The 144,179-nt window shown below is 39.4% G+C and overlaps 1 protein-coding gene and 2 long non-coding RNA genes across 9 annotated transcripts; 2 read left to right on the forward strand and 1 right to left on the reverse strand.

Moving 5' to 3' along the window:
* Window positions 1-18,280: 18,280 nt before the first annotated feature.
* DEUP1 (deuterosome assembly protein 1) lies at window positions 18,281-100,766 on the reverse strand. 6 transcript variants are annotated; one of them, XM_058687495.1, is made up of 15 exons: window positions 100,645-100,766; window positions 98,722-98,794; window positions 81,900-82,071; window positions 80,435-80,530; window positions 73,292-73,426; window positions 69,652-69,765; window positions 67,420-67,662; window positions 61,234-61,379; window positions 57,630-57,735; window positions 52,274-52,471; window positions 49,093-49,179; window positions 38,660-38,683; window positions 35,237-35,433; window positions 29,217-29,331; window positions 18,281-18,768 (listed from the first exon to the last, which is right to left on the reverse strand). In XM_058687495.1, exons 2-15 carry the CDS (start codon window positions 98,748-98,750, stop codon window positions 18,592-18,594), a joined length of 1,839 nt encoding a protein of 612 aa, XP_058543478.1. In that variant the 5' UTR covers window positions 98,751-98,794; window positions 100,645-100,766; the 3' UTR covers window positions 18,281-18,591. The 6 variants fall into 6 exon arrangements, with proteins under 6 accessions (XP_058543478.1, XP_058543475.1, XP_058543476.1 ...); XM_058687492.1 differs by having other exon boundaries at window positions 52,217-52,471; XM_058687493.1 differs by lacking the exon at window positions 100,645-100,766 and adding an exon at window positions 99,939-100,037 and having other exon boundaries at window positions 52,217-52,471.
* On the forward strand, window positions 32,142-36,139 carry LOC131487145 (uncharacterized). Its single transcript, XR_009249632.1, has 2 exons — window positions 32,142-34,625; window positions 35,276-36,139. It is a non-coding gene; the product is annotated as an uncharacterized LOC131487145 (long non-coding RNA).
* On the forward strand, window positions 100,084-118,981 carry LOC131487144 (uncharacterized). Of its 2 annotated transcripts, XR_009249631.1 has the most exons (4): window positions 100,084-100,195; window positions 102,215-102,347; window positions 110,463-110,556; window positions 117,543-118,981. It is a non-coding gene; the product is annotated as an uncharacterized LOC131487144 (long non-coding RNA). The 2 variants fall into 2 exon arrangements; XR_009249630.1 differs by lacking the exon at window positions 117,543-118,981 and having other exon boundaries at window positions 100,087-100,195; window positions 110,463-110,885.
* Window positions 118,982-144,179: the final 25,198 nt, after the last annotated feature.

The following is a 144,179-nucleotide window of genomic DNA, read 5'->3' on the forward strand; positions in this document are numbered from 1 at the left end:
ACCCTCATAGACTCTGACTAAGTACCTAAGATTAGGAGAGCCTGCAACTGGAGAAGATGGGCCCCAAGTGTGGGTATTAATAAAACAAAACAAAAAGCAGGAGAAAAAGGATTTTGAAGCATATTCCATGTACAAATAAGGATATCTTACTCTTTCAAGTTAGGCTTGAGATTTGACCCCTTGCCTTCTAGTCTAACCACCTGCTCTAATGGGAAGCACTCATCTCAGCTATATCCAGCATGATAATTGGAGCCCATGTACACAAAGTAACCACGGGTTGGGGCATATGCCCACATCCCAGCTCTTGACTGTCTTAGAATGATGACAGGCCCAGATGTCATGCTAAACCCCCTTACCGCCACACAAGTCCCTGATGCATTGGCTCGGACTATGATTATTGGAATAAAGACCTCTGGTTGATGATGGTGAGCTGAGCACCTGCTCCCTCCTGATGGTAAAATGGTAAAGGAAAACAGAATTCCCAGGATGAACAGAAAGTGAGCTAAGAGCAGCAACATCTGGGAAGATGGAGAGCAAATGGACACGTGTAACTGGCTTAGCAGAACTGAGAAGGCTGAATTATAAGCTAGCAGTGGGAACACCTAAGAATCAACCCAGCTTGCACTGCAGGTCCCCCAAAAGCTCAGGAATTGATGTAACTAGGCTCTTCTGGAAGTAATTGTGAAAGTGGAGCTACAAAGGACACTGGTTGAAAGTGAGTCTAAACTCGTTAGGACCCCAGGTTCCTTCCCCAGCCCTGGTGGAAGGCAGATGATTCTTAGAAGGCAAAACACATGATGTCTGGGCTGCACGCACCAGGTATAGTTGAATGTCTTGTGCTAAAAATATGGGGCTTAAGTGATATGCATGTCAAATGCTGAGATCCCAGCCTTTTTTTCCACAACTGCAGAATGCAGCAAGGAGGATTATTAACCTTCAGGCAGAAAGGTAAAGCATCTCCTCCAGGTAATCTATTAGGCCCAGGAAAAAATACCTGGGCCCTAACAGTGTAGACTACCCAAAGAAATGATCTGTTTGGATTAGGCTCTGCAAAGTCTGGGATTAGTAAACTCCACCAAGCCTCACCCTTGGGTACAGAGCTTCTTAGTGCCCCACCCTTAAAGTCAGACAGCTAAGGATCACCATACATTTTATTATAACAGGCCAAACAAAGAAACAGTTAAAAAGCAATGCAAGGGAAACAAATCATACCGAATGATCGAATAATGACGTTTGCATTGGATCAAAGTAGATTTCCTAATATGAATATGAATATAGGTATTTTAAATATGGTTTAAAATTTTTCTGTGGGCTGTACAGCAGACAAGACTGTGATTGTAAATGGAAATACTGAGAAAGTTAAACCGAGCTCTCATGATATAGTGAAAACCAGGATGCGGGGAAATCGGAGCAGTGTATAAGGAGATGAGGAGCTCGTGATGCTGATATGAAAGCAAGAACAGAGGCTTTTGAAGATTCCACATCCAGAGGAGGCCATGGACTCACTGCTTGTAACCCTTTCACATTAGGACTGGGAACAGACATGTCCCTCTAGAAAACCACTACAGTAGTTATAAGAACAGATGCTTGAAAATGCATTTTAAGACCTCTGATTGTCCTTGGAGCTCTATACATTTTAGCATGTAAAACACCATTAAATGAACATATAGCATTTCCTGGTGTTTGCATTCAACTCCATAAACTACTATAGCCTATGGGTCAAATCCAGCCTGCCATCTGTTTTTGAACAGATGGAGAGCTAAGAATAGCTACTGTTTTTTAAAAAAAATTAAACTTTCTATTATAATTGTAGATTCAAATGCAGTTGTGAGAAATAGTACAGAGAGTTCTTTATGTACACTTTAGCGTTGCCCCCATATTACTGTAGTGCAATATCTTAGTACACCAGGATATTGACATTGGCGCAGTAAGATACAGATCATCACGAGGATGCTCACGTTCTTTTATAGCCACACCCACTTCCCTTTTACCCGTGCTCCCTCCTTGTCCCAGGGCAGCCACTGATCTGGTCTCCACTTCTATCATTGTCTCATTTCAAGAATGTTTTGCTGTCTAACAAAATACACCATTTTGGATTGACTTTTTTTTCACTCTGCATAATTCTCGAGAGGCCTCTAGGGTTTTTTATGCATCAGTTTTTTGGTTTTTTTGGTTTTTTTTTTATTGCTGAGTGCTATTCCGTGGCTTGGAGATACCACTATTTTCTTAGAGCTGTTTTTAAAAAAATTTTTTTTAACGTTTATTTATTTTTGAGAGAGAGAGAGAGAGACAGACAGAGCGTGAGTGGGGGAGGAGCAGAGCGAGAGGGAGACACAGAATCCAAAGCAGGGTCCAGGTTCTGAGCTGTCAGCACACAGCCCGACAAGGGGCTCGAACCCACGAACTGTGAGATCATGACCTGAGCCAAAGTCGGATGCTTAGCCAACTGAGCGACCCAGGTGCCCCTTCTTAGAGCTGTTTTTAATAGCATTTACTCACATTATTCATAGTGGCCCAGGTTTGTAGAAGGTGTTTAAGACTGGCTAACAACTTAGTCTTATCTTGGATTTTCTTTTAAAATTGAGAATAGAACTAGTTATGAGTTAAAGAATATTTCAGGATGACATGTTGGGTATACACTCAAAAGCTACACTGATACCAATTCTATAAACAGCAAATGTGAGTGTAACTTTTTTAAGCTTATTAGTTCACATTTTGAAAATGCACCCTCATTTGTTTTCAAGCTGAGTACTGTAAATGGTTCTTGAAAGTCCGCTGTGGACATGATACACTCAGTCCAACTAGCTGGGGGCTTGGGAGTGAGCTGATGTGACCATCCAATGCGGAGTCTCATTTAGAGTTAAAAATCAAACTGCGTGACCCCAAAGTGACAGTCCCGGGCAGCATCCTTGGTTCCTCAGATAACACAATTCCCAAAGCTCTCACCATCCTGGTTATCCTCCTGGTTGGCTTTCACTTGCAACGGACCATTCTTTCAAGGAAGTTCACCAAAATTCTGAAAGTCACAGTTGCTACAGCACTGAGTGACAGTAGCTTTGGCATTTGGTATTACAAAGTCACTTTCAGGAAAATATGTTCTCCGTTCTGGGTCAAGGGGAGGTAAAACGGGAAGACTAAGACTCCCCAACGGCGTCTTGAGTTATGAGGTATCCAGATAAAGGTGCGTGTGCACGCTGCCTTTAGTTGGGCTCCAGGCTGCCCGGCTCAGCACTGTCCCGGAAGTCCTTATGAAGAGCCGGTCTCGGGGGTGTGACGCCAGCTCCGGGATGATTTGCTGAAGATGGGCCCTGCATTAGTCATTTTCTTTTCTCTTCGTCCAGTTCTGCCAAGATTCGCTGGTAATTTTCTTCTCTCTCTGTCCAGTTCTGCCAAGATTCCAACTCTATTTTTGCTTTGAAAATCTCTTCCAGCTTCCAGAAGCTGCCTGCGTTCCTCGGCTTGTGGTCCCCTGTTCCGCCTTCCCAGCCAGCATCGCTGCATCTCTCTGATCCTTCTTCTGTGGTCATTTCTCTCACTGACCTTTGTTTTGTACCTATTTGTTTTAATCATTCACCGGCGGAAGGACATCTGTGTTGTTTCCAGTTTGGGGCTATTATGAATAAAGCTGCCATGAACAGTCACGGAGAGGTTTGTGTGTGTGTGTGAACAGAAGCCGTCACTTCTCTGGGATCGATGCCAAGGAGTGCAATTGCTACATCATATGGTAGCTGCCAAACTGTTTTCCAAAGTAGCAATACCACTTTACATTCCCACCAGCAGTGCGATCCGATTTCTCTGTGTTCTTGCCAGCACTTCACGTCGTCACTAGTTTTTAACTTTTAGCTATTCTGATAGATGTGTAGTGATATCGTATTGTGGTTTTAATCTGAATTCCCTTAATGGCCAATAATGTTGAACATCGTTTTATGTGCTTTTTTTTGCAATCTGTGTATTCCCTTCGATGAAAGGTGTCTTCATGTCTTTTACCCATATTCTAATTGGATTGTTTTTTGCTGGTGAGTTTGGAGAAATTTTCAGACATTCTAGATGCTGGTTCCTTTTTAGATATGTGGTTTGCAAATATTTTCTCCCAGTAGCTTTTTCTTTTTTTCATTCTCTTAACAGAGCCTTTAGCAGAGCAAATGTTTTTAATTTTGATGACTTCCAATTTATCTATTTTTCCTCTTATGGATTGTGCTTTTCCTTCATGTGTAATAACTCGGTAGCTCCCATAGTGTAGAAACTATGTTTTTGTCCTAAAAATTTTATAGATTTACATTCAAGTCCGTCATCTATTTTTGTATAATTTTATAATTTTATAATTACTACAGAAAGTTAATTTTTGTATAAATTATGAGACTTACCTATCTCATGTCTTGCTTGCTTTCCCTATACATTGAGTCTTCAGATTGGGTAGACTGAATCTTCTTTATTCTTTTTCAAAATTACTTTACTTATTCTAGCTCCTTTGCCTTTCCATATAAATTTTAGAATAATCCTGTCTATGTCTGCCAAAAAAAATCTTGCTGAAATTTTTATAGAGACTGGGTTAGGGGTGCCCGGGCGGCTCAGTCAGTTAAATATCTGCCTCTTGATTTTGGCTCCAGGGTCATGATCTCACAGTTCATGGGATTGAGCCGTGTGTCGAGCTCTGTGTTGAACATGGAGGCTGCGTGGGATTCTCTCTCTCCCTCTTTCTCTCTACTCCTCTCCCCAGCTCTCTTTCACTCTGTCTCTCAAAATAAACAAATAAACTAAAAAAAAAAAAAAAAAAAGGAATTAGGTTAAACCTGCGTATTGATTTTGGGAAAACAGATCCTTCCTATGAGTCTTCCGATCCATCATTATAACTCATTTATTTAAGTCTTTTTTTCATTTTTTTTCTCAGTGTTCCAACATACAAGTCCCGCATGAGTTTTGCTAGATTTATACCTACTTATTTCATTAATTAGAATGATTGTGAATGGTATTATATTTTTAACTTCAGTGTCCATGTGTTCACTGCTGGTATATAGAAATACGATTGATTTCCTGGATGTTTATATTGTCTCCTGCAAGCTTACTGACCTCATCTCTTATCATACGACTTCTTTTGTAGATTTCTTGGGACTTTATACTAGACAGTCATGTCATCTGCAAATAGGGAACGTTTTATTCTTCGTTTCTGATCTGGGTTCCTTTCTTTTTTTTTTTTTTTTTTTTTCCTTTTCCTTCACTTATCACACTGGCTAGAACTTAGAGCACTGTATTTGTAAAGTGGTGAGAATGGACATACTTCCCGTGGTTCTTTTTTTTTAAACGTTTATTTATTTTTGAGACAGAGAGAGACAGAGCATGAACGGGGGAGGGTCAGAGAGAGGGAGACACAGAATCTGAAACAGGCTCCAGGCTCTGAGCGGTCAGCACAGAGCCCGACACGGGGTTGGAACTCACGGACCGCGAGATCATGACCTGAGCCGAAGTCGGCTGCTTAACCGACTGAGCCACCCAGGCGCCCCACTTCCTGTGGTTCTAATGTTAGGGAGAAAGAAAGCATTTTCACCTTTAAGTAAAATATTATCCGTAGGTTTTTTGGTAAGTGTTCTTTATCAAGTTGAGGATGTTTCCTTCTGAGAGTTTTTTAATCATGGCAGGGTGTTTAATTTTCTCAAATTTTTCTTCATTAATTGATGTGAACATGTGACTTTTCTTCTTTTAGTCTTCATCTGTCTTTAGGTAGATTACATTGATTCGTTTTTGAATATTGAAACAGCCTCGAATCCCTGAATAAATCTCACTTAATCATGGTGTATAATTCCTCCTATATATTACTGAATTTTCTTTGCTAATACTTTGTTAAGGATTTTTACATCAATATTCATGAGAGATATTGGTCTGCATTGTTTTTGGTCTTTGTCAAGTTTTGGGATCATGGTAATATTGGCCTATGAAAAAAATTGGGAAGTCTTCTATTTTCTGGTAAAGATCGTGTAGAATTTGTGTTACTTCTTAATCAAACTTTTATTAGAGTTTTCTAGTGAAAACATGTGGGCCTGGTGATTTCTTTTTTGATAGTTTTAAAATTATGAGTTCAAAAAAAAAAGAAAAAAAATAAAATTATGAGTTCAGTTTCCTCAGTAGTTTTAGAATTATTCAAGTGATTAATTTGATAGTGGGTGGGTTGTGGTAATTTATGTTTTTCAAGGACTTGGTCCGTTTCAACTACGTTGTAAAATAAATATTTGTGTTCATAGCATTTATAACAGTGTTGTTCATAGCATTCCCTTATTATCCTTTTTGATTTCTGCAGAGTCTGCAGTAATATCCCCTGTTTCATTCCTGATATTGGTAATTTGTGTCTTCTTACTTTTTTTTCCCTTTGTCAGCCTTGCTAGAGATTTGTGAATTTTATTGATTTTTTTAAAAAAGAATCAGCTCTTTGTTTCACTGATTATTGTTTATTCTGCTTCCAATTTTATTGATTTATGCTGTTACATTTTTACTTCCTTCCTTCTGCCTATTTTGTGTTTATTTTGTTCTTTTAGTTCTAGAGGCTCGAGAGAGGAGCTTAGATGACTGATTTGAGACTTTTTTCTCTTTTTTAATGTGTTCATTTAGTCTATAGTATTCCCTCTTGTCATTGCTTTAGCTGTTACGCACAAATTTTATGTTACACTTTGTTTCTACTCAGTTCAGTATATTTTTAAATTTCCCTGGAGACTTCCCCTTTGACCCACTGATTATTTAGAATGTTGTTTAGTTTTCAACTGTTTGGAAATTTTCCTGTTATTGATTTTTAGTTCTTTCTTTTCCTATTTTTGATTTTCTACTTTCTGTTATTAACATCTAGTTTGGTTCCATTGTGGTGGTAGAATTTACTGTCTATTATTTTGTTTCTTTCAAATATGTTGAAGTTTATTTGATGACTCACAGTGTGGTATATACCTTGGCATATGTTCTGAGGGCAGTTTAAAAGAATGTGTATTCCACTGGTGCTGTGTGGAGAAGTCTATATGTGTTAACTAAATTTTGCTGATTGGTGATATTATTGATTTTTTCTGTATTCCTGTTGATTTTCTGCCTAGTAGTTCAATCAATTGAATTTTCCAACTATAATTGTGGATTTGTTTATTTCAACTTTTGTTCTGTCAATTTTTGCTTTTATGTATTCTGCAGTTCTGTGGTTTGGTACACACACATTTAGGATTGCTTTCTCTTCTTGGTAGATTGATCTTTTAGAATTATATAATGTCCTCCTCTTTTCTGGTAATTTGCTTTGCTCTGAGGTCTATATTATGTGAGACTGATATAGCCACTCCTGCTTTCTTTTCACCAATGTTTGTATGATATATCTTTTCTGTCCTTTTACTTTCAACCTGCCTATGTCATTTATTTGAAATGCGTTTCTTATAAACTGCATGTAGTTGGGTCATGCTTTTAATCTACTCTGCCATTTCCTGTTTTTTAATTGGTGCATTTAGAGCATTTATATTTAATGTAGTTATTGATGTGTCAGGGCCTAAGTCAAATATTTTATTTTTAATTTTGTTCTCTGTTTTTAATTTTTCTGTTTACTTTTTCCTGCCTTCCTCTGGGTTACTTGAAAATTTCTAAGGAATTCTATTTTGATTTATCAAAGTGTTTTTGACTGTATCTTCTTGTATAGCTTTTTTTATTGGTTGTTCTAGGTTATATTATATATAAATAACTTATCACAATCTTCTAGTGTTATCATTTTACCAGTTCCAGTGATATGTAGTAATCTTATCTCCTTTATTTCCCTTTACCCTGCCCTATGTACGGAATAATTATCATAAATATATCTTCTACATACATTTAGAATTACATCATAAAGTGTAATAAATTTTCTTTAACCAGCAAACATAATTTAGAAAACTTAAGAGGAGGACACTCTACTGTATTTAACCATATTTTATTCTCTCTCACATTTTTTTTTCTTTCCTATTATTCCAAGATTCATCCCCCATCCATTCATCTATCCATCCATCCATCCATCCATCCATCCAGTTAGTTGGTTAGTTAGTTAATAGAAATTCCCTAATTCTTCTAGGGTAGATCTAATGGTGACAAATTCTCTTAGTTTTCCTTCATTTGAGAATGTCTTGATTTTCTCTTCATTCCTGAAGGATATTTTCACTGGGTATAATATTCTGGGTTTATGGTTCTTTTGTTTCAGCATTTGAAAATAATATGTCATTTACTTCTGGTCTTCACATTGCTAATTAAATATCTGGTTTAATCAAAATTGTTTTCTCTTTATAGATAAGACGTTGTTTCTTTCTGCTTCCAATTTTCTTTGTTTTTAGTTTTTGGAAATTTCACTATATTGTGTTATAATGTGGCTTCCTTGGGTTTATACTGTTTGGAGTTTGCTCAGCTTTGGAGGGAATTTTGGGGCATTATTTCTAGGACTACTTTTTCAGCCCTGCCCTTTCTTCTCCTTTCGAGACTGCAGTAGTACATCTGGGTGGCCCAGTGGTTTAAGCATCTGACTTTTGATTTTGGCTCAGGATATTATCTCACAGTTGTGAGATTGAGCCTGATGTTAGGTTTTGTGCTGAGCATGGAGCCTGCTTGAGATTCTCCCTCCCTTTCTCTGTGCCCCTCCCCCTGCGTCTCTCTCAAAATAAATAAATACACATTTAAAAAAAAGATCTCAGTGACACAAATGTGAGATCTTTTGTTACAGTTTTACACATTTCTGAGATTTTTTTTCTGGTGATTTTTTTTTTCCATTCTATTTTCTTTCCGTTGTTCAGATTGGCTGATTTCTATTGTTCATTGATTGTTTCCTCTGTCTCTTCCATTCTACTTTAGACCCCATCCACCGAGTTTTTGTGTGATCTTGTATTTTTCAGTTCTAAGATTTCCATTTGGTTTAACTTTAGATCTTCTGTTTCTTTGCTGAGACTTCCTATATTTTTATTTTTCCAAGCATGTTTCTAATTGCTTGCTGAGTCATTTTATGATGGCTACTTTAAATCTTTTCCAGGTAACTCTAACATCTGTGTCATCTTGGTGTCCTCTATTGATTGTCTTTTCTCATTCAGGTTGCGATCTTCCTGCTTCTTGACATGACAAGTGAGTTTTGATTTAAACTTGTATATTGGGGCACTATATTATAAGACTCTGGATTTTATTTAAATTTTGTATCTTGGTAGGCCTGTTCTGATGACTTTTGAGCAGGGAAATGGGGTAAAGTATCATTATTGTCAGATGGTAGTGGAAATCCAGGTGTTGACTCGACCTTTGTTAATAACTGGGGAGAGGGCTTCCTCTTTACTGCTGAGTGGGTGAGGGTTCTGGCTCCCCAGTAGTCTTTTCTCACCCCCAGTAGTCTTTTGCTGATACTACCCTGGCTGGGAGGAGAAAGGGAGCCTCATTACTGCTGTTTACATGGACTCCAGTGACACTGTAGGGGAAGAGTGGCCTCATAACCACTGAGCCACGGTGAGCAAACTGACTCTCCATATTCTTCATTGATATCACTTACCAGAGAGGGGTAGTATGGTTGCCTTGTTACTGCCTCTTGGGGGCTCTCCACATAGTCTCCACCTCCCTACTCAGCCTTCTCGGACACTCTGGAAGGGGGTTTGGGACAAGGCTGGAAATCTAGGCTGTTTACATTTGCTTGTGTGGGTGAGGGTGGGCCACAGTTTTTTCTGGGGTGTTTGGCTAAATGAGAGTTATTATTGTGTAGAAGTTTTCTGCTTTGCTATGTTGCCCCTTTTCTTTTATTTAGAGAGAGCAAGCTTTGCTGGGGTTCTTTTTATCTGCATCCATTGCCATTTCAAGGTTGTCGGCTTTCTCAGCTCCAAGTTTGGGATATATGAGTGTATTAGTTTGCTAGGATATATATAACAACGTACTACAAACTGGGTGGCTTAAACAACATACCCCAAATTTGGGGTGCCTTATCCATCAAGGATAGTATCTTCAATGAAATAAATGCACGTTCTCCAAAATGAAGCAATTGTGTTTGGCCATTAAATCCTATATTTTCTTCAGTACTCATATTTTTCATATTCAAAATAGTGACATAACTATGTGTATGTTTTCCAGGCTCTGAGATATTCTTGATTCATGTTTGTTTTTTTAAACAACTGTGTTAAGATATAGTTGACATACAGAGTGCTGTACATATTTAATGTATATAATTTGACAAATTTGGAGAAAGTATGCATCCAGGAAACCATCACCACAATCTGTCATAAACATATTCTTTGTCTTCAAAGGATTCCTCCCACATTATTTTTGTTGGTGATTATTTTCAGAGCTTCATGTGTATGTATGTGTGTATGCACTATATACATATACATCCACCCACGTACATGTAGATACTCCCAAAATTCTTGGGTTCAACTCTTATTCATATAAAAACCTTTGGTTATAGATTAAACTTTGTATGTGGCAAACTTTGTATTTGAAGCCAAAGAGCTGTTTTCGTTCGGTTACTCATAATTTTATCCATCAAAATCATTTGAGAATGACTCATCAAATAATTGATCTCCGTTAAAAGATATGTCTAGAATTGTAAATAGTTGGAGCTCAACCAGTACTGACTTTTGGAAGATTTTCCTCAAGCTGATGAAAATGAGGAATTTCAAAGCTGTAATGTTCTTATTTTCAGAAATAAACAAACCCAAAACAAATCATACCCAAATGGGGAGAATTAGTTAGTATGGGCTCTTTTGGCTTGATCTTGTAGAATAATCTTTAAGCAGTTCACCATAAAAGACATATTGACAAGATAAATGAAAAGCTTAACTCTTTATTTTGTGTGAAACACATAGAGCCAAATACATTTTGTCTCTGATGGGTTCTTCCGCATCATTTCTGTGTGAGGGACCGGGGTTTAGGAAGTCACACAGAAGTTTCTTGTGACCTTGCAGAGGTCTTGATGATCAGTTGTCAGCTGTCAGTGCCAAAACAAGTGTGGTTTCTCCTAATCACTTAGGCCCTTGGGCATTTTGTTTTTTCCCTCCTTGGCAGGCAAGGGAGGAAAATGTTCTGTTTAGATTGTTCAGTGCTGCTTCATCACTGGGTGCCTTCCCACCGGGAAACCCCTGTGCGCATCATGCTGGGACTCGTAAGGCAGTAATTCTCAGTGGGGCTCTAAAGGGAGGAGAACCATGGTCTGTGGGCAGCATCCATGTTGCCAGCAACTCGGACTCCAGGGAGGCACAGGTTTTTGAGAAAAGAAAGAGAGGGATTAGGGCATTCCCCAAAGAGGGCTGTTTTTAGTGGCATCCGTTGAGGGGGGGCTCACTTTAAGAAGGTCATGTCTGATCAGAGGCAGTGTGGCCTGGCAGATGCAGTGTGGGCTTTGGAACCCCACAGACTGGCCATTTTCCAGATATCCGACCTTGAGATAAATCATTTGATCTTTTAAGTGTCCAAATAAAATGGGCCTGATTCTTACTTTGAGGGGTTCTTATAAGAGTGAAATTGAATTTAAAAGTCACAAATCACCCACACTGACTCAAGAAGAAATAGAAAATCTGAATAGACCTATAGCAGGGAAAGACATTGAATTGATAATTAAAATTTTCCCACAAAGAAAAGCCCAGGTTGGGATAGCTTCACTGCCGAATTCCACCAGACATTTGAAGAAATAATGCTAATCCTTTATGAGCTCTTCCAGAAAACAGAGTAGGGGAAAGTTCCCCGTTCAATCAAGGAGGCAAGAATTTCTGTGATACCAAGGCCAGACAGAGATGTGACAAGAAAACTACAGAGCATTATCCTTCATGCATATAGACACAAAAATCCTCAATAAAATATTAGGGAATTGAATCCAGCAACATATAGAAAGGATTATAATAGGATTTTTCTCAAGAATGCAATATCAGTTTATCCCAGAATATAAATTAATGCAATATACTATAGTAATAAAAGACAAAAACTACATGATCATTTCAATAGGTGCAGAAAAAGCATTTGACAAAATCTAACACCCAGTCATAAAAGCTCTCAACTAACTAGGAATAGGTGGGAACATCCTTAGTCTGATAACAAAGCATCTACAAAAACCCTATAGCTGACATCATACTTAATGGTGAAAGACTGAAAGCTTTCCCTTAAGATCAGGAACAAGGCAAAAATGATTGCTTTCGCTATTTCAATTTAACATTGTATTAGAGTTTCTAGCTAGCTCAATCAGGTAAGAAGAAGAAATAAACTGCACCCAGAGTGGAAAGGAAGAAGTAAAAGCTATCTTTATCTAAAGATAATATGATCTTGTATTTAGACATCTTTAAGAAATTTAAAAAATTCTTATATGGAGAATAAATGAGCTCAGCAAGTTCACAGAATAAAAGTTGATCTTATTTCTGTAATTAGTTATGAATACTATATAGTGAAATTAAGAAAACAACCTCATTCATAATAGTATCAAATAAAATAAAATAGGAATAAATTTAGCAAAAATCTATAAGACTTCTACATTGAAAAATATACCACATTTCTAAGAGAAATTTTAAAATCTCCAAATAAATGGGAAGATAGTTCAATCATACTGATTGACTGGAAGACTCAGTATTACGAAGATGGTAATTCTCACCAAATTGAGATTCAGTATCCATCAGTTTGGAAAGAGTTGCCATCTTAATCCATATCAAAATCCTAGCAGCCCTCTTTTGGCAATTGAGAAGCTGACAAGCTAATCCTTAAACTTACGCGAAAGTACAAAGGGCCCAAAATAGCCAAAGCAATCTTGTAAGTTGGAGGATTTACACTTTTCAATGTCAAAACTTACTACAAAGCCACAATAATTAAGACTATATAGTACTGGCCTAAGGACAGACACACACAGATCAATGGACCAGGATTAAGAGTCCATAAATAAACCTTTCTCTTTATCCATCATCTTTATCGTCAGTTGAGTTTTCAACAAAAGTACCAAGACAACTTGATGGGGGGGGGGAAAGAATAATTTTTTCAACAAATGATGCCGGGACAATGGCATATCCACACGTGAAAAGATGAGTCTAGACCCTTGCATCAGACAAAAACATTAACTCAGGGGTGCCTGTCTGACTCAGTCGGAGGGGTGTGTGAGTCTTGGTCTCGGGGTCGTGGGTTCGAGCCCCATGATGAGGGTAGTGATTAAAACTTAAAAAAAAAAACTAACTCAAAATGGACCATAAACCTGATGTAAAACTTAAAATTAAAAAACTTTCAGAAGAAAATGTAGGAGAAAATATTTGTTATCTTGGGTTGGGCAAATGTTTCTCAGATATGAAGACGAGAACACAATCCATAAAAGAAAAAACCGATGAATTGTACTACCTCAAAATAAAAAACTTACGTGCTTTAAAAGATACCATGAAGAAAATGAAAAGATAAGCCACAGACTGGGGGAAATATATCCAAATCATGTATCTGATAAAGAACTTTTGGCTAAAACATATTATATATATATATATATATATATATATATATATATAAAATTTTATATAATTATAAAATGGACAAAAGGTTTGAATAGACATTTCACCAAAAGATATGGTCAACAAGCACACAAAGAGATGGCTTGACATGATTGTCATTAGGGAAATAAAACTTAAAACTAGCATGAAATAGCACTTCACACACTGGAAGAACTGTAATGAAAGAGATAGATAAGAACATGCATGGGAGGGGATATGGAGAACTAGAATCCTTACACATTGCCAGTGGAAATGGAAAATGGTACAGCTACAGAAGAAAACATTTTCACGGTTTCTTTTGAAAGTTAAAAATGAATATACCATATGACTCAGAAATTCTAGTCCCGGGAATCTACTCAACAGAAATGAAAACATGTCCACACACAGACTTGTATGTGAATGTTCATAACAGCTTTATTTAGAATAGCCCCAAAGTGGAAACAACAAATGTCCATCAACGGGTGAAATGGATAAACAAAATATGGTTTATCCATACAACCAAATACTAGGCAGCAATAAAAAAAGAACAAAATACGGGTGCCTGTTAAAACATGAACCAGAAAAACATACTAACTGAAAGAAGCCAGGTGCAAAAAACCCCACATATTATATGAATCCATTTATATGCAACGTTCAGGTAAATGTCAGAGTGACTGCAAATGGGCATGGGGATCTTTTTGGGGTGATGGAGATTTTCTGAAATTGGGTCGTGGTAGTGATTGCACAACTTTGTAAACCCAGTAAAATATCACTGAATTATACTCTTGGAAATGAATTTTACGGTATGTAAATTATTGCTTAATAAAACTGCGAACGATTAAATAAGTTTAATTTACATTGTAGCGCCCAGCACACGGTCCTGGATAAATGCTCAGATTGTTCTTTTGAAGGATGTATTTTGTCTTCCGAGCTCAGACCTGATGCCTCAGAGGGCGAGGATGGCAACAAGTGCTAACGGCTAGTGTTTCTGGAGTCCTTGCTATGTTCCAGACTCTAACGGTTTCCTATATATGATCTCCTTCAGCTCTCACAACAATCCTTGGACACGGTAGTATTACGACTGTTCACAGTTAAGGAAACGGAAGCTTTGCTGAGGTCACCGGGCCAAGGTGTGAAGAGTCATCTGTCTCCAATAGATCTAAGCTGTCCTAGTGTATTGAGAACCTTTAAGACTTAAGAATTTCTAGTCCGGTTATGGGGCCAGCTTGGTGGCTCTGAGCACCTCCTTTATTCTAAGCCTTCCCTGTTTGAAACCTTGCTATTCTAGATTACCTGGCAGTCTGCGATGTGAGATTGTCGGCCACCATAACACTAATTGCCTGCCTGCCTCTGACTCATGTTTATCTTTGTTATAAGACTGTTGACCCCTACTGGGGTGCATGGGGTGCTCAGTCTGTTAAGCGGCTGACTTCGGCTCAAGTCGTGATCTCACAGTCCGTGAGTTCGAGCCCCACGTGGGGCTCTGTGCTGGCAGCTCAGAGCCTGGAGCCTGCTTCGGATTCTGTGTCTCTTTTCCTCTCTCTCTCTCTCTTTCTCCCCCTTCCCCACTCACGCTCTGTCTCTGTCTCTCAAAAATGAATAAACATTAAACAAATTTTGAGACCGTGACCCCTCCTGACCCACGTTGGAGGATGGTGGCGAAGGGCAGTTTCTGAACACTGCCTGGTTGACTTCTCTGACTCGTGCTGATATTTTGGCTCACCTCTGCCCTCAGAGTTCCCTGGAGGTCATGAAAACGTTTCCCCAGGCTTTTCCCTCAGTAGGCCCATGGCCCATTCATGGTCATCCCTGGGCCACAGTATATAGCCTCACTTTAGGAGGGAAGAACCTCCTATCAGTTTGGAATATTATATCCTTTAGAATTTAGCACCTGGTCATGCTCTAGGCTACAGGGTTGGAAGGGTTGGGCAGAGTTTCAGTTCAGTTGCTAATTGTGCTTTAAATCCTTGGGCCTTCTCGCACTTTCTACCATATTGCTCCTGTCCTAGGATTCTTAGGGTTTTACTGGCTCTGACTATTAAGCACCATGGTTAATGTTCTCTATTGGATTCCTATTAGATATTAGTTGAAACATAAAAGGTGTAGATACTCAGATGGTCCTATACGAGGTCAAGTAGGAGCGAAAATCCCCCTCACATCCACCAGTGTTCAAACTCACAGTCTACGTACTCTTCCGCAGCCGACAATTTGATACCCCTAGTGTTTTGTCATCGTTCCATAAACTGCCTCAAATTTGCTCTGCTCATCGCCTTTGCTACACGTATCCACCATGTCTGGATTCAACCGCCTATCAATCACTGCTTACCCAATCTCTCCCATGATCAGGACCTGTGCTAGGAGCACGAGGGAGGCTAGGAAGCCTAACACTAATCCTCTCTGGGGATCTTTTAGAATCTTCTCGGGCCAATTGGAGACGGGAGGCACGTATACAAAGAGGAAATTGATATGCACTGAGATAATGGGATGGGGAAGAAATAACTGCATATCACTGTTGAAACTACAGTTGCTTCTAGATTGCTTGGGTCAGATTGACCATAGTTGAGGCATAGCAGGGACCTAGCTAGAGAAACTCACCTCCAGGGAAGGCCTCTCTAATTAGGTGGTCTGAGACGCTTGGCTCTGGTTGCTCTCCCAGAGTGGGAGGAGAGAGTCAAGGCCTAGGTGGGGCTGCACCTCAGGATGTTGGTATTGGGGTGACTGCAAGCTCCACTCCAACAGAGGTGCTCCCCTGACAGGTAATCAAGAGTTGTCTATCTTCTTAACTGAAAATTTGGGGTCATCTCCGACTTTCCAGCAGCCCGCCCCTCCCTACCCCAGATTTGCTTCATTCGCAGACCATTTAATATGCTCCTGAATAACAGAAACAGGAGTATATATTTAAGCTGTTATGAAGCAAAAGTTAACTCAAGTCACACTTCCTCTTTGAGCCAGCTTCCTGTGTTGGATGGCACCATCGGTCTTTCACCTGTTTCTGTCCTTCTCCTTCCGTCCTATTTTAGCTGAACCATGGGCCAAAATGGCTCCTGTCGTAGGGAGGAGGCTATAACCGTTATCCATAACACGGTTTCTGTGGGAAAATGTATTGTGTGCTAATACAGAGCATACCTGCCTCTCCTCCAATCCCTCCCATCCTGCCTGGGACAACTGCTCCATGAAATCCCTTTGGTCCCTGGAGGGTGGGAGAGACTGAGGAGGGAGGGTGAGCAGCAGGGAGCCGCACTCCTTCCCTCCTCTCAGCATGCAAACTGAGCGGCTTGCTTGCTTTTTATCTTGATTATATATATGTTGGGCTTTAGTGTTTGATTCCTTTTGAACAATGAATCCTGCTGTTAAGCAAAAAATACTGAAAACTACTGATTTAAGAAAGCTGGTATTAAGTGCAATGCTGAACTAGTGATTTAAAGGAAGTTTGCTTAGGGACTTGAAATAATAATCCAGAAGAACAAATTCACTGTTAGTCCTGGACATACTCCAAGTTCATGCTCTCTTGACTCTGCTAAGTTCTAAGAACACTGTAGCCTAGATCTTTATTTTCAGCCTGCAATTTGTAATCATGTCTCAACCCGGAAGGGAATGAAGTGGCATTCAGATTTGAGGGATTATAAAGATATGTGTGTTTAAGCTTTTGCACTGTTTGCATTTGCATTACAGATACAAAGGTTTTAGAATTGTTTATGGAAGGCCCTTTTCCTGAACATACTTTTTCTTCCCATCTTCTAAAGAGAACACTGAAAAATATTCTATTTTCTTTGTGTCCAGGCTAGAAATTACTAAATAATGTTAAATCATCATAACTTTTATTATTTTCCTCATGTGGGTCTTTTTGGGTACACTAAAAGCTTTGCACCCCTCTGATGGTTTGTCATGAAACATGGCGTCTGTGGATACAGCATTGTTCGCTGTTTGCTTACGAAAGGTGACGCTGGAAAGCAGGAAGAGTTGGAGCCAGTCATTGGAAGCTGGGTACTTCTGATTTTCTTGATTACCCTGATTCTAGTAAGTTTCTTAACAGCTCAAGTCCCAGGAACAAGGATACTAGCTTTGCTGATTTCACAGGCATGTTTTGAGTTGAAATGAACATTGCTACGTGAAGGCTTTTGGCAAATATCAAGAGCTCTCCAAAACTACTCGGTCCCGTCCCCTCAAGTGAATGGGGCTCTGCGTTTTTTCACAGGACACCTGTCATGACACCTGTTATCTAAAGACAACTTGACTTCCTCTTCGGGTACGCTGAGATTCAGTCTCTTAGAAGAGAAAACGAAAACTATAAAAGTTGTAGGACTTACCTTGCGTAACTTTTTTGGGATTTCTCATAATCTTTATGTAAATGTCATTTTTCGAGAAAGAAGAATGGATTATCATGCGTATGTATTTGTAACTTGAATTTTATTGCCCACTACGATGTTACTACTGTTGCATAGAGATTAGGCATTTAAGTTTTCATTCACAGAATTTCATATCGCTTTATTATATGAAAAACAGAGGTATTACAAGGAAGATTGTAACAGCAGCAATGTTTTAGATCTTCTCTGTCTTGTTCATTTCCGTGAAGTAAGTAGTACTAACAGGAAAGCATTAATCTCTGGCTGGTACATACATTTCAAATGTGTAAACAGCACGTTCCATGTCTTAATTGTATTAAAACAGAGAGACATTACAAGGATGATTGTAGAACCGGTAAAGCTATTTCTACAAGAAATTTCGAACAGAAATTTAGGATGTTTACAGAGCTCAAAATAAGGTTTTTTCATTTGGAAAAATTCTTGAGTTTTCAAACCTAGTACAACTGAGCTGCCCTGGATATTTGAAATGCAGCATTTTCCCTTTCCCTCATTTTGTGTTGTTACATGATTCAAGTGGGGGAAAAAACTCCATATTTAATTCCCAAATATTCCTTAGACTGGAAAAAAAAATCTCTTTTGGAGTAGTCATGTTTTTTTTAATAGTAACTCTATAGCCAAAGAATTTATTATGTTAATGCAGAAATACAAACAGCTTTCTCGAACAAAATACCTACTATTTTCTAGCTGCCTAACAGAAATGATTTACTCAAGAAAACAGAACAAAATTTCTCAGTTGCATTATCCAGCTTTGTAAATATTTTGCCAGAGCTTTTTTTTTTTTCTTGGGGTGGGGGAAGCAAATAAAAGAGTTTAAAAGCTCAAATGTGTCTATTTTGTTTTAGCTTGGTGTATTTATTAAGAGTGAATTCTGTATGTTTTTGCAGTTCATCAATATGTGTATTTAGAAGTTTTTCAAATTCTTTTGCTCGCTTCTCTTCCTCCAGAAGGAAATGCTGTGCAGCCAAAGAGGCTGGGAAGACTATATCTGGGGGAGACTAAAGAGAGAAAGACACGTTAGGTGAGGAACACAAAGCCTTTTAAACCTTCCTGTTTCCAGGCATGCCTCATCCCTGGCATGCTGTCAGACGGTACAGCTCTTAATGAAACAATCCAGGCTGAACCGTCCCTACTGGTATAACGCAGTGACTGCTCGTGCAATCCTCCACGAATGACAACATCACAGCACCCTTATATTAAAAAGCTCCAGAAATGAATATTACCGTGTCCAGCTGCAAATGCAGGGCCCACAAAATTCCCATGGAACTTGCCTCAAACACACTCAACTAATTTGTAAAGCCAAGGGTTTTCATCGGAAAACAAGCAACTCCAAAAAGCTCATGTTAAGATTACAGTAGGACGGGGGCAAAGAAAGCTTGTATAGGGGGAAAAATTAAGGACTGGCTGAAAATGGGAGCTAATCGCTGTTTGGAGTTGGCCGGGTGAGGAGGGCTGGCAGCACGATGCATCCTGGATAAGAGTGGCTTCCTCCTGGGGAACGCCGTGACGCGGGAATGTATTTCGTTTGTCCACTGAGAAAGCGTCATGGTAAGCGCCCAGTTCCACACTTCACGGCAGTATGGAAGTGCTCATTTAACTGCCTGTGACCTAAGTTCTTACTAATGCACGCGTGTGCACATGCACACACACACACACGTGTGCGCATGCTTCATTCAAACTACTGTTTTAGGTTAATTTAAAAAATAAGTTAGGACATCTGTACTTTAATTTTCTAGTTCTGGGGTCCCTGAACTCTTCTTCAACTTTTGTTTTATTGGAAGAATGGAGCTTTATATGGTGTTTCAAGAGTCGACGATCTGTATGCCGGTGAACTTTGCTATAGGGGAATTGAGTTCGTAAGTCTGGCCTCTGACAAAAGTGTATGGATCTTGGCGGATGATAATGGAGTGCCGTAGAAACTCATCCAAGTAGTAGCGCCAGCTGGGGCTGTGGTGCCGAATAGAGTATCTTTACTATAGACTTAGGTACACGATATGCTGCTGTTGACTTGGCAAATGCACTCTTTTTAATACCCAATGAGGAGGAGGATCAGAAGTAGCTGGTGTCCACGTGGGACAGACAACAGTACACATTCATGTTCTTGCCCCAGTGTTATGTGTTATGTAAGGATGCTGTCACAATAAATTCTGAAGAAGCCTGGGCCGTCTGGACATTCCAAGGGCTGTAAATTATAAGGCATAATGTAGTAACATTAACATCACGCTAAGATCTGATGAGCAGGAAGTGGCAAGTATGTCGAAGGCTTGGAAGGACACACTCCATCCAGAGAGTGAAAGATAAACCCCATAAATGGTTCACAGGCTTGACACTTAAAAAATATTTTTTTTAAATATCCATTTATTGTTTTGAGAGCGAGAGAGAGCGGGAGAGGGGCAGAGAGAGGGAGACACAGAATCCGAAGCAGGCTCCAGGTTCTGAGCTGTCAGCACAGAGCCCGACATGGAGCTCGAACCCACAAACTGTGAGGTCATGACCTGAGCCAAAATTGGATGCTTAACCGACTGAGCCACCCAGGAGCCCTGGGTTTGACACGTTTTTAGGTGTCCAGTTATATGGAGCATGGTAGAATATCTCTTAAGCACAAATTAATGCACCTTGCATTTCTTATCACTAAAGAAGCACAAAGCTTGGTAGGTCTCTTCAGGTTTTGGAAGCAGCATCTTCCACTCTTGGGTGGAATAATCTGACTCATTTACTGGGTGACACAGAAGGCTGTTTCTGTTTCATTTTGTGTTTGCGGTAGAGCCCAGAGCAAGAAAGGACACTGCAGTAGGTTGGGAATGGGGTACGAGCAGTCCTACCACCTGGGCAAAATGACTTGGAAGATCCCATACTAGAAGAATCTCTGATACAGAAAAAAAATTGCTTTGTGCTGCCTCTGCAAAGTTTCACGAGTCAAGTTGCATTGAAGACCCTTAAGATTTTGAAGCCAAGGCCATGCCACCTGGGGCAGAAAACCGTCTACTGTTGACAAAACAGTTCCTGTAATGCTACTGAGTTGAGACAGAGCATCTAAGAAGCGGGTATGATGACTTGATCTAGCCTCTGTCCTTGGCCACTCTGGTGGAAATTATGGACGGGCCCAACAGCATGGTCTCCCTTTCACCAAGGTTAATTTAGTGAACTGTTGCTTGTTGAATGTCTGATCTGCTTGCAATAGAGACTAGAGCTGAGTTCCTGACATGGCACCATCCCTCAAAGAGACCAACCAGCCTCTTGGTGGCAATTTGTTTACACCAGGTCCCTGACACCTTGGAAAGGGCAATGTTTCATCCTTACCAGCAGCACTGACATATATTGTATGGGTTTGCCTTTCCTGACTGAAGGGCCTTGGCCTTGACCACTACCTGAAAGCTCGCAGAGAGACTGATTTACTGACGTGGGATCCTGATTAGTAGTAAAGGAACCTACCTTAAAGCAGAGGAGTACGGCAGTGGGGGCATGACCATGGTATTCATTGGTCTTACCACATATAGCACCATCTAGAGGATGCTAGCCCGATAGGCTTCTTGAAGGCAGAACTGAGGCATCAGCTTGCAAATTTTAACTTGTGAGGATGGGGTACTATTCGTCAGGATATGGTATAGACTTTAAACCAATGGCCCTTATATGCTACTGTATTTCCAACAGGTAGAATACACGAATCTGGGAATGAAACGGAGGATGTAGGAATGGCTCCACTCTATCATTTCTGTTGACCCACTTGGAGAATTAGTACCTTCTGTCTTTGTATCTTTAGGCTCTGTTGATCTACAGGTCCCGGGTCTCAGAGGGAGAAATGCCTCCACCAAGAGACCTGTAAGAGTCTCACTACACTTAAAGCACTAGCTGGCACCTAGCCACTTTGGGCTCCTCATGCTGGCAGTTCAGAGGCACAGAAAAGAGGTGCTATACTGGCAGGGGTACCTGGCCCTAATCATTACAAAGGCTACTACTGTATAATGGGGGCAGTGAAGAATATGTTTTATGTTTAGGCGAGCCACTGAGGTTTCTTTGAATACTCTCATGCCCAGTTTTAACTGTAAATGGCAAACCACATCCGGATAAGGCCATGGGAACCAGGGGCTCACCCCACAAGGCAAGCTACCTGGCCAGCTGAGAGGGAGGGGAATCTAGAAAGGGTGAGGGGATGGTGTCTATCAAGTCCTTGAGACCGGTTGTAGCATCAAGTTGTAGCAACCCTCCTCTTATAGGTTTTCCCAGAAATTATGACCCGTCAGAATCTTGGAGAAGACAGGTCTGAGTGGAATGAACAACAGGAGTCGAACACGGATCTGAGTGGTTCAAGAGGTGGACTATAGTGGATGCTGTTGGTGCCCTACTGGAATTTCCTTCACCAGGCTGGTGCATCTGTCCTCCAGCTGCTGTGGGTGTTGGTTCTCTGGAGACCTGCCCTCAGCTGAACCGGAGCCTTCTGCCTCATCTGGGAAGTTGTAATACCCCCCTCAGCCCATTCCCTTCTCCTCTAAGAGGCAATGACTGACTGACAGGGGGTACAAAATGCCAGACTTCTTGTCTCCGGGGGAACCAACTCTGTTGTGCAATTTGTGCCCCAAGCTCCTGGTGAGGCCACGCCAATCTCCTCTCTAGCTGAGATCTTATCCTTGTTTAGCTTTTCTCCCTTCCCCTAGACTGCTTCCCTGACTCTCCTCCTGCCAAGAATAGTACCCTCAATAAATCACTTTCATAGGAATCTTCATCTCAGATTCTAGGAAACCTGATCTCAGATGACTTCCCAACTTCTGGCTTGAATGATGATTGGGTGACATCAACGCCATTTATTGATAAACGAAAAACAGTAGAAGGAGCCCATTAAGGGTAAGGTCTTATTTATTTTTGATTCTCCAGATTCTAGCAGTTTCTAGCACAGAGTATATTTCAAACAAAATTTTGAATTAATATATGAATGAAGAAAATGCATTTGATCTTAAATAATGCTGAGTTAGAGGTGACTTGGGGCTCAGACTGTCATGTAGACAATGAGATATATCAATCCAGATCCCAAAAGGTTGGTTTGGATTAGAGATATTTCAAAGTTATAGATAATTAAAGCTGTGAGTCTGACTGAAATCATCCAAAACATGCAAATAAAAACAGCAGTTCAAAAATGGAATCTTGGGGGCGCCTGGGTGGCTCAGTCGGTTGAGCGTCCGACTTCGGCTCAGGTCATGATCTCACAGTTTGTGGGTTCGAGCCCCGCATCAGGCTCTGTGCTGACCGCTTGCTCAGAGCCTGGAGGCTGCTTCAGATTCTGTCTCCTTCTCTCTCTGCCCCTCCCCCGCTCACGCTTTGTCTCACTCTGTTTCTCAAAAAAAAAAAAAAAAAAAAGGAATCTAGGAGAGTGCTTCATTTCAGGCACCCACTCCCATGGCTGTGTTCTTGACATTGTCATCAACGATAACTTCATTATTTACTAATCAAGATTTTCAGCAACCCACCCATTACCCTTCCAGCTTATTTCGTCTCATATTCCTACTTTCTCACAGCATCCATTCCCTTCTGACTCTGCTTATATTCCAGATCCATCGTTGTAACCATTCCTCTGTTCTAGGTACTTGGTAAAACCCAAGCCTAAATAAAGTGCTGACGCATGCCTGCACCTGAGCAGCTGAATGCTGGGGTGGGTGGATGGAGGAGGAATTCTATTACTGCAGGGGCTGCTTTTACTTACAGTTCAAGACCTTGTGTGTCAAAAGGTTAGTTAACACCATCTGCCCATTCTACTAGTATATTCATTTTCTCACTCATTACCGGGTGGCCTCGCCTCTTTCTTGGGAGGGAGCCCCTTCCTCTCTACACCCATTTGCACCATAGCCATATTTCAGGCCATACTCTGTTTCAGGGACTCTTACTCCTATCTGTACTGTGGATTCTATTCCTTCTTGTCTTCTCAGTGGCTGCTTCTGTAGATGAACCTCGTCACTCATGGGTCCCCCCCCCCCCTTCACCATCAAACTTTGCTCCTCTCCTTGAAGATCCCCACCAGACCACTAAGTATTGTGGTCTAAGGCCTGGTCTTGGGAGTTTCCCTGTTTATACTCATCCAGTCCTATAGATTGAAATACCAGCCCTATGCTGATGATCCCCATATTTTACTTCTAGCGCTGATCTCTTCCTTAGGTACCAGATTCACATATCCGAACGCTTATCTGGTCTCTCCAATTGCATGTCTGATAAACATTTTAAATTTAAATGCCCAACCTAGAAATTATGACTTTCTCCTCTAACCCTGCTCCTTCCCCTAGTCTTTCAGGTCCGAAAGCGGTGCTAGTTTCCACCCAATGCTCAGGCTTAAATCCTGGGAGTCATCTCTCAGTCCTCTCTTTCCCTCACTCCCCAGAGCCAACCTGCTGTCTGTCTGGTCTGTTCTCCACAGCGTTTCCCGGATCCGCTGTGTTACTCTGTGTCCACGCTGCCAAGCCAGCATCATCATCTCTTGCCCGGACTACTGAAAAGAGCCCGGAGATGGTTCTTCTCGCTTCTCCTTTTGGCCCTCTAGAATTTATTACTTATTTGGCACTCAAAGGGTCTTTTCAAAGGTATTTTTGAAACGAAAGTCAAATTCCTTCCTATGGCCTACAGTCTCTCCGCATATGGCCTTCCTCTGACTGCTTCTCTGGCCCCCTTTCATTCCATTCTCTCTTTCCCCTTCTAGGCTCCAGACCCCACCCACCCCCCTTTTGGTTCTCAAACTTTACTACTCTTGTTTCTGCCTTGCAGATTTGCACTCGTGGTTCTCTCGCCGGAAGCCCTCTTCCTCCAGGTCTTTCGATCTTTTTCTGTTAATTTAGGTCCCCCCCTCAGCGTCCCCTCCTCATTCTCCTGGCCACTCAACTGACAGTAATTCCCCACACTGCCATCACTTCCTATCATATCACTGGCTTTTCTTTCCTCGTAGAATTTATCACTCTTTGATATTTTCTTATATATTCATTTGTTTCTAGTCATTAGTTGTCCCTTCCCTTTTTTGAGGTACAGGGCACATAAAATAAGACCATTTAAAAATGAACAATTTGGTTCATTTGGTTCTGACTTAGTACATTCGCAATGTTGTGCAACCACCATCTCTCTCTAGTTACAAAATATTTTCATCATCCTGAAAGGAACCTGAACCCGTCAAGCCACTGATCCTCATTCCTTGCTTCCTGCACTGCTCGTGGAACCATCAGTCTGCACCCTGTTTCTATGATTTACCTGTTCTGAGCGCTTCTCATAGGTGGAATAATACAATATATGACCTCTTGTGGCTAATTGCTTTCACTTAGCATAATATTTTGGAGGTTCACCTGCCACAATATAGCATATATCAATACTTCACTCCTTTTTATGGCTACATAGTATTCCATCGTGTGTGTCTATAACACTGTTTATTCATTCATCCATCAATGGGGTTCCTCTCTTTTTTTTCACTAGACTGTAGATTTGTCTGTCTCATCAAAGATGTGTTTAAAACAGAACCTTCCATATCCTGGGTGCTTGTAATACAGGTTGATTTTACGAACGAACGATGACATCTAAGGACAGGCATAGGAGAGAGAAACTTGGAAGCAGACTGGGAAACAGGAAACAGGCAGCAGGAAAAATCAGTGGAAAATAGTGTCATTGCCTTCAGATAGAAGCCAGAGAATATGAGTTTCAAGAAAAAATGATGAAGGAAGATGAGTTCTTAAAAGCATATTTAATTAACAACTAGAAGGTCGCTGGTGCTCTCGGTAGCGACAGTACTGATATAGAAGTTAAAATGCAGAAGTTGACGGAAACCACTGGACTCAGAACAGTGGACTGGGCTATGTCTTTCAGACTCTGGGGCCCTGTCACAGATTAAATTCCCCACGCCCAGACCTAAAACAGTAGAGAATTTTCTTTCCTAGTGACTCTGGGGCTCATGAACGTCCTCAAAGGAGTAATGTGGAATTTTAGAGACAGAAGGAAGCCCAGTGTCTATTAAGTTAATACAACGGATACTCCTGCATGCTTTTTACGTGCCTACGAGTACCACACACTATTTTAGATGCTGGGGTTACAACGTAAAACAAAGACAGAAAAAAAAAATCTCTGCTTTCATGGAGCTTAAATTCTAGGGGAGGGAGACAAACAAAGAAGCAGACATAAAATGTCTTACGGTGAAGTGCTATGAAAACAAACAAACAAACACAGGACAAGGGATCGAAGAGGGAGGGGCTGCCACAGGTTGGCTGCTCAGACATCTCGGATGAGGCGATATCTGAGCAGAGACTAACAATCCTAAAATGCTAAAATCATCTGATATTAGAACCATGGGGCATTTAGCAATTCATCATGTTTTGTTTTCCTTTTGCCTCACTGGAGTACATGCTTGCTTTGGAGTCCTTCAAGATCAAAAATTTGCGATACAGAATTGGCTAAGTCCCCTTAGTAGTTCCTACAGCTAAAATGAGGAAGTTGATTTCGTTTACTTTGTTGGCATAGAATTTTATTCTTTTCAGATAATTTTGGCATTTTATGTTGAGATGAACACAAAAGAGCATTTCAAGGCTTTAGAGATCTCTGACACTTCCAAAGTTAATGGTTTGAAGTCATCTCCTTCCGAAATAGCTTCACTCTGACTTCCAGTCTCTCCCAAAAGAAGGTGATGGATTCCAGAAAAGCAGTAAAGTACTCATGGGACACCCCATCCAGTTTAGACATTTTCTGTTGTCATTGTTTATAATTTGTATCCATTAGCATATCAGGGAGAGGCAGTGAAAATTACACAATGTACTTTGAATACAAGTGAAAGTAATTGCCACCAGTACGACTTACTTTCAGAGGTAAATAGCTACTTTAAAAAAACCCTGCGATTATTATGTTCAAGAAATTAAATCATAAAGTAGAAAATTTCAGCACAGAACTAGAAACTAAGAGGATCAAATGAAAAGTCAAGAGCCAAAAAATGTAAATCCGAAATTAACCTGCACGAGGCCACTCTCTCAAGACAGGGAGAGCTGGCTCTTTTACCTTCTGCATAGAAACCAACACAGATTGCCAAGGAAAATGAGGAAACAGAGGAATATGAAATGAAGAACACTTTCCCTGTCTTTTTTTTTTTTTTAATTTTTTTTCAACGTTTTTTATTTATTTTTGGGACAGAGAGAGACAGAGCATGAACGGGGGAGGGGCAGAGAGAGAGGGAGACACAGAATCGGAAACAGGCTCCAGGCTCCGAGCCATCAGCCCAGAGCCTGACGCGGGGCTCGAACTCACAGACTGCGAGATCGTGACCTGGCTGAAGTCGGACGCTTAACCGACTGCGCCACCCAGGCGCCCCAACTTTCCCTGTCTTATGAGGTCAGTGTCATCTGATATCAGTGCTTGACAAGGACAGCAAAGGAACACTACAGGCTAATTCTTCTAGGGAACACGAAGCAAAAATTCTAAGCCAACGTGAGCAAACCAAATCCAGCTATCGAGTGGAGTTGATTCCGAGAATTCAGAGGTGGGTTAACAACCGAAAATCGAGAAATACATCACATTAGGCAAGCAAAAGAGAAAACTCACATGGTCGTTTCTTTTTTTTTTTTTTTTTTTTTGGTAATGTCAAAAGAGGCAGAAAAAGTATTGGATAAAATTCCATATCAATTCATGAACAGAGTTAGCAATCTAGAAATAAGAGGGAATTTCCTTAATCTTTAAAAGAAATCTACAAAACACCTCTAGCAAATATCGTAAAGCTTTCCCTCTGCAGTAACTGAGGAGAGAAAGATGCAGGCTCTACCACGGCCACTACTCAACATTTCCTGGAGGTCTTAGTACAATAAATCAAGAAAACTAAACAAAAAAATAGAATCTACAGGACTGAGAGACATGTGTAAGTTCAACCGGCTATTTCCACGGGGGAAGGGATTGAGAATATTACCTTGCACCATAGGTAAGAGGTAATTCCAGGCGTAGATGTAAACACAGAAGGTAAAGAGCCAAAGGTTCTAGGAGGTAACGTAGAATAATATTTTTATAACTTGGGATGAAAAAAGTTTTAAATAGCATACCAAAAAATGTTAACCATAAAGGAAAAGATTCGTAAGTTTGGATGTATTAATATTAGGAACTTCAGGTTACCAAAAGATACCCTTAAGTGAAGAGTCAAGTTAAGAACGGGAGAAGATATCTGCGATATATATAATCAACAAAGGACTTATCTTCAGAACATGTAAAGAACTCATACAAATCGATGAGAATAAAGACAATCCAACAGAAAATTAGGCAAGGAAACCGAACAGACACTTCACGAAGGAGAATATCAAAATGGCCAATAAATACATGAAAAAGTCCTCAACTCCATTAGTCACCAGACAAATAATTAAAACCACAATAGGAAGTTACTACACACTGACCAGGAAAGCTAAAAGGAAAAAGACCAAATAATGCCAAGTGTTGGAAAGAATATGTAACAAGGACACTCATAGACTACTTATTGGGGCATTAACTGGCTCCAGCAGTTAGGAAAACCGCTCGGCACTACCTCCAAAAGCTGACCTTATGCAGCTTATCCTATGACCTAGCAGCTCCACTCTTAGGAGTAAACCCAATAGAAACGTGTACCCATGTGTACCCAGAGACATATGCAAGAATGCTTTCAGCAGAGCTATTCCCAAGCAGGACATAACTCAAACATCTGTTGACAGTAGAATGGGTAGATTGTGGTGTCATTCTACGCAGCATTTATATACAATGGAATACTACAGAGAAACAAAAATGGATCAAGTACAGCCATATAAAACAATATGGGTGACGAGTCTCAGAAATAATGCTGAGCAAAAGAAGCCAGACACAAAGGACACAGGTAATATGATTCTCCTTACGTAAAATCGACAAATGGCCACAACAAATATATGACGTTAGAAGTCAGAACAGTGGTTACCTTGGGGGCAAGTCGAAGGAGTGACTGGAAGGGGACGTGAGGGGTGCCTCTGGAGTGTTACCAATGTTCTGTTCTACCTGGGTAGTAGTTACACTGATGTGCCCTTTGTGCTAATTCATCAAGCTGTCCAATTCTGATTTGTGCAAGCTTCTATATGTATGTCAGAGTCAATAGAAAAGATTTTTTTAAACAGGCATAAAAGATCACTTGTAGCTCTTTAAAATATTCAGATCGTGGAGGGCTCGTGGGATGTTTAGGGATAAGTCCCAAGCACTCAAGATTTTCAAAAGCATCCCCCATAATTCTGGCCTGCATTAGAGGTGAGTAACCAGAGATTGAAATACTTCATGAAACGTTACGGATCTCTTTTCCTTCTATAGAAAGGCATGGCCAAAATGATGCACAGGCCCACCTTGGAGTCCTAGTCAAGAAGCAACAATTTTTTTTTTTTTTCCCCAACAACTGTGTGTATATATACTAGTATATAGGTATCACTGTAAAAGTCATCAGTCCTTCAAGGAAAAAAAACAACCACAACCAGCAACTCACCAGTGGGAACACTTCGTCATCGCTAACCAGGGGACTTGTCATTTCTCTGGTTTGAAATGGCAAAGGCGGCAGAGTTGGTGTCACACTTCTGTTGGGCTCCCGGTCTTGGCTAAGTCTAAAAGAGGAGGATGGTCGTCATCACCACCACCAAGGATACTGCTGGTTCATGTAGCTAAGCACTTAAATTTCTCTGATGTCTCACAGGGGGGAGAGCATCACAAAATGTTTGGGCTTATCTCAGGGTCTCTTTGAAAATAATTTTCCTGGTAAGTCATTTCTAATGGTTAATAATGGACAGAAAACTTTGTAATTGTTAAAAATATTCTTCTATCCTTATTGCCTCTGTTGCATCCTTTTCTATGTTACTTTCAAATCTCTTTGCCATTTAATTAAAAAACATGATACCCGTTTCAGAAAAATCTCAGAACAGCTAACAATGCTGCCCTCGAGAAGTCTAAATAATCCTCTTTTTGTATTCTGTAGTTCACTTAACCTTGCTGGCTTTCTTAACAGAATTATACTTGTTTTGTTTTGTTTTGTTTGTTTGATGCCAGAATAAGTCCTTGTACAATAATTCTAATTCCTATGGGGTTTAATAATTTGTAACGTATTTTCAATTAATATCTTCTCCTTAGCTCTTCCACACTTAGTTGTATGACCTTGACCTTAAGCAGGTAACTAGATCTTTCTGTGACTTTAGTTTTTTCAATGATCAAAAATGAGTTGTTAGGAGACTTGCACTCCACAGTTTGGGTGGAAGGTACAGTACAGAATCGGTTGTTTGTGCTAACATATAAAGTAGAAGATGAAACTGAATAAAAGACCAGTGAGATTTAAAATTTTCGTATGCTGACTAAACGAATGAATAATAAAACAAAAAACCAAACGAACTTGCCTTAAAATTTTACATAAAAAGATCCTATGGTATGAGCTGTTCAGAACCGAATAACTATCTTTCTGCACATTAATTCATGAAATTGGGGTTGAAATGTAATCAAAATCATCAAAGCCCAGGAAACATAAGAATCCCTTCACCTTAAACTTATTTATTCATTTTTACTGATTATTCAAATTCTCCATAGGTAATGATTTACCATTTTCAAAGCCTTCACATTTGAATTTTGCACGGTTCAAACAAATTTACATCATTGTTCTCTGTTCTTATCCAAAGACTATCTGTCTCCACAGACTGCTTTCTTATTATGTAAACATTTCAAAGCGATGCATACAAATAGCAATAAAAGTTAAGTGAGACATCTGTAAATTAGGACATAAAAAACAAACACAACGTGCTTTCCGTTTTTACTTATCTTGAAATATATCTTTTTTTAAAATCCATTCTCCCAAACCATAATTACCATGGAAACAGAACAGCAAATTAAACTGAAATAACATGGTTTATGATGTGCACGTTAAGATGAAACATCCGCAATTCAGATAGAATTATAACAATTGCATAGGACATCTGCACAGAATCTTCAGCTGAACCTTTTAATTTGAGGGAGGCTCCCATCTATACTTTAAAGCACAGTGGGACAAAGTAAGATAATTACAGAAGTGACTCAAGAAAGATATATCTCGTTGTAATCTCAATCATACAAAGATTTCAGGGAAAGTGTTATTTGTCCTAAATTATCTAAAGAACTCTCTCAATTATCCACTTGGCTTTGGACGTATCGATACAGTTTTATAGTGTTAATTACTAAAACTTACATGTGAACGCTCTTTTATTGTACGATCAATAAAACGCAGAGATTGAAAGGAAAGACTACATTAGGGAGTAAAGTACTTTTGCCTTAAACCGTCTTTACAGCTGAAAAGTTCTTCTTCTAGAATGCAGCGATTCAAATACTTCCTACACCACCTTGCAAGAAATGCTCAGTACATCATTTTAAAAGCTCCCCAGGATTATTTCGGACGGCTTTTAGTAGCCTCTCACGAGTTGGTCTGTCCAGTCAGCTTTTCCACAGGCCCTAGTCCAAGGCCTCTGCCTACTTCTGCCAGGAAAGCAGGCCTCTGTTGTTGTTGGGAACAGAACTCTGCCCACTTGAGACCTGGGTCCACTGTCTGCAATTTTCAGACGTGTCTAACTGTCCATCCCTTCCTGGCCTTCAGTTAATTTTCCCTGGGCTATGGGATAACGTCCTCAGCATGCAATAGGATCCCTTCACAAACGGCCAATTTGCCTGCTTCAGCCTCACCTTCTAACTCTCCACGTGATGCTCCCGGTTCTTTGAACAACTCATTATTTCCCGGCCCACAACTGCTCAGCCTGCTATGTTTTGTTTCTTCTCGAGTAACACCGTGGCGCAAAATTTTCTCAACTTGCTTTTTTGCTTCTAGATGACTGTTCGTTCCTTGACAAGGGATCCTGTGAGAGTGGTTATGACAAACCTACCGACTTTGTGATTTTCTTAGTATTAGAAACTTTTTATTTATGAACTACATTTGAAGCAATTTTAATGATTAATGTGAGGATTACTAAACTCTTTCCTGTACATAATGTAACCTTTAAGTATGTATCATATATAGAGAAGAAACTCCATTTATTACAAAATTGAGTTGTCATTAAAATTAGTCACATATTAATTGCTCTGGGTACCACTATTTCAAATTAGCTTTCATCCTTAAACTACAAAACTCTGACTTTTAAAAACTTTTAAAATATTCAATACAGGGGCACCTGGGTGGCTCAGTTGGCTAAGCATCCGGCTCTTGATTTCGGCTCAGGTCATGGTCGCTCAGTTTGTGAGATCAAGCCTGTGTCAGCGGAGCCTGCTTGGGATTCTCTGTTTCCCTCTCTCTCTGCCCCTCCCCTGCTCGCGTGCTCTCTCTCAAAATAAATAAAAATTTTTTAATGTTTATTTATTTTTGAGACAGAGAGAGACAGAGCATGAGCAGGAGAGGGGCAGAGAGAGAGGGAGACGCAGAGTCCAAAGGAGGCTCCAGTCTCCAAGCTGTCAGCACAGAGCCCGCTGTGGGGCTCGAACCCACGAACTGATCATGACCTGAGCCGAAGTCAGACACTCAACCGACTGAGCCACTCAGGTGCCCCCAAATAAATAAATTTTTTCAAAAATTTTAAAAATTCAATACATCCTCACCAAATTAAATTGCATCTTATTCATAATTTCTTTAAGTGCTGAATAACTTTCTTATCGGAAAGCAAATCTGTTAGAATATCCCAAAATGCTTCACATTTTCAAGTGGATGAGCATGAAGAACTTCCTATTACTTCTAATAGGGATGAAAAACAACAACAAAAATTGGGTTACTTCCAAGCGGACAAAAGATTATTTAAAGATGTATTATGCAAATCTTCCTCAGCTAAAAGGAGGAAGTGCCTAAAAAATTGGCTTAAACATTTTGTGGAACATCATCTTCATATACGTTTGCCTAAAAGCTTTTTCCTTTCTAAAATAGTTTGATAAGACCTTGTGACATTAGCCGGCACTATGTAAATATGACTCAGTATTTTCCGAGGATGTCTATGCCTAACAAATATATCTAGGCTTCACTGAGCTGTGCTGTGAGGGAAAGAAGGAACATTTCATTTTCATTTGCTAAAACTAATAGACATGTATTTTACAGCTCTCTACTGCTGGGTTCAGGGTCCTTGCAACTCAACAACGCGTTCCCCATACTGGGTTCTACATGACAATAATTTATTCAGAACATTTGAAATGCTGTTTCTCTTAAAAATCAGGTCACAGGAGAACACTGAAATCAGGCAAGGCATTAAAACAAATTTAATGAAACTCTCAACAGATAAGGCTGGCAGGACACGAGGCTCTGCGGCAGGAAGAGTAGTCCTGACTGCTTATTAAGATCATCTCCTGCTGAGCATTTTACCTCTTGTGTTGCTTTCTGCGTCCCCTACTGTCTTGTTTTTGTCAGGCACTTTTAACACATTCTGTACTGCCCAGCAAAGAAAAAAGGGGGCAACCCAAACAATAAAATTACTTTTTAAAAATAATAAAAGGCGGAATAACTGTCTTCTAAATGACGGCACCTGGTACCTTCACCCAAGGCTTTCAAAGTTGTTCCCAACAAGCAAGAATAGGAAACAACGTTCTGCGCCTAATGGGTGCTCCATACAGACCAGTACTAACGTGCCCAGGAAGGCCCTAACAGCTTTAGGGGCCTGCTTTTCTCTTACAGTAAAAGAACCAAATGCGTGGGGTCGTGATTTGACCCACGGAGACATGAGTCTGTGGAGTAGGGAAGCATTTTGAGAAGGGTTTGTTCTATATCAGAAAAAAATATTTCTGTACCACAATCAAGATGAGACCTCTTCTGGAGACAGGTTTTCAGTTATAGAGGCCGGAACACCGGGCACGGGCACCACAGAACCGGCCCGTGGCTAAGCCTCAGCGGACTGTGACATCCGCCCCCACACCCTGTTTGTACTCTGCCACCTGCACCCAGACGGCACCACCCACCCCCACCCCCCGCCTCTCCCCCACCTCCCTGCATCCCCTACCCCCCCCCCCCCCCCGCCCCCTGCCAGCAACCCACCCCTAGTGCTTAGTTTCTAGGATAGCAGCCAGTCTGCCCTCATTTCCTTCCTGAACGTCTTGAAAAAAGGTTAATTGAGCACTTTTGAATGGTTGCTATTTCTTGCATCGGATTAGGATACAGCCTCTAATACGTGCAGCATTGAGGGGATGCAAGTAGGAGAGAGCTGCACTACGTCCACAAGAATGTTGAACAGACATATTTTTTGCTAGGTCCCATGGATTTATGGATTTATCCACCTTTAGATGGGGCGTGCTTAGTTACAAAGATAGGCCGGCATCGCCCCTTCTCACAGGACTGTGGCTGAGGGAATGTCAGATTCAGCCATTTGTTTGGCCACCCAAAGCTACTTTTTGGCACTGTGAGTTGTTGCAGAAGTATTCATATTGTTATAAATGCTAACAATTTTATTAGTAATAATAATATCAATAATGGCTAAAATTTGTGGAAATCTATGTTTTATATGGAACTATGTTTTCTTCTGTAATTCTCACACACACAAAAAAACCCCTTATACTTATTATCTCTATTTATCAGATGGGAAATTGAGGCTTACAAAGTTTAAGTACGTTTCCCAAGGTTGTAAATATTATGTTATATGCAAACAGTACGTAAGGTTTTCATGCTAAGTGTGATGAGTTTTTGAGCAAAAGTTGGATCGAAGTTAGGTCCTATCAATTCACCGTTTCTTGGCACCATGAAATGTTAACAAATCTGATGTTAAAGAAGTTCGGGGAATGTTGCATGCCACACCCCTTCCTGAAACTCACAATGCACAAGAGCATAGTAATGACTCTAAGATATCCTGGAGAAAAGAAGCTTGTTTATTTTGCTGAGAATTTCCCAGGTTTGGAAAAACAGTGGAAAGCCGCCAAGGACAGTTTTGATTCTGTAAGTATTTTATTAAAGTGGAATAAATTAGTCTAATTTTATGGTTGACGTATGTACTTAAATTTTGAACTAAGGCACTTTAAAAGGAGATCCTGTGGATAGCAGATACTAATTTTCCACATGCTTCTCTTCGCTCAGAGAAAACCTCTTACCCACCCTCCAATTCCTTTCCTACGAAGGGACCAACAGTTTGTCGCTACTGCTGGAGTTGTCAATATAAAGCGTATATTTTGAAAGTCAGAAGTGACCTATTTTCTATTCTGTTTGAACAATATACGTAACATATTAAAATCTAGTTTTTCTATTCTTACGACATAAAAAAATAAGATTACTTCTTTGTATACTTTGTGTGCCACATCGGCTTCTAATAAGGGTTTGAAGTAAGTAGAATTCACTGTAACGCTACCATTTCACTGTTGCATTTTGAAAGCTATTGACAGCACAGAATTTAATATAAAACAATATATCTATACTACTGTATTATCACTACAAAATAAAATGTTATCAATTGAAGAGAAAGTATATAAAAGTTCTCCGTTGAGTTGTTTAAAAATAAATGCTTCTATTAAATGTTTGTACAGTTGTGTCTTTATACAATGGAGCTAACATACCTATCTTCATTTTTCTCCATTTTCATTTGGTTTTGATAGGTGTAACGTCCCATGTCTTCATAGGTATTTTGATTGGCCCATGCTGATTTGCCATTGGAGCGAAGTTTTGCAAGGTCATTTCGGAGCCTTTCATTCTCGTGTTCCAGTTTGTTAATAGATGTATGCCTCGAATGTTCCCTGTTAGTGAAGTCCAAACTCTAGAGAATGGAAAAACCATCACTGAAAAAACTGTTCCTTATAAGGGAATGAGTATTTTCTGTGCACTTAGTTAGACATGGCTGTCGTAAGGCCCTTTCATCTGAGTCCAGTAACATGGCTCTACCTTTGTGTGCCTCCTGAAGCCCTCTCCTGCCCTCATCTCCTCACAACACGGACACTCAGCGACAGCTGCCACCGAACGCTTCACAACGAGAGCAATGCATCCACCACTGTCCGTGTTCACTTCTGCACTAGCCTTCTCTCTCTCTAGAACAGACTGGCTGGATTTAAGGGTTTTCGTGTCTACAGGGTATGCCTTCGAGCATTAATAATAGAACCAGAATTAATACACATTTCAATTTTGGAAGATTTCTTTGCTCTGATTACAATAATATATGTCATTATAGAAAATCACACATCGATTCCCCACTGTTGGGTGATGAACAATTATCTACTAAATCCATACAGACTGGAGTCTGATTCTGGACCATTTGAGAGCAAAGATGTAACAGTTGAAATTGTGGCAGTACTAGTCTTCAGGAATGCGGCTTCATGATGTAGTTTTACTATCTGGTATGCACCACCTAATCTTAATGTGTCCTAAGAAGGGGATATGAAACATGTTCAGATCACAAAATGAGCGGTTTACAAAGCAAGAACAAAGATTTCTGATGAGTTTTGAATTAAATGCTGTAAGAAATTTTATGGAGAGTCTACACTTTTCTTCTCACAGAGTTTAAAAAAACAGGACATAGTCTCACACAAAAACTCATGAAAATGCTTTAAATGACTACATGGTCCTTTCTAGTCCTGTGATTTAGATATCTGTGGGTCATGTAGTTGCTGATTCAACAAGAGTTCTCTGTTGTCAGAGGGTAATATTTTAGCACAAAAAGTATGACATGGGTAAAGTATCATCTTTGAAGCTCCAAATTTCTATGGTTATAAGCCCATAAGACTATAGATGAATAGGTCTTAGAAATTTTATTTTGAAGTTTCTAAATGTAAGGTTTTGGCATGTAGGCCACTTCATGGCCTAGGCATCCCATAAAGTCATTATTTTTATTTTTAGTAACTGCATGTCTTATATTATTCACATAATATTATATATCATATTAGTATCAGGATTCCTAAGTGTAGAAATGTGTACATATTAGGTATTAAAAAGGTTTACCTATTGGTTTTAATTTTTGCTTTCAAAGGCCAAGCCTGCTTACTACATTTTCTGTTTACTGCCTAATGTGTTATAGAAGTTCATGAATCGTTAGAAAGGTCCCACCTTTGAAAGAAGATTCTTCAGGAGGCCAAATTGCCCCAGAACAACACAGAAAGGGTTATGTGTTTATACAGCTATTGACCAAGGTGCCCTTTGGAATAGAAGGATCATTAAAGGTATGTCTCTGCTTGTTAGGCCCTTGCCTTTTGTAGGTCTTCATGTTTGCTCATTGAGATACATCAGTGCAGATACAAGAGTAATCTGTAACATGCTTTCCAAGAGAAAGGACTGTTTATTCTAAAATTAGAGTAGTTTGGGGCGCCTGGGTGGCTCAGTCGGTTAAACGTCCGACTTTGGCTCAGGTCATGATCTCACACTTTGTGGGTTTGAGCCCCGCATCGGGCTCTGTGCTGACAGCTTAGAGCCTAGAGCCTGCTTCGAATTCTGTGTCTCCCTCTCTCTCTGCTCCTCCCCTGCTCATGCTCTGTCTCTGTCTCTCCTTCAAAAATAAATAACTAACTAACTAACTAAATAAATAAATAAATAAATAAATTTTAAAAATCTTTAAAATTAGAGTAGACTTATAATAAATATAAAGGAGGCCATCACATAAAATTTTGCCCTTCCTAAGATAAGTATTCATATGAACAGATCTGGTCGAGAAAGTTCATGAAAGATTGAAAATTTTACTCTAAAAAAAATCTATTCATCAAAATATGTAACTCTTGATGGTCTACTGCTCGGTTATAATTTTATTCAAGCCTTTTCTATAAATTTAGATTTCGTCTGTGATTCTTTTTGGCCCAATGTTGGTTTAAAGTAATTAAGAATGATAGTAATAATTTTTTAAAAGACTCTATAATTTTCTAAATGCACCATAATTAAATAAGTGTTGTGAGCATGACCTGAAAAAATTACATAGGTAATGTATTTGCATGATTTATATTTAAAAGCATATTCCATTTTCCTTGACGACAACATTTTTGGGCTCTCTCATTTCATGTTTTTCTTAAAGGCTTTTCTAGTAATGTCAGGACTGTATCCTTCACTAGGTGGGTTATCGTGTGAAAATAGGCACTGATTAAATTCTACCTCTGTATTTCTGATGGGTTATTTGATAGGCCTGTTAGCTAAAATTTTCTTCCCTCAAAGTTTAGGGTTTTGTAGTTTTAATCCATTGCTTCATTCTCGAAATGGCAAAACTTCCTAGTACTTACTTACTCTGGCATGCCAGCATGAGGCCAGTTAAATTACTGCAGTGTCCAAAGAACAGTATTTTATGTTACACTTTTTCTTTTAAATTCACGTATGTTCAACAATAATAGTTAGGCTAACAAAGTACTTCTACAGAAGGACAGGCTTTAACCATGTTTTTGTTTTATGGTTAGTATATTAATTTTTAATACATAAATGGATGTTTTAGATTGTTGTGAGGGTAGTAATTTTTTATGCTATTATTTTATTTGGCAAACTTCACGGATGGTGAAGGGCAGATGAGCAAATGAGTCTTAAAAATTACCACCAATTCTGAATTCTGATGAAATCTGATTTTACGGCACGTTTCTTAGATGCAGGAAAATTTAATAAATATACTCACGGGCCTAAGTAAATATGGAATCACAAAAAAAACTATCATGAAAAACTTGATTTCTCATTAGCTACCCAGGGAAATACAGGTAAACACTCATATTTTTTTCTGAGTAACTGTTTTTGCACAAATCCAAGGGAAACGTCTTTCTCAGAGCCACTTCTGTTACAGTTTTAAAAGTATCTCTCTGAGACCTGAGGAAGAGTTACCAACCAGGCGGGCAGTTCCTTCACAGACTCAGTGGAGGGAAAGGGGAGCTGCCATAGCTGGGAGCAAGGGACAGCTAATGACTGAGGGCAGGCCCCTACCACTGGGTGAGGGCATTTTTAAACTTTCTTTCCCTAAGTGTGATAAACAGGGCACTTCACAGTTAGTCAAGTGGAAAAATTCCTAAAGTTCTAGTTATTTAGAAATGACCTACCTTAATGTCAGTGATTTCACTTGTCTGGAAAGGAAAAAAGATAATTGTTATTCGAATATTATCCAAATACCACATATTTTAGAAGCCCTAAAATAATGATGTAAATAGTTTGTTTCTTACTGCCTGGGGTAAAAATTCAGCACCAATCCTTTAATTCCATGTTTATTTGTCCATTACAATTATTTCAGAAAGAATTAACTATCTAATTGTGGGATTTGAACGCATAACAGATAGGAGTTTTCTTTAGTATGAAATCTTTAAACTAATGAGTGCTACATCAAGTAACATAATAGATTGTATACTTTTTAAAAAATTCTTTTTAACGTTTATTTATTTTTGAGAGAGAGACAGAGAGACAGAGAGTGAGCAGGGGTGGGCAGAGGGAGAGGGAGACACAGAATCTGAAGCAGGCTCCAGGCCCTGAGCTGTCAGCACAAAGCCCGACGCAGGGCTCGAACTCACAAACTACGAGATCATGACCTGAGCTGAAGTCAGAAGCTTAACTGACTGAGCCACCCAGGCGCCCCAGATCATACACTCTTAAAGAACAAAGAATTATAATTGCTCTTTTTTTTTTTAAAAAATTCAATAGGCACTTGAGATTTTTCTCTTTGGGGAGTGGCTTGACTATTTCAGTTATCAAAGTCAATTATAAATCTTCACATACAAAAAAGAGAGAACAATGATAAAGTTAACTTTCTATATGAATTATAATTCAACATAAAGCATATATGAGTAAATACTATTTTAATAAGGCATCACACTGAAGGCCACACATCAATGGCACTCCATTTTATGATATCCATCCCATTAACCACTCTTTAAACAAACACATGTTGTATATATATGTGCTAAGTGCCACAGAGGTAATCAAGTACAAAAAAGTGACCCTGCTCTCATGGAAAATACAATAAAACCGAGTAGACTAAATTAACATGTATGAAAAAATAGTGAATAATATAAAGTATAATTATATATTAAATTATGCTGCACCAAGTATAAACTCAAATGTTTCTGAATCAATGAATGGCAACTGAGATCATGCAGAAAGTGAGATAAAACAACACTCTGGCAATCTCTCATGATGTGAGCAATAATTCCCATGAAAGTTTACTCATGCCTCTTACACTACAGGTGAGACCCATAAATCCACAAGTATTCATCGAGCCCTATCCTATACCAAACCCTCTATGAAGAAGTATAAAATATAGTCCACTTCTCCCATCAAGAAGTCTACGACTGATGAGACAAAACATACATACACTAAACAGTTAAAAAAATAAAGGAAGACAATCCAAAACTCAGTGCTAAGGAAAAGCATTCAGGTGGAGAATATATAAAGGATTCATTCATTCATCCATTCATTTGTTCACTCACTCACTCATTCATTTGTTCATTCACTCATCTAACAAAATATTTTTTCACTGCCTCCTATGTTCAGGCACTGTACTAAGTGCTTGGATATAATGGTAAACTAGGACCGTAACTGCCCTCAATGGGCCTACTGGTAAGGGGATGGGTAGCTGACTATGATGGGTGTTAAATAAAGGATGTTATGGTGGTTTCTAGGAGGGACACTTAGCAGAGCAGAGGAAAATCAAAGAAGATTTTGTATAGCATGTAAAATTTATGCTGAGTTATCTAAAACATTAACAGGACATAACCATGTGAAGTGGGAAAAGGGAATTTTTAGGTAGAAGGAAAGCATGTGCGAAAGCCTGGAAGCAAGAAAGAGCATGAGAAGTGACCATCACATATGCAGATGAGACTGAGACAGGTCTAGCTCTAGCAGAGGGTTTGTTGTAGGTCACTATAAGGGACACAAAGTGGGAGAGCCAGATTAAGGAAGCCATAGAATATAAAGAGTTCTAACCTCCTATTGGAAATTGAGCACATGTTCTTGATAGGAAGAACAACACAAGGAAAGGTTGTGTCTGGGATAAGGAGGGGAGAGCTTAGAAGCCACAAGGTAATCCAGAGGAGGTAACTTGGAGTGGTTGACGGATCTATCCTTTAAGGGAAAGCATGGAGCCAGAGGCGCAAGAGCCAACAGCAAAACTGGGGGAATGAACAGAGGCAGGAACAGTAGTGGGAGGAGCCAATGAATAAAACAGAAGAAACAGAGAGAACCATAGGATATTATAGCAGTATTATGCATTTGATGTTATCCAAACCAACTTACAAGCTATATGATCTTGGGCAAGTTACTTAAAAACATAAAGATTCCATTCCTTTTTCTGTGAAATGATATCGTCATACCCAACCACCACATACTTGTTATAAGGATAGAGACACTATGTATGTAAAGCGTCCAGCAGATTATAAGGCATGGAGTAAACACCCAATACATTGCAGATCTTTGTTATTATACAGTTCTCCAAGTTTTCCTGACTCTCCCTCATCTCTGGTCTTTGTACATTCTGTTCTTTCAGCATGACTCTTTCCCACCAATCTGTATGGCTGACTGCTCCCCAGATGCCTTTTATTACTCCCACGACAGGGTTAAGTAATCCCTAGCAGTGCCCCTGAATTCTGAGCTTTCCTATTACTCTTTAGCATAAGTATCCAGTTAATTGTCCATATCTACTAATAATTGGTCTCCTTCTACTAATATTAAGTTTCCTAAGTTCAAGGATCTAGTCTGACTTATTCACAATCTTGGCATACTGTCAGATACGTAGTAGGTATTCAATAAATATGTATGGAATGAATGGAAACATTCTGTAGTGATTGTGGCATGGTATAGATAGGGAACAGAATAAAGAGCTCAGAAAGTAACCCACACACATACGGTCAACTGATCTTTAATAAAAGCACCAAGGACACATAGTGGGGAAAGGATAGTGTCTTCAATAAATATTGGGAAAACTGGATATTCACATGCAAAAGAATGACACTGGACCTCTATTTTATATGACTCACAAAAAAAAAAATAACTGGAAGTAGATTAAAGACTTAAATACAAGACCTGCAACTGTAAAACTCCTAGAAGAAAACAGAGGGGAGACAGATATTTGATATTGGTTCCGGCAACGATTTGTTGTATTTGACACCAAAAAGCACAGGCAACAAAAGCAAGAATAGACAAGTGGCACTATATAAAACTAAAAAAAAGCTTATTGCACAGCAAAGGAAACAATCATAGAGTGAAGAGGCAACTTCATGGGAGAAAATATTTGTAAACCGTACATCTGATAAGGGTTTAATTTCCAAAATATATAAGAAACTCATACAACTCAGTAGCAAAACAAACAAAATAAAACCCACAAACAAATAATGCAATTAAAAAATGTACAAAGGACCTGAATATACGGTTTTCCAAAGAAGACCCATAAGCGGCCAAGAATAAGAAGTTATGTGAAAAGGTGATCGACATCACTAATCATCATGGAAACGCAAGTCAAAACCACAATGAGGCATCACCTCATACCTGGTAGGATAGCTATTAACAAAAAGTCAAAATATAACAAGTGTTGGTGAAGATGTGGAGGAAAGGGAACTCTTGTACACTGTTGGTGGGAATGTAATCTTGCACCATCATTATGGAAAACAGTATGGAAGTTCCTCAAAAAAACAAAGATAGAACTACCATATGATCACCAGTCCCACTTCTGGATATATATCTAATGGAAATGAAATCAGTCTTTAGAAGAACCGTCTGCATTCCCATGTTATTGCAGCATTATTCACAATAGCCAAGGTATGGATGAGTGGATAGAGAAAATGTGTTATTTGTGTATATATACTTATATACATACACAATGGAATATTATTCAGCCATAAAAAGAAGGAAATCCTGCCATCTGCATTAACATGGATGAAACCGGATGACATTACGCTAAGTGACATAAACCAGAGAAAGACAAATACTGCATTATCTCACTTATACGTGGAATTAAGGAACAAAATCATATTGTAATAACTTTGTATGGTGACTTTGTATGGTGGTAACTATACTTATCATGGTGAGCACTGCATAGTGTACAGAATTGCCAAGTCACTGTATTGCACACCAGAAACTAATATAACATTAGATGTCACCTATACTTCAATTTAAAAAAAAAGCCAAATTCATAGAAGTAGACAGGAGGATGACAGTTGCCAGGGGCTGAGGGGTAGGGGAAAAGGCCAGATGTTGAGTCAAAGATGACTAGGTTCATTTATAAGATGACTAGGTTCTGGGGATCTACTATTCAGCATGATGACTATAGCTAATAATACTGTACTATACACCTGGAATTTGCTAAAAGGATAGATATTAAGCATTGTCACCACACGTACACACACACACACACACACACACACACACATTATAACTATATGAAGATGGATGTGTTAATTAACTTGATTGTTGTAATCATCTCACAATGTATATACACATGCAATCACATTGTACAATTTAAGTATATACGATTTTATTTGTCAATTACACCTTGATAAACCTGGAAAAAAGGTTAAGTTTTAAGAAACTAAGTTGAAACTGGCTCACTGACTTGAAACACGAGTGCTAGTTTCCCTGTGGGACAAACATTTGCTAATATTCTCATGAGGAGCGAGGGAGCCTTGGAAGTTGTTGGCATCCTGTTGCATCTCCCTGTCCCATATTTATTTATTTTTTTAATATAATTTATTGTCAAATTGGCTTCCATACAACACCCAGTGCTCATCCCAACAGGTGCCCCTCAATGCCCATCACCCGCTTTCCTCTCCTTCCCTTCCCCCATCCACCCTCAGTTTGTTCTCTGTATTTAAGAGTCTCTTCTGGTTTGCCTCCCTCCATCTCTGTAACTATTTTTTCCCCCATATTTATTTCTAACCCTTCACTCCTGAGCCACGTGTGTGGGACTCCTGTCAGGGAGAGCTGGTGAGGAATCTTTTCCTCCCCAGAGCCAAGCAGGGCCACTTATCCTGGGCAGGTCTTGGCTGGCAATTTTGCCTGGTCTCCCTGATCTCAGAGACCAAACCCACTCTACTCTGTGACTGTGAGAGTACGTTTGGGAAGAATGTAAGAGAATATTTCATGGCAATTGATGGGATGCAGCAAAGTTATAGCCAAAAGAACACATACAGCTTTAAAAGGCTTCACAATCAAAAACATATAAAATTAATAAATTCAGTGTTTATATTAAGAAATACAAAGAGCAACAAAATAAAACAAATTGGGAGGAGGAAATTGATAAAAGATAAACATAATGAAATTAGAACGAATAGATGAAATAATAAATCCAAAAGCCAACACTTTTAAATACTAAAAAAATACATAATCCCCTTGTGTGCCAGGCTTTAAAAAAGAAGGGCAGAGAGCTAAACTATACAAGTTTAGGAATAAGAAAGGAAACTTGAACATAGACTATAGAAAAGACAAAAAGAATTATAGGATATTACTACCTTTGGTAACAAGGAAACAAACTGGAATGTGTAAAAATTTCCTAGAAAAATACAATCAAAGCAACCTAAGAAGAAGTGAAATCTGAATATACCAAGTATGCTAAAAGAGAATGGAAAGGTAATTGTAAATATACTTCACTGAAACTTCAATGTCCAGATGGTTTCACAGCTAAGCTCTTTTTAACCTTTAAAGAATGGATAATTCCAATATTACTTAAACTATTCTAGATAACTCCTAAAGATGAACACTCCCAATTTTTGTTATAAAGCCAGCATAACTTTAAAACAAGTAGAAATAACTATGTATGAATCTCATTTATATACACAGGTCATAATTTCTGTTTTTAAATGTTTATTTATTTATTTTGAGAGACAGTGAGAGCATGAGAGCAGGGAAGGGCAGAGATAAAGGGAGAGAGAGAATCACAAGCAGGCTTTGCACTGTCAGCACAGAGCCCGACGTGGGGCTCGATTCCATAAACCGTGAGATCATGACCTGCGCCAAAACCAAGAATCAGACACTTAACCAGTTGACTGAGCCACCCAGGCACCCCCGCAGCTCATAATTTCCTAAATAAAATATTGTCACACAGAACCCAGGAATATGTTGAAATTGTTAGAGTATGACTGTTATGGGTTGAATTTTCTCTTCCCCTCCCCCCACAAAAGGTATGCTGAAATCCTCCTAACTCCTATATCTCAGGATGTGGCCTTACTTGGAAAAAGGATCTTTACATAGGTAATAAAGTAAAGATGAGGTCACTAGGGTAGGACCTAATCCAACATGGCAGGTATTCTACAAAAAGGGGAAATTTGGATACAGAGACAGACACCCATGGAGGGAAGACCACACAAAGAAACTGAAAGTTGGCCGTGAAGACAGAGACACAGGAAGGGCGCCATGTGAAGATAGGATGATGCATGTATAATCCAAGGATTGCCACAGATTGCTGGCAAATCACTAGAAGCTATAAAGAGATAAGGAAGAACCCTCCTCCACAGGTTTCAGAGGGAGTATGGCCCTGGTAACACCTTGATCTTGGACTTCTACTTCCAGAACTATAGGACAATAAGTTTCTATTGTTTTCAGTCACCCAGTTTGTGGTACTTTGTTATGGCAGGCCCAGCAAATGAATACAACGACCAAGAAGGTTCATTCCCAAAATTCAAAGATGGGTCAATATCAGGAAATCTGTCAACCATACTCTATCATACGTCAACAAATTATAGACAAAAACCACATGATGTCATAAATGCTGAAAAGCTATTTGATAAAAGCTGGCAGCAAATCTTAAAAACTCTAAGTAAACTAGGAATAAAAAGATATAAGACCATAGCCCAAGAACAATAATTATTCTAAACAGTAAAACTCTAAAACAATTTCATCTAGAATCAGAAATTAGACAGTTTTCTCAGCAATCACTCTTATTATTTAATATTCCCTTGAGGGTTTTAGCAAATGCAGTATGACAAAAATAACTGATATGAACAGTAGAAAAAAGAGCTAAAACTATCTATTTTTGTTGAAATGATAGTATATCTCAAATATCCCTAAGAACCCCTAGTAAATGCCTAGTAGAATTTAAAGACAATTTGTTTTTTTTACTATATTGGAAATAAGTTCTTAGATATGGAAAAAGGAAAATACTTCACTTACAACTGTGACAAGAATTATAAAATACCTGAGCATAATTTTAAAAGAAAGGCACAGAACCTAAAGAAGGAAAATTGTAAGGTCTTATTGAAGAGCATAAACTGAGATATGAAGAAATGGAAAACGATGTCATATCCTTGGATGAGAAAATTTACTATCGTGAAAGTGCCAGTTCTTTCAAAGTAATATGTAAACTTATTTTGATTCCAAATAAAACCCAACAGGAAATTATCTGGAGAAACGGGATAAATTGACCTTAACCTTCATATAAAAATTTAAATTGGGTTCTTGTTTTATATCACATGTAAAATTGTAATTCAAATGGATTAAAAGCTTAGATGGAAAAAGACACAAATCTTTGAAGACACTCTAACAACGTATACTGTCTAGAAGTTGGAAAAACCTTGTTATTCTAGGAAGAAAATTCAGAAGCTGTAAACAAAAAGATACATGTTTTTGACAAATGAAGGTTTAAAACTTTGTGTATGGTAGGGGTGCCTGGGTGGCTCAGTCACTTAAGCGTCTGACTTCGGCTCAGGTCACGATCTCATGGCTTGTGGGTTCGAGCCCCGCGTCGGGCTCTGTGCTGACAGCTCAGAGCCTGGAGCCTACTTTGGATTCTGAGTCTCCTTCTCACTCTCTCTCAAAAATAAACAAACATTAAAACTTTGTGTATGGCAAAAAGATATCATAAATAAAATCACAAACAATAAATTAAGGAAATTGCCATTATAAATTGACAAGAAAAAGACATCCCAACAGAAAAATGAGCAAAGAATATAATTCATAGTACGTTGCCAATAACATACAAAAATATACTCACAGTATCCAGGGAAATAGAAATTCAAGTACTACTGAGAAATCACTTTACACCCATCAGACTGCCAAAAATTTTAAAAAGCAGTAACACCTATTGCTGGTAAGGAGGAACATAAAAGGTATGCACATACAGAGATAGTAGAAATATGATTTGACAACAAATGTTTTAAAATTAAAACCTACATATCCTTTTTTAAAGTTTTTAAAATTTATTTTGAGGGAGAGAGAGAAAGAGGGTGTGTGCAGGGTTGGGGGGGGGGGGCAGAGAGAGAGGAAGAGAGAATCCCAAACAGGTTCCACTGTGGTTTCAGTGTGCAGCCAGACACGGAGCTCCATCCCACAAGCCATGAGATCATGACCTGAGCCGAAATCAAGAGTCGGACGCTTAACCAACTGAGCCACCCAGACACTCCTAAAACATACATATTCTTTCAATCAGCAATTCTTTTCTTAGGAAGCTGTTCAAAAATGTATGTATGAAGATTTTTTTTACAGTATTGTTTATTGGTGCACAAATCTAGAAACAGAGTTGAATTAATGAAGAATGAATTGATCCCGAAAAATAGCTGAATAAATTTTGATACATTCACATCATGGGATATTATGAAGCCATTATACAAAATGAAATAGACCTAAACTAGTTGATTTATAACGATTCACAAAAGATATTGCTGAGCGGACAAAAACAAGATGGAGAAAAGTATGCATAATGTAATCCAATTTATAATAAAAGTTAATATATGACTATATACATGTATGTATAGATATTAGTTATATGACTATACACATGTATGTATACATATTCACACGCACGCATACACATATATATGAATTAATATACATGAAAAGTACAAAACAATACATACTGAACAGTTAACGTGTTATCTGGTGGAGGAGGTTATGAGGTGGATAGGGAAACAGAGCAAAGGGGAGAAGCAAGAAAAAAAGACTGCATTAAATCACTAGTATGTAAGTTATGATTCAATTTACTAAAAATTATATATATTTTACATGAGTATATATTGATTTTCCTAAGAAATTACAAAAAAAGATGTTTTTCTACTGTCTTATACAGATGTTGGTGATACAGAGTCAAAAAGCAATTTAGAATAATGTGTATATTATACACTTATTTCTGTAAAGGAACACTTAACTCCTCCCTTCTATATATGTGTGTGAGCAAGAAAAAGTGATAGAATGCTACATACTAGTTTGTTAGCACTGGATATCTCTGGATTCCAAATTGGGATTGGGGAAAGCAGTGGAATAATTAGCTTCTTCTTTACAGATCTTTATGTGTTTTACTTCTTGCAAAAGCCGAAAACAAGTAAGTGAACAAAACCAAATGCCTATACAAACCAGGGTGAAGCAGGCTCAGTGTGGGCTGTGATGAGGCAGAATTCATACCTGGAAACATTTAGTTTAAAAAAACAACAACGACAAAACCACTACAAAGACCATATTGTGAGAGGGGGGATAAAAAAAAGATTTTCATGAGGGCAGGACTCAGTTCAAATTTTTGTGTGTTGAGCGTTTATAGGAACAAACGCCAGACGTCACACAGATTTTATGTAACAGACTGGGAAACCGTGTACGCTTCACTTTTTATCCGTCTATCCTTTGATTACACAATCCGTAAGCAGGGCCAAAGAAGGCAGAATGCTTGCGGAATGCCTCTAACTCTTTGATGTTAGGATACTTACTATTATGAGAACAAGTACCTACTATCACAGAAATCTAGAATCACGGAGAACCCCTGGTCTAACTTCCTTGTGTCATAGCTGAGGAGACTGAAGCCAGGTGAAGCAATCATCATACTCATCTTTTATCCTCTCGATTCCCCCAGTGGTGGAAAAATTATTTTATTTCAAAATTTCCTCTCAGAGCAAATAAATGTTAAACAAGTAACAACAGTATTTCATTAGTTCAATAAATAAAAGTTCTTATATTTACATATAAAAACCAACCTTCAACTGCTATATTAAACAATGTAGAGCCGTTGGTTAAAATCACAAGGTCAATCCTCAATCATTCATTTCTTCATCCTTCCTTTCATTCAACCAACATTCATTGAACCCTACTATACCCCTGACATTGTGAGGTGCTGGTGGTACAAACTTCAGTAAAATGTGGCCCCTGCTCACCACCCAGTGGGGAAGTGTCAGGCTACAAAACAAGCGACACCAAAATATAAACCCAGTGTGGATGGCACAACTCATTCTCACTGGAGTTTTAGGGGCGGCTTCATCAAGGGTATGGTTGACACATGAGTCAGGCCACGAGGATTTCAGAGGCAACAGTGAGAGCAAAAAAAAGCAAGGAAGTGGCATGTTTGAGGAAATGATCAGCCTGTAGCCCAATCCAAGAAAAGAACAAAGGAGAAAACTAGAAATTCAAATGTTTTAGCCTGAGGATAAAAGTAAGTTTAGTCCAAGTACAAGATAATTTGCTGCCCCCACTGCTGCCTGCCTGACGCATGGGACGTGCTTAGCAAATAATGTCTGGGCAAGTCCTGACCAAGTACGTAATATCCCGGTTCAAGTTACTGAATAGTTTCAGCATTATTAATTACCATGTACTGTCCGGGGTCCAAATCTCCCATCATCCCTTTCAGGTGTGTGTTTTCAGTTCTGACAGCTTTGTATCTCATGTCTGAGACCTGGAAGGGGATCAGTAGGAAAAAGTGAGTGTAAAATTCATAATAAAAGCTCACAATTGTATTAAAATTAATTTTATTCACATAAACATTTTCTAAGTGCAGTGAAGAGAAACGCTTCTTAGGCATGATCATTCCAAATCAGGTATTTGCATTCAGGTCTCTCTTTGGCAGCCCCACTTTACCCTCCTTTCCTGACCAGTGCTAAATTAAAAACAGATACTGACAATAATGATGTTCTTTCCCATACCAAAATTCCATATCACTTCTATTTTCTATTGTATGCCAATTATTACCAGAAAAACCACTATTTAAAACATGCTCAAATAACACTGCCCATTGAATTCTTCACTACCTAATTTTTAACAATATGCAAATATGATTTTGATGTTTAATTTTGTTCTAATATGTCTGCCAAATGGCTCTCTTTTTGTGTGGCCACTTCATTTTGTCTAATTTATTTATTTTTCCCTGATTTTTTCTACTCAGCAGCACTCAGCAATAGTATCTGCTCTTTTATTTACATAGGCCTCATTTCTATATAAAACACTTCCCTTGAAAAGATTTACTTTTGTAGATTACAAACTATATTTTCCTTAACAAAAACCTAAAAATATCAAAAAATATAAAGGTGCAAATAAAAATCATCCATAACCAAAAGACAGTCGCTTCAGCAAATGGTGCCGGGAAAATTGGACGGCAACATGCAAGAAAATGAACCTGGACCACTTTCTTACACCAAACACAAAAATAAACTCAAAATGGATAAAAGACCTAAAACGTAAGAAAGGAAGCCATCAAAATCCTAAAGGAGAAAACAGGCAACAACCTCTTTGACCTTGGCCTCAGCAACTTCTTACTTGACATGTCTCTGGAGGCAAGGGAAACAAAAGCAAAAATGAACTATTGGGACCTCATCAAAATAAAAAGCTTCTGCACGACAAAGGAAACAATCAGCAAAACTAAAAGGCAACCGATGGAATGGGAGAAGATATTTGCAATGACACATCAGATAAAGGGTTAGAATCCAAAATCTATAAAGAACTTATCAAACTCAACATCCAAAAAACAAATATTCCCGTGAAGAAATGGGCAAAAGACAGGAATAGAAACTTTTCCAAAGAAGAAATCCAGATGGCTACAGACACATGAAAAGATGCTCAACATCATTCATCATCAGGGAAATATAAATCAAAACCACAATGAGATACCACCTCACACCTGTCAAAATGGCTAAAATTAACAACTTAGGCGACAGATGTTGGTGAGGATGTGGAGAAAGAGGAACCCGTCTGCACTGCTGGTGGGAATGCACACTGGTGCAGCCACTCTAGAAACAGTGTGTGGTTCCTCAAAAACTTAAAAATAGAACTACCCTACGACCCAGCGATTGCACTACTAGGTATTTATCTAAAGGATACAGGAGTGCTGATTCGAAAGGGCACATGTAACCCAATGTTTATAGCAGCACTATCGCCAATAGCCAAATTACGGAAAGAGCCTAAATGTCCATTGGCTGACGAATGGACAAAAATATATACAATGGAATATTATTTGGCCATCAAAAAGAATGAAATCTTGCCACTTGCAACAACGTGGATGGAACTAGAGTGTGTTATGCTAAGCAAAATAAGTCAGTCAGAGTCATATGATTTCACTCATATGTGGAATTTAAGAAACAAAACAGATGGACATAGGGGAAGGGAAGCAAAAACAAGATAAAAACAGGGAGATGAACCATGAAGAGACTCTTAAATACAGAGAACAAACTAAGGGTTGCTGGTGAGGTGTTGGGGCGGTGGGCTAAATGGGCGATGGGCATTAAGGAGGGCACTTGCTGGGATGAGCACTGGGTGTTACATGTAAGTGATGAATCACTAAATTCTATTCCTGAAATCATTATTACACTACATGTTAACTAAGTTGGATTAAATTTTAAAAATTTCATTTCAAAAAAAAAATCATCCATCATCCAGTTACCCAGGTCACTATTCACACCTGTAAAATATCTTTTCCTATCCAGGTACAACCACTGCCACTATCCCATCTATGCTGTTTTCCTGTGTATTGTACAAGTTGATCAGTTTAAGGTTTATAATTGGACAAAGGCCAAATCTCTTCTTGTTTTTATAATACACAGGATTTAAATAACCATCTTATTTATGAAGTGACCCTTAAATGCCCAGAAAGTTATTGAATGGTGCACGCAAAGCCTCTTGATTTGGGATTAAAAAAAGCAAGTAAACCTTACACTTTTTAATCACCAATTTGATGATGAGTAAAGTGTTGAAGGAATTTCAAAAAAAATGGAAGGAAGGAAGGAAGGAAGGAAGGAAATGGAAGGAGGGAAGACTTTGAAGTTCTTGCAGTGTTTTAACAGTAGAACATTATAATTGCAGTTTTTTACTGTGAACCATGCTGTGCGTTGAGTCAATGTTCAGTAAACATGGACTAATTTTCATGTTTCAACATTTATTTTTAAAAAACCCCAAAATAAATATGTAAAATGGGGGGGGTGCCTGGGTGGCTCAGTTGGTTTAGCGTCCAACTCTTGTTTTCGGCTCAGGTCACGACCTTATGGACTGTGAGACTGAGCCCCGCATTGGCCTCTGCACTGACAGCACAGAGCCTGCTTGGGATTCTCTGTCTCCTTCTCTCTCTGTCCCTCCCCCGCTCATGCACGCTCTCAAAATAAATAAATAAACTTAAAAATATATATATCTCATATACACGTATATGTACATGGGGGTGGGAAGTATCCATGAAAGGCTGGAATAGAGGCCTTTTTTTAAGACAAAAATTCTAATGGGATATAGAAAACAAATTCAGGAAAAAATCTTTGACTAGAGCATCCTGTGGGAGGCGATCAAAATACAGGTCACGAGAAAATGTTAGGACGGAATTTAATGCAATTATCTTGTGCTGTCACTTTTTCCCCGGTTCTTTTTTGATGACACTTTGCATTATTTCGCAAATGATGCTAGCCTCAGAAACAATAGCAAGAAATGCAACGGCTTATGAATCAATGATGAAGACTTACTATCAGAGCCGAGCAAGACAGTGACCTGAACAAGTGCTGTCCTGCCCGCTTGCATACCTGCTGTTTTGATAACATTTTTTCTTTTATTTCTAACTCCATTTTTAACTGTCTTTCCAGAAAGGCAGCTTTCTTCATGATAGTTGCTATAGTGATCTCCTTCTGATGAAGTTCCTCTGTTAGGTCCGAGATTTCATTCCTCATTCTTTCCTGCTCAGAACCATGGCACTCTTCCTCCTGATACAGTTGGCTTCTCATCTGCGGCAGATACATTCCAGCAAATATCAACAGATCTTTTTCTCTAGAAAGTGGCTTGAAGCTTTTGTTAGCCAGGCTCAGCCTTCCCGTCCTCCCTTAAACCTTTGGCAGGCCCCACTTTACCCTCCTTTTCCAATCAAGGCTGAACGAAAAACAGATACTCACAATAAATGACTGATTTACTTGTCTCCTTTCAAATTCAAAATTCCATTTCTCACTTCTATTTTCTATTATATGCACATCACCACTTACCACTGATACTACTTTGACAACCACTTTGACAGGAAGGTGGAGAAAACATCAAGCACTGAACCTCCCGGCTTCATTGAGATATAATTAGTATTCAAAAACTGCATGTACTTATATACGATTTGGTGAATTTGGACATACATGCATGCTACTATCACCACAACAGATGTAATAATCATGCCCATTACCTCCAAAAGATTCCTTGTGTTCCTTTAAAAAAAACTTTTTTCGTGGTAAGAACGCTTAACATGAGATCTACTCCTTTAAAATTGTAAGTGCATAATATGTAACTGTCAGCTATAGGCCCTGCTCTATAACTTCACTCTATACCCATCACACAACCACTGCAGAATGTGTGACGGAAGAGGTCTGGACTCACTACCCAGAGGTGGATGGACCAGGCATGTGTTTTAGGGAGAAAAAAACTGGCTTAGAACGGTTAGGTGCCTTGTCCAAGGTCATAAAGCTATTAACTGGCAGAGCCAGGACTAGAACCTAGGACTCTTGGTTTTAAATTCAGGGCTTTTTAACAGGCACATGAAAAGATGTTCAACGTCGCTCCTCATCAGGGAAATACAAATCAAAACCACACTCAGATATCACCTCACGCCAGTCAGAGTGGCCAAAATGAACAAATCAGGAGACTATAGATGCTGGAGAGGATGTGGAGAAATGGGAACCCTCTTGCACTGTTGGTGGGAATGCAAACTGGTGCAGCCGCTCTGGAAAACAGTGTGGAGGTTCCTCAAAAAATTAAAAATAGATCTACCCTATGACCCAGCAATAGCACTGCTAGGAATTTACCCAAGGGATACAGGGGTGCTGATGCATAGGGGCACTTATGCCCCAATGTTTATAGCAGCACTCTCAACAATAGCCAAATGATGGAAAGAGCCTAAATGTCCATCAACTGACGAATGGATAAAGAAATTGTGGTTTATATACACAATGGAATACTACGTGGCAATGAGAAAGAATGAAATATGGCCTTTTGTAGCAACGTGGATGGAACTGGAGAGTGTGATGCTAAGTGAAATAAGCCATACAGAGAAAGACAGATACCATATGGTTTCACTCTTATGTGGATCCTGCGAAACGTAACAGAAACCCATGGGGGAGGGGAAGGAAGAAAAAAAAAAAAAAGAGGTTAGAGTGGGAGAGAGCCAAAGCATAAGAGACTGTTAAAAACTGAGAACAAACTGAGGGTTGATGGGGGGTGGGAGGGAGGGGAGGGTGGGTGATGGGTATTGAGGAGGGCACCTTTTGGGATGAGCACTGGATGTTGTATGGAAACCAATTTGACAATAAATTTCATATATTAAAAAAAATAAAATAAATTCAGGGCTTTTTTTTTTAACTACATTGTGTGTACTGTTTGTGACTGAATGCTATGTTTTTCAGAATCACGTTATAATAAATTTCAAACTTCATGTATCCATGAAAATGCATCACCTCCTGCCCTTAAGCCTGTGGAGTCTCCTATTCTTAACCATAGTTAGGCCTTCCCTGTCAGCAACCTCTGGTTCACCTTGGGCTCCTCCCCACCCTGTCCCACCAAATACAGTCAGGCAGCAAATGCTGTCCCTCGCGCTTCTAAATCTCTCCTCTGCTCTGCATTTCTACTACCACTGTCTTAGTCCAGCCTCTTACCACCTTTCTAGAAATCATTAACTGTGTCTAATTCTTGAGATCTGGAGATAAAGTACCCAATCGCCAGTCTCAAGAAGATCGTGGTCCGTTGGGGGAGACAAAAATAGACAATCAACGTCAGGGGTATGTAGTGGAGGGATGCTTAACCCAACCTGGGGATGTCAGGATGGGCTTCTCGGAGGATGGGACGTCAGACAAATACTGAAGGATGAATAGAAGCCAGACGGAAGGCAGGGGTAGAGAAGGGCTCCCAGGCAAAGAGTGAAGAGTAGGGGTGAGAGAGAATGCAGACACAGTGAAGCAAGAGGAGTCTGGAATGGCCGGGACTTGGCGTGTTGTGAGACATGAGGCTGGAGAGGTTGGTGGAGCCCATCCACAAAGAGATTTATATGAATTTCTCCAGGGCACTTACTTCTAAAATTGATTTTATTTTCATCTCATCTTTAGACATTTCAGGATATATCTGTAAAAGAATAAGGGCACTCTCTTTCTCTTTGTAAAAAATAGCCAGAATACCAATGTAATATCTTAAAAATATTAACAACTCCTCCATATCACCAAATATCCAGGCAGTATTCAAATTTATAAATGTGTCAGAAGCTCAATGTATGTTTTTCTGTTTGTTTATTTGAATTGTGATCTAAATATGTGGACTGGATCATATCTTTCTTTTTGTGTGTGTTGTAAGTAGTCTGTATACATCATCTAAGCCATGCAAGAGTTCTCTGTTTTGCAGAATGAAGGAGTTAAGTATGTAACTTTTCACAGTCACATTCCTGGTGACAGGCAGACTGATTCTAGGACCTTACTACCCATTGTGCCATGTAACCCATGGGCACAGGGCCCTAGAAGGTGGTTCACACATTGGAAAAAGCTAGCATGGGATGACCTAACATGGAAAGGACATGTGTCCAGAAGGCAAACTTGGCTTGTCCTTAGCTTTATACCACCAACCCCCCTGTGATTTCGTTCTCAGTACTAACATTTTTAGAATTTCAGAGTTTGACATGACCTTAGGAATCACATGGTCCAACTCCATCATTGAATAGATGAGGGGGAAAAACAAAAAGGACTCACCAGGAAGGGAACTAACTGGGCTTGAGTTACCCAACTCCGAAGAGCGAAAGAAGGGACCAGGAGACAGAGGGTACAAATGTCCCCACCCTGAGGACAATGTTACAGGTCTCATTTTGTCTCCAATCTTCTCTCTCTGGTTTTTTTTTTTTTTCCTTACAATTTATTTGATGAAACAACAGGGCTGTTCTGGGGTTTGTCCCCGTTTGGATTTTGCTGATTACATCCCTGTTGTGTAGTTAACATGTTCTCTTAAAATGGAACTTTTAAAATGTGCAAACATGAATATCCCATTATGAGAAAGGAATAAACCATTTTTATTATTTTCACAGCGTTTAGATACTAAAACAACATGCTATACTGCAAAGCTTCCTGCTAAGTGAGATTAATTTACCGAGCTCTAAATGACTTTTGGCTTTATTAAAAATGTCAATTTTATCACAAAACAAAAATAGTTCTACAAAGAAAAACAGAGAAAGAAATAAAACACTTGCAGGATTCATAATACATGGCTCTTGTTGCTTTTATTACAAGAGAATGAAAATGCTCTCCACAAACACTTCCTGGGAGCTATAGCTATTTATACCCAATTCATTTGTTACCTTTTCTGCACAGCAGTGCATTATCTAGAGGTCTCCAAGAGCCCATGAAGAGAATTTGTGCCTAGCATTCTCTCCTTCCATGTCAAAACTGTGCAATGTCAGTTGATTCCTTATTACTCAAGGTTTTATTGAGTGTGGGAGGTTCAGAATGGTGTAACTATACTTTAGGTGGCTTTAATCAACCTTTGTATCATAATGCATTCACTGGGGACACGAGTAAAGAACAATTTTTCAAAGTTATACTTTTAAATAGCAGTGAAATCAGTTTCATGGGAGTATGTGAATAATATAAGGAAAATGACCGTTAATTCATAACACCTTTTCTACACTTAATAGCTACCTGACAGTCAACTCTTTGGGAGACAGGATTTGCCTTTCACATCATTGTAGTTCCTACAGAAATGAGCAGAATAGCAAGAGTCCTGCTAGATGCTCAATAAATGATTGTTGACTTTATACAAACAGCAACTGAATTTATGAACCTACACAATTATGGGAGACCTTCACCTTCATTCATTCTCCAAATACTTATTTTCACTTTTGTGTGCTGGGATAGATGATAATTCAAAGCCACGCTCAGGTTTTTCCAATTGTTTAGATCATATAATATTGAATATTTAGGTGTGATCCTCAAACCTAAAGACCAGAGATGTGGGTAGCAGCCATGATAAGCTTCATGGAAAGGAAGCCACCATTGGATTTTGCTAGGGAGAGAAGAGAATATGCTTTCTGTAGGCAGCTGGGAACCGCAAGGTGTTCAAGGACAGCGCCCAGGCCTCATTCACCCTTGTATTCCCAGCTCCTGGCAGACTACCTGGCACATGTTAGGTGCTCGGTGACAAAGGGCGGGGGTAACCAATACCAAGAGCAGCCTTCGCTTACTAGACGCCTCCTCTGAGCTAGGCGAGCCCTGTTCTAAGCACTTTACTTGCGAGTTTTAAACGGATTTTAACTTAAGGGAAGAGCGTGGACTCTGGAGTCAGACTGCCTGAGTTCCAATCTGACCTCTGCTGCCTAACAGCTGTGTAACATCGGGGGAAATCACCTAACTTCTCTGTGCCTTAGGGTCCTCAAATGAGAAAGGAAGATAATATTAGCACCTACCTTATAAAATGGTTGCGAGGAATACATGAATTGAGATTTGTTAAGCCCTCAGAACAGCTCCCGGCACAGGTCAGTGCCAAGTAGAGGCTCTTATTAGCTCAGTTAATCCTCATCGAGATTTTATGAGGGAGGTGCTAATTATCCCTTCCCCAAGCTAGAAATGCGGACCCTGAGCAGCTTGCACAGGCAACTTCCCCAAGCTCATGCACCTAATATATACGGTTGCATGCCTGAGTCTGTGCTCTCAATCTTCTCGCCATAAGCTACCTGTCATGGGGCCACAAGGCCCTTCACGTTTTAGGCACGACGGTGACTGAAGGGTTATATTTTTCACAGCGTCGCCCAGAAGAATGTCAGAATTAGCAGGCTGGTAGGTTATTATCTTTGGGGGAACTATAGAAGGAAAAAAGAAGGGAATGAGAAGGAAGTGTTTTCCCCCTCTGTATTCAGAGGCTTCAGAAGCCCCTTATTTTCCATACCTTGTTCAACTCTTTTTCATGATTTGGCTGATCTAGGATCACTGAAAACAACTCTTTCCTTTTCCTTTCTGGTTCTTTAGTCGAAGGTGAGTAAGATGATTCATGTCTACAGATTAAAGTGAATAAAAATTAAACTTCGCAGAGTAAACTGTGGGGATTATATTGTTAATTTAGACGATTGTAGGTTGCAGAAAGAGATTATTAGTTTATTGGAAAATTTTCAAGCTACAGAAATTGCAAATGCTAATACATTCAGATCCCATAAGTATTCACATATTTAACTGAGTGGAAATGGTTTTAGTGACAAAAAATAAAAGGTAGCAATTAATATGGAATTTCAATTATACGTTGAAAATGGGCAGAATACTGGCTTTGCATATGTAGATAAGATTTTTATGTAAGAAGAGTGTTTTCTGTAATAAAATGGCTTTGGAACCCCTTAAGAAAAGGAAACACATCTAACTTGCTTCTACATTGTGGAAAGGAACTATGTCAGGGGGAGTCCGAAGGGAGCAGGGACTCCATAAAAGGGATCCAATGTGACTAAATCTGACAGCCTGCCCAGAGAAAGTTCAAATACATCTCTTCTTTGGCTGCTTCATTTATAAAATGGAATTGCTAGCACATGTGGCTACCAGAGGGGAGAAGCAGAAACTGGTACAGAAAATACAATTTCCACAGGAAGTCTGGAGAAGTAGAAACAGGTTCCCATCTACATCTGGGAAGCTGGTAAGTGAAAAATCACTAAAAATCACTTGCACTAGCCAGGCAAGGAAAGTGGCATGCTTTCAATGGCTTGACTAATCTGGGCAAGTCTGGTGTTCTGAGGAATGTACCCACGTGTGAGTGAGTACAATTTCAGATTTCCAAAGAACTTCTTAAAAGGTTTCATCAATCAAAAACTTAAGCCACACAAACAAAACAAAATCTGAGGAATGACAGAGAAATAATGAATGTAAATATCGAAAATAAAGGGATCTTTAAAAGGTATAAATTAATAGTGATATCCCTGAGGTACTTGTATCTAGACGGGATTGCTTTTCTTCTGATAATCAAATATATATGTTAACTGTAGAAAACAGAGTATATCAGAGTATATACTGCTATTACGTTATCATTAGGGAAAAAGCATTGTTGGCGTTTTTGTGTATACTGACAGTCTTTTTTTCTAGGCATGTGTGTATAAATATATACATATCTATAAATATACCTATAAATATATAAATATATACATCTGCATATCTGCATAGGCATATAGATACTATTTCCGTACAATTAGAATGTGCTGCACACATTTTTCAGTCCCTTCTGTTTCCTACTCAGTCATCTATTGTGAGCATTCTATCCAATATTCTCTTTAAACATTATTTAAGAATCAGTCTTAAATTCTTCTCATTTGCTATTATTTGAAAGGGGTGAAAAATGAAATTTCCTATTTTTCAATTCTTCCTAAGCAATTTCAGGGCGTGGAATGCTGATCTGAATGGGGGGGCGGGGTGAAACACCTCATTATGGTTGTGTAAATTTCACTGAGTGATCAGAACAAACATCAAACTTCAACGTGGACAAGTTCAAAGAAGAAAACAATAATCATGCTAATATAAAATGCTAATATAAATAGATAAAGGAATTATCAGTTGTCATGTAGAAAAGGAATGTTGGAATTATTTTTAATAACTCTCAGAACATATCAGCCCAAGGTGCTTCTGTAGCTCAAAAAAAGAAAAAGCTAACAAAATCTTGGCATTATTGAGAAAGGCTCTGAAAATGAATAAAAGCATTCCTATGCTACTTCTATAAAACTATTGTGCATCCGCACTCAGAAGTCTGGGCTGCTTCACCTTAATACAACTGTAAAGAAGAAACAGAGTCCAAATAAAAGAAACCAAAACAATAAAGAGGCTGGAATCACATTCATATGAGAACAAACCAAAGGATTAGACATTTTCAATGGGAAAGAGGAAGGCTAAGAAGACAGCCCAAAGTCTAAGATACAAGGGAAGCTGTGAAAAGTTAAGTATCTATCTTTTCATCAAATCTCAGAATACTAGAACTGAGGAATACCCTCCAAATGAGAAAGATGAAAGATCAAAATAAATGCCAACTTAAATAGAGAATGGCATTAGGCAGGACAAAAGATTTGTATTGGCCAAATATGCAAATAACTGCAAGATCTTAGATTAAATCCTGCATTGAAGGAAAGTTGGCAATGTCTGGAATTCAGCATTGGCCTTGTGAGACAGCCCCACAGAAAGGACCTATCATGCTCTTACGTAAAACCAGAGCTAGGCACGGGGTGCAAGGTTTGCTTTTCTAGGACACCTCTTATGTTTTTAGGCATATGCATTCTTTGTGCAAAGACATTTCTCACCAGCTCACCACCCTGGAACAGTGCCTTGCATGTTATATTTTTCCAATAGATTTCTTAATGACCAGTGATAATAACATATAACTTGCACGTGGAACATGCTATAATGTTGACTGGTGAATAGGCATTCTACCGTCTTTGGTGAGACACACAATAGGTCATTTTCAGGAACCTTAATTTGCCATTTGCCATTTGCCATAGCATAGGGCTCAAAAAAATTTGAGCAGGTCCCACAACTTTAATGAAATAATTACTGCCTTTGCAACAATGTTACCATCTTTCAAGAAAATATCCCTTACCATTTGGTTAGTCAATTTTTAAAGTCCTATCACTGGTCTTGCATGAGCCTTCAGATTTGAGAAGGATTCAAGTTCCAAGGAGAATGAGAACATCAATGAATAGAACAGTCAAACTTTCTACTCACAAGTGTAAATATTTAATAATCCTTAGCAATCCCGTTTCCTTTGTGGTTATGGAATACACCATATCTGCCTGATTTTAAAAGAGGAGAAAAAATCTGTTCTAACAAACTCTTAATGCAACTGACAAGGGAGTGAGTATGGAGACCAAAATAAATCACAGCATTTACAAGTGAAAAAGTTAATAACAGGTTTATAGGCAATCAAGATAAAAACATCTGAAAATATGGAATAACTCTTATTTAGCAATATATACAAATATCAGCTCTATACTACTGCTTTTACCATCTCCTGAAAAATACAAGTCTGAGAAAATTTCTTTCAACGTTTTTTTTTTTTTTTTTTTTTTTTAATTTTATTTTTGGGACAGAGAGAGACAGAGCACGAACGGGGGAGGGGCAGAGAGAGAGGGAGACACAGAATCGGAAACAGGCTCCAGGCTCCGAGCCATCAGCCCAGAGCCCGACGCGGGGCTCGAACTCACGGACCGCGAGATCGTGACCTGGCTGAAGTCGGACGCTTAACCGACTGCGCCACCCAGGCGCCCCAAGTCTGAGAAAATTTCTGATGTTCTGCGATACAGAAGTATCCATACACCAGAATAAAATACATTTTTCTAGGAAAGTAAATACATTAATTTTGAAGGTGAAATAATCACTGATTTTATTTTTAATATCTAATATTATCCAATAAATAACAGCATGTAAGTACAAAACAAATAGACTTTTCATTCTAGTTTTAAATCTGAAGCTCTTAAAATCTTCAAACATCATGTCTTAAACAGTTTCTCTCAGGCTTCTGAATATAAAGAACATACCTTTTCTCATTTTCATGAGTATTTTGGCACTCTCCTATTTTTAATAATTCCCTGTGCAGCTGTAATCGTTCCATTTCTATAATTCTCAAGAGATCATCACGTGACTGTAACTCACTTTTCACTTCCGAGAGTCCTGCTTCCATGGCCTAAATAAAAACATCAAAAAAAATGTTCAATGTTCATATCTGGATACCATGATGTATAGTATATCTAAAAATATTTAACATCTATGAACCAGCTTCATTTCAAATAAACTGGTATTTAATCCTTTTTTAGTCCTTTGCTGGCTCTGTCTTACAGAATTTCATTCCTTCATTCATTTATTCAACAAATATTTGCTGTGCCCTTATTATGTGCCCAACACTGAGGATACCAAGACTGTTCTGTGAGCTCACAGTCTAGTGATAAAGAAAAGACAAAGAATAATCAAATAATCACACAAATATGGTCACATTGTATGTAAATTTGAGAGAAGCATAAAAGTAGGAATAAACGATTAATGTGTAAAATTCGGATTAATGCAAATAATTACCAATTTAAACAAGACAATAACCAACAGAGTGAGTTGTAAGCCATGGTCTATGGTTCCCCTATTGCCCAGTAGTAGTCCTACTTTATCTGGCAACTAGAGACACCAGCAATCCTGTGAGCCCACTGTCTTATTTTGTTGACCAGAGGCTTGAGCAAATTTAAAACCTGTTGGGAAGGGTCCAATCAGAAGAGAGGAGGATTAACAGTAATGGGGTGGGTTCTTGAGAAGTAGGTAGGGTAGGTCCCAAAGCACCAGGGGAAGAGTTGTGTAAAGCAAAAGGAAAGAAGGCAGGAAAATGGAATGTAGACCAGCATATGCATCTGGATATGGAGAGAGAAGACAGTGGTTCTCTGTTGGCTTCTATCTCCCTTGGGAGGTAAAAAAAGGCAATGTCACTGGAAGGAGAAGGGGAGGTGGCGGCATGGGAGTGATTTTTAAGAGTGGAGAAGGTTTGAAATGGCCTGCAATGGGAATGGGAGAATTAGCTGAGTGGAGCAACAGAGTGGGATTCCTGGCCATGTTGCGTGTTCATTTGAGATCTGTGACCCTGGCCTGTTGAGAGTGATTTTTTCCAGCAGTACTTGGCTCTTCTCTGGGGGCGAGGAATGGCAGAGCGCTTCCATATCACTGGATTTCTTTTACTTGCTTCTACAGAGAAACTATTGTTTACTAAGTGTACCTGACCTAGGTCATCAAACCCATCGCCACTTTAGTAGATGAGGAAATCGAGGGCCATACTTGGTCCAAAGTTACATAGCTTACAAGCGGCAGATTTTGGAAAAGAAAAATCCAGGTCTTTTGTCTACTAGTCCAGTTGGAACATTCAAGATGCAAAAATAATTTGTTTCAAGCAAAATAAGTGACATAGACCTGTAGCTTGCTGGTAAAGACAGGGTTGGGTTATTATGAGGGCAGGAGGTTCCTCTGCTAATAAAGGCTGCAGAGAACACTACAGATATTTTTTAAAAAATCATTTATTAACAATTTTTTTCTATATATCATTAATAGATTTATTTGAATATAATCCACATCCCATAAAATTCACCCATTTAAAATGTACAATTCAGTGGGTTTTAGTATATTCACAAAGCTGGGTAAGCATCACCACTAATTCCAGAACATTTTCATCACAACCAAAATAAACCCAATACCCTTTAGCAGTCACTTTCTATTTTTGCTCCCCATCACCCCTGGCAACCGCTATGGTATGTTCTGTCTCTATGGAATTACCTTTTCTGGACATTTCACACAAATGGGGTCATACAATATGTGGCCTTTGTGACTGGCTTCTCTCACTCAGCATAATGCTTTTATGGTTTATCCATGTTATGGCATGTATCAGTATTTCATTCCTTTTTATTGATAAATAATATTTAATTGCATGAATATACTGCATTTTGTTTATTAATTCACCAGTTGATAGACATTTGATATTTCTTCTTTTTGGCTATTATGAATAATGTGCTATAAAATGTCATGTACAAGCTTTTGTGTGGACATATGTTTTCTTATTCATTCTTACCCCCAAATTCACAGAGCCTAGAAATATCATTATGCAGACAGCATAGGATATATGAGTTCCCAGCTAAACTTTTTTTTTTTAACCTAAGCCTTAAATTTGTATTATTTTCTGGGAGACCTTGAGACCTGGGTTCAGTGAAGGACCTAATTGCAATACTTTGGCCTTAGAAGTTCCTGGCTGACCTGGAAATAAGAGTAAAAATGTATTGAAATGGATGCTTTGATAAACTTGTTTGCATAAAGTCACTGTGTCAAACAGTGTGGATTTTTCAGATGAGGCTAAAATTTCAAAAGGGAACAAACAAAAGAAATGTGAAACAATAGATTAGCAAGTAGAAAAACAAATGAACTTGACGTGAATGTCATCCATGACTTTGCCCAATTGAAGTAGGCACCATCTGTGCTCCCTGTCTTGCAAATTTGCCTCCGGAGCAATCTAACTTGGAGCTGTAGGTAGACAGCTCGGTCTTCCTTCACTTGGGGCAGGGGAGCATAAAAGGGCTGTAACTCCAGGCCAATGAAATGCAAAGTCACCATGGGCTGGAGTTAACTAAAAGTCTGTAAAATGTTTACTCTAATTAGAAAATAATACCTAGAAGAGTGATATTTGAAGATACTCCCTAACCCCCCTAGGGATAGGGCTCCCTATCCCTAAGGAAAAAAAAAACGCTTCTTTGTGATCTCGCTACACAGGTGAGAGAATTTATGTCAAAACTGACTCTTCATAATACAAATCAATAATAATGATTTGACACATTTTTCTAACATGAATGAATATGCAAAAGATTTTAATTATAATTGACAGCATTATGTAAATTGACTAGGAAAGTACAAGAAAAGAGGTTTTGTTGATATTGGTAAATTGAGAGTTGTTCTTTGATTTATGCAATATCCCTTTGAATTCAACATTAATAATACCAAGTTGACACAAAATTAGTGAATTTATTTAACTTAGATGTGGTTGGCATGCTTTTGCATAAAAGTCAAATTATTTATTTGTCAATGTGGATGCAAATAATTAGGAAAATGATTCTTTGGTACTTGATTCAGTTACTAGAACACTCTCAAGTTTGTTTGGAACAGCTGAGGTATGTAAATCTGCTTTTTTAAAAAGTAAACTCAATCCTCCACGTGAGGCTTAAGCTCATGACCTCAAGATCAAGAGTCACATGCTCTACCGACTGAGGCAGCCAGGTGCCCCTGTAAATCTACTTTTTTAATTGTAAATTTTATGAAATCTAAACACAGATCAAGTATTTCCAGTGACTACTTGGCTTCCAAATTGAGATATGTTGTAAGTGTAAAATACACACCGGATTTTGAAGACTTAGTATGAAAAGAAATGTAAAATATCTCATTATCTCAATAATTTTACACTGATTATATGTTGCAATGATAATGCTTTGAATATATGTTGAATGAATATAAATAAACTATTATTATGTTTTAATTTCACCCATTTCTTATGACTTCTTTTAATGTGGTTACTAGAAAAACTTAAATTCTTTTTGTGGCTTGCATTCTATTTCCACTGGACATTGCTGCTCTAGTCCCATAATGACACATTGACAAATAAAAAAAGGTCAATTTTTTTGGCACAGATATTAGAAAAATGCAGGACAATTTCTTTTTGTCATTAACCTCCAATAGGAAATGCTGCACATTTTTAAAATGTGAGTGTAGTACAGCCTAGTAAATAATTCTATGCAACGGAATTAGTATGTATACTGACACATTTCAAAGTTGTGGAAAGACAAGTGAGAAAAAAATTCAGATGCATCTGGCATTAAAATATGCTGTAAACTAAACAGAATTTTATATACAATAAGTGACAATAATTCAAATTGAAATGGTTGCCTTTTTAAATTCATGTGCAAGATGTGGAGCATTGTCATATGACAGTTTTGCAAAAAGAGAAGAGAAACTTCATTCTAAATATATGCACTGGTTAAGTGATTAGTTACCTCTAATTATTCCCATTTGGTAAAATATAAATTTTGCAAAACAAGTTTAAGGCCCATCTGTTTAGTTAGAACTTTGCCGAATGGTCTGAGAGAAGCAGTGATTTTTAAACCTTCAAATCAGCTACCAAATAGTAATAAATTGATCTCTTATTTAGTGTTGCTTTAAAGAGAATGAAACACAGGTCAAATGTGGAAATAAAACAGGGAAAAAGCTAAATAAAAGCATTATTTTCAGCATTTTTTTCCCAAATGCATCAAAAATAAGTAGTGTTTTTTTGGGAGTAGAAATCTTATGTTAGCTATCTTGAAGTTTTTGAAACAAACTACTTCTCAAAGATCTTTTCATTAAAGCTGTAACATATTTTTTGTGTAAAAAATATTCCAGAATAATTCGGTTAGTTTTTTTTTATGTTTTATGGGTTTTTTATGTTTATGTTTTTTATGTTTTCTGTACGCATATACAAGACACATTATATTTTACAAAACAACTTGATTACTTAAATACAATTTGATACACTTTAATACATTCTTGTTTGTTCTCATTTCATTATTTATTTATTTAAATTTTATTTTTTCCCCTATATATATTTTTTATTTTTATTTTTTTAATTTACATCCAAATTAGTTAGCAAATAGTGCGACAATAATTTCAGGAGTAGATTCCTTGAAGCCTCTTACCCATTAAGCCCATCCCCTCTCCTACAACCCCGCCAGTAACCCTCTGTTTGTTCTCCATATTTAAGTCTCATGTTTTGTCCCCCTCCCTGTTTTTATATTATTTTTGCTTCCCTTCCCTTATGTTCATCTGTTCTGTGTCTTAAAAGTCCTCATATGAGTGAAGTCATATATTTGTCTTTCTCTGACTAATTTCGCTTAATGTAATACCCTCTAGTTCCATCCACGTAGTTGCAAATGGCAAGATTTCATTCTTTTTGATTGCCAAGTAGTTTTTTTTTTAATAAATGTGGTTCTTGTATAAAATATAAAATGGAGATTATTAGTTTAAATTTAATAATGATCCTAGATCCAAGGATAATTAAATCTTTTTTTTTTTTTTTTGTGAACCAAAATCTGTAAAAATAATTTTGGCAAATTCTCTCATAGCAGTTGGTAAATAAATAAATATCATATTAAAATAAAAGAATTAATCCCATGTACAATGTGGCAGGATGGGGGAATGAGGAGTTTCCCCAAGACTAAAAAAATAACCCCTGGGAGTTTAAGTGGCAGAAGATCAGAAGTGGAAGTCTGCCCAGACAGTGACCTCCAAAGTATATGTTAGAATGAGAAAGGAACAAAGTGGGACTACAATGGGCCAGCTGACTTGGGAGAATTGGTAGAAAAGGCTGAATGCTTGTAGGTGGTAGATAAAACCATAGAATGTGTCAAGTAACTGGGATATCCATGAATAAGAAATATACATTTAGTAAAGAAATTGGTAATGACCAATTTATGAATGCTGGATAACCTTAGTGATGCAGAAGAGTAAAAGAGAAAGAAAGAAGGAAAGAAAGAAAGAAAGAAAGAAAGAAAGAAAGAAAGAAAGAAAGAAAGAGAAAGAAAGACAAGATTGTTGGGTTAAGAAGAAAATTCTTGGAAAAATCAGCAATCCCATCTACCAATGTGGAGGTTACCTAAAAAACCAAACCAAACCAAACCAAACCAAACCAAACCAAACCAAACCAAACCAAACTCCAGGCTACTCTATGGTAAATGATTATGGTAAAGTGAACAGTGATAGATCACAGGGAGGGCCTCCATGCCTCTTATTGGAGTAATTAGATTGTTGAAACCTCACCAAAATCCTGGGTCTCCAACCCAGGATTCCTGCAAGTCAAAGGGGCACAGGGTCAGAGAGAGTAGTGGGGACACAGGGTGGCGTGAGGCTAAAGGGCCATGAGTGTTAGTTAGGCATAGAGGTCTGTAAGTGAGCGCTGTTATACTGTACTGGTAATGCATTATTATTATACTGCGGCAGAACCAAAGTTCATTCTGGTGGGGTAGGGTATTTAAGGGATTACTGAATTTACTCATCAAGTGAGAATTACTTAGTAAGAGGAAATATGAATTGAAGTTACACATGTGATAGAAAATTATGTAATCCATATACCTGTTGACTCATCATTTATACAACTCGTGGGCAAGATCAATTGAGAAATAAATAATCACCTGGCACTGTCTTTGGTACATTTTCAGTTCTTGCAAAAGCTTCTGATTTTCATCCTGTAACTTATTCCTGCTTAATGCTATTTCACTCACAGCTGATTTTAGTTTTTCAATAATGAACTCATCTCTTTCACTGGCTTCACAACTGTGATCCGGTTCGCACATCAACTGAGGAACTTCTGAGCTGCCGTCTTCTATGCACTGTTTTTTACCATTTAGTTGAGTTTGGTAACTTTGTGCCTGTTTCTGAGAAAGTGAAGACTGTGTCGATTAAATGGAGAATATCATATTTAAGCTTACATGAATAAAATTCAAGAATGATAGAAAATATTTAGGAAAAATCTTTAAATATGTTTATAATGAAGTTTCACTCTTTGTAATTCAGTCTTGGGTTTTTTCTAAAACTTCAGTTTTGGATGACAGAAAGAGAAAATACATTTGTATAACCTCAGAGTCAAGATGCAGAGTAGGGTAGGAAGCCTGGGGTAGGGAAGTCTTATTACGCAAGAAAGAACATTTACAAGAGGAAAATTGTGGATGTCATTACACAGTAGTTGAAAGTATCTATATGATGAAAAATAAAATAGACAAACAAAAGCAGTTGGATTGTAGGAAAAAGCAGTCAACACAAGTAACAAGCGTTAATAACTCTTAAGGTACAGACACTTCTATACATCGATATGAAAAAGAGAAATAACACAAAAGGAAAATTGGCAAAGTTTGTAAATAGGCAATATGCAGAAAAGGAAATGAAAAAAGCTCAGAAGGATATGAAGAGGTGCTCAACCTTGTAAGTAGTCAGAGAAATGCAAAACAAATCAAGCCAATACTACTATCAGTCCGAGTTGGGAAAAAATAAAAAGACTGATAACATTCCATGTTGGTGAAAGTATGGGTACTCCCATAGACTGCTCATGAATTGTACATTACTATAATCTTTTGGGAGGTAATATGCTAGTATTCATTTAAAAATCTGAATGACCATAATACCCTGTGGCTCAAGAATAATTTCTAGGATTTTTAATCTAACAAAAGAAAAGTACTAGCATTTAAAGATGTCTATCAGAGGATATTTGTTATAGTATTACAATGGCAAAAAACTAGAAACAACCTGAATGTTCATCAGTAAGGAGATGATTGAAAGAATTATGGTATATCTACTATATACTATGATATATATATGGTAATGTAAACCATATACTATCAAATATTATGCAGAACTAAGTAATGACTTGAGAGAGTATCCATATGGAAAGATAATTATTATTAAGTAAAACCACAAAATTTTAAAAAGGAAAAATATATAATTTCTCCCAAATCCACATTTTACGTGTTTGTACAAACAAAAGAAAAAGTATGGAAAGAAAAACACCTACTAAGTGTTTGTATTAAACGGAGAAGAACGGGGTGGAAGATGAAGCTATTAATTTTACATTATTTTGTATTGTTAAACTCAGAGAACATAATAAACATATACTTCAAGTAACTTAAAGAATGAAAAATAAGAAACAAAACCCAAATCAAACAAAAACCATAATTTCTCACTGGCTTTGATAAAAAAATTCCAAATTCCTTAGATGAGACTTTAAGGCTTATTATAACCTGCATCCAACTCACCAGCCTTACCATCTCCTACCTTCCCCACCTTCCATACAGACTCCCAACCAGTTGGCTCATTTTCTATACCCAGAATTTGCCTTTTGCTCTCTTGCTTCGGTGATTTTGCTGTTATTTCCACCACCCCAAACATATTCTCAAAATACTGTACATCTTCTTCAAGGTCCAGCCCCAGTCTAACCCCTGCTGTAGGATATTTGCTCACTATCTCAGCCCCACTATCCCCCTTTCTCCTCTGAACTCTAAAAGGGTTTCCCATTCACTTGCTATAAATTATCTGTAAATATGTATGTGTGTTCTACCTCTAAGCTGTAAGATTCTTGAGGTCAGAGACCAAGCAATCTCAGACTTTCTAAGCGACTTGCCCATAGACATGCAAAAACATATGTTATTTAATGACATGATGACAATGGGCACTTTAAAAAGTACCATCCTTTGAGACACGTGGACTAAGTTCACCATTAAAAATGTTCATGCACTTGTGACTTTACCCAGTATTAGACCTGTTCTGGTTATTTTCCTGTGGTTAGCATTTCTCTCTGTAGTAAGATTATGAAGATAGCAATAGTTAACCTCTAATTATTTTCCTAAGTTAGAGGATAGTATTAGATAATGTACCTGAAATTGATTACACTTCTCAGATAATAATTTTTGTTGAGCATCTAAAGAAACCAGATGAGTCTGATACAGTATCTCTTGCTTGTCCCATTCTCTTGATTTTGCTCTAAATTCCTTTTAAAAAAGTGGAGGTACAAACATAAATTGAGGAGAATTATTCATTTAAAAGCACAATGAGTAAGGCTTCTTTCATTTGTACATTTTCATTCTAAAAAACTATACCCATTCTTTTTCCCCATTAGGAAAACAAAGAAACAAAAAAGCATTAAATCACTCATCTTGGATTTATCACTAGACATAGTTTCTAATTCTTGTCACCAAACCTGTATCCTCGGTTTTGGTTGTTTGTTTGTTTTTATGGGGTGGGGCTTAGACTGATTTAGTGACTTTGTCAAAATGTGGGCAAGGTTTACTTACACTGTTCTTACCTTTCAGATATACTAATATTTAGCATTATCCACCCAACAACCTCAATCTTGAAAATAAGTATTTCCCAGCATGCTTTAAGAGGAGGCAGGAGCATTAATCTTAGTTCTTTACAAGTTCTACAACAGGTAGAAATGAGCTCAAGAATAAGGCCAAATAAGCTAGAAATATGTGTCACAGACATATCAGCATGTGCTCATAACAGTCCTGGCTTTCTTGAACTTCTAGATGTATTGGTTTCAAGACTAGCAAGCCGGCACAATATATCCAGTAGTTATGGGACCACAGAGAGACCTAGAGAGCTTTATGAGGATTTTTGTAGAGATTGGAGGTGTCCTACCAGGTTCCAGAGGGTCTGTAGAACTTGCCTAAACCTCCAGAGTAAGTTCTCCATGCTGAAAAAATTTTTCTGGGTCTTCAAGGTTGCGAGTAAGTCAAGGTCATTAAAATTAAGAATTTCTAGGGGAAGCTACATTATTATATATGTGTTTTTAATCCTTTACTAAATACTGGAAGATGGAACTAACATTTCTTTAGTGATTATTATATGTCAGGGACTCTACAAACCTTCACTTGTAAGATGACTTTAACTTTTTAGTATGAAAATTTTCATACTTGCATAAAAGTAGAGATTAAAAAAAAACTCCCATGTACCCTTCGCCCAGTTTGACTACCATCAACCTGACCATCTTTATTTTGCCGCTCTCTCTCCACACTTTTTTGTTGAGTAGTTTAAGCCAACTTCCAGACCTCATGTATTTTCACCCCTAAATGCTTCAGTGTGCATTTAAATATACATACACACACACACACACACACACACATATACATATATGTGTGTGTGTGTTTGTGTATGTTTATATGAACATAATACCCTGTGGCTCAAGAATAATTTCTAGGATTTTTAATCTAACAAAAGAAAAGTACTAGCATTTAAAGATGTCTATCAGAGGATATTTGTTATAGTATTATAATAGCAAAAAACTAGAAACAACCTGAATGTTCATCAGTAAGGAGATGATTGAAAGAATTATGGTATATCTACTATATACTATGATATATATATGGTAATGTAACTCCCAGGTACCCTGAGAAACACACACACACACACACACACATACATATACATATATATGTGTGTGTGTGTGTGTGTGTGTGTGTGTGTGTTTCTCCCATAACCATAATGTCACCTATAAGGTATTTTTAACCCTATTTATTGGTGAAAAAAATGAAATCCCTGTGAGGCTAACAACTTGCCTAAAGGTCACAGGGCAAATAAATGCCAGTGCCAACTGAGCTAACCTGAGGAAGACATGAAACTAGCTTGACACAACATGCTCATTTCTTCAAGTTTTTGCTCAAGTAGTATATTCATGGAACGTGAATGTTCACAGTTTAACACAAAGGATATGGCTTTGGGAATCAATCAGTCAAGAAGTCAAGAAGTGTTTTAAACTGTCATATTCTTCCACAACAACATGCTCTTTCTCTTACTAGACCAGTGAATAATATTTGTCCCAAAGGAAAAACATGCTTGGATGTAGACTAAAACTGGAACAGCCCATCTCTTACATATTAATTTTTCATACGGCTCCAAGTAAAAACAGGTACATGAAATGTTTCCATAATTACACAGGTTAAACTACCTACAGAGTATGCTTAAAAACTTTTATGTAAGTACAAACATATCAGGTCATATTTTGCTACTAATTTCATCTACAAATTCATGAAATATATTTTATGTAAAAATGTAGTTCCCTAAATGTAAAAGTGTTCACACAAAGTACTTCATATTAATTTCAGGCCTTTTTTTTTGTATGAACAATTTATATGAATGTGGTTCTCCCATAAAATCCCATAAAAAGTCAACCAGAAGGCTAACCAGTGACTTGATCTCTGCATTTTTAGGGAAAGCATATGTATTACAGGGCACATCTTTGGGCATCTTCTATGAAACCAGGATCTTTCTGAAGACAGTCTGGTCACACCACCGTCAGCATGTGGTTACACACGGCGCAACTTCCTGTAGAGTCAATTTTACATCATGATGGTAGTAATTTTGTATTTAAAAAAAAACCCGGTACATTATTCAGCAGAATGTAAAATCTACAGGAATTTAAAAGCTAAAACGCAAGCCTTCCAGCAAAGTTGTTGCAATAGGCTGGTTTTAGGGCTGTGATTTTAGATTTTTTTTTCTTTTAAAGACATTTTGAAGGGAAAGTTTGAGAAGGATTGTTAATTGCAGAATAAAATGATGCAAATGAAACAGGACAATGATAATTAGACAAAGAGGAAGGAGGTAAGAAGCATTAGACCAGGGAAAGGGGCAAAGCTGGGCTCAAATATGGGGAGCAAGAGAAAGGAACAGATCAAAGATTCTTGGGTATTCACCTGGGTGACTGGGGGGTACCAACCATTATCTACCAGTGAAGTGGAAGAAAGGGAGATCATTGGCTGGAGATCAGGGTGGTGGTGCTGGGGTTTAGGGCTTGAGAATCAAAGAAGAAACAGAGTGGGCTAACTTGATAAGGGTCAACTTGAGGCCAATTAACACACAATAATGGAGGAGCACTAGGAACTAGGCTAAGGTTAGAGAATAGGAATTTATGGTAGAACCTGTCTGTTACATGACGTCTAGCAGAAACCCTCAAGAGCATTAGGGAAGAAAAACAGCTGGTTTGTTTTTTTCCAAAGTTGGGAAGTTAAGGGGATAAAAATAAGTGCATTCATGACACAGTAAGCCATTTTAGGGATGGAGGGCTATTTTGGAGTGGCGCCACCTCTTTTAAGAAAAATACCCCTGAAACTTCGAGCACTGTTCTGAAACCTGTTATGAGGCTTCATTGGGATTTAAGTACCTAATAGTTAAATAGCCATTAAAAGATTTATTAGCTATTCCATTTAACTGACCCCAGGGATGTCCTTCAATTTCACTCAACATCTGCAGTTTCTTTGAACTCTTTTTTTTTTTTTTTTGGCTCTCCAAAAATGCTGATCTGTATAAAAGATGCATAAATCAAAGTGATGTTTTAATTCGCTAAGTGCCTAGAGGGAAGGTGCGCTAAGAAAATATATTCAACGAGAAGCTGATTTGTAATGGTGTTTGTTACCACGGCCGTACATGCCATTGTGTACACCAGAGACAAACAGCCCACAACAACAGCAATCAATCCTTCCGATGCGTGAGGAAACTAAGGAAATACATACAGCTCACCTCTAATTTCTGGTTCAGATTGCTCAGTTCAAAGGGCATTTCTTCTCTGGGGTGCAGTAATTCTTTTCTCCGAACTTTACTTTGTTTCATCTGGTGTAGTCTCAGTTTCTCAAAGCTATTCGTCAGTTTGGAAAACTGTATATAAGAGAAAATGCTCACGTTTTACCATTACTGGTGCTTCTAACTTGATTTCACTGGAGTTCTTTCTTGGGCACGTCTTTGAAACTTTAAGTCATGATTAGAAAATGCGGTAATGCTTGAATGTTCTGATTAGTGAAGACAGAACCAGTTATTAAAACTAATTATTGAAACTGAACACAATTCAGTTTTCATGTAAATCTGGGACCTGATGAACTGCACAGTTAAATGATTCACTTCATAAATGTTTTATTTAGTTCTGTTTTAATTTGTGTAGCAAAGCTCACAAATTTTAAAAACCAGGTTTTTTCTTTTACTTAGTGCCATCTTGTGTTGGCAATTTTAATTTCAGTAGCCCCATGTATAAGATAACAAGTGTATACTTTATTAAAGAAAATTGAATACTTAATTTAAAAGATACAAACAGCAGAAACTACTTATTGATGACAGTTTATATAAATTTAAGTATCAAATTGATATCATCTTTTTCGTACCAATAAGGAAGAAAAACTTAGACTCTGCACTATTTTTTCTGTTTCTTGTTATACCTTCAAATAATAGATTAAAAGCAGCATGGTCCATAAAGTGAAGAAATTTCTATATAACTGTTTATAAGGGTTTTTTGGTTTTGTTTTAAATTTTGAAACAATTAAAGATTCACAGGAAGTTGCAAAGATTTTGAAGAGAGGTTCTGGGTTCTTCCAATATCGACATCTTGTTGAACTATGGTACAATAGTAAATCCAGGAAACTGACATTGGTACAATATATGTGTATAGTTTTAAGCCATCTTATCACACGGGTAGATTTGTGTGACCACAACTTTGATCGAGATACAGAACCATTCCATCAGCACAAAGACCTTCCTGCCTTTTTAGTGACGCTCGTCTTCCCACTCTTAACCCTTTGGCAAGCACTAATTTGTTTCTATCTCTAGAATTTTGTCATTTGAGAATGTTCTAAAATGGAATCAAACAGTATATGACATTTTGAGATTGGCTTTTTTCAGTCAGCATAATGCCTTGGAGATACACGTGTGTATCAATAGTTCATGCCTTTTTATTGCTCAATGTTATTCCATGCTATGGATGGAACTAGCATTTGCTTGACCATTTACATATTGAGACATTTTGGATGTTTCCAGTTGTGGGATGTCACAAATAAAGCTAGGAACAATTGTGTCTACTTTATCTGATATTAATATAGTCACATTTGCTTTCTTTTTCTTTCTCACATAATTTTTTAAATTGAGATATCATGCACCTACCATAAAGTTCACGCTTTAAAATATAAAATTAATTGGTTTTTAGTATTATGTACAAAGTTGTACAACCATCATATTACTAATGTGAGGGTATTTTTTATTACCTCAAAAAGAAACCCCATAATATTAGAATGATTACACATTTCCTCCTGTCCCCAGTCCCTGGAAACTACTAACCTACTTTCTGTTTCTTTATATTTGCCTATTCTGATCATTGCATATTAATGGAATCACACGTTATGTGGCCTTTTGTGCCTGGCTTCTTTCCCTTAGCATAATGCTTTCAAGGTTCATCAAGGTTGTAACATGGACCAATACTTCATTTATTTTATGGCTGAATAGTATTCCATTGCATGGATATGCCACATTTCACTTATCCATTCATCTACTGAAGGACATTTAGGTTCTTTCTACTTTTTGTATATTACAAAGAATGCTGCTGTGAACATTTGGGTACAAGTTTTTGTGTGGATATATATATTTATTTCTCTTGGGTATACAACCAGGAGTAGAACTGCTGGATCACACGGAAACTCTGGGTTTAACTTTTTAAGGCACTGCCAAACTGTTTTTCCAAAGTGACTGTGCCATTTTCCGTTACGACTGGCAACGTATGGGGTTCTAATTTCTCCATATCCTTGCTGACACTTGTTATTGTCCCTCTTTTTGATTATAGCTATTCTCGTCAGTGCAAATAGGTATCTCATGAGTTGATCTGCGTTTCCTTAATGACTCATGATATTGAGCATTTTTTCATGTGATTATTGGCACTTGTATACCTTCTTTGGAAAGATGTCTATTCATCAATAGACATATCTTTGCCCATTTTAAAATCATGTCATTTACTTTTTATTATTGACTAGTTGGAGTTATTTTTTAGTTCTGGATACTAGTCCCTTATCAGATATATGATTTGTAAATATTTTCTTCCACTTTGTGAGTCATCTTTTCACTTTCTTGAAGGCATCCTTTGAAGGACAAAGGTTTTTTTAATTTTGGTGAAGTCAAATTCATCTAACTTTTCTTGTACTCTTGGTGCCAAATCTAAGAAACCATTGCCTAATCCAAAGTCATGAAGATCTACTCCTATTTTTTTTTAAGAGTTTTATAGATTTAGTTTTTACATTTAGGTCTTTGATCCATTTTGAGCTAATTTTTGTCTATATCTAGGTCTTACTTGGTTCTTTTACATGTAGGTATTCAGTTGTCCCTTTACTGTTTGTTGAAGAGACTATTCTTTCTCCACTGAATTATCTTGGCACTGTTTCTGCTTTCTTTTGATTAATATTTGCATGGCATTTTTTTCTAGCATTTTACTTTCAACTGACCTATATAGGTATATCTGAAGTCAGTTTCTGGAGCAGGACATATAGTTGGGTTATACTTTCTTAATTTACTCTGTCAATCTCCATCTTCTGACTGATGTATTTAGGCAATTTCCATTTGATGTAATTATGATCTATCAGAGCTTAAGCCTTACTTTTTTGTTGTTGGTGGTTTTTTTTTTCTTCTGTTTTCCAGTTTTTTGGTTTCTCTATTTTAGCCTTTCTGTCTTCTTCAGGGTTATCTGAGAATTATTTAGAATTCCATTTTGGTTTATCTATAGTGTTTTTGAATGCATCTGTTGAATAGTTTTCTCAGTTGTTGCTCTAGGTATTATATTTACATAACTCACTACAGTCTACTGACGTCAACATTTTACCAGCCCAAATGAAATGCAGAAGTCTTACTTTTCTTTATGTCCCTTTGACCTGACCCATTTAGAGCATTATTCTCTTAAGTATTTCCTCAACATACATTAAGAACCACCTTAGACACTGTTATAATTTTGGCTTTAGCTGCCAAACAATTTAGAAAACTCAAGAGAAGAAAAGTAGTATGTTTACCCATTTCTTAATTCTTCCCATTGGTTTTTCTTCTTTCCTAATGTCTCAAGATGCTTTCCTCATCATTTCCTTACTGCTAAATGAACTTTCTTTCGCCATTCTTTGGAGGTACGTTTACTGTGACAAATTCTCATAGCTGTCCTTCATTCAAGAAGGACTTGATTTTCCTTTCATTCCTAAGGATATTTTCTCTGGACATAGAATTCTGGGTTGACATTTATGTTGCTTCAGCAACTGAAAAATATTCCACCTTCCTCTGGCCTCCATGGTTTCTGATGAGAAGTCTGTTATCTGACTTGATTCGTCCCTGTAGGTAAGGTGTTATTTCTCTCTTGCTGCTTCCGAGATTTTTTTCTTTGTCTTTTAGTTTTCAGAACCTTGCCTATGATGTGTCTTGGTGTAGATTTATTTGTGTTCATCCTGTTTGAGTTTCATCCGGATTCTTGAATCTGTAGGTTTACATATTTTGCCAAGTTTTCAGCCATTACTTCTTTGAATACTTTTTCAATCCTGCCCTCTTCTTCTGGGACTCTGATGGCACAAATTTCCAATCTTTTGTTATAGTACTACATGTCCCTAAGTTTCTTTTTTTTTTTTAGTCTATTTTCTCTCTGTTTTTCAGATCCAGTAATTTCTATTCTGCTATCTTCAAGTGCACTGACTATTTCCTCCATCGTCTCCATTCTACTTTTGAGCCCATCCATTGAAATTTTTTAGTTTGGTTATTGTATTTTTCAGAGGCAAAATTTCTAACTGGTTATTCTTTACAGTTTTTCTTTGCTAAAACTTTCATTTGTTTCAAGTATGTTTGTAATTGCCCTCTGAGGAACTTTTATAATGGCTTCTTTAAAATCCTTGTCAGATAATTCTAACATCTGTATTAACTCAGTGTTGGCTTCTCTTGGTTGTCTTTTTTCATTCAAATTGAGATCTTTCTGGTTCTAGGTGTGATGAGTGATTTTTTTATTGAAACTTGGATATTTTGGGTATTGTGTTATGAGACACTAGATTTTCTTTAGGGACTGTATTTCAGCCATCCTTTTCTGACGGCATTCTGGCAGGGAAAGTGGGACACTGCCTCGTCACTGCCTTGGGTGGTGGGAGTCTAGATCTTGGCCTCAGCTGGTAACCTGAGGGAGGCATTCCTTACCACTGCTGAGGGGGAGTGGGAGTTGAGAATCCCCACTAGTTTTCACTGTACCACCCTGACTAGAGGGGCACAGGTGCCTTGTTACTGCTTCTCACATGGCCTTCACTGAAACTGTAGTGAGGGTGAGTGGCCTCATTACCACTGAGAGGCAGTGAATATCCTGACTCCTAATTAGGCTTTCCTTGATATCCCCAGGGGGGAGTTCCTCATCACCATCAAATGGGCATACTAGTCCAGACTCTCCACATGGCCTCCACTAACACCATGGGTTGGGGAGGGCCTTGTTAACACCTAGTGGTGACAAAAGTCCTGGCTCTCCACTCAAGTCTTCTCTAACATCACCCAGGCTGGGGAGCCGGGGATACCTCCTTAAAGGCTGGTGAGGGTAGAATCTAAGGCTGTCTACTCAGTCTGTGCTAGTGGGGTGGTTTGGAGCTGAAGTCTTTTTCTGTGGTGTTGGGCTGGAGTAGAGCAGTTATTATCTAAAAGTGTGTAATCTTGGTAGGCTGCCTTTCCCAGGTCTTTTGGCTGTAGAGAGCAGACATTCCTTGGGATTCTTTTTATCTGTTTGTGCCCCTTGTAGTGTCTGGGTTGTCAGCGTCTCTGTCACCCAGACTGGGATACAAGGGGCAAAAAGAAACCCCAGGGAACTCACCACTATGTTGCTCTTTGGGTACCGACGTCCTAGTTGGCCTGCCTCTTTTCTCCACTTCTCAGAATCTTATGTGATTTTATAAATAATGTCCAGACTTTCTAGTTTTATTTAGCAGGGTCTAAAAGAATCAACTCCACCTTTCCAGCAGTGAAAATCTCAAATATATACACAATTTAATCACAGTTTCATTATGGTTAGAAGGAAAAGAAAATAACCTCTTTTTAAAAGGAAGCAATTTCTATGAGAAAGTTTTGGCAGAGTTGACTTATTCAAGGAACAGTGTGGTAAAGTATATCTTTAAAATATTTTAGTAAAATGCAATTGTAAATAAACCAGGAATATCAAAGAAGAAATCAGAGTGAGCTAGCAGCAACCACATCATGTTTGCCACGAGATACCGTTTTCTGGTTAAAAAAATGACATATTACTAGCCATTATGCAAACCAATTTAAGTACATAGTACTTTCCTTTTTCTCTCTTTTTCCCTTCCCTCTTTCCTTCTCTTTTGCTCTTCTTCCCTAATGCTCTTCTTAACTTTCTTTTAACATGAGAAGAAAAGCGAAGCATTAAACTGCAGTGGAGCAGATGGCTGCTCTCTCAACAACAATGTAGTGTTTCCAAAGTGTATTCTCTGACACCTGTTTTCGGTGTTTACACTGTAAGACTGTACTATAGTAAAGTAGGTTTTAGCTTGAAAAATAAAAAGCGTTCCATGGTCAAATATGTTTTGAAAAATGATGGATGAAAAAGTCTAAATGGGTTTGTTGAATATGCACTGTGAATGTCCAAGAGCAGAGAGGAAGTAAACAGCATTTCCTAAACTCTCATACTAGCATTCCACAGAACAAATTTTTGTGAAACCACCATAGGGATATTTGTTGGTTAGCCAGCAGCCAAGTCATAAAATAAAACTGCAAAGCATCAAATAGCAAGGATTCATATGTTAAATGACTGCTCAGCACCTGTAAGCAAGTCTCGAAACTTTTTAATAACAGATGTGAAAAAACACAGACATTAAAGATTTGGTAAGCAGTGACTGAACCAACTAAATATAATTTAGAGATATCTTCACTTGTGTCTCAATTACTGTATTTTTTTCAAACTTATTTTAGATCGTGGACTCTCCGTTTATATTGAACTATAGTGATTTAATATATATATTGCTATTTTAAAGCTTTATCTTTATACAAAAAAGAAGGTTGGTTGATTGCTTAGAGTCTTAGCTAGGAAAAGCCATTTAGTTTCATAATTCAAGCTACCATCTAGTGGCCGCTATGTAAATTGCAGGCAAAATATCTGGACTTTGGAGCTAGTCTAAGATTATACTGTACTTATTAAATGGCATCATATGTTTCATATTCCAGTCTTAATGGCTGATGACCTCCATAAGAAGCTGTGTAATAAAGAATTAACTACTTTAGGCTCATTTGATTATATTATCACTTATGAAATCTTTGCACTCCAAAAATTTCTTAATCAAACAGTATTTCCCACTGATTCATTTAAAGCAAGACATGGCATCTACCAGACCTGAGATGACAGGTGATTACTGCCCTATGTTTTCTGTGCTAAGGGAGAGAAGGCTTTTTGCTTGCCTTCACAGTGAGGTGATACAGGGATAAATAAGAAAGAAATTAGCATCCCAATGAAGAAGACCTATCATTTATGCAACAGTTCCACCACTAGCAAGTTATAAAGCCCAGTTTTATCCTTTCAATTATCTATTTCATAATAGCAAAATTATTCTTTTGTTCACATAGCTAATTATTATCATATCATAGAAAGGTATCAATCTTGCACTATGCTAACAGTTAAAGGGATAAAGGGCTGAGAGTCCAATAAAAAAGGCAATCTAATAAAACAATGAAAGACAGGGTCAAACATATAACCTGTAGTTAAAATATAAGAATTATACTTGTATTAAAAATAGTCCATTTAAATAAAATTATTACAACTTATAAAAAAGTAACTAATATAATTTTATATGTTAAAACATATATCAAAATGTGTTAAATTATTATATGATATTAAGTTACAATAGTTTTCCTTACTTGAGCTTTCAGGGTTTGTAGTTGTCCTTCGTAATTCTGAGTCATTGCTAAGTTACATTTTTCCAGACTGTCCAATTTCTGTCTAAGTAACCCCACCTGCATCAAGAATAACATTTAATTTTGATTCTTCTAAATTTTGCCTGACACAAATCAGAAAATGTGCAAAAAAGGAGTACAATTTAAATAAAACTGCTGTACCAAAACAAGAGTAAATATTTGTACCACAGTTCTTAAAATAGCTATTAATAATTAAAGTCACAAAACCAAACATTGCTAGCACTATTCCGTTGGGCACACATTCGGACAGTACAGTATGGATGTTTGACAAAAGATCCTTATCACCATCACACTTTAAATTAAGGTTTAGAATTTACTTTGCGTTATCTTTTCAGGAGGCTATGTCATCATACTCAGGCAGAACCTCTACGGATACACCTCAGCTTTTATTTTTGTCTCCACTGCCTTCAGTGAGCTCTGCTTTGGTGGGACCATGGAGCAATGATCACATTTTTATAAGAAAGAAAGGAATAATATCTAAGAGGAGTCCTTAGAGGTTTGGCTGACAGAAATTGTCTGCTTAAAAAGCAGGTGAGGCACCTGCTGTGATGACACGTCGGTGTCATCACAGATAATGGAAGTAAGAAAACAGTCCCTTGCATATTCCAGGTCTGATGACCGGCCTCTACTACGGAGGGAAACCAGGTGCCAATAACTAAGTTAACTGTGCCAAACAAGAGGCCAATAAAGGTAGAGAAATGCCTGATGAACAAGTTGACTGATGATATTTTAGTATAGGATTAATGTAAACACCTTCTCTTATGCCTCACCCAAAAGAAAAATTCACAGACACAAAAGTCCACATTAGGTAAAGTGTATGGTTTTCCTGAACTCCTCCAGAAGCCCCAGAGCACTTAGATACTCTACAACCACCAACAGGACTGTAAGCAGCCTTACAGGGGCTGGGAAGCACCCCTTTTAAGAGGGTGCCCAGATATACACATACACCCCCTTCACCAAACACTTTTCTCCCTTGTCCTGCAATCATGTCTTGGCATTTCACTTCTCTCAGGAAATATTCTTCTAGTAGATTAGAAAAGCCTCTTGAACTCGGCCATGTCCAAAGACACAGTTTGGACAACTACTTTGTTTCTACAGCTGCAAAAGCACTGACATCTTTGCTCGCAAACGATATTTATTTCACATATATACTGAATGTCTATTTACTTTTCTAGACGGCACTGACATTTTATGTTTGTCTGCATCAGCAAATTTGGATGGGTTTAGGTTCTGATTGTCACTTATTTAATAGAACACATTCAGCATGCTATGACAGAATTGTTAGCAATAAATCCTACTGCTGATGCCTGATAAAAAGGATACATAATGAAAAACATATTCTGAGGGAATAAATATTATTTATAACAGTCTGAGGAATTAACATGTTATTAACACATATATTCAGTACCTCTTGACCTTTCTGATCCAAACAAGTTTGTGCATTTGCCAACTCTTGATCCCGAAGATCTAATCGTGTCTCCAAAGCCCGCATTTTCCTTTCCCAGTCCAATTTTTTGTTGCTTACCATGATGTCAATTTGTTCCATTAATTCCTGAAGTTCAGCCTCACAAGGAGAAGCTCTGGCAATTGTCAAAAAGTAAAGCACATTTTAAAAGAGTGAAATGTGAGGACGGGAAAAATTATTCCATTGCTCTGAACAGCTTGATCAATTATTTCTTCAAATTGTTCAATTATTTAAACAGGAAGAAGTCTGAAAGCTGGGGATAAATTTTATATTAAAACTGAAAGCTAATTTCAGTGAATATACAGTACATTTTTAAAAATGACATTTTCTAAAGTATAGGTGCTGTCATAATATAATGCAATACATTGCTAAAGTGACTGCTTGTATTTTCTTAGTGTAGGTGGTAGTGTATGGGTCTCCCAGAGCCAAAGTTTTGACATAGACAAGGGAGTCCTAAAGTGGAAACACATCATGTGGATTATGTCAGAAACAAGGTCGCAATAAAGAAAGTTAGCTAAAAAAATAAAATTTTTAGAGTGGGCTGATTCCATGGCAAATTCTAATTATGAAAAATGGCTCAGTGCTCTTACATGTAAATACACATGTACCTATGTCTATCATAACTTGAGTAAATTTGATGCAGGCAAACCGGGACTTCAGTCGTGCCTATCAAGGACAGAAGGGCAACCCCAGGCTAGGTAGGACCAGATTCAAGGATACTAACTGAGCTACAGAGTTACTCCTGCAGGAGGGGAACTTGGCGTGATCTGGCTGGTATCCCTTGGGAAGGTGTCTGATCAGGCAGGTGTGGGCAGAGTAATGTAAGTCTTTAGATAATGGTGATATTATTAGTCAGATGCGGGGCAATATCTAGGGTCTTAGAGGGTCTATTTATATTTGAAACAAAACTGCTGGTGAGAGCTAGATTTATGGAGATGCCTATTGTGCTTCTAAGGTAGGGTTCTCCTTCAAAGAAGCTGATGCATTCAACAGGGACCTGGCATAAGTCCAGTTATTCAGACTGGACAAGCCTCAGGTTTCAGCCTAAGGAACACACAGATGTCCAGATTAGAAAGCAAGTTATTTCAGGATCCATTCAATGGTGGTGATAGGGCCTCTACTACATTTGTGTAGGCGTGAGGAAGGCAGGAGGGAAAGCAGGTGAAGAATAATATTTTCTCCATTCGGTTTCACCAGGTCAGAATTTTAGAGGTGATTAAGGATCATTTAGCATTTTGAAAAACCTCAGGCCCAGAGAGGTCAAGGTCACACATCAATTAGTAGAGGAGCCAGATCTAGATCCTAGGCAGCTGTCTCCCCTCGTAAGCTCCCTTCTGTGCACCACACAGCAAAAGACATGATGCACTGAATAAGAACTTGCTTGAAACATACAGCATAAATTAGTTCCATTGCATTAGGGTCAGAAACAGGTATTAGAACCCAAAGAACTCAGAATTTCCAGAGTCACTTTCTAAAATGCCCAGTCAGCCTGAACATGGGATATTCCTGTGATTGGTTTATTCAACAGCAGACTCACCAGTTCTGTCATCAGAGAGCTTTTAAGTACAAAGTGCAATTCTACAGTCTTCTGGCATTCCTGGACGAAAGACCAAAGCCTTTCCCATTTTTACTTAAAACCTAAAACAAACCTGAGGAAAGGAAGTACTAATTCCTCTATAAATAAGTTGATGGAATTTTAATTGGAGTTATGATGTGGGGGAAAAACAACAGAACGAAAAGAATAGTTTTCACACCGTTTTCTTTTCATAACAACATGTATCACCCTTTATGGTAAACACATTGTTTTTTTCTGCTATCGTGAGCTCTGAACGCAAAAGGACTCTATCAGCCCTTCTCATCACCATCTTCCTGGAGCTCAGCACAGCACTCCAGCATATAGCAGATACTCAATAAATTTTTGAAAAATGAACAAGTTAGCTCTTCTCTTCACTATCTCCTTGACAGGTAGGACTGCACCACGTTGACGGAATTGAAATACAGGCCGAAAGTAGTGACATCAGTGTTATTAAATAAATGAGTGAATGGTTTCTTTCCTGATTATGACTATGCTGTGCAAAAATGAGGATATTAGACTCAAGGTGAAGGGAGTTTTACAAGTCATCTTGTCCAACCAGTGTTTGTATACCTTTCACAGTCTTAATAGCATCATCTATGATGCCCTACTGGTCAGATTCAGGAGGTTTAGAACAGAGCCCAAGATTCTGCATCACTAACAAAGATATCAAGTGATTCTGGCGCACACCAGGGTTTGTGATCTGTTTCACAGTATCACTGCCAACAGGTCATCCAGCCTAGGTCTGAATGCTTCCTTTACCAGGAAACCACTGTCTGAGACTGCATCTAGACAGCGATGAGTTTCTTAAAGTTCTTTCTTATACTGAAGAGCTTTTTCATCCACTTATTCTAATTTGATCCACCGGGACCATGCACAACAAATGCCTTTTCAACACAGTAGACTAAGAGTACTTAATACAGTTATCAATATGTCAAATACAGCTATCAGTGTACCTCTGGCTTCTGCCAAGTTTTCTCAGCGTTCAAGAGTAGATACTGAACATTCAGACAGAGAATGGCTGGAACCTATGCTAACAGACTCTCACCCACAACCTCTACAGCAGTACTCCTAGAATTGTCAGGATGTGGTCAATGACTGAGAGCTGCCTTAATTTTTTCCCCAACTTCCAACTCAGGACCAATTAGAGAAAACCAAACCTGCTCCTCAAACCAATCACATAGGATGCCCCGCTTCTACTAATCCTGCCTCCAGTTTCCCTGTGCCAACAGCCCCCATCCAAGACAGCATACCTGAAGCCTTCCCTTTGTTCACTGTGAAGCTTCCACCTCGCCTTCGAGACTCTGCCAGATGCAAGTGATGGCTGCTGACGCCTTTGCTAGATCAAGCTTTCAATAAGTAGGCTTCATTTGTTCTCATTTGGGTGTCTTTGTTTATTTCCACAAGTATCTTTATTTCCTTCAATTTCTCATAGAGATTTCTTTTTTTTTCCACCACTCACTACCTAGTGTACTGCCTAGCAAATACTAGACACTTAACATACATTTGTTGAACGAATGAAAAAGTGAATGACTATGGTAAGATTTTCATAATTTGGTGGCTCTCCTTCACAATCCTGATGGCTCTCCACTGAACAAGTTCCTGTGTTGACTTCCTCCTTGAAATATACCATTCAGAACATTAACTTAATCCCCCAGGTATGGTCTAATAAGTTTAGAGGGGGACTCTCACATCCTTTGTTTTAGGTGCTATCTATACTTTTATTCAAGCAGATGAGGATCACCTTAGCTTTGAATCTGGGAGGGGGAAGGGCAAAGCAGTGATATTATACCATGTCAAGGTGAGCTTGTTTGTTTTTGTTTTTGTCCAAACATCTTTTTTTCATGCATGCTAAAAATAAAGCCACTATCTTGTGCTTGTTTCATTTTTGGGGGGTGCTCCAAGAGCAGGGCTTTATATGTATCCTTATTAAATTTCAGTGTGAGAGTTTCAGCCTCTCAATGTAGATTGCTATCACTGGTCCTTTTTTTTTTTTTTTTTTAACTGAAAGAGAGAGAGGGGGGTAGAGAGAGAGCGCACATGCATGCGAGCAGAGGAGAGGGGCTGAGGGAGAGAGAAAATCTTAAGCAGGGTACATGCTCAGTGCAGAGACTGGCACGGGGCTCGATCCCACAACCCTGGCTGGGATCATGACCTGAGCTGAAATCAAGAATCGCTCAACTCACTAAGCCACCCAGGCACCCCTAGCCCTGGTTCTTTAATGAAGCAAACATTCATTCAGCGACTGCTGCCCACTGTGCGAGGAACTGGGAAGACAGAGACACGAGACCAACTGCCTGTGCAGAGATACTTACAAGACAGACACAATAAGAGACTGATGAATACATGGAGCTCTTCTGGGACTAGAAAGGAAGGGTACTGAATACAGATTTGGACAGGATGGGTTACCACAGAAGCCTTCGTAAAAGAGCTTACGGGATCCTGTTTCTGACAGAAAATATATTCACTTTACCTCCCTGTTTTGTGTCAGCTGCGGATTTGAGAAGCATTACTTGTTTTACATATAAATGTTTTTTTCATACAAGTGACTGTAAAATATCATGAAAGACAGGATGGAGGACAGAGCTCTATGGCATTCTACTATATTCTACTACTACATTCTGAAGTCCTTCAGGGTGACAGGGATCCATTGATTATTTCTTTTCTTATAATCAGTTTCTAACCCACTTAATTAACCTTACGATTTTTTCTCCCTCTCCCCATAAAAATGTCATGAAAAGCCCTGTAAAATATCATGGCAAAGTCCAAATAAAATTCTATCAATATGCTTGCAGACGCACCAGCATGTGAGCCCTGTGAGCCAAGGCTGACCTAGTCTGCAGCGGTCAGGGCGTGTCCGTGCAGAGTCCTGGTGACCCCCGCTTCTTCCGGATGCTCGCAGGCCACCCACGACTCCTTCCAGAGTACTACCGAAGATCCAGTCACACTCAGGCTTACGCTAAACCCAGCTTTCTGTCAAATTTAATATTCTCTTTTGAAATTCAATTGTCTCATCTTCCAGGATGTCTTCCTTTCTTCAGTTTTTCAGAGATAATTAAGAGCAGTTGAGCTGTCTCAGCAGCATCAATATTTGCTCCTAAATCTAGAGAGCTTTAAAATAAAATACAAAAGGCTTAGTTTAGCCTTCTTCACAGAGCTGAGCACTAACATTATTTATATTTTCATTTCTTCCTTTAGTCAAATGCTGACTGATGCTATGCTAATTGCTTTCCTGTTCTTGCTCTCACGGATCCTTACAACTTCCCATAAAGTAGGACTTATTATTCCTATTTTAGAAAAGTTGAATGAGGCACTAAAAAAGAAAAAAGTACTCCAAGTCTTCTAGCTTTGGAGACTGGGTGGATTGTAACTGATACACTACTTGAGACATACAAACCCTGACCCTTACTGTCGGGTTTATCCTTGGGAGCAATTCACGAGAGAAGGATTCTAGGGTCAGAACAGAAGTCTTTTTGTTGTTGTTGTTTTTAATGTTCATTTATTTCTGAGAGAGAGACAGAAAAGGAGAGAGTGGGGGAGGGGCAGAGAGAGGGAGACAGAGGATTCGAAGCAGGCTCTGCACTGAGAGTGGAGAGCCCCGATGCCGGGGAACTGTGAAATCATGACCTGAGCTGAGGTCAGATGCTTACCCGACTGAGCCACCTAGGTGCCCAGACGACAGAAGTCTTAAGCCAGTAGGAAGGGGGCACACTGAGACTTGCAGGGTGACAAAACAGTCTGAGGAGCCAAGAGTCAAAATATCAGGATGTCAAATTTAAAGATGAAGAAAGCAAAATAGAAAGCTGATGATATAAATGGAGGTAGTAGGGGCCGGTGTGTTGGAGGGGACAGGGGAAGGGAATGTGGAGAGGCATGCAGAGTAAACAGAGCTGGAGTAACATACATGTCCATCAGATACAATTCACCCAGTCTCCATGGACATGTATGTTACTCCAAAGTCCTTTCACATATAGGCTTACATGCTGGTTCTTACAAGAGCAGACCTTTATCAGATGGCTGTGATTGTGGTAGGGTCCCCACCCTAAGGAAAGAAAAAAAAAAAAACTCAAGGCAACCTGGCTATACACATACGTGACAACATCCCTATGACCTTGTAACATGGGACCACTTAATCAGACTGCATGTTTGTGTGTTACCATATATGGGAGACAAAGAAGTAAAAAGTATATAAAAAACGAAGTCATGTGGCATTCAGGGCTCAGTTCTTTGGGTACGAACCCAATGGAGGGGTGCCAGCAGGAATAAAGTTGCTTCCTGGAAAGAAAAGCCTCGGTGTCATGACTCTCTGTGTGAGAATCCTGCTACATGGTGACCATATGATCAATTATGCAAACTAGGACAATTCTGAAAGTGAAGGGGGTACTAATGATAATTATGCCAGGACAATAGGTATAAAGCAGTGATTATTCTGGGCAAACTGGGATGCAGCGTCAGCCTACTCATCATCAAACTGGAAAATAAAAATGGATAAACAAGTCTACAAAAAAAAAGTGAGTTCGGGCACCTGGGTGGCTTGGTTGGTTAAGTGTCTGACTTCGGCTCAGGTCATGATCTCACAGCTTGTGGGTTCGAGCCCCGCATCGGGCTCTGTGCTGACAGCTCAGAGCCTGGAGCCTGCTTTAGATTCTGTGTCTCCCTCTCTCTTTCCCTCCCCTACTTGTACTCTGTCTCTCTCTCTCTTTCTCTCAATAGTAAATAAACAATGAAAAAAAAAAGTGAGTTCATTTTGGGACATAGATAGCAGAATAGAAATGGATCTTCAGCTTGAGAGAGAGAAGGGCAGGCTTAAAAAATAAATATGGAAGTCATCATGGAAGAAGGGGAGGGAATGAGGAAGGGAAGCATAGACAGAAGAGAAAGAGGAGACTACGGAATAGTCTAAGGAAATGCGTTTTCAAAAGGTTGACGAGGAATATGAGCAATCATACTGGGTCTTAACTTTTCCAAAATATTGTAATGAAACACATTCTAAAATGTGGTAATGTATTATTTGTCTTACTTATATTGCTATATATTTGGTGATACCAGTATAATTTAACTTTTCTGTGGTGGCTCACGGACCTATTCTTATTCCGCACGTCAAATACCGCACCACACCAGAAACTTAAATAGTATGGAATGGGAGAGCTCCCAGAAGTCCCAGAATCCACTTCCATAGACATGTCTGAGATGTCTGCCTGCTCTTCACTCGATTGTTCCTCCTAAAACAGTAAAGTGAAAGGCTTCTACTTTATGACTCCTAGATCAGGATTTCACAGTTGCCCTTGTTCAAAATTAGTTAGTAAATTATAGCTAAAAATAGCTCTTCTCGGGGCACCTGGGTGGCTCAGTCGGTTGAGCGTCCGACTTTGGCTCGGGTCACGATCTCACGGTCCGTGAGTTTGAGCCCCGCGTCCGGCTCTGTGCTGACAGCTCAGAGCCTGGAGCCTGCTTCCGATTCTGTGTCTCCCTCTCTCTCTGACCCTCCCCCATTCATACTCTGTCTCTCTCTGTCTCAAAAATAAATAAACATTAAAAAAAATTTTAAAAAAAATAGCTCTTCTCAAGCACTTTTCTTGTTGTCCAAAAAATGCTATTTACCGTCATCCTTAGCGTGTGCTGACTTAGCAGTGTTACAATGCCTACTTTTACTGCACATTTGAGATGGTGGCTCATATTCGGTCCATTCTTCTCCCTCATCCGCAATAAGCTTAATGTTGATATGTAGAGGAGGTATAAACCCCACTATTCCTAAATAGCATGCTTAGAAGTACTTTTAAAGGCCTCCATCATACTCATCAAAGACATTCAGAGAAATAAAATGTGCAATGTGATAGCTTCCAACGCCCTATCAATGTTTCATCAGAATTCGAGGTATATACAAACTTTAAATCTCATATTTTTACATTCTAAAAAGAGTGGAGGATCTTCTAAACACATGTATTACAGATAAATTTTTCCTTGAAACTTTTTGTATAATGACTATTCATTCTAGTTTTAATGACTATTGTATTACCTGTATTACAGATAAATTTTTTCTTGAAACTTTTTGTATAATGACTATTCTATTCTAGTTTTAAATAGAAAAGGGATTAAATGACTATCCTCACACATACTAACACTGCAGTCTTTCCCCAGATAGACCTTTTAGCAAGAGGGAATTTTAATTGTCCTAGAGATTGGCTTACAGAATCCAAACTAATGCATATGTAGCTTATTATGAATTATGCCATGGTTCTGTGTGTTAATATGAAATAATATTGGGATTTACCCCAGGTCTACTTCACTTTGCTTCTCCTGCAGATAAACTAGAAACTAGAAATTGTCAAATTTGATTACTCTGGAAAAGATTATGTGTGGCTGGGGATAAAGGGTGGAGGGAGAATAATGGGGGTAGAGTCTGGGCCATTCAGAAGGCAAGAGAATCAATCAAATTAAAAAGAATTTTCAATGCGCAAAAAGACTACTTTACCACAATTTATTAAACTACCAAAATATTGACTTATAGAATTTTTTTTTACAAATTATAATTAAAACTGTATTAAACTAAGAAACTGGGAAGTACGGTTGTGTTTAGGAATTAATATATCTCAGAGGGAAAGAACACTTTAAAGGTTAAAAAAGATGCACACATAGAGTACTGCTTTAAAGAATTTTTCTGAATTAGACGTGAGAAGCTATACTTTAATATCCATCTGTCTTGGTTCTTTGAAAATACGACTTTCATGGCAGATTTAAAAAATCGGCAGATCATGCAGCAGATTTTTAGGAAGGATTTGATAAGATTCCATGAACGAGATGAATGGCTAAGATATAAGTCACAGAATAAAAAGCAAATGATTTAGTGGAGAAAAATGAGGCTTTCGGTTGAAGACGGATGAACATTTTGCTCCCTTCCCAAATTCTACTAAAATAAAGCAAAGGCATATTTTTAAGCTACGAGCACAAAAATAATGGGAGCTAGCAGTAGAGAAAAAGCCAGGAAGCAACCCAGCTAGGTAGAGGGTAAATGCTGGTGGCCCAACTTACACCCTCTAAGTAGGAGAATTTAAAAGAGTGTTCTCTAGAATCTGATCAGCCTGAGACAGGCACTGAAAGAGACAAGCCCGATGACAAGTAGAGAAGCCCAGTCAACAAGCCCCGCCCACGTCCAGCGGAGCTTCTGGTCAGCTTCCACTCCGCCATCTTACACAGGAGCGAGCAGTCAGGGATCAGGGTCGTTTGAGAAAAGCACTTCAACCAACTTGGTCAAATACAAACAGAAAGTGATTTTTTGAAGAAAATTTGGCAGAGAAGAAGAAAACTTCAAAAAGTAATAGTTAAGACGCTAGAGTTATTAACTCCGGAAGAAAACAAAATGTTATGCAGGGAAGGAAGCATCATCCCAGTATGCTATGGCTCAAAGGCGAAGAGCATTTACAAAGACATAACTAGGCAAACAGAATATTGATCCAACCGAAATTATGGTGTATACTTATTTTGAGAGTGAGAGTGAGAGTGGAGGAGGGGCAGAGAGCAAGAGGGAGACAGAGAATCCTAAGCAGGCTCCAGGGCTGTCAGTGCAGAGCCCCATGAGGGTCCTTGATTTCATGAAGGAAGAGACTATGCATGACCTGAGCCAAAGTTAAGAGTCAGACACTTAACCAACTGAGCCGCCCAGGTGCCCCTAGAAAAGATATTTTAAAGAAGTAATCAATTATATGTGAATCCACTTATACAAGGAAAGAAACATTTGTAAAAGCAACGTTGCAGAATTCATACATTTAGGGACTCTATATATGTATTATGTTGACCTTAGGACTGCTCAGTGCATTTGTGTAATTCCTACTTAGAAATGCCCGTCAAAGGTTACTAAGCATAAGTTTTAGTAGTCTTCAGTTCTACTAGACTGTAGAACACCTTGGCTGGCGGCTGTGCTGAGCCCTCAGGGAGTTGCAGCTGCACTGTAGTTGGTGTCCAGATTTTGTAAAAAAACTGAATTAGTTTCTCTTTTAGAGGAGCAGGGGCCAGGAGAAAGGAGGGGCTGTGGAGCAGTTATTAGGGCCTGGGGTGAGGCATGAATTGAAGGATGTGGAGAACTATACCAGAGCCACACCCTCAGAATGACTGATTATAAAGGAGTTGATATAAGAGATCATGTCAGACACCACTTATTCATATTTTTAATAAAAGTCAAGGGTAAACTGCATTGATAAAACTGTAAAAGGAACAGTGAAAGAGGCATACAAAAAAGAAGTTCTTGGAAATAAAACATGATTGCCAGTACCAAAGATCTCAATAGAGGCAATAAAAATAATGTAATCGGTGCTGAAAGAAAAGAGAAAACTCAAGAAATTCCTCCAGGACATAGAGCACAATGGACAACATTGGAAATTATGAGAGCAAAGAAAGATATAATCCTTCTAGGAGATGAGAATGAAACAAGAGAGTGGAGAACTACTAATCAAAGAAATAGAAGAAAATGTCACTGAGTTGAAAAGATTTGAATCTTTAGTGTAAAAATGTTCACCAAGTACAGTGAAGGGTTATTGCAGAAGATTCCATACCTAGAAAGTTAATCCAGTAAATTTGTAAATTCCAAGGATAAAAAGAAATCCTATAGGGGCACGTGGGTGGCTCAGTTGGTTAAGTGTCTGACTCTTGATTTCTGCTCAGGTCATGATGTCAGGGTTAGTGAGTTTGAGCCCTGCATCAGGCTCTGCACTGACAGTGTGGAGCCTGTTTGGGAGTGTGTCTCTCTCTACCTCTCCCCCACTTACTCTCTATCTCTCTCTCAAAATAAATTTAAAAAAAACTTAAAAAAATACTATATAAAAAAAGGAATTCTATAGACTTTCAGACACACACAACATGGGGGGGGGGGGGGAAAGGAAGAAAGGACAGACCTGAAAGACTGGCATTGGATTTTCCCTCTGCAATACTCAGTGCTTCCAAAGAGCAATGTTACACAGTTCCTGTATAAGAGTATGAGTAAGACATCTGAACATGTAACAGGTTAAGAAGTATATCACCCATGTTCATTTTTATGAAAAGATTACCTAAGGAAGTACTTCAGTCAAATTAAAATGAATTCAAAATTTTTTAAAAATTAAGAACAGGGATGGGTGCCTGGATGGCTCAGATGGTTAAGCATCTGTGCCAGGCTCTATGCTGACAGCTCAGAGCCTGGAGCCTGCTTCAGATTCTGTGTCTCCCTCTGTCTCTGCCCCTTCCCCGCTTGCACTCTCTCTCTTTCTCTCAAAAATAAACATTAAAAATAGTTTTAAAAATTAAGAACAGGGAAGATTTTGCATACAAACAACAGTAATAAGCAATGCAAACTTACAGCCATTAATAAAGGATTCTAAAATAAAAGTGGAATAAAATAATAATTAACATTATCCTATATGTAATAATTTATATATAAATTAATAGCGACCAGGAACTAGAAATCCAGATAACTTTTTGGAGGTGAGATAAAGGAATGGGGAAGCACAGGTGCTACTAAAGGTTAAGTCTTAAAAGAGAAAAAAGGATGGGGGAAGTCAAAGATACAGTTAAAATTCAAGATGCCAAAAGAGAAACCCAAATTTACAATGTTTGTAGAAAGTGTTCATTGAAAACTTATAAAATAGGATGTAAAACTTCTAACAGAAAATGAGGAAAAAGAAAACTAGCTCAGAGTAGCAAATTTGGGGAAATCAAAATGGGTCAAATGTTAGCATATTAATGATCATAAAATCCTCTTTTTAATGGCGAAGGCTCTCCAACTGAGGTATTTTTTAAATCTAACCGTATGCTATTTACAAGAGACACAATATAAAAAAAATGAAAACAAGGAAATGAGATAATAGAAAATATATATCGGTGTCTATTTCTGATTTCTGGCACAGAGCTCCTAAAACCCTTTCATTTCCTAAGTGATAAGAGTGCTAGGAGCATGTTTTGTTCTGATATTTAATCTTTGACCCTGGTTTCTGAGACAGGGATTCTGAAACCTTTGTAATTTCTTGTGTGATAGGAGTACCTTTTGTTCTAACGAGGAAATTTTGTGTGGGCTCCCAGAATGAGAGCTGGTCACTGGAAAGACTAAGCCATGGTTGGAAGCCTGGAATTTTCATCCCACCTTCCATGATCTTGAGAAGGGAGAAGGGCTGCAAATGGAGGGAATGATCCATTATGCTTACATGATGAAGCCACCATAAAAATTCCAAAAGTATGGGATCCAGAGATCATCTGGGTTGGTAACACAGGAAGTGCTAGGAGGGCAACACACCTGGGCATGGAAGCCCAGCACCCCTTCCCACGTAGCTTGCCCTATGCCTCTCTTCCATTTGGCTGTTCTTCTGATAAATGTGTTTATCCTTTATCCTGGTAAACGTGTTTCCTTGAGTTCTGCGAGCTGCTCCAGCAAATGCATTGCGCCCAAGGTGGAGGTCGTTGGAACCCCCCATAGGAGTATCTACTGCCAGTTGGTCAGAAGCACAGGTGACAACCTGGGCTTGTTACTGGCATCTGAAGTGGCAGGAGGAGCAGTCACGTGGTACTGAGCCTTTAACCTGTGTGATTGCATGCTATCTCCAGGTAGATAGTGTCAGAATTGAGCTAAATTGTAGGACACCCAGCTGGTGTCACAGACAATTGCTTGGTGCAGGAAAAACCTCCATGCATTTGGTGACAAGGGCATCAGAAGTGAAGGGTTCTCTGTGAAGGTAAAGGAGGCACACAGGGAAGAAAAACATAGTAGGCAAGAACTGGGTTTCTCCCACACAGAAAGGAAAAGACTGAGTTTCTTCTATTACAAAGGGATGAACAAGGATATTACAGACTAAAATAAATTAAAAACAGAACAGAGATGGCAATATCGATATCAGGCAAAGTAGAATTTAAAACAACAACAAAACACGTTAACTTATATTTGTGAGATATTTTATAAAGCTAAATCATATAATATATCAAGATATAACATCCATGAACCTCAATACATTAAGCAGCAGAACACTGAACTATGTAAAACAAAAACTGTTTGAACTATAAGAATTGGACAAAACCACAATTGTGGTGAAGATCTTCCATAAAATTTGATAGATCAAATAAACAAAAAGCAAGGTAAAAATGGATTTGAAAAACATAATTTAAATATTATTAGATCTTATTAGAGGTCTGATGACTTATGTATAACTTTTTAAACCTTTTTACTTAACCAATACAGAATATACATTTGTTTTCAAATGTCCAAAGGACATTTATAGTAGCTGATCATGCAAGGGACTATAAGAACACTCTTAATGAAACTGAAATATCACATAGGCCATAGTCTGTGACCATGGTGGTAGGGAGATTAGAAAGGAATAGTAATAAAAATATAATTAATCCCTCCCTCACAACTTTCATGTCGTCAATATCTCAAATTAGTCAAACAGAAATCAAAGCTGGAAATCGCAGGCAATTTATTTAGAAAATGAGAGTGCAAACACTAATACGATGGCCCCACAGCAGAGCTGTGCTCAGGAGAAACTTGAGCTTGAAAGGCTTTTATTACTTAAAGAAATCATAAAATTCAGAAATCATAAAAATAAGCGAACCACATTTTTTAACTAAAAAAATCCAGAGAACAAAAGAAGTAAAATAAATCCAAGAAGGACAAGTTAATAAGAGTAGAAATTAATAAGGAAGCTGAAACAAAGCAAACTGTAGACATGGTTCTCTTAAGCAGGCCAATACAAACAGATCATTCGCTCATTTATAATTATGTTCTGGGCACACACTCTAAAAACAAATAAAAAGGACAAACTCAAACATGGCTGTTTTGATTAGAAGGAGTTTAGGTTGATTATGATGGCACAAATACAAACACCTATAACTGGGGGGAAATCATGGATTTAAAATGAAAACCAAACCGTGTTGTAACCCAGCTGTTGGAGAATAATTCACCTAACAAATATCCTGTGTAAAAACGCCCACCTTACGCCTTCACGCTTTCTGTTCCTGCTGTCTGGAACTCTCTTTGCCCAATATCATCTTTGCTCAAATGTCACCTTAGCAGGGAATGCTGGTTTGACCATCCCGTTCATCTTCTTATCCTTAGCCAGCTTTATTTTTCTTCACATCACCATAGAAAACATGTTAATGACTCCCACTGACTCTTGGAGGAGTGGTCTCTGTTTTGTTCACTGCTCTTTTCCTGGTGCTTACAACAATGGCTCATAGGAGACTCTAGATACGTATTGTTAAATGAACGTTGCACCACAAAACATTACCGTATGTAGGTGACATGGTTTGATAAGCTCTGTAACATGCCCCTGATGAAGTTTTACTGTCTTTATGATCCAGATTTTTACATATTTCTCAACAGCATGAGGGGCAGAAGCAAAATCAACCTGACTCTTCATGCTTTGTAGGCCATGGACAATGTCTGGTCCCATGTCTGTGGGGATCAGTAGGGTACTTGCTCATGGAAACTTCTAGTAATTCTCATTCACTTCTGGGGCGGGGGGCAAGGGGAGAATTTGGTCTATACACTAGCCTACACTCTAATACACTTGCAATTACATTGTACAAGTGCTATAGCTCCCTACTAAATTCTGAGTTGTTTAAGGTCTGTTTCTTTTTTTTTTTATTTTTTATTTTCTTTAACGTTTATTTATTTTTGAGACAGAGAGAGACAGAGCATGAATGGGGGAGGGTCAGAGAGAGGGAGACACAGAATCTGAAACAGGCCCCGGGCTCCGAGCTGTCAGCACAGGGGCCCGATGCGGGGCTCGAACCCACGGACCGCGAGATCGTGACCTGAGCTGAAGTCGGCGCTCAACCGACTGAGCCACCCAGGCGCCCCTAAGGTCTGTTTCTTAATGATCTTTGTATGAACCAGAAGACTCAGTGTTGTGCTTGCCACACATTCAATATTCCACACTTTCCCCCCAAAAGAATGAATGAAGAGAAATAGGAGTCTCCACGGCCTCCGATCTGGCACCCAACCTTAGGTCTGAGACCTTCAATCTGCACCTAGGCCCTCAGTGCCATCATCACATCAGGGACCTAACACCTGCTCAATCCAGAATCCTAACCTGGCTCTGCTACAGATACTCTCACTGCCCCCATTTCCAATGTAGCAAAGGATGCCGGGATTAGAACCAGACATATCTGAATTCAAACCCTACCTTCTCCACTAACCAGCTGCATATTCTGGGGCAAGCTGCTGCTTTATTTCTCTTTCTTTCTACCTTTCTGAGCTCAGAAATATGGCCGCGGCTGCTAACTGTCCACCAATATCCACTCCTCTTCCTTTTCTCACCTAAGCTTTAGCTGGCCGTAGAGCTGCTCAGTTAGAGATCACACTTCCCAACCTTCCTTTTAGCTAGCTGTAGCTCTGGCCAGTGGGAAATGACGAGAAGTGAGGCCTGCTCTTTCAGGGGCACATTCCAAAAAGGAACCAAATTCTCCCCTTGCCCTTCCCCCTTCCCTCTGGCAGGAGCACAGTGGTGGGAGTTGAAGCCATCGTTTTCAGTCCAGAGATGAAACATCACCTAGTGAGGACAATAGAGCTTCCCTACGAGTCCTGGTCTGCTTAGCCCTAAACCTATTCATGAGACAGAAGTAAACTTCAGCCTTATTTAAACCACGGCATTTTGGGGCCTCTTTATTGCAAGACCTCAGCCCATACTCTAAGACACTCAATTTTCTTAGATGTAAAATGAGAACAATGCCTAACGGGGCTGTTGTAAGAAGTATAGAGTAGGATTTACAAAACTGACAGCTGTGACTACTTGGACTTGTGCAGCCCTCCTGTAGCCTGATGTCAAAGTCACGGTCAGCTCAGAAGAGCCACCTGGGTGGTATGACTAGGGCAGGTCAGTCACAGTCCAGATTAGGCACTCCAGTACCACTCCCCTTCACTGGCCCCTCCCCTGTCCCCCAGCTCTGGAGTCAGCCAGTGGCCAGGTGACTAATGAAACAATAGGAAGAGATACCTTTGTGGTGCAGGTGGCACAGAAGGGGTGGGGACAGATATTTGTGAAAGGGAATTTAATTATTTACAATGGTGAGTGCTGTACAAATTCTATTCCTTATCGCTTCATGAGACTTTGGTGAAATATCCAGTTCTTACTGTTGTTTGAGGAGACAAATCCGGTTTTTTAAAACGTTATTAAATTTTTTTTAAATTTCTTTTTAACCTTTATTTATTTTTGAGACAGAGAGAGACAGAGCATGAACGGGGGAGGGGCAGAGAGAGAGGGAGACACAGAATCGGAAGCAGGCTCCAGGCTCTGAGCTATCAGCCCAGAGCCCGACACGGGGCTCGAACTCACGGACCGTGAGATCGTGACCTGAGCTGAAGTCGGACGCTTAACCGACTGAGCCACCCAGGCGCCCCGAAACGTTATTAATTTTTGATTTTAATTCCAGTACACTTTACAGTGATATAATAGTTTCAGGTGTACAATGTGGTGATTCAACAATTCTACACATTACTCAGTGCTCACAATGATTAGTGGACTCTTAATCCCCTTTACCTATTTTGCCATCTCCCCACCCACGTGCCCTCTGGTAACCACCAGTTTGTTCTCTATACTTAAGAGTCTGTAGGAGCCATGGGGCACCTGGGTGGCTCAGTCAGTTAAGCGTCCGACTTCGGTTCAGGTCATGATCTCACAGTTTGTGAGTTTGAGCCCCGCGTCGGGCTCTGTGCTGACAGCTCAGAACCTGGAGCTTGCTTCAGATTCTGTGCCTGCCCTTCCCATGCTCATGCTCTCTCTCTCAATAATAAATAAACGTTAAAAAAAAAAAAAAAAGAGTCTGTAGGAGCCAGATCTGTTTTGAGGCTAAGGGTTGAGTTCGGCCTTAAGGGCAAGTGTGGAGGGAAGCCTGGGACACTCAATGCAGCAAGATAGGGGCAGTATGGGTGGGAGCCACTGCCCTGTGGAAACCCAAGAGCACAAGAGGCCTGCGTGGGCACCCATCATCCCAAAACACTGTAAAAACTCACTAAATGTGGGGAAACGGTGATTTTCGAGTCCAGATCCATAGTCAAAATTGGAAAGATTCATACCATAGGTTCTTAATTAGAATCACTTGAGTTTCCCTCCATCCTCCTCACCAAAAGTAATTGGTACATCCTTCTATTAATACCAAATTTCAAAATTCATGTACCATCAGGGAGTTTGGGGCATAGTTAAGTACCAACTTAACAAACAGATAATTTTCAGCACTTACCCCATTGTATTATTGGCTTGGTTCTCCATGTCAAGAAACTGCTGCTTCTGGTTTATGCTTCTTGGTTTTTAATCTGTTAGGGGGAAAAAAATGACCTAGCTTTCTAAAATGCTTACATTCATTAACCTATAAAACAAGAAGACTCTGCTGTTGGCAAACCATGCAGTGTGAGCTTTTCGCAGTGTAGTAGCTCTTGGTTCTACAAAATGTGGAAATTTGCCCCCCCTTTTTAAATCCCCCCATGCATTTATGACATTGCCTAAGTGATGAGTTGAAATATGTGGCATTGACCGTAAGGAGCATTCATTAGCTATTTACTGAGCAACATCTTGGCCCCAGCGACTGTGCAAAGTGCTTATCACTTTAAGAGGAGAGGAGTCAAACAATACCCACTGGGGAGGTGTTACAGCTAAATGTTCTCAAATTTTCCTTTCTTGTCTCCTAAAAGTTTGCCTTCGAGTAAATTCTTTCTTTGGCCCTTTCTGGGTTTTGTTAGAATGAATATACCAGGAGATTTAGGACAAAAAGGCTAAGAGTTGCCTAAAAATATAAATCTTATAATTCCTCAATGGCTTTGTGGGCACCTGCTTACCTGTTAGTACTTGCCTAAATTAAAAAAAAAAAAAAAAATTCCCCCAGCAACAAAGTTTTATTTAAAAAATAAGATATGAGGAGAATTGGACAAAGTGTTGAAAAGAACTTCAACTCCTCTGAATCACTGAATTAAAGTCAATTAAGTAGCATTGAGATGGTAGAAAGACGAGGAAGACCCCGGGGCTCAGGTCACTTCCAAATTAAAGGAATTGAAGAGAGGCTCTGGGATTGTGTGTGGAGCAGAGGGGCCAGGGGCAGGGATGGGGAAGGAAAACTGGACCAGAACGGACAGATAAACTGATTGTGCAGGCTCTTCCAATCACTCACTTTAGCGTCAGGGAAACTGAGGCACAGACAAGCTAGGCGACTTGCCCAAGACCACACAGCTAGAATCTACACCTGCCTATTCAGGGAGGTTCAGCTCTGGGTTCTGCAAGACCTTCCCGACAGCCCAGACTCTCCCCGCCAGCGCGCGCCCCCGCCAGACCGAGCACGGTTCACACCCAGCCCCCAGCGAAGCAGCCGGCCAGTAGGGGTCCCCGGTGCCCCTGGGGCCGGCCCGGCAGAGCGGCGAGGGCGAGGGTCGGGGTGGACACCGGGTCCTGGAGGCCGGAGCGGGTTACCTGCGCTGCGCCGCGCTCTCCCGCGAGGTCTGAAGCCCCTGGAGCGGGAACGCCGGGGTCACCGCCCACCGGGCCCGCCCCGAGGGGCCCCTCCGCCCGCCGCTCGCCACCCGCCGCCGCGCTCCCGCCGTCCGGGTCCGCTCGCCCCGCGGCCGCCGAGGCCGTTAGGGCCTCTCCCTCCCCGCCAGCAGCCGGCCCTCCGCGCCGCCACTGGTTGCCATGGGGACGCGGCCGGAACAAGCCGCCGCCGCGGAGGGGTAGGGGGATGGGCTCGGCAGCGGCGGGGCCGGGGGTGGGGGTGGGGGGGGCCTGGGGCCCGGGTCTTCGCTGGCCCGCAGTTACCGGTCCAGTGTGTGCTCCCTAGACCGAAGGCTTCTCAGGACCGCATTCTGGGTCCTTTCCCCTTCGGGGCTGTCGCTGCTTAGCCCAGGGTCCCAAACCCGACAGGGGTCTGAGAAATATTGTTGGACGGACGAAGGGAAAGAGTATATATACACAGCTGAGGGGAGAGGAAGTTTCTGCGTCCGGGTTTCTTAAATGCCCCTGGCCCTCCTTCCTCTTACCTACATTTGAAATGGTATCAAAAATGGAATAGATTTGGGGTAAAGAGAACTGCCTTTCTCTTCGTCAGCTGCGAAGAGCTGGGGTTTTTAAAACTGCATTGCTGAGTGCCCGACTCCTCTAATCGTCCTATCAGCAACCGTACCTGCCTTTCCCATAAGGCGCACTGGGTTCTTAGCACAACTCTGCGAGTTAGGCGGAGCAGACAGGATTGCCTCCCTTTTTAGGGAGGAGGAAATAGCTCCTAAGCCAGGGAAGGTGGACGGAACCCAGTGACTGATTCCAAATTCTTTTCTTTTTTCACTAAATTCCAAGAATAATTGATGATAGAACTCTGTCTCGTAGCTCTGATTTCAAAGAAATAACAGGAAAGAATATATGCATACATACATGTACACACATGTGTATATTCTATAGATGCTTTGAATAATATTTTTCAGCACTTGAATTTATTTGGAAAATATTTTCGCATCAATTTTAGGAGCAGGAGCTTTTTTCAAAAATCCAGGTGATTAACATCTAATTCTAAAGTCTTTTCTTTACACTCCACTTTCATAACATTAACATGAATTTGTTACTTAAAATGACTAGCAATTTAACGTTGACCCCAATCCCTCCACCCAGGTTCCATTTGAATTTCAAAAAAAACATTTACTATTTCTTGACAAATTGAGTTTCACAGATGAATTGTGTAAAGTAACTTAGGTTATTAGTTCTAATATGTGTTTCATAGGTCTCATTATGATTGAATGAAGACAGTGACCGTTTCATCTTAACTTGAAACTTTCCATTAATCTGAAAACCTTCAGTCATATTCTTAGTTCTTGTCGAAACTCAACGGGTCAGTGTATTTATTCTGACCCAAAGAAGAGAAAATGGAGCTAGGAACAAAATTTCATGAAGTTTCAGGATGCCCAGTATCACTCACACTGAGTAGTGCTTTACCATTGGTAAGTGCTTTCATGTTGGTTATTTCCTTTAGATGCTCAGAAGTACCATGTGACATGTGTGTTAACAGGTGTTATTAGGGCTCCTTTTAGCAGATTACCTTAGAATCATGGATATGTCCAAGGTGATACATCCAGTTCAAGTGTGGCTAAGATAATGAACCTAGATTGTCTTATGCCAAATTCAGTGCTTCGCAAACTCTGTCCAAAAGTTAAGGTTGAGTAGGTTTCTTCGGTCAGAATCTTGCAGAGGTAACTGTAGATATGTCTAAAGCCACATTTTCACAGGAAAGAATAGGTGTGGGCAGGGCTTGCAAAGCATAAATGTGTGAGAATTCACATACTGTGATGGAGTTTAAGACAATTTAAATATAGAACAGAAACACTCTGAGGGGCGGCTGGGTGGCTCAGTTGGTTAGGCGTTTGACTCTTGGTTGTGACTCAGGTCATGATCTCAGGATTCGAGGGTTCAGTCCCCTTTGCACTGCACTGACAGCACGGGGCCTACTTGAGATTCTCTGTTTCCCTGTCTCTCTGCCCCTCCTCTGCTTGTGCTCTCTCTCTCTCTCAAAAATAAATAAACATTAAAAAAAAAAAAAAAAGAAACAGTCCATTCAATTTAATAGGAATAAAGGTTTTCATTTCAGCGTGCAAATTAAGGCTTAAAATACAAAGACCTACCTTCCCACCACCTCATCCCCAACACTTTGCAGAAGTAACTGCAGATTGCAATTTACCGGAAATGTACTTATTATTATATCTTTCCAGATGAAATTGTTTTGGAAAGGATGAGGAGAGCAGGAAGTTCCTGAGTCTAAAGGAGTGGAAGAGTGTGACCAGAGTGCTGGTATGAGATGGCAAGAGAGCTCAACGCTGAAAGAGAATTAGAGGACACAGCAAGGTCAGAATAAGATAAAAAATATAACCATAAATGGTCAAAAGAGAATATAGAAGACATGTATGTCTGAGGAATGAGAATGACCCATGGAGGAGAAGCTAATGGATCAATTATATACAATAGACAATAATCATAGCCATAGATTGAACCTGAAAAATGGAAAAACTGTAATTAACAAAATAGTTTTCATGGCAAAACTTACAATGGCAGCACAGAAAATAAACACGCACTTTAGCGTATGCAAGGTTGTATAAATTACCCTAGGGGCGCCTGGGTGGCGTAGTCGGTTAAGCGTCCGATTTCAGCCAGGTCACGATCTCACGGTCCGTGAGTTCGAGCCCCGCATCGGGCTCTGGGCTGATGGCTCGGAGCCTGGAGCCTGTTTCCGATTCTGTGTCTCCCTCTCTCTCTGCCCCTCCCCCGTTCATGCTCTGTCTCTCTCTGTCCCAAAAATAAATAAAAAACGTTGAAAAAAAAATTAAAAAAAATTACCCTAATGTCTGTCCTTTTAACAAGGGAAATATTTATTTTTTTTATCTTCTTCAAAAGAAGGTTCGGTGCACCTGGATGACTCAGTCAGTTGAGCATCCAACTTCACTCTGGTCCTGATATTGCAGTTCATGAGTTTGAGCCCTGTGTTAGGCTCTATGGTGACAGCTCAGAGCCTGGAGCCTGCTTCAGATTCTGTATCTCCCTCTCTCTCTGCCCCTGCCCCTGCTCACACTCTGTTTTTCTCTCTCTCTCTCAAAAATAAATCAACATTAAAAAAGTTTTTAAAAGAAGGTTCAAAAATTATGTATTTTTGTAATAAGAAGCTAAGTTTATATTATCCAGGAAAATATTTTAGAAGAAAGTTTATAATCAAACCTAAGTCTATATTATCCTTGGAAAATATTTTAGAAGAAATTTTATAATCAAATCAAATAATCATAGAACTGGAAGAAACCATATAGGTCCCCCCAGTCCAACCCTTTTATTTTACATAAAGAAACTCAGACCCAAAGCGATAAAATGATTTGACTACTTTCATTGCTAGTTAATGACAAAAATAGAGATTAGAACCCAAGTGTTTTTTTCTTATTATATCATGCTACTTCCAAAAACAGAAAGGAGCTAAGGAATTTTCTAGAGATACTTAAAAAAATATCCTAGTTGAGAAAATAACTATTCAGGAAGAGGAAATTCAGTCTTTAGAACCAAGATCGCCCTCGAGACAACACCGTCCAGTGGAAATATAATGCAAACCACTTATGTAATTTTAAATATTGTAGTAGCCAAATTAAAAAAAGCAGGTGAAGTTAATTTTAATCATATATTTATTTAACTCAATATATCCAGAGTACCATTTCAACATTTAGTTACTAAAAAAATTACTGAGATGTTGTACATTCTTTTTTACCATACGAAGTGTTCAAAACTTGGTGTTTATGCTTACAGCCCAACCAGTTCGTAGAGCTGTACTCGAGTGTTCGATTGCCACACATGACTGGTGGCTACCATACTGGACAGCACAGTCCCAGAATACAGGTGTCTGGTCAATGTGCCAAAGCCCTTCATTGAGTGTAAAGGGTCATGCAGTGTGAGAGAGTCTAAATTATTCAGACGTGATTTGAGAGGGACTGTGGAAGTCTCCTCCATCAAAATCCTCATTGATTTTCTCTGGGTTGGAAGAGGGATCGGACATCTGAAGAGAAGCGTGTAGCTCGGACACTTAGCCAGGCAGGGAGAGGCCTTTCAGTGCGTTACAGTTCACAGTGCTATCCGTTCTCTAGCCCTAGCAAGGGCTGCTCCTCCGAAGAGAATTCAGACTAAATGGGAGGGCCTTACCTCTTAGTTTCGGCTCTCCGGGGGCCCAGATGCCAAAGGAATGTGTCTTCCTGATCCTGATGGGAGTTCTAAACAGCAGGTCTCACTGTAGAAAGCAAAACCAATTTTTTTGGAAAATGCCAATCATATTTTTTTCTTGTACTTTGCTTTCTTATAGTAGACCCTTAGTGTTTTGGCACTATGGTTTCGAAAAGTTAAGGGGAACTGAAGATTTTGTACAGTTTTGAGCTAAAGTTTTATAGAGGAGACAGCTTATTCCCTGGGCTCAGGCATGGCAGGGGCAATGTTGAAGTGAAGGGTCCCCAGAGGGGAAAACAAATTTGCAGCCAGGGGACAACTCTTTCCAGCAGCTCATCTCTGTTGAAGCTTTTCAAGTCCCGAGCTAATATGATAGTGAGAAATTATTGGGTCAAAGTCTAGGAAAGGGCAAGAACTTAGAGAAGTAGGCCAGGCACTCAATGCTGCTTTTGCCTGGAAAGCATCTGATGCTCTGGAAGGAGTAACTACAAAACTGAGCAGCAGTTTTATTGGTCTTAGGAAGCACAGGGGACAAAAGACAAAACCTGGGCGCTCTCCAGGTAGTGAATTCTACCTTAAACTGGAACCCCACAGGCTTTGCCCTCAGGAAAACAGTCAAGTGGAAATAAATGAGTACCCTCACTGACTTGCAGCCCAGCTTTGGATCACCTGGGTAATTCGGGGCACCCTCAATCTCTGAGCATGGATGAGGCATTATTGGACTGGTAGATCAAGAGACATTGAGGGGACACCTGGGTGGCTCAGGTCATGATCTCGCGGTTCATGGGTTCGAGCCCTGTGATGGTCTCTGTGCTGACAGCTCAAAGCCTGGAGCCTGCTTCAGTTTCTGTGTCCCTCTCTCTCTACCCCTCCCCTGCTTGTGCTCTGTCTCCCTCTCTGTCTCTCAAAAGTAAATAAATGTTAAAAAAAAAAAAAAAGAAAGAAAGAAAGACACATGGAGGAAGCAAGCAAAAATTTTCTTTGGTTAAGATTAAAATCATTCTAGGCCTCAAATTATTCCCAAGAATAATTTCTCAAATCAAATGACCAGAACATACCTAAATGTAATCCAGGGCCAGGAAACAAGATACCATCAGGGAAAAACAAGGGAAACTACAGACCACAGAAACAGAACCACAGAAGCCTTAGATACTGGAATCAGACAAAAATTATAAAACTATGAATAGCATGTTTAAAGAAACAAATGACAAAATTGAAGAAATCTTTAGGGAGAAGTAAGTATAAAAACTGACTTGACATATGTGAAAAGGAACCAAATAGAAATTAAGAAAAAAATTACTAACAACCAAAATTAAGAACATAACAGATGTGTGTAATAGTAGTTTGACACAGCGACAAAGAGAATTTGTGAGCTAGACAATAGATCAGAAGAAAGTTTTCAGATAGTAGAGTGAAAACAAAATAATGAAAAATATTTTAAGATGAAAGTTTACAAGTTTAGCACTTTAATATAATTACTTGTTGTTGAAAATAAGATAGATTATGTACATGAACACATCTAGTACATGCCCTAGCATAGAGTGGGTACTCAACAAGTATTTGTTTAATTTGAAATAAAATAAATTTAATTTGGTTAATTTGCAAATCATCTTTGTCACTTTTTATAATTTTTGTAATTACCTTTTCTGTGTCAAATGTTCAAGGTTCTCTTAATTTTTAAACATATTAATCATAGCCAGTTTTTATTTTGTGTTTTATGATTCCAATCTCAAAATTTTCAAGATCTATTACTGCTAGTTCTTACCATGTTGTCTTAGTTTTGTGTGTGTGTTTTATGACTTTTGACTATGAGATAATTTGGGGGGAGGAATTTATTTCTGAGACATCTTTGAAACCACACTGAGGTTAAATTCTTCCAGAGAGGATTTACATCTGCTTTTGGAGGTTCCTTGGGGCATACTGAATCCCGAACCACTCTACATTAAATTCTTCACAGGAGACTTTTCACACAACACGGGTAATATGAATGAATGAAAAATAAGTGTAGGGACAACTTATGATACAAATTTCCAGAGAAAGAATTTCCTTTCACCCAGGCCAAAGTCAAGATGGATATGTTTTCTGCTGTTCCATTTTTGTGACTTAAAAAAAAATAAACCTTGGGACACCTGGGTGGCTCAGTTGGATGAACATCCAACTCTTGATTTTGGCTCTGGTCATGATCCCAGGGTCGTGGGATCAAGCCCCCTGTCAGGCTCTGCACTGAGTATGGAGCCTGCCTAAGATTATTTCTTTTCTTTCTATTCTTTCTTCCCTCCTTTCTTTCTTTCTTTCTTTCTTTCTTTCTTTCTTTCTTTCTTTCTTTCTTTCTTTCTTTCTTTCTTTCTCTCTCTCTCTCTCTCTCTCTATTTCTCTAAAATAAAAAAATATGTACAAAAATAAGCCTTTTATTTTAGGAGTTTTAGATTTACAGAGAAATTGTGAAGATAATATAAAGAGTTTCCACATACCCCACATCCAGTAGACCTTATTATTAACATCGTACATTAGTATGGTCCATTTGTTACAATTAATAAACCAATACAGATATAATACTATTAAATAAAGTCCATATTTTACTCATATTTCCTTAGTTTTTTACCTAATTTTTTCTGTTGCAGGGCCCCATCCAGGATAACACATTTCGTTAGCAGGACCCCATCCAGGATAACACATTTAGTTATCATGTCTCCTTGAGCATCTCTTGGCTGTGACAGTTTCTAAGAATTTCCTTGTTTTCAATGAGCTTGACAGTTTTGAGAAGTGCTGGTTAGGTATTTTGTGGAATGTCCCTTAAATGAAATTTGTCTAGTGTTTTCCTACTGATTAGACTGGGGTTATAGGTTTGGTGGAGGAAGATCAAAGAAACAAACCGTCATTTTCAGCACACTGTATTGAGAGTACCTGCTATCAACATGATTTATGTTGATGTTGGTCTTGGTCCCCTGGTGTTCGTTCGTTAGTTCTCGCCACTGTAAAGTTACTCCCGCCACCCTTTGAATCCTGTACTCTTTTTTTTTTTTATTAACGTTTATTTATTTTTGAGACAGAGAGAGACAGAGCATGAACGGGGGAGGGTCAGAGAGAGGGAGACACATAATCTGAAACAGGCTCCAGGCTCCGAGCTGTCAGCACGGAGCCCCACGTGGGGCTCGAACTCAGGGACTGCGAGATCATGACCTGAGCCGAAGTCGGCTGCTTAACCGACTGAGCCACCCAGGCACCCCTACATCCTGTACTCTTTAGACGAAAGTCATTATGTGTGGCTGACACTTAAGGAATAGGGAATCTACTCTATCACCTCCTTAAGGGTAGAATATTTATAAAAATTATTTGAAATTCTTTTGCACAGATTTGTCTCATCTCTTCCATTTATTTATATCAGCATGGACTTGTGGATATTTATTGTATATTTTGACTTATAATCCAAAACGACCTTATTTTGTTTCTCAAATTGTTCTAGATTTGGCCATTGGGAGTTCTTTCAGCTAATTTCTATGTTCCTTTGACACATACCTTCAGTAGTGTGGAGTTTAGTTTAGTTTTGTATTTTGAGAGCACCTCATTGCTTTCTGGCATTACACGATGCTGCAGGCTCGTTCTGTATATGTATATTTTCTGCTTCTGTGCTAGAATCTGCTATTTCTCCAAGGATCTATGTTGCCTTTTATTTAAAGTGCAATTAGAAACCGAGATATGAGCAATGGGTATGTTCATTGCTACTCGACTGTCATTGATTCTAAGCTGACAAAGCAAAGACATATTTATGTCTATACTAACCCATGTGTATATAAATATCTATCACTATTTCTATATGTAACCATTCATATCCTTATTAGGCTAAACATGAGTCCCCATTATACAAACGAAAGAACACAATATAGCCATTTATAAAATAAGACAATAGGGCTTTAAAATATACCCAGAACACAGAAATTCATATTAGGAAACTCAATTATTGTTATTGTGCTGTTATTTAATTTTACCGAAATGACTTCTATGAACTGAGAATTACTTTCTGTGTATCTCTGAGTGTCATGTGTTCTGGTTATCCTATAAACAATTGTTAACGCGCAGCTGGCTGAATAAAATTGAGTTAGAGATACATGAAAAAGTACTTCAAACAAATATTAATGAATAAACCTTCTGTCATCACGGTGAGGGTATGCAGCCCCTGTTTTAGAGAGATACCAGTGTTTTATCCATTTTAGTGTCACCCTTCAGTGATCACGTGGAACAACACACAGGTTGAAGAAAAATGACTCCCAGAACCCTCGTTGCTTAGGTACTTTGTGTTGCGAGACTCCTCATCGCGTTGCCATCATTATGCCTCTTTTTGTTGCAGGTAGAAAACACGTTAGCCCGGTTGCTGTTGCTACTGAATACGAGTGGTTATGCCCATAATAAAACATCATTCTAGGAGGTATCTGAGTTCAGCATTGAGGGAATGTGAGTTTGCCATTTTCAATCAGGAAGAAAAAAAAAAAACCCAAACATTTTCCTCTCCCTTTTTTCCCCAGACTAAAATTATGAAGCCTCTTAGATATGTCCAGAAAAAGAATCCGAGAAGTACGTAGCGTGAATCTGGTTCATATTATTCTCACATACAGTGCCATTTCCTTTCCCCATGGTTTCATTCTACAGCACTGTAATTCCATACGAGGCTTGTTAGAAACAACTTTTGACAATTTAGGGGAGTTATCTTTTCTAAAAATTAAATTCACATTATTGTGACAGAACATTTTGGAGTGTACCTGAACAGTATACTTGCCTTCCGTCTGCGGTGACCTCAACATCCAGAAACCCAAATTACCTCTGAAAGTTTGTAAATTGCTTTGTAAAGAAGGCATCGATCTCATTATCATAGTGCTGTGTTGAAATTCATTATGCAGTCTTATTTCTGAACAGACTGGGGGAATTTTCTCAGCTTGACATAAATCCTCAGATGGTAGTGACTGATGATCACTGAAAGGAAACCCATTTTCTTTTTTTCTCTTTTCCTAGTTAAGTGTTTCAATTGCATTTCCTCACTTTAACTGGGTGTAAGTCACTTACCCATTGATGGCTGAATTAAGTTTGCAAACCATGAAGGAAAAAAAAATGTTCATTCTTCTGAGCGGGGAATCAACAGCAGTAAGCAGTTGCCCTCTGGGCAAGAAAAATATAATTTCAGTGTTCATTACTTAAAATTGTGCAATATTTTTCTCTTCTTTTTTTTTAAATTTTTTTTAATGTTTATTTATTTTTGAGACAGAGAGAGACAGAGCATGAATGGGGGAGGGGCAGAGAGAGAGGGAGACACAGAATTGGAAGCAGGCTCCAGGCTCCGAGCCATCAGCCCAGAGCCCGACGCGGGGCTCGAACTCACGAACCGTGAGATTGTGACCTGAGCTGAAGTCGGACGCTCAACCGACTGAGCCACCCAGGCGCCCCAATATTTTTCTCTTCTTGAACCCTCCTTTTTCTTTGAACATACGATATGTGAAAACAACTATATAAATATTTATTTCCAAGAAAGTCAGCTGAGCATTATAGAGAGAATGTGGGCTTTGAATTCATATGATAAGAGTCTGCATCTCAGCTCTACCACTTAATTTATTTGCCCTCATTGTGTATTAGTTTCCTCATTCCTACAGTAGGAAATAACAATAGAGGGATGTAGAAATGTTAAATTAGATCAGTTATGCATATAATGAACTTGTCACATTGTAGGTGCTTAATAATAGCTGCAGTTAGCATCATTATTGTTGTTAACTAGTATTAGTATTTGTTACATAGCTATTCTGCTGTATTTAAAACATTTAGAAAGGAAAAATATGACCACTTTTAGAAACAGGTTAGCCTGGAGTGCCTGGGTGGCTCAGTTGGTTAAGTGTCTCTTTTGGCTCAGGTCATGATCTTGCGGTTCGTGAGTCTGAGCTCTGCCCTGGGCTCCATGCTGACAGTGCAGAGCCTGCTTGGGATTCTGTCTCTCTCCTTCTCTCTCTGCCCTGCCTACACCCTCTTTATCTCAAAATAAATGAGCTTAAAAAAATTTTTTTAAAAGAAAAAAAACAACAAAAAGATTGACCTGAGCAGGTTGTACGTAAAATAAAGAGCTTTGTCAGAGAATACTTGAATGATAATCAAATAGTGGTATAGGGGAAGGGAAAGGCTAATTAAAATAATTGGTTGCTAAGGTATTTTTCCCCCAATTAAAAGTCAATCCCATGGGGTTAAATGAAGACTTTCTGCATATCTGAATTTCAATTATTCCATTATTCATCCATTCAGAAACTGCCCATTTATGCCATGTGAAAGGTACTGTGGAAGAAGAAGGATCCAGGGAGAGAAGAGTGCAAAGAAAACTTCATCTGAAATAAGCAAGGTGTTTTTTCAAGCCATAAAAACAAAAAGAAGCTCACCCTCAGCAAAAGTTATAATATAAATTATATTAGGAATATAAATTTAAAAAATATCATACTTTCTCTCATAGGATTGAGAAAAATTAGAAAGACTAATAACATTTAAAATTAGCAAAGATATAGAGACACTCTCATCTGCTGCTTGGGAGAGTGTAAATTGTTACAATTATTTAGGGGAGAAAATTTGACAATATCTATATCAACTTAAAATGGGCATAGCCAGAGATTCCCATTTTAAGAATTTATCCCACAGAAATAATACCTTGAGAACATAAAGATATATATGCAAAGAGGCTTGTTGCAGCATTGTTTATATTTGCAAAAAGAGAAGGAGGGAGGACAATATGTTTCTTTACATATTTCTGGGTAATAAGTTACCGCCCCCCCCCAGATTAGCAGTTCCAAACAACAAATACTTATTATCTCAGAGTTTTTGAGGGTGGTGAATTGGTAGTGGCTTAGCTGGATGGTTCTAACTCAGGGTCGATCATGAGAGTACAGTCAAGATGTTTGCCGGGAGTGCAGTCTTTGAATGTTTGACTGGGACTGGGGAATCTGCTTCCAGCATGGCTCCCTAACATGTCTGTTGGTAGAGGACACAGTCCCTCTCCACATGGACCACACGAACCTCTCCCTAGAGCTACTTGAGCATTCTGAGTGATATGGCGGCTTGCTTCTCCCAGAATCAGTGATCTAAGACAGCAAGAATGAAGCTGGCTTCTATGACCTAGCGTTAGAATTTGCACACTATCATTTCTGCAGTATTCTACAATATCAATATTCTACCAATGCTCTAATATTCCAAGTCAAGTCCAGTCTAAGCTCAAGAGAAAGTGATTTTGTCTTCACTTTTTGGAGGGAAGAGTGTTGAGTGATTTGGGGACATATTTTAAAACTACTCCAACTTGTTCTCTGGCCACAAATTAAAATTATTTTCACGTAGAAAACATACTCATCCCAGGGCACCTGGGTGGCTCACTTGGTTGAGTTTCTAACTCTTGGTTTCGGCTCAGGTCATGGTCCCAGGGATGTGGGATCAATCTCTGTGTCAGGTTCATCATTGAGCATGGAACCTGTTTAAGATTCTAGATCTCTCCTTCCTCTGCCCCTCTCCCCTGATTGTTCTTGCTGTCTCTCAAATAATTGATTGATTGATTGATTGACTGATTGATTGATTAAATAAAAGAAAATATACTCATCCCTTCCAAATTTACTCCCCTTCACCCCCAAGTCTCAACCCATTACAGTATTAGCTTAAAGTTCAGAAAGATATCATGTTAATTTGGTCCAGGTATGGCTGAAGCTTCCCAGGTGTCATTCCTTAAGTGCAGCTCCTTGAGTACACTTCCTCTGATCTCAGGCACTATGGACTAAAGAGACAAGGTATCTGCTCACATACACCCTCAATGTACATTATGTAGGATGGACAAAGGATAAGCACTGTAGACATTCCTGTTCAAAAAGAAGGAAAATGGGAGGCCCAAAGCAATCATTGTTCTAAGCCACATGTTAAAAGTGTGTTGATTCAAATCCAATCTTACTCCTGCCCGGGAATGATCCTCTGTGGCTCTTGGCTCCACAACCTGGGTTCTTGATGACCTCTTTGGATTAATCCTTCCTTTTCCTTACAAGGTAGGCTGTATTGGAGCTGTGTAATTTTCTCAGTAAAATTTTGGAGTTCCAAATGCTTCTTTTCATTGTGTACTATTTCTGTCTCTTTCAGTCTGAGCTGGTAGTATTTCTGTAATTATAATTATTTTTTAGAAAACTGTTGGCCTCCTATGAATTGTATTGAGGTTCCCTTCATTCAACAAAAGCCACACCCACAAATCTCTTCAAGGTAAATTCTCTCTACCTTGGGCTTCCGTTGAACTATGGAAGAACAACATCCCTAAGCATCTTTAAAGCTCTGTTGTTTGAGCAGTTTTCTGAGGCACCATTTTAGTTCGATCTTTCTGTGGTCATAAACAAGGTATTCTATAGCTACCCCTCAGCCTCATCTCTAAACCATGTTTTTTCTGGAAGTGGCCTTGATTTGATCTTTGGTGGGAAGCCATTTATTAATTTTAGCTTGGTTTGCCATTTGGAAGCATTGGGCATCTCCAAAACCATCCAGTCTAGCTTTGTCATGTGTAATAATCCTTTCTTTAGTTTCTCTCTTTGTTCTCACATTTTATTGTAAACAGCAAGAAGAAACCAGGTGACACCTACAGCACTTTACCTGAAAATCTCTCTAGCTACACTACCCAGTTCATTAGGTACATTTTCTACTTTCCAGATTACTACAGGGAACAGTATACTAAGTTTTCTGCCATTACATAACAAGGATCCCCTTTTCTCCAGTTTCCATAAAGCTTTTGTTCACTTTCCTTTGAGGCTTCACCCACAGCCTCCCAATGGCAATCAGGCCTCTAGTAATAGTTTCATTAGGCTTTTACTAACACTCTTCCTCAAAGCCCTGACAGCCTTTTCTCGCTGCCCAGTTCCAAAGCCACTTCCACATAATTAGGTTTTAACATAACAGCACCCAAATTCCAGGTACCAAAACTGTATCAGTTATCTACTGCTGTGTAACAAGTTACTTCAAAACATAGAAGCTTATAACAACCATGTAGTATCTCATAGTTTCTGTCGGTCAGGAATCAGAAAGCAGGATAACTGGGTGGTTTTGGTTCATGGTGTCTCCTGATATTACAGTCAAGATGTCAGTGAGGGCTGCATTCTTTGGTAAAAGGCAAAAGATTTATGCAATCTGAAGAGAAACCAGAGCATTGGGCTGCATTCTTTGGAAGGCTTGACTGGGGCTGGCATATCCACTACCAAGATGGCTCACTCACTTGGATATTGGCAGAGGGCCACACTTCCTCACTTGCTATTGGCAGAGGGCCTTAGTTTCCTGCCACATGGGCCTTTCTTTAGGGCTGCTTGAGTGTCCTGGTGACACAGAACTGGCTTCTCCTTAAATGAGCAGTCTGAGAGAGAGTGCAAAGGGGAAGCTGCAATGCCTTCTATGATCTATTCTCAGACATCACGTAGTGTCACTTCGGCCATATTCTGTTCATTAGAAGTTAGTCATAAAGCCCACACTCAGAAGAGGGGAATTATGCTACACCTTTTGGAGAGGAGTATCAAGAATTAGTAGACTTATTTTATTTATGAATGTATCTTAAAACTACCTCAATACCCATTCAAAATAATGAGGTATATAAAAAATATTAACTTAGGGGGCGCCTGAGTGGCTCAGTCGGTTAAGCGTCTGACTTCCGCTCAGGTCACGATCTCACGGTCCGTGAGTTCGAGCCCCGCGTTGGGCTTTGGGCTGATGGCCCAGAGCCTGGAGCCTGCTTCCGATTCTGTGTCTCCCTCTCTCTCTGCTCCTCCCCCGTTCATGCTCTGTCTCTCTCTGTCTCAAAAATAAATAAACGTTAAAAAAAATTAAAAAAAAAAATATTAACTTAGAAAAATGTTGTCAATATACCAATAAGTAAAAAAGTGTGGGGAGCAAGCTTAGGAATTCCCTGAGCTTGCACCCATGGGTTAACAAGGCTTACAGGAATAGGAAATCTCAGGATGAAAGCATCCAAAATTAGGTAAGTAAGATTAGGTATTCAGGGTGGAAATGTCCCCAACTTAGTACTATAGCAGAAAGCTACTTTCACAGGAAGGAATGGCCAAAACAGGTAAACAGGTAAACAGGACTTTAGACCACAGCAGGGCAAAGTTTCCAGGAGCAGAGATAATTAGCAAAAGAAAGGTGCCTTGTTGACCCTGAGGTAGCATGTTCTGTCTTTCTTGTCCCCTAGGCAAGTTTAGGTAAACAGAGGTTGCACCTCATGCCTGCCTTAAACAACCATCTGCCCAGTGTCAGGATTTTATTTTGTATTGACCCAAACCCCGAACACCACATATCTTCAAAACCCCCTTTCCCTCACGCCCATGAGTTGATGTTCATGGTTTCATTGTCTCTTTGTGCACATCTATCACACTTGTAAGTCTTCTGATCCTAATAAAAACGGAGCAAGGACCCTTACTTGGGGCTCTTGTCTTCTCCTGGACATTAGCCTCTCTTGCATTTTAATTCTGCATCCACTCTCTTGCTGGACAAGAGAGAACTCCAGGCCCAGAGTCTATGACAAAAAAGAACAGAGCAAGTTTAATAGTGGTATGTATAACATGATCCTATACTTTGGGGGAAACAAATCTAAACTTGCATATGTAAGTATAAACCTAAAAATTCCTAGAAGCCTACAGACCAAAATGTTGACAGTGCTTACAAAGATATGGTAGATGCTTGCAAATGAGCCTAGTGGGACTGAAAAAAAGTGAATTTTACATATTACTTTGAAAAAGGAACAGCAATTTTTTTTTACTTTGTGTTTTTTGATGTTTTTTGAAACTTGTTGCTTATATAATTACATAATTGCATAACAGGGAGAGACTTAATATTTAGCTATTAACATTGAATTGAGATTGAAAGAGAAAGGAGTTGAGGCCCCACCCAAGTCTCAACATAATGATTAAATGTCCAAGAGAGGGGCGCCTGGGTGGCTCGGTTGGTTAGGCATCTGACTTCAGCTCAGGTCATGATCTCACAGACCGTGAGTTCGAGCCCCACGTCGGGCTCTGGGCTGATGGCTCAGAGCCTGGAGCCTGCTTCCGATTCTGTGTCTCCCTCTCTGTCTGCCCCTCCCCCGTTCATGCTCTGTCTCTCTCTGTCTCAAAAATAAACGTAAAAAAAAAAAAAATGTCCAAGAGAAAAACCAGTTCGTTCCTACTGAAGATCTGATTTGTTAAAAGTTGATAAAAGCGGACTTGTAAATTGTGAAAAAAATAATTTCAATTCTGTTTGTTGTACTATATGGTAAATGTTGACAAGATTTCAAGAAAAAATATATAACAAAGGATTTCTTTGTTTTTAATTTTATTAAATGTATATTTATTTTTGAGAGAGAAAGAGAGAGCGTGTGAGGGGGGGAGGGGCAGAGAGAGAAGGAGACAGAGAATCAAAAGCAGGCTCCTCACTGTCAGCGCAGAGTCTGACATGGGGCTTGAATTCACGAACCTTGAGATCATGACCTGAGTGGAAACCAAGGGTCAGATGCTTAACCAACTTGAGCAGAAACCAAGAATGAGATGCTTAACCAACTGGGCCACCCAGGGGCTCCTAGCAAAGGATTTCTAATTAACACAGAAATGTGGAAGATTGGAACATACTTTACCTATTCTTCCTTTCTACAACTCCACAATGACAGTAAAGGATTACAGACACACACACACACACACACACACACACACACACACACACGTGGTGAGAGAGAAGAAGAGGGGAGAAGGAGATACATACAGAGTTGGAGAGAGAGGAGGAGGGGAGAGAGCACAGGGACAATAGGAAAGAAGACAGCGGTATAATTTTAGCAGCTGGATGATTAATGGATAAATGGGGACCAACTCCACAGACCACAGGAAGCTGAAATCTAAGCCCACTAGGGCTAAATCTAAGAACCATATCAACCCATGCCAAGGATTTTAAAAAAAATGCTCAGGAACTGACTCCGACAAGTACTTCAGAATATAGGAGAACAGGTAGGGAAGAAAACAAGAGGGTTGGTTGAAAATCCACACAGGATGTAGATGTTAACCCAGGTCCTTTCCCCAGCTGGACAACTGCCTCTTCATGAAGCTGGCAGAAAATCCAAGGTTTATTCTCTGGAGATGTCAAACCAGAGGTGTCTGGACTTAGAGCATTCAGCAGAAAGAATGAAGGCTACCATACCAAACACAGAACTGAATGAAAGCCTCTTTTCTAAACATCCCCTTCCATGGCTCAGCTCTTAGGATGCTGGCAGCCACATTTAAGGGCAGGATATTAGAGGAGTCGTCTCAGAGGAAAGTGATCAGCTGAAGAGAAAAATGAGGAAAAAAATAAAATGTTGACACTTGGGAGTCCCTGTGTTCTTCTCAATTATCCTTCAGCGAAGCCCAGTCTTTAAGAAGCCCTACTCTGTCTCACAATATTAAGGCCTCTTTCTTAAATAGGAGCCAAAATAAGAATGATGAGAGATTTGAGGGAGGGCAACTTTTAACATCAGAGAGACCAAAATAGATAGAAAAGGTAACACAGACAAAAGAAACAACATAAGAAGCAGAAGAAAAACAAACAGTAATTCTCTTTAGGGAAATAAGAAAAAACATTACACACACACACACACACACACACACACAGACACACAGGCTATAAAAAGAGAACACGTAGAAAACAAAATAGATCACCTAGAAATTTTAAAATACTATACCAGAAATTCAGAAATTACAATTCTGAAATAAAAATTTAGAATGCCCTCATGACAGGTATAGAGAAACCTATCAAATGAAAAAAAAAGAAATAATTATTAATTTCAGGGAAAATGTTTATGTGGATAGAATCGTGTAAACTCAAATACTGATCTATCAAAACAATATTATATGTTTATATATATGGGTGGATGAAAGAGAAGTCTGTATCTGGGGAAGTTATGATTATCTTCAACAGTGAGGATAGCCCAGGTAATATGTAAAACACAAAATTAGGGGTTCCTGGGCAGCTCAGTCTGTTAAGCATCTGACCTGGCTTCTGCTGAGGTCATGATCTCACAGTTTCGTGGGTTCAAGCCCCACATCAGGCTCCGTGCCGACAGTGCGGAGCCTGCTTGGGGTTTTCTGTCTCCCTCTCTCTCTGCACCTTCGCCACTTGTGCTGTCTCTGTCGCTCTCAAAATAAATGAATAAACTTTAATAAAATAAAATACAAATTTAAAAAACAGTATAATCAACTCATTCATTAGAAAGCTATGGTAGATATTTGTCATTTCTTGGGCCGTCCAGCTCCTTTTGAATGACATCTTACTATCTTTGGGAAATTTATTGTCATTTGAGCCCTGTATCCCCAAAATGAACCCCAAATTCTGTTCCAGTGTCCTTGGCGGCTGGCACAGCTATATGTGACCTGGCCTCCACTACCAGGCTCGCTCCCGTGAGAGTCTGACTTGGAAGTAGACACCTCGAGGAAGGGGCCCCATGTGGAAACCATTTGGCTGGTGAGGGCATGGCAGAATCATGCAGCTCTGGAGGGCAGCCACACGGTTGTATTTCAGAGCGGCACCTGCACCAGTGGAGCAAGCAGTGTTGCACATTTTCTTTTCTTAGGGCAGCCTGTCACATGCCTTTACCCATTGTTCCTAGAAGCTTGGCACCCCCATGAGCTACCCAACTGACTGAGTCAGTCTGTCCTCTGTGAGTAACAACCCTGGGAACTGCAGAGGCAAATAGAGAAGAAAAGCTCAAGAACTTGGAATGGTTGCCTTCTGGAGTGGTAAATCAAGAGTGGGAAGAGGTGGACCAGGAGACTATTGTTTTGTATTATAAGCCTTTGTTTTCCTGTTGGGCTTTCTAACCATGACTATTACAATTTCTAACCATGTACACGGGTGAGTTTGATAAGCATTAAAATTGAAACAACAAGAAAGAAAACAGACAATAAGAACTATCTTTTGGAGAGTGTAAATGCGCTACACAATGTTACCTCTCGCTTGTTAGTCTGTGGGAGACGTTACTTGTTGATAACAGCTCTATTTCCCTCCAGGGTCTGGAAACAGACTCACAAACCTTCCCGATATCTGTTTCTAGGTATAATGAAGCTGGGTCTTCGGATGAAAACTATTTGCCACTCTTGGCCTAAGAGGAAATACTCAATCTCAGGACTTGCATTCCTGAACTTACGTGAAAACAAGACCAGAATATGTTTTATGGTATACTAAATTAGAACGTATATCTTGGTATACCTAATTCTGACAAATAACCTTAATTAAGAGATGTATGTCACCACTATAGAACTCTATTATTCCAGTGAAATTGCTACAGTTGAAAAAAACCCATTTAGGTTTCTCACCATGAACATGAAGATAAACTTGGAAACTTTACAGCACTATGATTAATAGAATTTTATTACTTCAGAGTTTTCAGGGTGGTGCAAATCTCCTCACTAGCAATACTGGCATAACACTATAGAAGAAAAAAAATGTTTCTTCAAGTCAACATGTAGTTAATTCACATTTGGAGATAAGAATACCGTGACAACATGACAATTTAATGAATTTTGAATAGCTTTAGAAAGGGGATTATTAAAAGAAAAAGAAAAGAAGTGTTTTGTGGTAGAAAAACAGCACACCAGAATTATCTGGACAATTTTTAACAGTCATTTGCAAGGACTTATTTTTCCTTTCTTTTATCATAATTTCCTTCCTTCCTCCCTCCCTCCCTTCCTTCCTTCCTCTCTTTCTTTCTTTTAATTTCATTTTTACTACTACAGTGGTTGTATTATTTGCCTATGATGAAAATGAGTTTCTGTACAAGATTCAAGAAGCATATTTAAATCCATCATTAAAAATCTCCTGGCATTTTTCAGTGGCACCTTTATATTACTTGGAATTTGGCTGTATTTGCTTTACCTTTATATTAATCACATGGCTAGTATGCCAGGGCAAACTTGAATTCTGTGGCCAACAAAGTCTCAGAGGAGGTTGTATCTCTGAAGAGGAAGACCTAATGGTGCATGGTAAATGAGATATGGAATAATATGCATAATGGTTTAATGTTACCTAGTCCCCAGAATCTGCCAAACCAGTGGAGTGATTTTGGGCAAGGCACTTAACTTCTGAATCTTATTTCTCTCATCTGTGAAATGCAATGATTGGGTTTAATGATCTCTAAGGTGATTCCCTGCACACAAATCCCTTAGTGGTGACATCCATGGTTTACATCTTTAGGATTCCTGTGGATGAGCATTTAAACATAGCTTTCAATGTTTATGTAGTTATGTAGGTAGGGTAGTCTGTATTGTCAGGGAAACAAAAAAGCATGACCAGTATTAAGAACAATGCTGACTTATTTCACTTAGCACAGTACCCTATAGGTCAATCTATGTTGTCTCAAATAACACAATCTTATCTTTTTTATGGCTGCGTAATATTACACACACACACACACCCACACACACACCATATTTTCCTCATCCATTCATCTATTGCTGGATGCTTAGGTTGCTTCCATGTCTAGACTATTGTAAATAATGCTGCAATAAACAGCCATAAACAGGGATGCATATATCTTTTTGAATTAGTGTTTTTGTATGTCTCTGGGTAAATACCCAGTAGTAGAATTATTTACTGAATCATATGGTATTTCTATTTTTAATTTTTTGAGGAACCTCCATACTGTTTTCCGTAGTGGCTTTACCAATTTACGTTCCCACCAACGATGCACGAGGGTTCCTTTTTCTCCACACCCTCACCAACACTTGTTATTTCTTGTCATTTTGATTTTAGCTATTCTGACTTATGATGATATCTCATTATGGTTTTGAATCATTAAGTTATACACCTGAAACTAGTGTAACATTGTGTGTCAACTGTGCTCAAATTAGAAAAAAAAAAAAAGTTACTAGGGGCACCGAGGTGGCTTAGTTGGTTAAGCATCCAGCTTTTGACTTCGGCTTGGGTCATGATCTCACAGTTTGCGGGTTTGAGCCCCATATCAGGTTCTGTGCTGGCAATGCGGAGGCTGCTTGGGATTCTCTCTTTCCCTCTCTCTCTGTCCCTCCCCTGCTCGTGTGCTTTGTCTCTCTCTACAAATAAATAAATAAATTTAAAAAGTAAAAAAAAAAGAAAAGAAAAGATACTAAATTAAAACAAAATAAATGGAAAAGAACACTAAGACAAGTATAGTGTAGGTACATAGGGATTCATTTGGGTAGTTTAAGGTTGGTATGATTATGTTTAATTGGGAAAAGGTATTAAAAAGCTGAGCATCATTTAGAAAATAGCTCTGTGTGGACGACCTGTGTAATGAATAAAGTTCCCCCCCAAAAGGAAACAATAAAACCCCTGAAGGCACAAAGTGACCTATATATGTTTTTATTTGTTTGTTTATGGACAATGTATAAAAAGGAATAATATACTTCTGTGGTAAGGAGACTTATCTTGTTTAGGTTGGATATAGGTGGCAATTCAGATCATAGTCTTAGGCCCATCTCACAAATTTAGACAAAGTAATTATATTTCTTTCTTTTCTGGTTCATCAGTTAAATTTTGTTTTGTTTTGTTTCTTGTTTTGCTTTTTGTTTTTTATTTTGGAGAGAGAGAGAGAGAGAGAGTAAGCATAACCTGGAGAGAGAGGCAGGGGGAGAGAAAGAAAGAATCCCAGGCAGGCTCCACGGATTGAGCATGGAACTCATCATGGGGCTCGGTTCCACAACCCTGGGATCATGACCTGAGCTGAAATTAAGAGTTGGTTGCTCAACCGACTGAGAAACACAGGTGCCCCCATCAATTAAATTTTGGAGTCTTAATGATTACTTTTTAGTACTGTATAAAAGAACATAATTCAGCAGAATGGTTAGGGCACAAAGACTCTAGAGTCAGACAGAACTGGATTTGAATCCCAGCTCCATGACCTACTTCCTGTGTATCCTTGGGAAAATAAAATTCTCTGTGCTCAGTTTCCTCATCTGTGAGAAGAGATCGTGCAGTGATAGAAGTCTTCCCTTCTTTTGCCTTCTTAGCAGTTTTTCACCTTCTTTTGGAACTCCTCTTTTTTGTAGGGACCCTCATTCCATGTGGTTAGTTCATGTAGAGGCTGAACCCATTCTGTCCTATCCACATGGCTGGGTATAACTTGAACCTGGCTAACCACATTACCCTTCTCCCTAATCAATATCAACTTCAGGGATAAGCAGATGACCCAAAGCAGCCAATCAGACAATTGCCTGAGATTTCACCTCCAGAGATGTAGGGCAGATGCTCCCTTGCTGTTTGGGTTGCTAATGGCACAATACAAGTTTGGGTCTGTTGATGTCCACCATAATAGCTGTATGAAGAGAAACTTCCAGAGACACAGAGGTAGGGATAAGGATGGGATATAGGGGCCGTCATCAGATCTTGGCAGGCTTCATGTGACCAGTCGAGGGGACTAGACAGGTAAGAAATGGCTCCCAGGAGCACAACAGTAACGTGGATGGTAGGGCACAGAGCGGAAGACAGATAGCATGAAGGGCAGGTGTGGAAGAAATGGAAGAAAGGGCCAGGGCACTTTCATCAGTTGGTATTCAATTTGCCTGCACACACGACAGCAGAAAAACCAATGCCTTGAACAAGATCGCGGTTTACTTCTTTCTTACATAACATACCCTGAAGATAGGCAGCCAGAGACTGGTGAGGATCCCTGGCTTTCGGAGCACAAGTCTCCTTCCAGGTCACTATATAGATCTCATTGATATTTGCACAAGATGGCTGTGGAGCTCAAGCCATTGAGTTGGTGTTCCAGGCAGCAGGTTGATGGAAGGAGTCTAAGGAGGGTTCTTTTATGTCTTGTTGTCTAAAATGCAGTCATTTGTTCACACCTAGCTGCAAGGAAGATTGGGAACTGTGTATTTTGGTGGGCAGCAATGTGTAATGTGTCTAGCTAAAACCCAGCATTATATTACCAAAGAGGAGATAAACTGGATATTGAGAAGAAATTCGCAGTCCTGGACGCACTGCTGGAGAGACGAAGCAGCAGGGCAGGGATGAGCTGAGGACAAAGCTGTCTGTCATTGCTCAAAGGGAGGAAGCGAGAACAACTTGACATGTACAGGCAACAACAATCACAAAGACGCGACCACACTCACGCATCCAATTGCGTATTTTCTGTGTTACATGAAGATCTGTGTGCATATACAGATGTGCACATGCACACACATACGCTTATGCACACACACCGCACAATGGATCATAAATACTGTACTACAGTTCTAAAGAGTTAGGTCACAGAGATCAATAATAATAAATATGAAGCAGCCCTGTCAGTTCTAAAATTCAGATGATTCAGCTTTCTCTTTAATAATTATAAAACCAGAAACATCCTTATAAATATTTTTCTTTTCTTTTTATTTTTTTAAGTTTGTTGATTTATTTTTGGAAAGAGAGACTGAGCACGGGGGTGGGGTGGAGGGAGAGGGGCAGAGAGAGAGAGGGGGATAGAGAGAGAGAGAGAGAGAGAGAGAGAGAGAGAATCCGAAGCAGGCTCCGCAAGGAGCCCTGTGTGGGGCTCAAACCCACAAATATGTGACATCGTGACCTGAGCAAAAATTAAGAGTTGGATGCTTAACCGACTGAGGCCCCCCAGGCGCCCCTCCTTATAAATATTTTTAAACATGAACTCCTGAGCTATGCTCCTACAAAAGTTTTAAGCTCAGGGGAACTCTGAATATTCTATGATGCCAAAGGATGTTTGGAGATTTGGGAATTTTTAAGAGCTAAGATTTAAGTGTTTTGAGGTGATAGCCGAGCTAAGTATAGCCATTAAATCACTGTTTTGGACACTGTGTGGATCTGTCAGTCAGAGACTGGTTTTCAGATGCCCAGGAGAACAGGTCATTAAAATAAATATTCCAGAGGGTTTTAGCATCAGCGAAGAACAAACTTATGAAATCTATGACACTGTTAGATTTCCATCTGTTGCAGGAGCCCCTGACGATACATGTGGGGCTATCCAGGCACTATTTCAAAATGACGTGAGTTGTAGTGACTGTTAATCATCTGCTGACTCACTGTGCAAGGGGGACACACGCCAGGTGCAGTACAGCAGATGCAGTTCCCAATTTACCAGGATCATGTCACAATTCATTTACATTATGGCAGTCTGGTGTTCAAAATCTGCTCGAACCTAGACAAACATATGCTGGATGACTGCTAGGTAAGCGTGTTTCTCAGGGTAATATATTATACCTAGCAGGTTGCCGGGTAAATTAATGTATTCCTGATCTGCAGGAATCATTTGGAATTGTCTCTGGACATCTATGTCAAAACCTTAAAGTGCTAGAGGATCCACGAGGTTGAAACTCACAGGCTTGCCAGGATCACGACGGAGCGTTCCATATTTGATGCTAATATATTGTAAAGTATGTGCTAATGAATTACAAATGGTGTCACACAGTCTGTGCACGTTGTCATATTAATTCAAGATTTCAGAATTTCAAAATACATTTTCAATATGACTCAAGTGTATAAATATTAAGGAGGCATTAACCTTTATCACAATGATTTTTCTTATGTTAAAAAGATCAAAATTTAACATAACAGGGCACCCAATTGGACTTTGCTGTAAAGTGGTTGATGAGAAGAACAGGATCTGTCCCAAAATTATTCATGTAAAAACTACGAAACCTTTCATTTACGTTTCTTTGGGAATAGTAGGAGTGGGGATGAGAGCTGGGGGAGGAGGAATATTCTGAGTAGTGAGAAAAGAGTAAATCTAAGGATGTCAGTTCTTTAATTAACATGCTGTTTGTCATCTTCTAGCCCAGAGAATAACAAAACCCTGCAGGCACCAAATAAAATGAGCCTTAGAGACGTTTCTCATCCTAGGCAACCTACAGAGTTTGTGTCAATTTAGAGTCACTGATGCAAACACTTTGTTCAAATACCTCATTTGTGTTCTAGCTGCATGGCATCAGCAAGAATGTTTTCAAGGTCAAATGGATATTTTGATAAGTCAGACTGTGGGATTCCACGAACCAGCCTCCTCGAGGCTGATCAAGGACTTGGGTGAAGCAAATTGGAGCTTAAACTCGAGTCCTCAGACCAGTGATATCTTACACAGCTATCAATTGCCTTCCCAAAAAAAGAAAAAAAAAAAAAAGCACTTTCTCTCTGGCAGGATTTGCAACTGAAGTCAATCAGTTCCAGCCTCAGGGAAGCCCAGACCAGAAGAAAATAAAATAGTAAAATGACTTATTTTTGCCTTACCTTGTCAGAATCTTCAATTTGGAAGCAAAGGTTTGGGGCAGCTTCATGACCACTGCGACATTCCCGGTATCATTAGGGCAGCAATCACATCGAACTTGCTTAGGGCCATGTCCCCATTTTCTGGTCCAGTGCCTGCACATAGAAAGGGTTCTCAGTAAAAATTTGTTGGACAAAAAATAAATATCAAGAGTCACATACTTAAAACTACCTCTTCAAATTAACTTAGAAAACATCCCCAGGACTATTAAGCAGTAATCAAAATCCTGTGTTTTATTACGCCCCATGTCCCAGAAACTTCTTAAGGGACTTGTGAATTTCTAAAATGCTAAGTTTCATTTTTTTAAAAAAGAATCTCTGCTTGTGTTTCTGTACTTATATGCAAACAAATAGTTGAGGTATTTATCAACGCTGGACAGTAAAAAATGAGCCCAAATTGTAGGAGCTTCAGTATTAAAACAAAGAAGGTGGACTCTGTGGGGGAATAATATAAATTGTGGGACATTTTATGTTGGACGGAAAAAATTGTGTGTCGTTTTAAATTGTGATCACATAAACAAGTCTAATGGTGTACCACTTCATGGAAGAATAATACATTTTACCCAACATTTTCATCTCCTCCATTTGGAAGGAAGTCCCTTCATGAAACTAACCTACACGGTAACCACTAGGGGGCACCGTTAGTGCGATCATAGCACTGGGAGGGGTCTCTGTTTTCTATCATAACTGGGTAATACTGTGGTTTGGGCACCGTAAGTTGAACTCTGATTGGAGTTCCCATGGATTTATTTGGGAAAGAGTGGGGAGAGTGAGTGATGGTAAGTACTGCCATCACCAATCAAATCGGTTTCACTCTTTCCCAGTTTATAATTCCAAAGGATATGTCAAGTCATTTGCTGGAGCACCTCCTAAATTTTAAGTGTTTAATACTTAACTTGTAAACGGTTGCTTTGGCACTGACTGCTACTTATTGCCTAAAATGTTATGTAAATGAGCCAAAGATGGTCTGTGGGTATTGACCCCTAGGTTGTTTATTACTTCTTTGTAGATTGAGATCTATCAGTTCAAAAACTTACTTGCATCCCATCAAAATTTTACACATCCAGTTATTAAAAAAAATAGTCCAGACAAGCAGATTTTTAACCATTTAGAGCCTTAACTGCTTTGCATACCTAGTGAAATCTGACCCCCACATCTGCTGGCCATTGATAAGGTAGAACCTTCTGGTCGTAAGCTGCTATGGCCCTTCAGAGGTCTCTGACCCAAAGACATATCACCTGGTCACATAAGCCCCCTCTCCAATCCTCTCCTTCCCTGGGAGTCCCCTTGCCCTCCTCCCCTTCTGGATGGTTGCCTCCCCACTGTAACCTCCGGACGTTCCCCTGCAGTGAGGGACTTCTCTTCTTGTGCAGCCCTGTCCAAGCACTATCCATGTGAGGACACAGCAAGAAAATACTGTCTATGAACCAGGCAGCGGGCTCTTACCAGACACCAAATCTTCCCGTGCCCCGATCTTGGACTTCTTAGACTTCAGTACTGTGAGAAATAAATGTTTGTGGTTTAAGCCACCCACCTATGGCATTTTTGTTACAGCAGACAATGGTCACCATAGAACAGACTAAGACAATAGTCATCATAGAAAAAAGATCACAGCCATGGCTTGGAGAAGTGGGAGCATGAGGGATCCCCGAGGAACAGCGAACAGTCCGGTTGACTGAAATCATACAATACATCCAGGCAAAGATGGAGAGAAAAGTTTGAAAAGTGTGTTTGGGTCACATTTAGAAGGCTCTTGAACACCTGGGCCCCGAATGCTATTGATTTTGGTTGACAATGGGGGGTCCCTGAAGGCTGTTGAGTGAGACAGTGACGCTATGGGAGTTGTGTGCCTGTAAGATTTATCTGGAAATAGCGTGAAGTCTGGGCTGAAGAAAGGAAAGACAGGAGATTAAAAAGATACCACTTCAGGGGCTTTGCAGTAATCCAGCAAGATAATGAAAGTCTGAACGAAAGTCGTGGAAGGGAAGATGCCAGAAACATTCAGAGGATATTGATCATTTCTCCAACCACAATACAGATGATGTTATCCTAAGTATCTCATTCCTGTCTATTTTTATCATTGATGCTATAGGTAGCTAGAAGCAAAGTGGCCTTGATTATAGCATCATCATATTTCTTCACACAGAACACATCAAAATACTCACACAGAGATCCTGAGCTTCCCAGAAATACACAGCATGCATAGGTGATTTACCAAACTGATAGAATTAAATGCTTGAATAGAATAAAAACAAAACAGTTAACTAAAGAGCCTTTATTGGCTGGAAACAGCTACTTCCCCTAAAGACACTTATTTAATTAAGAATGAAGCTCATAAGTTCATGTGTTGATTTGGTATCTTTCTATAAGATAGATTTGCACTTTTTTTTTCCAAAATACCCATTAGTCTCATAAGGTAATCAAACTTAGGTTAAAAATTTCATTGAAAAGGAAATAATCAAGCATACTGGACTTTTTCAATGTATGTGAAGCAATTATCTTGAATTAATAGTAATTGCCCAGGTGCTGCTAAAAGTGCCCAGGTAACTGCAACATTAAAACTGCAGTCATGGGGCGCCTGGGTGGCCCAGTTGGTTAAGCGTCCGATTTCAGCTCAGGTCATGATCTCACGGTTCGTGAGTTCGAGCCCCGCATCGGCTCTGTGCTGACAGCTTGGAGTCTGGAGACTGTTTCAGATTCTGTGTCTCCGTCCCTCTCTGCCCCTCCCCTGCTCACACTCTGTCTCTCAAAAATGAATAAACATTTTCGGGGCGCCTGGGTGGCGCAGTCGGTTAAGCGTCCGACTTCAGCCAGGTCACGATCTCGCGGTCCGTGAGTTCGAGCCCCGCGTCAGGCTCTGGGCTGATGGCTCGGAGCCTGGAGCCTGTTTCCGATTCTGTGTCTCCCTCTCTCTCTGCCCCTCCCCCGTTCATGCTCTGTCTCTCTCTGTCCAAAAATAAATAAAAAACGTTGAAAAAAAAATTAAAAAAAAAAAAAAATGAATAAACATTTTTAAAAAATGCAGTCACAAAGAGAATGGTTTCAAAAATTACTTTAAAAAGCTTTGCCTATAAGGGGCGCCTGGGTGGCTCAGTCGGTTAAGCATCCGACTTCGGCTCAGGTCATGATCTCACGGTCTGTGGGTTCCAGCCCCGCGTCGGGCTCTGTGCTGACAGCTCAGAGCCTGGAGCCTGTTTCAGATTCTGTGTCTCCCTCTTTCTCTGACCCTCCCCTGTTCATGCTCTCTCTCTGTCTCAAAAATAAATAAATGTTAAAAAAAAATTTTTTTTAAAAAGCTTTGCCTATAGTCTCAGTGGGGTGTTTTATTTTTAAATTAAAAAGTTTTTAATATTTATTTATTTTTGAGAGAGAGAGAGAGAGACAGAGCACGAGCAGGGGAGGGGCAGAGAGAGAGGGAGACACAGAATCTGAAGCAGGTTCCAGGCTCTGAGCTGTCAGCACAGAGCCTGATGTGGGGCTTGAACTCATGAGTTGTGAATTCATGACCTGAGCCAAAGTCAGATGCTTAACCCACTGAGCCACCCAGGCACTCCTCAGTGGGATGTTTTGCCTCTTTGGAATTCCTTTACCTTTTCCCTTTCTCCCCAAATTCAGAGGAGCCCTTTGGTTCCCGGAAAATGACTTCTACCCCTCGTTCTAAGGAAGAAACAAATGACTATACTATGCCAGTTAATGTTCCCCATCAACCCATGTTTCCATTTGTTTTCCATCTCCAAATGTTTTCAACTACCAAATGTTTTCCATTATCAAATATTTCCACAGTGAGTGGTTCAAGACTTATAACCTGACATAAGGAATTTATAGATGATCACTATCTTTTGCTTGCTAATAACAGAAACTCTGACTCCAATCGGCTAAAATAATAAGGACCCTTATTGTCTCTTACAGCAAGAAGTTTAAAGGTAGAGCAATCCAAGCCATGCACTCTAAGGGCTCCAGGTCTCAGCTTTGCTTCCTCAATGGCCGGGTGTTGTTCTTAGGATGTTTTTCTCATGACCACAAGGAGGCTGCCAGCAACCGCTAGGATGACACCCTTCCCAGGTGAAATAGAGACGAAAGCATCTTGCCCTGTGATATAACAGGGGACTAATTCGATATATATATTCATGCTGAACCACTAATAGACCAGGAGAATATTTTTCTAGTTGGCTTAGGGCTGGATGGAATCCACATAAGGAGCTACAAATGGGATGGATATCATTCAAAAGAAGGTTTTCTGAGGAAGGCAGAAGTTAGAGGTGGGGAGACATAAATGCTGGTGCAAAAAGGTGTTGAAATGCATGTGTCCACTGAAGTGATCAGCGAGATGTAACACAGAGAAATCTGCAGAAGTGTCAAAGTAAGTGGCAGTGATGTCCGGGGACTGATGAGGTGAATCACTCCTACCGAGGACTTAAAATGGTAGAGGGTGGAGATTAAGAGAGGGTTTGGTGGGAAGGATTTGGAAGAAAGATGCTGGTGTGCTGTGAATCTTGAGCACCCCATCCTGAGGGGAAAGGGTGTGAATGTTTCCCGTGGCAGGGATGTGGGCCCTAAGTGTGAACTCGAGTCAGTGGGAGAACCGTTTTTCGATCTTCACTGTTAGGGACATTGAAGGGACAATGAGACTTCAGCAGTCAAGTTTAGAGAGCATTTAAAATGTTGAATTCACACTGTGTTTGCCTTCTAAAGTGACATTTGAACTTTGTAATAGTTAAAAGAGACCCCCAAATCATGGGCTCTCCAGGAGTATACATCCTGGAAACTTGGCCATGATCTGCATGAGCGCAAGGAGTATACCGTGCCTTGTCTTTCAATAACCAAGGCGCGAGTAAGTAACCAGATGCTGGGAGCTCTGCTACGGCTGACTCAAAAAACAAAAACAAAACAGCCCATAACAAAACAACAACAACAAAAGAAACGAAGACCAAAAAAAAAAAAAAAAACAAAACCAAAAAACAAAAAACCAACCCAAAACAACAACAACAAAAACACACATGCTTTGGCAACTAGGCTTTCAAAAAGTAGCAGTTGAAACGTGCACTCTTGTGCGTGAAGTTCGCTTCCTCCTGAATCTGGCCTGGGGCCGTCTGCCTGATGGAATCTATGGGGTCTGGGTGTGTAGTCTCAGCTCCCCAGGCTCAAGCATGTAGCAGGCACCGTCCTTTCAGGAGTTGGCGTGGAATCGAGCAAGCCAGCGCCCAATGTCTGCCACCGTCCCTACACCACCCACCTGGCAGTTTATATCCTGAGTAGATTCACTCCATAAATGTGTTTATTCCAGAGATAGGATTCATAAAAAATCGATTCAGGCCTCACCAAACATTGAAATCCAACTACTCAGTTATCCAGGAGTGAGATCCCTCTGTCTCCTGCTAAGCGGCCACCTTTCCCCCGGCCACCCCCCTTTCTTTAAGCAATGAAGCTTCTCCCAGAGGTCTCGCCCTCACCAGAGCCTGTTCATATCTTACTCAAACTTTGGGGCCTCCCTCCAGTGCTGCCTCCCCAAGGAGCCTTTCTGTAGCTTTCCTCTGAGTTCCCTCTTCTCTGCAATCTCTAGCATTTCCTGTCCAGAACGCTATTTTTACATGGAACTGTATAAGTGTTGGATTTGTTTGCTAATTTCTTCCTTCATCCATTCAACCAATGTCTAAGGAGCCCGTACAAGGAGGTATGCTGGGTGCCAGGTGGTAAACGAGACAGTTGTCCCTGTCTTTCTAAAGCTTACAGACGAGGATGGAGGAGACAGTAAACAGAAACAAACATGTGAATATAGAATCACAGATTGCAGGGGCGCCTGGGTGGCGCAGTCGGTTAAGCGTCCGACTTCAGCCAGGTCACGATCTCGCGGTCCGTGAGTTCGAGCCCCGCGTCAGGCTCTGGGCTGATGGCTCGGAGCCTGGAGCCTGTTTCCGATTCTGTGTCTCCCTCTCTCTCTGCCCCTCCCCTGTTCATGCTCTGTCTCTCTCTGTCCCAAAAATAAATAAATAAAAAACGTTGAAAAAAAAAATTTAAAGAATCACAGATTGCAATAAGAGCTGTGAGAGAAAATGTCAGCTATAAAATATCAGATGTGTTGAAAGAGTAAGTCAGGGGTCTATCTTAAATGGGGTGGTTGGAGAAGGTGCTTCTGAAGAAGTAAAAACTAAAACAGGAAGTAAAGTAGGGGTGAGCCAGGTGAACAAGTAAAAACTAAAACAGGAAGTAAAGTAGGGGTGAGCCAGGTGAACAATGGGAAGAAAAACATCGCAGGCAGAAGGGATCATATGTTTAAAGGCCTTGAGTCAGGAAAGAGATCAAAGCATTTCAGCAACTGAGAGGACAGTATGTTTGGGACATGTGGCAGGGGGCAGGTGAGACACGGTTAGAAATATAGGCAGATTGCATGGGGACTTCCGGGTTGGATTAACAACTTTGGGTTTAAAGGTAAGGATATTGGAAGATTTTGGAAGGATTTATAGCACAGCAGTACTATGACCCAATTAATGTTTTAAAAGAATGCCCTAGTTCCTCAATGGAAAATGGATTGGAGAAGAGCAAGGGTAGAAGAAAAGAAACCAGCTGGGGGGCAATTACAAAAGCCCAGACCAGAAGTCATTGTGGTCGGCCCACTACTGGTGGTTTCAGAGGAAGTGGAAAGAATGGCTTGTAATTGAGATCATAAGCTTTGTGTCTTTTGCGCATGCCGGGCATCTTGCTCGGTAAAAACCTATAGCTGTGCTCAGTAAGTAAATATAATGAATCAATACAGTAATTAGTTAATTAATTACATGCCGTTTTAATCTTTTAAAAAGAGGAGCTGATCTGTATTGTTAACCAGATCAAACATTTCACAGCAGCTGAGAAAGCAATTAGAAAGACACATAGTCAATCTGGTTTGTTTGCTAAGAAGACAGACTTGTTGCCTGTCTGGCCACATTAACAACTAAATAAAACAGACTGCATGGTTATCCAGAGTTATGTTTAGTCACCACACCAGTCTAAGAGAAAATCAATTCTACTTAGGTCAGTTTAATTGTTTATTAGGTAGAGCTTTGAGTGCACAACCTAGAGTATTATAATACACAGCAGTGGTTCCCAAATATTTTTTAATTTCATAAAACAATATTTTTTTCCAAAATGGTGGGAACTGCTATAATACTGACACCTTTTAGATTGTCAAGAATGAATATTAAAACAAACACCCAACTATTCTCACAGGGTTTCTTAGCTGCAAGCAACAGAAACGAATCCTGCTGCTTTCAAGAAGAAAGAATTTATGGTGAGGATTTTGTGTGGCTCACAGAACGGCCAGCAGGGCTGGAGGCTTTGGGCCAAGCCAACAAGAACACCGCCCAGACCTCTGATACAATAAACACACCACTGCCAGTGCCTTTAAACAGTAGATGCTAGGGGCGCCTGGGTGGCTCAGTCGGTTAAGCGTCCGACTTCGGCTCAGGTCATGATCTCACGGTCCGTGAGTTCGAGCCCCGCGTCGGGCTCTGTGCTGACAGCACAGAGCCTGGAGCCTGTTTCAGATTCTGTGTCTCCCTCTCTCTCTGTCCCTCCCCCGTTCATGCTCTGTCTCTCTCTGTCTTAAAAATAAATAAACGTTAAAAAAAAAAAAAAGTTTAAACAGTAGATGCTGTAGGTTAACTGCTCACGTCAGCAATGGGGCCACTGGATGTCTCCACTGACACACGGCCCTTGGAACCAGGTATACTTTACCACTGCCGCCATTCATCCCCAGAGTGGATCCTGGGGACATTTGGGAAGGAATTTCCTTGCCTGGGCAGTCCTTGCCTCTTCCTAACACTGGTTTCAAAGTCAAAGTCTGGGGTGAATTTATCATCAGTGGAGCCTCGCTCAGGGGCTCATGTCCTCCCTGCAAGGTAGGTGGGAAAGTGAGCTTCTAGGTTTGGAGGAAGTCTGTGCTTCCCATAAAGATTTATCAAGTGCAGAATTTCCCAAACATAAGAAGAGAGTTTAAATTTTTTTTTTTCAATGTTTTTTATTTATTTTTGGGACAGAGAGAGACAGAGCATGAACGGGGGAGGGGCAGAGAGAGAGGGAGACACAGAATCAGAAACAGGCTCCAGGCTCCGAGCCGAGCCATCAGCCCAGAGCCTGACGCGGGGCTCGAACTCACGGACCGCGAGATCGTGACCTGGCTGAAGTCGGACGCTTAACCGACTGCGCCACCCAGGCGCCCCAAGAAGAGAGTTTAGATATTGGGATCCTGAAAAAGAGCGACAACTACTACCTGTTATGATGGGGATCAGTTCAGAATAGAGAAAAAAAGCTTTTTTTTTTTTTTTTGAGAGAGAGAAGGTGCAAGTGAGCGAGGGGTAGAGAGAGACAGGGCAGAGCGGAGGAGAGAATCTCATGAGGGGCAGAGAGAAAGAGAGAGGGGGAGAGAGAAGCGAGGCTCACCCGAAGCAGGGCTTCAGCTCACCTTGAGCTCACTGGATGTGGGACCCACACTCATGAACTGTGAGATCACGACCTGAGCTCAAGTCAGATGATTAAGACTGAGCCATCCAGGTGCCCCAGAAAGAAAACATTTAGTACCAAACTATGAAAGGGGGCAAGTTGTAGTATATTGGACAGTCTATTAATGGAATATAGTGTTTTTTTTTGTTTTTTTTTTTTTTTTAAACAGAAAACTCACCGTATTGTCTTCACTGCTTTCGTTTCTGTATTCATGGTGAAACGCTGCCTTGCGGCAGCTTGGTTCCCAGAACTGCTCTGGGAACCCATGTGTGGAGAGGACTTGGGGTTTGGAGAAGCAGGTGTGGTCTTTGCGTTTCAGCTCTACGACTCGACTCTCGGCAGTTGTACGATCACAGGCAAATTCAATCTGAGATTTAAGGTCATCCTTTGTAAAATGGAGACCGTAACTCCTAACTCAGAGCTGTTGGGTGAATGAAATGAGATAAGGAATGTAAACGTTGAGCAGGAAGCCTAGAACGTAGGAGCCAGGGGGAGGTCCTCCTCTTCTGTTCTTACCATGCGGTTCTGTAATGGCATCTGCATTCAGCACTAGAACATTGAGTGTTAGCCTTTCTCAGGCATGAACTGAGCTGCTGATGTTGACTGTTGAATCAGTTCACCTGATTGGTGCTGATATCTGGCACCTAGCACAAGGCCTGCCTACACCCTAAGTGTGTAACTGTGCACTGGCTGCTTGCCAAAGGAACAAGTAACTCTTACTTAAACGATTACTAATTATATGAAGTAATAAGGTAAAGCACATGGCAACCCTTGGCAGAGTAGTTATTCAATAGAAATGTGAGTTTCCAGCTTCCATTTGTAGTAATAGTCAACTAGGTAACTAGGTTATTTGAGCCAACCCTCCTTATTTAATTTTGAGGGAGAGAGAGAGAGAGAGAGAGAGAGAGAGAGAGAGAGATCATGAAGCAGGCTCCAGGCTCCAAGCTGTCAGCACAGAGCCTGATGTTCAGACTCGCGAACTGTGAGATCATGACCTGAGCAGAAGTCGGACACTTAACTGACTGAGCTACACAGGTGCCCTCTAGAATTTTTTTTTAGTGTGGTAAAATACATATAAAATATACCACCTTACCCACTTTTTTAATGTTAGAAAGGGAGAGATTGAACGTGGGGGAGAGGGGCAGAAGGAGAGGGAGGGAGAATCTTTTTTTTTTTCTTTTTTGATGATATTTTATTTATTTATTTTTTTAATTTTATTTTTTAATATATGAAATTTACTGTCAAATTGGTTTCCATACAACACCCAGTGCTCATCCCAAAAGGTGCCCTCTAGAGGGAGAGAGAATCTTAAGCAGGCTCCATGCTCACTGTGGAGCCTGATGAGGGGCTCGATCCCACAACCCTGGGATCATGACCTGAGCTGAAATCAAGAGTCAGATGTTCAACCAACTGAACCACCCAGGTGCCCCTTACCCATTTTTAAGTGTACAGTTCAGTGGTATTAAGTACATTCACACTATTTTGCAATCATCACCACCATCCATTTCTAGAACTCTCTTTCTTTTAATTTTAAGATTTTACGTTTTAGAGCAGTTTGAGGTTTGCAATAACATTGAAGGTACAGGAAGGTACAGAGCTTTCTCATAAATCCTGTCCACACACATACATAGTCTCTCCCATCATCAACATCACTAACCAGACTGGTACGTTTTTTGCTAAGGATGAATCTACATTGACACATAATCACCCAAAGTCCATAGTTTACTTTGGGGTTCATGCTTGTGTTGTATACTCTATGGGTTTGGACAAATGTATAAGGACATATTCCATCGTCATATCATACAGGATATTTTCAGCATCCTAAAAATCCTCTGTGCTCTGCCTATATATCTCTACTTCCCCATCCCTGGCAACCACTGATCTTTTTACTGTCTCCATAATTTTACCTTTTCTGGAATAGCATGCAGTTGAAATCGTACAGTATGTGGCCTTCCTAAATTCACTAAGAAATATGAAATTCACTAAATTTCACTAAGAAATATGCAATTACGGTTCCTCCTTGTCTTTTTATGGCTTGACAGATCATTTCTTTTTAGTACTGAATAATATCCCAATACCTGGAAGTACCAGGGTAGCCATTCATCTGCTGAAGGACATTCCGAGTCTCAGCAATTATGAATAATGTCGCCATAAACATCCGTTGCACATTTTTGTGCAGATAGAAGTTTTCAATACCTTCGGGTCAATACCCGTGGAACATGATTGCTGTATTGTATGTTTATTTTCGTAAGAAATCTCCAAATAATCTTCCAAATTGGCATGGCATTCCCACCAGCAAAGAATACGAGATCCTGTTGCCCCACATCCTTGTCAGCATTTAGTGTTGTCAGTGTTCTGGATTCAGGCTCCAGGCTCTGGAGCCGGATGCGGGGCTCAAACTCACGAACCATGAGATCATGACCTGAGCCGAAGTCAGATGCTTAACCAACTGAGCCACTCAGGTGCCCCTCTCACTGTTTTAATTTGCATTTCCTTGATGACATATGTGGAGCATCTTTTCATACGCCTATTTGCCATTTGTATATGGTCTTTGGTGGGGTGTCTCTTAAGCTGTGTTCAAGGGACTAGGCAAGCCTAGGGTCCTTCTCCATCTCAGCTCCTCCTCTTCTCTGACAGACTTATTTCACCTAGTGTTATACTCTCCAGCTCCATCTGTGCCATTGCAAATGGCAAGACTTCACTCTTTTTTTCTTATGGCTGAATAGTATCCATTGTGTGTGTGTGTGTGTGTGTGTGTGTGTGTGTACCCCTTCTTCTTTATGCATTCATCAGTCCACGGACACTTGGGCTGCTTCCACAGTTTGGCTATTGTAGATAATGCTGCTATAAACATGGGGTGCAAGTATCCCTTTGAAATTAGTCTTTATATTCTTTGGATAAATATCTAGCAGGACGATTACTGGCTCACAGGGTAGTTCTGCTTTTGACTTTTTGAGAAACTTTGTACTGTTTTCCAGAGTAGCTTGCACCAGTTTACATTCCCACCCTTGGGGCAAAGGTGAAATAGTTATGATTCTGGCCTCAGAGGTAGATTTACTATGAAGTTAGTGAAACTTAAGCTTTAAGGCCTTCATTGATATCAACCCTTTCTAAGGCCCAGGAAAGGCCTTAGAAATGTAGAAATGTTTCAGGATGAAAATAAAGTAAGGTTCCTACATTCCTAACAACAAACACTAAAAAAAAAAAAAAAAACCCACAGGTTGTTCTGTAGCCTTAGCCATCAAACTGGTTTTAACCCTCTGTTTAGTACATCAAGGACAACTTGTCTCATTGAACATCCTTTTATTATTCTTTAGTTTTTTAGAAACAGAGAAAGAGAGAGAGCAGGGGGAGGGGCAGAGGGGGAGAGAGAGAGAGAGAAAGGGAATCTTAAGCAGGTTCCATGCCCAGTGCAGAGCACACAGGGCTCAATCTCAGGCCCCTGAGATCATGACCTGAGTCCATCAAGAGTCGGTCGCTTAACCGATTGAGCCCTCGGGTGCCCCTCAATGAATACCCTTTTGAAAGTCAGCCAGTTACTCCTGAAAATCAGTTAGAGACTCACTCCAATGAACAGCCTCTGAATGTTAACCAGTCAACAAGAGTCTCACCCAGTCACGGCTTCTACAGATGCCATCAATTCATTTGTCCCCTGAGAATCATCAATACTAGAACTCTACCCTTACCCAAACCCTATGTAAATCAGCAGTTCGCTCTACTCAGAGAGGCTGTGCCTGACTATAGTAAGGCATTTAGCTCTGTGTGTGTGTGTGTGTGTGTGTGTGTGTGCATGTGTGTGCGTGCGTGCACACGTGCCCCTTCTTTCAAATATCGAATGGTGGTTTCGTCCTTTGATAAAGTGATCACACGTTCTTGTAAAATTTGCAAAAGTAAGATATATTGGGGCGCCTGGGTGGCGCAGTCGGTTAAGCGTCCGACTTCAGCCAGGTCACGTTCTCGCGGTCCGTGAGTTCGAGCCCCGCGTCAGGCTCTGGGCTGATGGCTCAGAGCCTGGAGCCTGTTTCCGATTCTGTGTCTCCCTCTCTCTCTGCCCCTTCCCCGTTCATGCTCTGTCTCTCTCTGTCCCAAAAATAAATAAAAAACGTTGAAAAAAAAATTAAAAAAAAAAAAAAAGTAAGATATATTAACTATGAGCAGAAAAGATTGCTGGCTCAGCCCTACTCCTCTTCCGTCAAATCTCCTCTTGTGTTGAGGCCTTGAGGGCCATGTTGTTGATGCAGCCTAAAGCTCTAGCAGTACCCAAACACTAGGGGTGCATGCACACAGATTCACATGTTTCTTGTGACTTTTACGTTTTATGCATCTCAACATTCAATATTTTAAAACAGCAAATTTTGAGCAACTATGCCAGCAGTATGATAGAAAGTTTGCAAAATATGTTTCGCGATTAATAACCTGAAAACCTAGAACACTGTTATCTAGGAGAACAATCTTTTAAGAATGAGGGTAAAATAAGAATATTTGCAAACAAAAACATAGAGTTGGCCACCAGCATAAGAAAGAATGAAGACTAGATACCGTGAAAAAATGGGCATATGTAAAGAATACTGACTGTATAAAACTATAATAATACTACCTAGTGAGAATTTTGTAATGAACTAACACATGCCGCAATGATAATAAACAAATTGGGGTGTTGAGGTATGGTGTTCTAAAGTCCTTGGACTATCTAGGATGTAAATAAGGGTAACAATTTACTTTAGCTCTTGATAAGTACATATGCTACAGTCTGTAAGGTAGTTCCATCCCAAAGAACTTTCTGAGATAATGAAAGTGTTCCATTATGCGGTCCAACATAGTAGCCACTAGATGCATATAGTTTTAGAGTACTAGGAATGTAGCTTGTGTAACTAAGGAACTGAGTTTTTTGTTTTATTTAATTTTAATTCATTAAAATATAAACAGGCACACTTGAAGTAGTGATTACTGGATTAGAGGGCACAGTTGTAGGTTAACCATGAACAGAATAAAACAAACTGTGTAAGCTGAAAATTCCTAGGAGAAAAATGAAATAATAAAAATATTCTGTCAATGAACAAAAAGTAAGAAAGAAAGGAGAGAAAAAAATTAATAAAGAATGTACATGAAATTTGGGGCGCCTGGGTGGCGCAGTCGGTTAAGCGTCCGACTTCAGCCAGGTCACGATCTCGCGGTCCGTGAGTTCGAGCCCCGCGTCAGGCTCTGGGCTGATGGCTCGGAGCCTGGAGCCTGTTTCCGATTCTGTGTCTCCCTCTCTCTCTGCCCCTCCCCCGTTCATGCTCTGTCTCTCTCTGTCTCAAAAATAAATAAAAAACGTTGAAAAAAAAATTTAAAAAAAAAAAAAGAATGTACATGAAATGAAAAAGAATATTTTAAAATCCAGGGACACCTATGTGGCTCAGTTGGTTGAGCCTCTGGCTCTTGATTTCAGGTCTTGATTTTGGCTCAGTCATGATCCCAGGGTTGTGGGATCAATCCACTTGTTGGGCTCCATGATGAATGTGGAACCTGCTTAAGATTCTTGCTCTCCCTCTCCCTCTGCCTCTCTTCCCTGCTCACACTCTCTCTAAAAAATTTTAAAAATATATTTAAAACTCAAGTATATCAGTCATTGTATTAGCTATAAATGGACAAAAGGATTCAGTTACAAGGCAAAATATTCAGGTGAGTTTTTTTATATGTTGTTTTAAGGGGATACATCTAAAACTTATGGGTACAGAACATCTGAAGATAAAAGGTTTTGAAAATATACTCTTTGTAGATTACCTACCAAAGGAAGCTAGTACAGTCAGGTTAATATCAGAAAAAAAAATTATGGCAAAACATCTACTGAAGATAGAGGATGATTTCATATTGATAAAAGTATTCACTTTCAATCATAATAGAAATTATAAATTTTTGTACACTGATCAACACATCCAAAAAAGCAAACAAGCAAGCTAAAATTGGAGCACTGCAAAGAGAAATACACAAAACTACAATCATAGTAGACAGGTTTAATTCACTTGTCTCAGTAAATAAGCAAATAAACCAACAAATGGAAAAAGCAAGACTTCAGAGTATTTGTAGAATACAATGAGCAAACTAGGTTTAATCAAATTGTATAGGACACCGAAAAATGCTGTGGATAATAAATGATAATATAGATATTTCTATGAAGAACTTCATACCCATAAATTTAAAAATTTAGAAAAAAAAAGCAATTCCTAGAAAAATTATGTTACCAAACCTACTCAAAAAGGAATAATGTAAAAAACCTGAATTTCAATGTCAGATCAAACATTTTCCACAATGGAAATTGCTGACCTGGATGGCTTCATTGGTGAGTTCTACCAAACATTCAAAGAAAAAATAAATCCAATCTCACCCGAGGTTGAAATTTTTGAAAAACTACACTCTCCTATGCTTTCATGAGCTTAGCAAAGCTTTGAAACCAAAACCTGACAAGGAGAGTATGAGAAAAGAAAATTACAAGCCAATTTACTCATGAAGTTGGACATAAACAAAAATAAAGAAAGCATATAATGGATAATACACTATTACCAAATTGGTTTATGTTAGGGATAGAAGACTGGTTTATAGAATACCAATTTAATAATAGAATATCAGTTCATATGATCATCTGTTCAATAGTTGCAGAAAAGCATATTTTCTAATTATGTCTAAACTATTAGTAAGTTTATATCATTTGTGAATTTTATCCCCCAAACTTCTGCGATTAAAAGAGAATTTCATTCTGCCAGAGAATATTCTGATAAATAATATTCCCCCCCCCCAATCTCCAGTAAACATCGGGCCTAATAGTCATACCTAATATAATTTAAAAAAAACCTTTCCTTTGACTCAAGAAAACAACAAATGTTGGCAAGGATGTGGAGAATAAAGAAACCACATGCGCTGTTGGCGGGAATGCAAACTGGTGCAGGCACTGAGGAAAACAGTATGGCGATTCCTCAAAAGATTAAAAATAGAACTACCCTGTGAGGCAGTAGGCTACAGGTATTTCCCCAAAGAATATGAAAACACTAATTCGAAGGTATATAAACCCCTATGCTTATAGTTAGTGCTTTTAGTAGCATTATTTATAGTACCCAAGATACGGAAGAAGCCCAAGTGTCCATTGATAGATGAATAGATAAAGAAGATATGATATATACTCAACCATAGAAGGGAATGAAATCTTGGCCATTTGCAACAACATGGATGAATCTAAAGAGTATTACTCTAAGTGAAATAAGTCAGTCAGGGAAAGACAAATAGCATATGATCTCACATGTGGAATTTAAGAAACGAAATGATTGAGCAAAAGTAAAAAGGAGAGAGGGGGGCAAAACAAGAAACAGAATCTTATTTTATTTTATTTTATATTTTATTTTATTTTATTTTATTTTATTTTATTTTATTTTATTTTTCAGGAATAAAATTTAGCAATTCATTACTTACATAAAACACCCAGTGATCATCCTAACAAGTGCCCTCCTTAATGCCCCTCACCCATTTAGCCCACCCCCTCACCCAACACCCCACCAGCAACCCTCAGTTTGTTCTCTGCATTTAAGAGTCTCTTATGGTTTGTTTCCCTCTCTGGTTTTATATTATTTTTTCTTCCCTTTTGTTCATCTATTTTGGATCTTAAATTCCACATATATGAGTGAAGTCATATATTTGTCTTTCTCTGACTGACTTATTTCACTTAGCATAATAACGTAGTTCATCCACGTTATTGCAAATGGCAAGATTTCATTCTTTAAAACATTTTTTTAATGTTTATTTATTTTTGAGAGAGAGAGAGAGAGACAGAGTGCAAGCAGGGGAGGGGCAGAGAGAGAGGGAGACACAGAATGTGAAGCTGGCTCCAGGATTTGAGCTGTCAGAACAGCACAGAGCCCGACACAGGGCTCAAATTCAGAAACCATGAAATATCATGACCTGGGCTGAAGTCAGACACTTAACCAACTGAGCCACCCAGATGCCCCAAGATTTCATTCTTTTTGATCGCCGAGTAACATTCCATTTTATATATATACCACATATCCTTTCTCTATTCATCAGTCGATGGACATTTGGGGTCCTTCCATACTTTGGCTATTGTTGATAGTGCTGCTATAAACATTGGGGTGCGTGTGCCCCACTGAATCAGCACTCCTTCATCCTTTGAACAAATACCTAGTAGTGCAATTGCTGGGTCGTAGGGTAGTTCTATTTTTAATTTTTTGAGGAATCTCCACACTGTTTTCCAGAGTGGCTGCACCAGTTTGCACTCCCACCAGCAGTGAAAAAGAACACCTGTTGTTTCCTGAGCTGTTAATGTTAGCCATTCTAACAAGTGTGAGGTGGTGTCTCATTGTGGTTTTGATTTGTATTTCCCAGATGATGAGTGATGTTGAGCGTCTTTTCATGCGTCTGTTAGCCATCTGGATGTCTTCTTTGGAAAAGTATCTAATCATGTCTTCTGCCAATTTCTTCACTGGATTATTTGTTTTTTGGATGTCGAGTTTGGTAAATTCCTTATATATGTTGAATACTAACCCTTTATCTGCTATGTCATTTGCAAATATTGTCTTCCATTCTATTGATTGCCTTTTAGTTTTGCTGATTGTTTCCTTTGCCATGCAGAAGCTTTTTATTTTGATGAGGTCCCAATAGTTCATTTTTGCTTTTGCTTTCCTTGCTTCTGGCGACGTATTGAGTAAGAAGTTGCTTCAGCCAAGATCAAAGAGGTTTTTGCCTGCTTTTTCCTTGAGGAGATTGATGGCTTCCTGTCTTACACTTGGGTCTTTCATCCATTTTGAATTTATTTTTGTGTATGGTGTAAGAAAGTGGTCCAGGTTCATTCTTCTGCATGTCGCTGTCCAGTTTTCCCAGCACCACTTGCTGAAGACACTGTCTTTATTCCATTGGATATTCTTTCCTGCTTTGTCAAAGATTAGTCGGCCATACATTTGTGGGTCCATTTGTGGGTTCTCAATTCTGTTCCATTGATCTGTGAGTCTGTTTTTGTGCCACTACCATACCGTTTTGATGATTATAGCTTTGTAATACAGCTTGGAAGTCCAGAATCGTGATGCCTCCAGCTTTGGTTTTCTTATTCAGGATTGCTTTGGCTATTTGGGGTCCTTTCTGGTTCCATACAAATTTTAGGATTGTTTGTTCTAGTTCTGTGAAGAATACTGGTGTTATTTTGATAGAGATCGCTTTGGGTAGTATTGACATTTTAACAATATTTGTTCTTCCAATTCATGAGTGTGGAAAGTTTTTTCATTTTTTTGTGTCTTCTTCAATGTCATGAGATTTCTATAGTTTTCAGTGCATAGATTTTTTTTACCTCTCTGGTTAGGTTTATTGCTAGGTATTTTATGGGTTTTGATGCAACTGTAAATGGGATAAATTCCTTGATTTCTCCTTCTGCTGCTCCAAGAAACACTCTTAACCACAGAGAACAAACTGCTGGTTACCAGAGGGAGGTGGGTAGGGGAATGGGTGAAGGAACGCATTTGTGATGAGCACTAGGTGATATATGGAAGTGTTAAATTACTATACTATATACCTGAAACTAATATAACACTGTATGATAGCTATACTGGCATTAAAATTTTAAAAATGAAAGACTTTTCCTTTGAGATCAGGAACAGCACAAGAATATGCTATCAGCACTTCTATCTAACTTTGTATTGCAGGTCCTTGCGAGAGCAGTCACACAAACAAGAAAAATGAAAACAAAATAGAGATTTTATGGATGAAGTTGTCATTATCCACCTATAATATGAATATAATTATGCACTGAAACTCCAAAAGAACCTATAGAGTTGTTATTTTTAATAAGAAGGCTAGCAAGCTAGCTGGATGTAAAATCAATTTACAGAATCAGTACATGTCAGCAGTGGAACTATAGACTATCCCAACTGCCTTCTAATAATTGAAAGGATAAATAAATTATGCTGTAGTTATACAATGGTTTATATACAGCAATTAAAATGAATGAGTTATAGGTAGATGCAAATTGATGGATGGGTTTCATAAATGTAATGTTAAACAAAAAAGCAAGACTCAAAAGAATCATAACATATATTACGATTCTGCTTATATACAGTTCAAAATCAGACAGGCATTATGCTAAGTGAAAGAAGCCAGTATATACTGTATGGCTCCGTATATAAAAGACGGTTAGAGGCCAAACTTACCTACAGTGATAGAAAGTAGATTAATGGTATGGGGCGCCTGGGTGGCTCAGTCGGTTGAGCGTCCGACTTCGGCTCAGGTCACGATCTCACGGTCCCGTGAGTTCGAGCCCCGCATCGGGCTCTGTGCTGACTGCTCAGAGCCTGGAGCCTGTTTCAGATTCTGTGTCTCCCTCTCTCTCTGACCCTCCCCCGTTCATGCTCTGTCTCTCTCTGTCTCAAAAATAAATAAACATTAAAAAATTAAAAAAAAAAACAAACAAAAAAAAGAAAGTAGATTAATGGTAGTCTGGGGTTGGGACTGAGAAGGTCTACTGCAAAGGGACAAGAAGAAGCTTTATGGGGTGATAGAAATTCTGTATTTTTTTAATGTTTTTTAATATTTATTTTTGCAAGAGAGAGCACGAGCGGGGGAGGGGCAGAGAAAGACGGGTACAGAGGATCTGAAGCAGGCTCTGCGCTGACAGCAGCAAGCCCAATGTGAGACTCGATGTGGGGTTCAAACTCATGAACTGTGAGGTCATTCCCTGAGCCAAAGTCGGAGGCTCAGCTGAGCCCCCCCAGCTGCCCCAGAAATTCTGTATTTTGATTGGGATGGTTGTAACATAGGTATGCACATTTGCAAAACTCACTAAACCATATTATTTAAATGGCGCATTTTGGTGTACATAAATCTTGCCACAATCTGTATGATATAACAAGTTTTAAAATAGTTACTGAAATAAAACTACAAGGAAAAGTAGGAAAATGATTATCCCAAAAGCCGAGCTGGTGGTTTCTTCCAGAAAGAGGAATACGTGGGGGCACTTCTAGAATCTTGGCAATGTTCTATTTCTATCTGAGTAGTGGCTATATCAATTTCACTTTACAGGTTTAAAAAAAATGTTTTAACTTTTATTTATTATTGAGAGACAGAGAGAGACAGAGCATGAGCATGGGAGGGGCGGAGAGAGGGGGAGACACAGAATCGGAAGCAGGCTCCAGGCTCTGAGCTGTCAGCACAGAGCCTGGTGCGGGGCTTGAACTGACAAACCGCTCACAAACCACGAGATCATGACCTGAGCCGAAGTTGGACGCCCAACTG

This window comes from Neofelis nebulosa, chromosome 10 (genome assembly GCF_028018385.1).
Source record: "Neofelis nebulosa isolate mNeoNeb1 chromosome 10, mNeoNeb1.pri, whole genome shotgun sequence".
In the NCBI taxonomy this organism is placed as follows: Eukaryota; Metazoa; Chordata; class Mammalia; order Carnivora; family Felidae; genus Neofelis; species Neofelis nebulosa.

Bases quoted from the DNA above. Each gene is read 5' to 3' on its own strand.
- DEUP1 (XM_058687492.1), bottom strand. From the start codon at position 98,750: ATGGAGAACCAAGCCAATAATACAATGGG. The intron at 61,380-67,419 runs GTGATTATTTAT...GTTTTTATTTAG, and splicing joins TGTACCAAAGACAGTGCCAG to GCCATGGAAGCAGGACTCTC. The intron at 49,180-52,216 runs GTAAGTCTTCAT...ATCCCCTTCCAG, and splicing joins TGTCTTGCTCGGCTCTGATA to GTCTCAGACATGAGATACAA.